General features: G+C 45.0%; 1 protein-coding gene across 1 annotated transcript; it reads right to left on the reverse strand.

Moving 5' to 3' along the window:
- Positions 1–13,572: 13,572 nt before the first annotated feature.
- Positions 13,573–113,882, reverse strand: TP63 (tumor protein p63). The gene is made up of 14 exons (XM_008493322.2): positions 113,735–113,882; positions 95,182–95,310; positions 94,330–94,462; positions 62,008–62,262; positions 33,604–33,790; positions 31,800–31,915; positions 31,383–31,492; positions 30,969–31,105; positions 29,876–29,958; positions 28,854–28,990; positions 17,569–17,726; positions 16,529–16,673; positions 15,580–15,673; positions 13,573–14,374 (listed from the first exon to the last, which is right to left on the reverse strand). The coding sequence occupies exons 1-14, from the start codon at positions 113,794–113,796 to the stop codon at positions 14,078–14,080; spliced, it is 2,043 nt and encodes a 680-aa protein (XP_008491544.1). The 5' UTR covers positions 113,797–113,882; the 3' UTR covers positions 13,573–14,077.
- Positions 113,883–144,179: the final 30,297 nt, after the last annotated feature.

Consider the following 144,179-nt stretch of genomic DNA (forward strand, 5'->3'; position numbering starts at 1 on the left):
CACCAGCTTTGAGGACCCATGGAGACCTAGCAAGAAGTCCTGCAAGTAGCCAGCCTGACTGAAGACCCTCTTCTTATACCACTGCATCCCAGCCTGCAGCTGCATCCCTCTTGTCATCTTGTGATCCTGCTTCTCTGTCTCTGCCCTGGTGATGGACAGTTGGGTGACACCACCGCCATCAGCTGCTGCACGTAAGCTTGGGCAGTCCCTGTGCAAGGGTCTCACCTTGGAGGCAACAGCTGCTGCTTGTTGTTGGCAGCAGAGCCTGGACTGGTTTGTCAGCTTTCCATTACAGCTGCTGGCTGCCTGCAAGCTGCAGTGATTTGACTTGGGGAAAGATGTGAGCAGAGGAAGGAAATGGAGTAGTGCTCATCCCTCCTGGGTGAACCTAGGCAGAGCCAAGTTGCCAAGGCAGCCAAACATCTTCCCATGAAAAGCTGTCATTAAAAAAAAAAAAAAAAAAAAAAAAAAAAAAAAAAAAAAAAAAGAAGGTAAGAAGGTTGTTTCTTCCTGTACACACCCTTGCCCACCTGGGGCAAAAAAGAAAGAACAAAACAGCTGGCTAATAGTGCTGGCAGCAAGATAAAAATGGGCTAGTTCTGCTTTGGGGGAGAACTATATTAAAAAAAGGAAAGAAGCATGCCTGTCTTTTGTTTCTGCAAGAGTTCCTGACCACCGGAAGAGCCACCATTTCCCACAGGAGATGTTGCTGCTTGTCTGTACTGAGGTATGATCCTGCCTGGGTCCCATGTTGTTGTGCTCTTCCCCAGGTGTGGATGGTCACATACATACGTGTGCTTCTCCTCCCACCACCCCATTTTCACAGCAAGCACCCACACTCAGCATAAAATATTGCTTTGCTTCCAGAATCGCACCAGCTTCTTAGAACATTGAGTGCAGCCATGCATGAGGCCAGATCCTGCACCATTTTGAGCTGGTAGAAGCACATGGACAGGTGCAATAGATGCCACTGAGAATGACAGGACTGACGGCCCTACCCCCCCCCCAGTATTTTCCCAGAGCACAGCATAGCATATGGGGGTCTCTTGCCCATCCTCTGAGCACACACTGCACCAGCAAACTGCTGTCTCCCCAGTTCTAGTGGATGCCACAGCCAGCCCAGCATTATATTTATCTTGTTTCAAACACATGACACTGAGTTTGCTTCCTTCTCCTTCAGCGAATCATTGTTATGTAAAAAAAATCATAAATGTCAACATGTCCCAACACCCTGGCCACCATCCTACCCTGCTAAAAATCCAGCAGGCTACAGGAACTTGAGAAAGCAAAAGTGGCAACTCGGAGAGCTGCCTGGCCACCCTCACCTTGATTCTGGGGCAAGGCAGAGAGCTGGTGAGCTGCAGGGAAATGGGGTTCAGCTTTGGTCTGGCTGTGAGGCAGCAGCAGGGGAGTGTGGGTGCAGGCAAGCACTGTGCATGCCCTGGCAGGAGGGGGCAATGCCAGAGCCCCCTGGGCAAACGGAGCTGGGCTGGTGAGTGGACACGCTTGGCAAAGGAGCAAGTCAGCTAATGATCATTTCCAGGGGTGGTTTGCATAAGGAGGATGGCAGTTCCAGTAGGTGTTTCCTGAGGTTGAGTAGGGCAGGGCTAGGGGAATTAATATGAGCTCAGTTTAGCTTCTACTCCTCCTTTATTTGTAATAAATCTAAGAGCAGAGATGATAGTGGCACCATCAGTCTGCTGCCATGATGGGATGAGATGATAAGCAGCTCCAGTGCTGCCTCACATGGGAGCCCAATAGCTCTGATACAGGGTGCGGGGGGGAAACACTGGGAAAAAAACACACCCTTTTTATCACATCTTTTTTGTAATGGCCTCAAGGTAGCTTTGCTCCCAGTTTCAGGGAAACACATTACATTGGACTAGCCCAGCTGCTCCAGCATCCCCATCCTCTCCTTGAGGTGCTTCTGCACCCTGTGCCAGCTGACAGTGCCAGGCTAAAGGCTGAACCCTGCTTTGCCAGTGAGAAATGAGGCCACTGCTTGCCACCAATGTGCTTTGGGCAGCTGCAGTGCAAAATATTAAACCATTGGTTTGACTGCAATGAGGCGGCAGCTGGAAAGAAGTGTGAATATCCTGCACAGCACTTCCCAGCTGCTCAAGGTGCTTGAATTGTACCTTAGCTAAGGTGGAGAAGAAACTCTTATGATCTCCCTCATGGAAAGAAGAATGTGGACCTTCTGGCAAATTTGCAAAGATCTTTGTCATGCCTGTGAAAAGCTTGTTCATGGGAAACCTAGAGTCACCTCTGAGTGTATGTAGCTTTAGGGGGTATGTAGGGGGGGGGGGGGGGCAGGGATGGTAGGCTGGAAAACCACTAAAAAAAAAAAAAAAAAAAGCCATGTTATTTTAAAAGCCTCGTATTATTCACAGTAACTGGACATGCATGAGTCAAGAGTGCCCCTCCAGAGCAGGGGGCCCAGCTGCTGTGGGGCATCCTGGCACCAAGCTTAGCCATGCAGAGCTCCCTGTTGGGCACAGCTAAGGTGTGGTATCTGCTTCACCATGTCACTGGTCACATTGCCCCGTGCCAGGATACCCTCAAAAACCATCTATGGTGATGTCCATTTCTGCTTGAAGTCCCCTAGTGCCCTAGGGGGCAGCTGCTTGGTCCTAGGGGGTCACAGGGGACTGATACCACCACTGCACCAGAAAAAAACAACCCACCAGCACCTTAAAACCAGTTTACTGCCCCCAGGCACCTGGGGGTTGTTTGTTCATCTCCTTTCATTTCGACACCTCATGTGAGATGCTGGGAGCTGGCATCCACCGCTCCCATGGTGCCAGCTCGAGATTGTTTTATTTGATTTGTCGGCCAAATTGGGTGGATGGGTGGAGACTGAATTTTCCCCTTTATTTTTGTTTTCAAAAAACCCTTCTGGCCCTGGGTGAGGCAGAAGGAGCTGAGTAGTTTCACGTCTGTCTTCTCTGTGACAGTTACCTGCCCACAGCCTGGCTCCTCGGAGCACTGCTGCAGTAGGGTACAGGGGGAGAGGCCTGTTGGCCAGATGGGGAAAACCCTCAGACACCTCACAGCATTTTTTTATTTCCTCCCAGCTCTAACACACTGGAAACATCTCTAGGGCAAATCCCTCCTTCCTTGCTCTGCCCAATGGCTCAAAGGAAAATGGTATGGGCATTAAGAGAGGATGGTGCATTCTCCTTGCCAGCGCAAGAGTGACCACCAAAAAACCCTGGCCTCATTGCCTGGCTGCCCAGCTGCAGGGAAGGGGTTTGTCACCAAAGGTACCCAGGGAAAGCCCTGTGCCATTAACCCTCTGAGGCACCTGGAGCAAACACTTCCAGACTAAGTATCCCCACACCAAAACGTGGCCCCAGCAGTGACTCTTATGGATAGGGCAAAGTACATATGGACTATTTCCTGAGCCTGGCTGTGTCCTGTGCATCCCCAAATGACTCACCCAGCCCTGGCAGCACCTCTACAAGTGAAGCAGCCCAGGAGGGTCTTTCCCATCTCACTCATGACTGTGAAGAGAAGGATGTTCACATGCAGTTGCCAAAAGCTTAGCCATCAGCAACTGATGTGCTGTGCTCTCCCACACCCAGCAAACTGCCAGGGCTACCTTGCCAGTCACAAGCCCACAGTACTGCTCCCAGGCTGGCAGATGGCGTTTGCCCATCCCTCTGGAGCTACCTGAGATGCTGCAGGGAAGGTAAATGTACTTTCACCAAACCCAGGGAGTGGAAAAGCCTGGCTGAGGAGCACACACCCTGCGTGTTCAGCCATCACCATGCACATTCCTCCCTGTTTGCTCCAACATCTGCACTGGGAGCTGCTGCACTGACTCTACTCCCTGGCAGTGCCCAGAGAGCAGCCTGACTGTGGGGTCTGCATGGCTGAGAGCTGCCCAACCACCCCTGGGCTGCCGGGGCCAATGGCAGTGGCTGGAGCTGCTTGGATCACTGCTCGGGGTAAATCAGGGTAAACTGGGGTTATTTTGGGAGCATAACCAATCTCCAAGGGTTCCCCTTGAGGTGGAAAATGCTACATCCTTTCTCCCCTTTCAGGCTAGTTACACTGCAACAAAAGGTGAGCTATGCCATACCAGGAACGTTACCAAACCTGCAGGTCCTCCACCCAGAGGGATTAGGTGGGAGCTCAGGATGGCACGGATACAGATGCCGGCTGCTGGGCTTCTGCTCCTCTTGCTCAACCACTGGCGCCACCAGGCAAAGATAACAAACATCTCTCCTCCTCTCATGATGGGCCTAGCAGCAAAAAAAAATTTCCTGGTGAGAAGCTCCTCCTGGGTAGTGCCTGCTTCAGGCTACAAGGAAGAGCCACCCCTCAGCACCTCTTTGCCCTGCATAGGACCAGTACACAGGGGAGACACAAGTGCTGCGCACCCCAGGCTCTGCCTTGGGTTCTCTCCTGTTGCCTTCCAACTGCATCTTCCAGCACATGACTCTTCCTAAAGGATGACATGGCTGCTGCTGATTCCTCTTTTTTTGAGGAAAACCCAAAAGGAGTCTTAGCTTACCCCTCCCTCAGCAGCTCTGCAAGTCACAAGCCACCATGCTGCCAGGCCATGCTAATCTGAAAGCAGCTCTGCTTTGCAGACACTTGGAATGAACAGAGATAAATGTACTGGAGGTATCCTCGTTTCAGGTGGGGACAAGTGCAGAGCGTGAGCTGGGAACAGGCCAGCTCGGGGACCACTACCCAGACATTCTCCCTCCCTGTCATTCCTGGCTACTCAAGTCAGTGTAGCTTTTCTTTCATTTGCAGTAGGGGTGCCCACAACCAGTTAAAGCCACAGGAATGGAAAGAACATCAGGCTTAGGAAATTTGCTTGCATTAGTACAGATGTCCACCTTAGGAACCCTTTTCTGCAGCCTCACAGGGTTTGATTTGGCTGTCTCAACTAGCTGAGAGGCTTTTCAAAGACATTCCAGGTGCCCTGACTTAACCAGACATGCAAAGGTTAGCCAGCATGTTCCTTGGGCCCAGCATCACTTCACTTCAAATGGAGCAGAAGGAAGGCCCTGTTCTGTTCTTCTCAAAGATGTGAGAAAGAGTCAAGTGCTGCAGTTTGGTCCTTCCAGCCAGCCTCTCTGGCTGGACTCCCATGAAACACGACAGTAACTCTGTGTTTCTTTCTAGCCATGGGGGCACCACTACAAAAAACAGAAAAAAAAAATTAAAAATCAAATTTCAGTCATCTCTCTCTGCTCCTGAGAGTCCTCCTAACAGGAGCTGATCACAGCCTGCATGGGATGCAGAGTGCCTTTGCCTCCTCACCTGCCCCTTTCAGCTGGCTTCTGTCATCTCTGGCAGGGCTTTCAATCATATCCTGTTCCTCCACCTACAAGATAAAGCTGAAATCTTGGGACAGCTGCTGCCCATGGCCTGGCAATAAAGTACTTTCCCTAATGGTTACTTGCTAATATTTTACCCTTGGGTGGAATGATAAGGTTCAGGGCCAAGTGGAACACGTTCAGCCACCCCTTCTTTGGGACAAGCTGAGTCACTGCAGTCAGAGTTGTGCAAATCAAGTTTGTGTGTGGTTTTGGTGCATGTGTTTTCACCATGAGATCTTGGCCTTCATTGCACAGCACAATCATGTCCCCTGACACCTCCTAAACACTGGCTTCCTTCTGTTCCTGTCACTAAGCAGCAATAAATGACAAAATATAAACTCTAGCAGAAGTCACTGGTCTTGCTATGTGTAGCACTTAAAAGTGGGAGAAAACTTTCCTATGGAGAGTGGGGTCAGTGTCCTCCAGGTAACAGCCTCAGTGACAGGTAGACACTGCCTTACTCAGGATTTTAGCTATACCAGGGGAGGTTTAGGCTGGATATTAGGAAACATTTTTTTTCACTGAAAAGGTTGTCAAACATTGGAATAGTCTCCTCAGGGCAGTAGTGGAGTCACCTGAAGGTGTTTGAAAGATGTGTGGACCTTGTCCTTAGGGACATGGTTTAGTGGTGAGCTTACAGTACTGGTCAAAGGTTGGACTTGAAGGTCTCTCCCAGCCAAAGACATCCTGTGATTCTGTGACTTTCCAAGGATGGTGTGGGGCTGGGGCTCAGGCTAGAGCCTGAATGCCAGGAGGCAGAGGACCAACTCTCATATGCTGTCACTCAGAGCTGGGTATTTGCTCAGTGTGCAGGGCTCTCCATCAACCTGCAGAAGGCCAAATACGGCCCTGGGAGAAGGGTACTGAACGCTGCTCTGGGGCTGCATCACCTTATAGGCAGCCTAACTTCTGCTGGAGGTGACTAGTTACCTCTTGTTTCTGTGAAAAATATCTCATGTTTACCTTCAGGTTGACAGCTCTCTCCAAGTACAGCATGGGCTGCTTTACTGTATCCTTGGAATAAGAAATCCATGCATTTATCTTGTATTTCGCCATAGCATGTGGAGAATTTGATGCAATTGTGCAGCCACCCACGCCTTGAATTAATCAGAGTTTTTTCAGGCAGCACTGTGCAATATTTTGTTTCCTAACACCCTTGCTATGGACTACTAGGTTCTGTTGTAACATTTCTTACCCGATTCCAGCACTTAGGACTATGCAGCCAAGAAGAAGATGGATCACATGTGTAGAAATCTTCAGCATTGTCTCCAGAGGCGATTTCCAAGGAATCAGAAGCTGAATTAATCATAGGGTCACAGATGGATTCAGGAAAACAAAACAAAACTAAAAAAGAATTAGCCAACAAACAAAAACAACCTGAGGAAAAAAAATAGGAAAAAGTCAGCAGATTCCCAGGGGTGGAAGCTCTGAAAAAATGGAGGAAATCATAGGCTCTCCTAGAAAACTAGGAAATACCTTGCTAGACATCACTGCTTCAGGACAGTGCTGAAAAATCCCTTTGAAGGGAGCGAAGGGGCCACCACAATGTTTGCCCTTTCAGACCTGCTCCTACCCTACTTCATGCCAAAGATGGTGGGGGAAAGGAAAGGGAAGGAAAAGACTGATGGCCAAGTAGCTTAGCTTGGAAATGCTCAGACTGCTGAATAACTGAAAAGAAACACCTGACAAATGCTTGTCCATGTCTGAGAGGTGAGCATTCAGCTCCAAATGAGTGATTTGGGTGCTCTTCTCTCTGGTGTCCCTGAAAGCCAAGGCTGTCTCAGCCAGGAAAGCCAGGCTGGGACCTGAAGGCCAGGGCAGGGGTGAGCAATGTGGGCACCTGAGTGCTGAGCGGAGAGCCTGGGTGGGAAGAACATGTCCCTGGAGCCTGCACAAGTGCTGCCCATGGCCTCCAGCATGGCGTATCCTTACCTGCCAACCAAGGTGGGTGCCATGCTCTCCAGCTTCTCCTTAGGAGCTGCAACCTGTCTCCAGGGCACAACTCTGCACTGTGGTGGGTGCCTGCCCAGTGCTGGGGGCTGTCCTCATGTTTGGCCTTCCCTGGGCCTTCTAGAACCTTATGTGCTCCAAACAAGCTGGGGAGTTTTCACAGCACGCACTAGCGAACCAAACTGGAACCAGCTCATGGCCTCAGAGCCAGCCAACAGCCCGGGGCTGAGCTCCCCTCTCCATGCAGCACCCCACCGAGCCGCACAGGTGCACCTTGGGGTTCCGGCTGCCGCGGGCAGGTTGGTCCTGGCCTGGTGCCGGGATCCCCACCCAGACTGGCTGAGCGGGCTGCTGCGGCGGCGTGGGAGCCCAGAGCCGTCCGCCGGTGCTCCCGCCAGGTGCTGCTGTGGGAGTTCCTGGCTGTGGTGTGTGCTCCCTGCAAAATACCTGGTGGTATTTTCTCAGCTGGAAGAAGAGATGTGTATCACTCTGGCACGGAGGACTTTTGTAGCCAAGGCGTTGTGTGTGAGCATGGAAGGAAGGTGGAGCACCTCACATGTCCTCAGGCAGGGCACGAATGGTGCTGGGAACCCAAGGGTGCTGCTGCACGCTGCCCGTGGCTGTGGGCTGTTGCAGCATTGGGTAACGGGGCACGGATGCTTGCCTCCAACCAGCTGCCCAAGGTGTGAAGGCTCCTGGCTCTGGAGACATCTCTGGGCAGAGGTTCACCAACCGAGGGCACAGCTTCAGGCTTTTTGCACCCTGCCTAGGGTGAGAGCAATCGTCTCTTCTGTTTTGGCGGGTGATGTTTTATGCTCTTCATCTTCTGAATTTCTCCTTTGTGCTGGTGTTGGTGAGCATAGGCACAACACTGGGAATTCACAAGGCGCACAGCAAAGGGCAGGAGAGCAGCAGCTTTCCCAAGAGGCAGCTATGGGAAGAACTTGCTCTGTAACACCAAATAGGTCACTTGATAATTCCATCCATGCAAAATAAACAAACTGCTGCTGCTTATGCAGCTCTTACATGTGGGATGAGAGGGGAAAGGTGTTGAAAAACACAACTTTACAACTCATGGCCACTGTGAGCACGAGCTGTTTGGGGGAGGCAGAGGGACACACACATCCACAGACTCAGCGATTGAGGTTGCACCCACCTGTGCTGGGGAACTCGGGACCACAAGGGCGGCAGGAGGATGGCTGGCACCACGAACCTTCATCTACTCCGGCTCCGCCAGCCCAGCCACAGCCACCTGGAGCTGCAGCAAGTCACTGGCCCCTGTTTCATGCTGCCGGCAGCGGAACAGCCTCCTGTGCTCGGAGCGGGTCCGGGCGCGGTGCGGGTCCCGCTAGAGGGCAGTGGCTCCCCGGTTAGAGCTCTCGCCTCGGCCCGGCCCTGCCCGGCCAGCATCGCCTTTCCCCTCCCTACTTTCATACTTTTTTCGTGGCGGCTAAAACAGGGGGAAAGCACCATCTCTTCTCCAAGTCTGCAGGTTTAGTTTTGTTTCAGCTTTTTCCTTTTCTGCACCAGTCTCTTTGCCACTAGCAGAGCCCTGTAGGCAGTTACCTGCTGCTGGATTGCAGGTGGCTGTGCCATGAGAACGTCCCTCGCTGTGCAACCACAAGCCTTAGAAAGCTGATTGCATGGACAGAGCCATCCTGCTCAACATTAACAAGCTTAGTCTTCCCCTGGCCTTGATGCGGGCAATAATGAGACCACATCTTCCTGGGCATGATTCAGAGTGGGAAACAATATGCTCTGAATGGCTCCCCGGGGACTTTCTTGCCACTGATGATGCAGGGAGCCTCATCTCCTACCTTAGGCAGTTGGGAGAGACAAAGTAAGCATCTCCCTTGGATGCTGTAATGGTTGGTATCAGACCAGCTGCCTGTGAGTAATTCCTGAGCCTGCCAGACAGCACCCACCTCCTGTTGGAGCACGTAGCCTCATCGTCTAGGGAAGTGGCACAGCCAAAGAAGCCACTGGCTGCCACGCCCACTGAACACAAAGGGTACTGCACTGCAACAGCAGTGAGACAATCAACAGAATGGTGCACAGAGATCCTCACCAATCACAAATTTTAACATTATCAGGTTGAAATCCATTTTCCAACGGGCTGGTGTCTGATGTTGCTGTGGGAGCAGAGAGGGGTGTGGCGTGGCTGTGACTGGAGCCACCAAGGCAGAAATAAGATAGACACAAGCTGTGGTTACAATCTTCAGCCACTGGCTTCAAAGCACTGTCCCCAGAGGCAATATGAGAGTGCTTGCTTGTGCACTGAGGCGGCATCCATCCCACCCCAAATCCTGCACCTCATGCCTCCCAACTCCCTCACAGCCTTCTATTTACTCACCAGTGGTCCCAGGCATCTGGCTTGCTTCAGGAAGTCACAGCTGATGAGTCCTAGGAACAGAAGATGGGACACCATACACGTGTTTACAAGGAAATCAAAGTACTTTAACAAAACCAGCTGATCCCCCCCCCTCACCCTGAAAAAACTCAGGCCAGTTTGAGGCAAGGAAGCACACGGCCACACTCACCCAGCAGCAGGGCATGGCTGGGGCCAAGATCAGGAGGGCAAAGCTGTGGCAAAAGACTGTAACAGCTCAGTAAAATTTTGGCTCCTTTATCATAGGGATGCTGGGAGAAAAGCTGCAACCAGTCTTTGACAATGGAGCATAAAGTTTAGCTTTCTTCCAGTTTATTTGAACTTGATAGCCAGTGTATGAAAAATTAAGACTCAAAAATTTCTGTCTCTACCCTTTGCAATATGCTCAGACAATTAACTTCTGTCATGGGTCACAGGGAACCAAAATGTCTCAGGACCCAGGAACCACCAGCTTGAGTCTGGAGTTTCTGCTAAGCCACACAGGACAGGAAGAACATGATGAGCAAGACACTCTTCACAGACTCCACTCGGATGTTTGCCAAGTTTTGTTGTGTCCGGGTAAGTTTCATTCCAGGGGACTGCTAGCTTCAGCACACTTAGAAAAGAGCATAGAAGGGCACGCACGTCTTCAGAGGTCCACCCAAGCTTGCAAAATATAGCTGGAAGCCTGTGATGGATCCCTGCCCTGAAAACTTCATGCCTGCATATGAAGCATCCCAGTATCCAAAGACAAGATTCCAATGGGTACGGGTGGAGGGCAAATGGGAGAATGCCAGCTTGGGATTCCTCAGCACTGAAAGCCTTGCTGTATCCTAAGCAATGCAGAAGTTCCTACTCCAGCAGCAGATCACAGCAGGCAGCAATTTCAACCATCAGCAAACATGTTTCAAGTTGACCTGGTCGATGAAAAATGAAATTTAGTTTACCTGATCCAATTTGCTCATCTAGAGGCAAGGAGTCCATCAGCTGAAACAGCAGGTTCTTGTTGTAGTAGCACTTCTCTATTTTGAAGGCAACATACCACTTTTTAATTCCACATTCAAGCAAACCCTGACTGCCAGAGTGCAACAATGGGACTGATGCCTCTGGACATTGACTTCCAGAGAAAACTGCTTTTCTAATCCTTCAGCAAAAGGGAAAAGGAACAGTGACTAGAATCAAAGAAATCAGGCAGTTCTACCCTACCCTGGTGGTAAAAGTGAAACTAACTCCCAAGGGAAGCTATGGCTTTTTCTTCTTCTGAATTTTTTTTTCTTTCTTTGACTCTCCCTGTTCTCAAGAATCCTCCCTCCACCACAAAAAAACTGTAACAGACAGACACATAGCCCTCACATAGGAATCTCTCATGAAGCTGGCTTGTTAATGTGGAGATCCATGGACTGACTGAAGCCACCAGCTGCTGAAGGCCACTCCATCACTTATAGGGCAGCCACCTCACTGGTTCTGAGCTGCTCTTCTTTCAGATCCTTGGAAGAGGAATTGGCATGCAAAAGAAAAGGCTCACAACACACCCATGTGCCCTGGATGCCCATAGGGATAAGAAACCTGCACAGGAGGGTAAAGATGATGAGAAGCCCCTGCTGCTGAGAGCAGGAAGCAGCAACAAAATTTTCTGCTCATTTCCAAGACGGTACACAGACAAGAAAAGAAGATGCTTGGGAACTGGCATTTTCAATTTGGCTTTTATTTTCATTGACTTCAACAACAAGGTGTACCAAAACACATACAGAACTTGGTGCAGGCAACACTGTCATTGCTACAAGCATTGGCAGATTCTCAGCTCAATTAACCCATCCACTTTGACGTATCAAAACAAAAGACAAAACAAAATAAAAATCAGCTCTACAGGGGAGGGTAAAAGCTACAGCAGTTCAAACTCACTTCCAGTTAACTGATAGGTGGGCTCCATAGTGATATACAGTAGGAAGAACAGTTTCACAGCATATATTTTAATCAATAGTGATTTGTCAGAAAAGCTCCATCTCACTGCTGAGTTGAAAAGTACATACTGAAGCTCTTATACCCAGACTCTGGGCACAGCATTATTACATTAACCTTTATAGTCAGATGCTTCCTAGTTCCTAAAATACCAGTATTTTTGCATCAATATTTGTACAATACTGAAGCAGCTCAGAAGGATTACACAATGGAGATGCAACACCTTGGAGGTGACAAAAGGTACAACCTAATTCAACTCCAGGAATGTGCAAAGTACCTGCACTAACACCTTCCCTGCACTAACACTGCCCCACTGAATTAATTATTGCATCGAGTTAAGAGCAGGATGATGTATCTCCTTTATGGCATATAGGAAAAAAAAGGAAGAAAGAAAGAAAAAAAGACACAGTAATTTTACACACTGAGCATGTTAAATACTTTGAAATCTAGGACGCTGCTCTTTGAAGTGTTACAAAATAAAATGATAAAACAGGCTTTCAGTACCTGCCCCTCCCCTTTTAAGGCAAACACAGGAATCTCTAGTATGCAAAAAATACAAATTAATTTGTCTAGTGTCGAGTCATTTGGTACAAAGTATAGTGTAAGCGTGCTGCATAAAAATAATAATTAAAAAAACAGAAAAATAAACAACTTTTTAATGTGGTTCTGTCAGACCCAGTAGCCCAAGAAGAAATAAAAATTGGCATGTTATGCAGTAGGAAACAAAAATTACACATACAAAAAATATTTATATACACACACTTTACAGGGTAACTATCTTGCATTACTATTTAGAGCTATCCAAAATAGGCTTGCAGAGTTACCAAAAGGCAGTCTTGAATGAGACATAGACCTGGTACAATGGACTGACGGAGGAGGATGCTAAAAATACCAGACTTAAATGAAATAGATGACACACAGCAGGGACCAGAGAATAGCCACTGCATTGAAACAAGATCATTTGGTTGTAGCAAGGTAGGATGACAAGTCATTTAAACTGCTTTTTATCATTCCCCAAACAAGAAGTCAGGCTTACTGTTAAACAGAGCAAGACTACTTAAAAGGGGCTGTGATGGTTTAGGTTCAGTTTAGGTTCATTCTGTATGCATTAGACTCACATTACCTTGACCAATACAAATGAGAAAACACGCACTCTGTTCAGTTACTTGTCCACAGGACCATTGTGGACAATGAAATGCCAGAGGAAATGCCTCGGAGCACAGCTGCTGTAGAACCAAAAAAGCAAAAAAAAAAAAAAAAAAAAAAAAAAACCAGAGAAAAATCAATTTCTCATGTAAACATGACATTTTTAGTAGTAACACTCCTATTATGAGGAACTGGTCCTTGTTTACAAGGCAGCTGGAAATACCTTTTTTTCACTCTCCGCCTAGTCTGCAGCCACCAGCAACAAACCAGCAACAACCCACAACAGGTTCCAGCCTATTACAGGTATATCTAAAGCCAGTTCTACTTTACTTGGCAGGAAACCAATCTAGCATGGTCTACATAAAAGATTGTCTGGGTTTAGGATAGCTGAAGCCCTACAAATCAGTGTGCAGCTCTCACAGCTGGTCCTCCGTTCAACTGGAGGCTAGGCAGGCAAATCCTTATGCTAAACTAACCAGGCTGGGTATGTGGCAAATCCTAATTCTCTAGCCTAAATATCAGTAGTAGTACAGAAGGGCTAAAGGTTGGGTGGGGGACAGGAGTCAAGACTACAGCTGTATTTGCATCTATATCCTGAAACAAGCAAACCAGGGCATGTGGATGAATAGAAATTCAAAACAAGAAGAGACAGCAGGTTTGGTTTTTCCCACAGAAGGCAAGGGAAAAGGAAAAAGTGGGTTGCAGGTGGCCATAAGTGTTGGCCTGCCCAGCAAAGTGCATGTGCTGTCTCCGCTGGAGAATATTACACATGAACAGAGCACTCAGGTCCACAGGATGAGGCTGTTTAAGTGCAACGTTCAGCAGACCGATTCCCATTTATCTTTGGAGCTTTTTGCATTTTGTTTTGGGGTTAGGTACTTTGTATTTTTTATTTTTGGGGGGGTATTTTTTGGCTTTAAAAAAATATGCTTTAAGCCTCCTGCTTTTCAAAGTGGGATCACTGGATGAGAGAGACAAGTTTGCAGGTCAGGACACCCATGAGGTGTACGAGGATTTAAAAGTCAAGAAAAGAAGCCCTCTTCCCAAAGGAAAACACGAAACAAGAACACGCCTTCTCAAGAAGGTCAACGACTTTTAAGGAAACACCACCCGCCTTCCCCCTTTGCTCAGCTCTTCCCCTTGCAGGAGCTGGGGTGGAGGTCACGGTCCAGGAGCATGACCTAGACAGCATCGAGGGCATAATGAGCACGAGTGAGCCCTTCGTCCAGGGGTGCAGTACCAAGCAGAAGGAAGACAAATGAAGCGCCGAGCAGTTTGTGGCTGAGGCGGGATGGAACGGGTTCCACGGAACTCACTCCCCTTCCTCCTTGATGCGTTGCTGTTTGTTGCGCCGGGCATCCATGTCGAAGTTGAAGTCGTTCCACTCATCGCGGGGCGGGAAGGAAATGGTCTGCCGGAGAGTGAAGCGCACGGCATCGATCACTCGCTCCCCCCGGGTCTCGCTGGAGCCCACACTGACTGTAGAGGCGCCGCTGGGGGTGCGCAGGAGGTGGGGAGGGGAGGAGAAGTCATGGAGCTGCCGGTGGTCCAGGATGCCCTTCCAGATGGCATGGCGGAACTGCTCCGGGATTTTGAGGCTCACCAGATCCTGCAAAGCAAAGTAAAGAGGTTAACGGGGCAGAGCCCTGGGCAAGCTGGGCGTCGGGAGTAGAAGCAGCCTCTGGGGCTATTAACCTACAAAGCTGCTAAAATCCAGGTGGCCACAGTGCACTGTAGAAGACAAACCACTCATCCTGAAAGGTGTTGGTTCACTTCTCAACAAGCATTTGGAGCAAGGAGGCAACAAGAACTAGTTACACAAAGTCTGTTTTGAAGAAAAACACTCATTCGTGCACATGATATGTTGAACAAGAGCTAGACAACCTCAGGGAGATCTGCTGGTTGTCTGTGGTGAGGGATGCTGGTTTGTACAAGATCAATGGCTTTGAAAAATTGTATGTTTCTTTCAAAGCCTGAAAAAGGACCTGATCTGCAGAATTTGAAGCTCTGAATCCGACTCCATAGGAACTGCCTTAACCACTCTAACACAAGCATCATTTAAAAACAGACACACAACCTTTGAAAACTTATACTTGGAGGCCCCATCAGCTCTGCTGCAGTACCTGAGTGTAGCATTATCTAAACTCTGGGAAATGTGATAGCAGCTCCTGAAAAAAATTAGCAACCAGCTTTGGTTAATTTGGGTCAGCTTTTCTAATTAGAGTAGCAGCAGAAGGAAGGCAGCCCACGCTCAGAAGCAAAAGCACCACAGCCTTGCAAAGTCTTGGGGCAAAAAAAAATGGGAAAGCCAGCTCAGTGGAGAGCAATGGCACAGGAGAAGAAGCAGCAACCCTGCAGCATAAGCCATGCAAGAGAAAAAGAAAAAAAATCAACAGCTGGGATAGGATGCCAGTGGCAAGGGAAGATGTGTTAAGGCCAGAAAACAGAAGCAGGGAGGGGAAAAATGCAGACCACTTCTGGACAGCATACTTGTCTGCAGGCGAGTGAGGTGTTTCAGAGCAGTGTAAACTGAAACCAAGCCTTGCAGAATTAACAGGCGTGTGGGCTGGGGCCACTTCTGGGGCTAAAATGCACAGTGGTGGGGAGGGGGAGACACTCCTCTGTGCCAGGCATGGCAGTTATATTGCTGGCCCTGATTCCAGCCTCTCTTCACCTCACAGAAAGTCTTCTCTGTGAGAATGGCCTTAAATCAAACTAATCATATAAAATAAAAAATATACTGTCTGGATTTCTGACCTATTCCTATGGCAGGGCCAAGAGTGCAAACAAAGTAAATGGTGAGGAGTTACTTACATCCATGGAGTAATGCTCAATCTGATAGATGGTGGTCAGCCCCTGGGTCGTGAAATAATCCACACAGGATGAGCAGCCCAACCTCGCTAAGAAGCTGCAGAGGAGGAAGGAAGGAAGGAGAGAGAAAAAAGGATCACCCTGGCTGCAACAGCCCAAACCACAGAAAAACCAAACACTCAGCCAACCTGCAGCAACAGGAAACAAAGCTCTCGCCCTTGGCTTGACCTTCTCCAAGATATCCCAGGCCAGCAAATCACATCACTGCCACAAACAAGGGTGTCTGTCAGCTTGGCTTCTAGCAGACAACCCTCACAGAAGCACCTTGCCTTAGTCATTACACGGTGCTACACAGCCTGGATCTTGGGGCACAAAGGCTCCCTGTGGATGCTCCTGCCAGGCTATTTCACCCAGAAGCTAGTTGAGCCCATAAACGCCTGCTGCAGAGATAGAGGGCTTCAGGAAGGCAGTGGGTCTGGGTCTCAGACACATCAAGCACACCAAGTACTTCAAATCAGAACATTCCTCCTTTATAGGCACCATCTTTCAATCTGCTCGACCTCATATACAGCAGAGAGGCTTCTGACCCCAGCCATGGCTTGTTGAGTGGGCAAAGGGGGAGGAAAACAAAATTAAAAAAAAAACCATAACAAAAACAGAAAAAAATGTCTGCAAGACTGCCTGATGCCTGACAGCTCCACCTGTCCAATATGTGCTGCATCCCTCAGCTTTCTTGCAGTCCTAAGGTCCCTGTTTCTCTCCACTGCTCAGAGGTGGGGGTTTGAGGCTTGGTGCCCAGTGGGTGCCAGCCCCAGAATGGCCAAGACCCACTGGGATCCTGTGCTCCAAGAGAACGGGGCAAGGGACCTCACAGGACCCTTCAGGCTCCTGACACAAGGCTTGTACTCCCTGCAGGTGGGAAATGTGTGCCAGGCAGCCTGCTCCCGCTCACCTGACGATGCTGCAGTCTGTGGGGTACGGAGGAGGGGGGGTGCAGTGGGATGTTGAAGGCATGGAGAGGGGAGGAGGCAGCGCCTGCGTGGGGCTGAGGCCATTCATGTCGCCGGTCATGGCCATGTGGGTGCCCATCATGGGAACTGGAGGAGAGAAGAAGGAGGAGCACATGGTTACCCAGGCGTCCCCAGACCCCCACTTTGCCCCAGCATGGCACCAAGGGACAGCTCCTGCAGCCAGAGGAGCCTTAAAGCCCCTGCAAAGCCCCACGTGGAGCAGATGACAGGCAGTTCTTCAGGAGCTCTCTCCCCTCGCCAGAGCAATCGCCGGCAGCACCGTCACTGAGACACCTTCCCTTGCAAACAGGCTGGGCAGAGACCTAAGCAAGCTGGGGGCATCTTGGCTGCCTCTGCTGCAGGAGAGGAGTGGGACAGAGCCAGCAGAGTAACCCAATACAGAAGCCAAACAGCTTTGTGTTTAGAGACACCGATGGGGATCAGCAACAGGTGTGGGCAAGAGCCCAGTGCTTTTGAAATTAAAAACAAAACAACAACCAACAAAATTCAGCCCCTAGAACCATGTCTGTCATCCTGGATTTACAGAGCTGCTGGGCACTCTTCAGCAGCCAGGAAGAAGCAGGCTACAGAGCTGTGATACAAAGACCTTTCCTTTGAAACTAAGAAGTGTCCTAATTGAACCGAGGGGAAGAAGTTTGCCAACATTTGCATCTCCTCTGCTAGGAAAGGAAACAAGTCTTGAAAGACAGATGACAGCACAGCCAGCCGAATCTGCAGCAAGAAGCAGCTCTGTTCAACCCTGTGAGGCTCAGGACAGGATGCTGAAGCTTGGAAAAAGCAGGTGACTTGCCCCCTGGCACAGCAGAGAGAAATAGTTGGCTCTGCATATTCCCAGTCCTGCTACGATGAATGAATTCAGGCCTTCTGGGCTAACGCTAGACACCTGCAGATGCCAAATCTCAACCCTAGATTAGTGGGATGCACAGACAGAGCAGGAGTGGAAGGAGCAAAGGTTTCTTACTGTTGGTTCCCATGCCGTCGGGGATGGTGGTTGGGGTCAGGGCATTGCGCTGCTGGGGGTTAATGAGCTGGCTGACCGAGGGCAGCTTGTTCATGCTGTTCATTTTGCTGAGTGGTGGAGAGTTGGAGCCATAGGATGACTGCGACTGCATGGAGGTCCTGCAAACCAAAGAGGGATTACGACAGGAATCACTGTAGCTGTTTGTTAAGATCACCCCAGCCAAAGGACAATGTTATTTTGTTTATGGCAGTGGTGAGCTACTGCTAGTGAAACCACTGACACCATGGGAGCATGGCAGATACAGATCACTGGAGACAGAGTCAACAGGAAATAAGTAGTTTCCCAGATATTTTTGGCATTTAAAACACAAATGGTGAAATACTGGCAAAGGGAAACTTCACTATTAGTTTAAGTTTCTTATTTAAGGAAAAGTTTCTACATAAGATTTTCAGTTGAAAATAACATACCCAAAGCCAGCAATCAGCTGCCAAAACCTGAAAACAGTATTTTTAAGTTAAGCTTTTCTTGTGGTCAAAAGCTTTTTCACAATATGAACTGAAGAAACTATCCCAAACCACTGCAGCTACCCCTAAAATCTGACTGCAGAAACAATTTTCAGATTGGGTCACACTTATCACCTTGATTTCTCCTAAATTCCTTGTTATCCACATAATCAGGTTATTATCAGTTGTAAATATAACAGCAAGAAGCTTTGCTCAAGACAGACTCCACACACCTTAGGAATCACTACTGTGATGGTCAGAGCTGCCTAGAACACCGACACGCAGCTTTTTCTGGCATTAAGGAGAACCTGGTATCCAAACCCCGCAGACTGCTTACAGAGTATCAGATTCCTGCTACCACTCAACAACACCATTAGCCTCCCTCAAGTCCAGACAGCCCCAAACTCCGTCCAGCACGTCCATGAACCGGGCCAGAGAGCTTGCTGGCAAGCTCCCCCTCCCCAGCCCCAAGGGTCCCAGCTGCAATCCCACGTCGCAAGTGATCTGGAGTGTGAAGCCCCGACTGCTTCTGAGCAGCAGCTCAGTTCCCAGATCAAGTTACGTCTGCGGCATCCCATCTGGAGTGGGGTCTTAGCTGGGATATGCAGAAAATGATCATTAAAGCGGGCCCAAGGGCGCAATTGGCAGAACATTGCCATGCCACAGGAGAGTGGGTATTTCTTCCTCCAACACCAGGGGTGTTTGCAACACTGAGCAGAGGTGCTGGGGAAGCAGTCCTGGTGCCCAAACACAACGTACCCCCCAGCAGAGCAGAGCTCTCCTGCACTGCCACAGCGCCTGGGACTCGTTCAGCCACACCATGGTGACCCCACAGTGAACGCGCAAGGGCACATTCCCATCTTATTTCCCTTTGGGAAACTTGTTTGTCTGGATATAACTGGTTACACCAATTCCTGGGAACTGGCTTTCCTTCTATGCAAAGAGAATAGTTATTACTTCAAATAAGCCAAGTGTAAAGGAAAGAAAAGGCTTATTCCTAGATAATTTATTAAAACCTTCAGCACTCAAGGTCAAGTTTCATACAATTACATTGTCTACAACTTCCTCCACTTTTAAGACTTGCAGTGTTGGGTGGAAAAAACACCTATGCTAACAGGCTGGAGTATCTAAGGCCCTGAAGAAATGTTACCTAATTACACAATTACAGGAGGTACTGAAGGGTGTGAACTGGCCTTTGGCAGTGAAGATGCAGGACAAGATCCAGCAAACTTCATAGACTCAAGGAAGTGGAAAGCACAAGAAGCTTCAAAAATTAATATTAATAATGGCAGCAACTCCCAAGGGGAAGTGAAACTGAAGCCATGAAATTCAGACCCAACTTTTTGGGGAATGATTCAGATCTGAGGTTTCAATTCACCAATTATAAAAGTTGAGGCCAGCCATGAAATTCAAGTCAGGTTGACACCACCCTTAACCTAAGAGGTTTCTGGATTTAGGACCAGAATGAATATTTCTACTTTACAGGTTCAGGGACCTACCTTATCTGAGCTTCAGCTGAAACTAATAAATAACTGAGAAGTCTCTAAGGGCAAAATCTGCATGATATGCAAGTGAGAAGGTCACCATATACACAGTAAAATTTCAAATCAGATCAACAAAGAATTCCCAAAAGGTTTTATTCAGAGAGCTCATGACTAGAAAAAAAATTTTTAAAAGGATGTCTGTTGCTACAAAACAAGATTGTCCAAGGAGGTCAGTAGTGGGCCTAATTTCACCGTTATAAGACTACAAAAAATTCTGAGGACAAAGGAAAAAAAAAAAAAAAAAAAAAAAAAGGAAAAAAAGGCAAGCAAGCAAACACAAGCCAACCTAAAGCATCCTACACTGTAGAAAGCAAATGCATACTTTAACATATAGCTAAAGGACTCCATTCTTACCTCATTCATACTTACAAGAATCAAGATTAAGACAATCAAGGTCAAGTGAGTAATACAGGAAACAAAAGCACTTTCTTCATACCTCTACTTGTTTCAGCTAAACTATTCCATCATGTGAGCAGACATATAAAAGGTCCAGAGAAAGCTATCTAGCCAAAGAAAAGTCCCAAGATAAACCAAGATGCAAAATTTTATTGAAAATTAATGTCACACATCAATATAGCAACAGCCTCAGAAACACAAGAAAATGTTTTTTGGTATTAAACACACAGACTACATAGTGTTTGAGGATTCGTTGAAAATATATTGGTTTTTTCTATTTTTTTTTTTTTAAACAGGTATGATAAGATTGTCATGCACAGTGATTTTCATTAAAATTATACTTGCTATGTCTCAAGACATAAGATTAGAAGTAGGAGCATTAACATTTCTTTGATATCAATGCCAATGAAACGTATTTTAATATCAAGCTATAAGGACTTCAATTAAGAGACTATTATATTTCTTGGAACAGTCTAATAAAAAAGGCACTGAGTCACATTCCGCAACTGATTTTTCTCTCTTCAAGAGGCTATGTAATTATTTAGCCAGTAACATTTGTAGTTATGCAAGCTCATATGAGGGCAATCACCTTTCATGCTTCAAGGCATATACTGAGCATCTCAAGAGGTCAGGAAGGAACTTCCTCCCTCTCCTACATATGAAACACAGTTCAATTCACAGGTTACCTTGTATAATTCTGTGCTTTCCCAGCTCACAACAAATCAGCTTCTCACCAGAGGTAGGAAACTGCTTGGATAGACCAATTGCCTGGTTCAGCAGGCAAGTTCTAGAGTCCTCATTCACATTAGATGAGCACACTGTCATGTAAGCATCCTTAATGCAAATGACATCAAGGGTTTGTTAAGTGCAAGAATAGTTCAAGCTCAAAAAATTTAAGATCTCACCCAAGCCTCTGTGTCTAGTTTGCTGTCCCTGAAGACCTAGAGCCAGTCACAACACAGAGAGACCCAAGTGTAATTGAAGCTGTCCAGTTCTGGCCCTGTCTTTCCTTAAAGTAGCCACAACAAGTGCAAAAAAGGATTACATTCCACGTTCACACATGGTCAGAGTGCCCATTAGCAGTGTTTTTTCAAGTAAGATTGCCTGTTAGACTACATCAGTGACATCCCAGTGTTATGTAGTCCATGGCACACAAGTGACACAGATGACACTCAGTTCCACTCATCCACCTTCTCCACCTGTCCAAGAGATGCTATTCTAAAGCAAGCAATAGCACAACTTTTCAATCATACAGCTGGTCTTTAGGCTTGGTAACTAAATGGAAGCATGGAAAAGAAGAAGCCCTGATGGTGACTAGGCAGACAGCAACTACAGCACAGGGACAAGGGTACAGATAATGACTCCCCTTAGATTCCAGGTATGGGCATTTCCCAAGGCAGGCAGTAAATGCAATCTGCTCTCCAGGGAAGGGGATATACATCACCTAGTTGACACAGACTGATATGACCTGACTGACTGATAAAGCCCAATTATTCCACTTGGTTATTCCTTGAAAGGAAAAAGTTTGCTTTTCTGAGAGATGACAAAGCGTAAGACAGCTGGGAAAAAGTTTTCTTCTTTTATCTGCAGTGGACAGGCTATGAAGCAACTCCAATTGCTTCCAGCTCCAGATTATTTGAAAAAAAAAACAAAACAGAAAAACCCCAACCCACCTTCTAGGATAACCACCTAGTAGCTGGAGAGCAAGTCAAGTCACCATTAACACCAGTTTCATAATCATCACCTTCTCATCGGTAAGAAGGACAAATTGGAAAGCCTTTCCAGAGGACAGAAGGATCCAAATAGTTTACATTCTTGTTTGGTGGAAATCCCAGGTTCTCTATTGCCTGTCATGGTACAAGAAATTTCCTAGAGGTCAAATCAGATTATGAACTGGAGCCCAAGCTGGAACCTCCAGTTGCAGTCTTGGAATCAGAAGTCTGGGTTGGAAGAGACCTTAAATAGCATCTAGATCCACCTTGCCTGCCATTGGCAAGGATAATTTCCACTTTGCCTTTTATCCCTGGTGGGCTGCTTCCTCAAACTTTGTGGTGAACAGGCCCTGGAGGAGAGGTCTACATACAGATTAGTGTGCTCTTGTTGCAGTATTTTGTATTGCCATGCACAGGCAGAGAAGGCCTTTGCTGGAAGGACAGACTGACAGTGCCAAGCATAATCCAGCATCTGGGCTCCATTCGCAGTTCAGATTCCTACCTCTTACGGGAATAGGAATAGTATTGACTGCCTTCTCCCCAGTAAAAAGGCACAGAGCAACTGGTATCTGCTTTGTGATCTCAAAGTACTTCCTGGAGTTCCTGGACAAAGCAAAAAGGCACTTGACTTGGTCAGATTTACACAAGGAGCAATGGTAGAGCTGCAACTGTATGAAACAGTCACTGCTAATGTTTGTTATTATTTCTACTTAATTAAATTTTTGGGACTCTCTTCCATCTGCCCTCCCCCACACAGCTATGGTAAAACAAGTCTTGCTACGACAATGAAGGAGATTTCCAGAGATGGGATATGGCCGTCAGAGGAGATGTTCATACGAGTCATCACCTGCTCAGATCCCAGCTCTGCTGCCTGGAAGCGGATGATGTGATGATCAGAGATAAGAGTCTTCTCCCACTGCATCAGGCTTTTTTCCTTGGTGGGTGGCCAGGAGGCCTGCTCTGCATTTGGGAGGCACCTTCTCTTCAGGCTGTGCCTAACCACAACTGTGTCAGAGTTGGGTATGTATCTGCCTCAAATAAATCCAGCAGGGACTACGCTGCAGGCACACAGGCCCCCATCACTACTGATCCAGTCCCCTGTGTTTCTCAGAGGCTGCTGATCACTGGCACTTACAACCAAGCTCTGTTCCCTAACTGCTGCTGACCTGGGCAGACATCAGCCCACAGGGAGCACCATTCCTGGTGCACCTTATGTAACTTCTTCACATCTCTTATTTCATGCAGCTGTTGACATCCAAGGATTCCTCAGTAGAGATGCCACTGCTTGAGAGTGGGTTGAAGGACACTTCCCTACCAGCACTGGTGGCTGTTCTTCATGTAAGGATGCTTGAGCACCTCTCCACAGCACGTATCATGCCTAGTGCCACTTTCAGCAATGCCAGGTTAATTCCACAGCATGTAACTTGCAACAGGCAAGTTGCTCCTCATTTCTGCTGGTCTGGGCTTGACACTTAGAGATGAAGGGTTCTGAAGGGTTCAAATCAGCTTGTTGAGCCCCATACAAATGGCCTTCAGAGGTAGAGTTTGTTACAAGCAGTGTGAGGATTTACGAGTCCTCGCTAAGAAATGGTCTCCTGCGTAGGAATAGCTACACCAGAAAATGCTTCATGGTCACAATAAGCAAACGCCACTGTTTGCAGGATTAATGGACAAGGTGGGCATGGCCTGAGGCCACTTGGCTGAGTCAGCTGCAATATATGCTGGCACCACTTCCCTTTGATCTCTGAGATTTGCATGGGGTAAAACATAGTAGAGCTGATGAATACTCCAAAGCAACATCTAATAACTGCTGAACATCTGCAAGGAAGGGGCAATCTCTGAGCCCTTTCCACAGGTAGCGCAATGAGCAAATATGGACACTCTGCTCTTTACAGCCTCAGCTGCAAAGGGACAGGGACACGGGACACACATGGAAGTAATTACACAAAGATTCCAACCCTGTGTTCACCTTGTGCAGTTCAGCCCACTGTATTGAGTGTATTGAGTGCCTGTATTGAGTCCAGGGAGTCAGGAGGGACCTTTCTAAGTCCAGTAAAGCTGGATTAATGCCAGCAGTGCTGGGGCAAAATCAAAGTCACCCACTCTTCCCTACAGTTTTGATATATTTTAGATCAGACCCTTTAAGATTAAAGGGAAACAATTCATGATGTCAAATTAATATATATTCCCATATATTAGTGAGAAAAAAGTTAATTTCTTACATTGCCAATTCATATAATTATTACCTCCCTGTGTCCATCAGTACAAATACTGGTACTTGTACCATTACTGCATGACAACCACTATAACAGGTCAAATTGACTATCACAGACTGTTAAAACAGATTCAACCCTCTTCCCCCCCGCCCTCCCCTAGCCCACAAACACATTTTAATTTAAACAAGACAAGAGGCATTTTAAAATTGAGACCTGCTCAGAGAAACCCTGCCTGAGTTTCACAACTACAGAAGTAACAGGAAAGAGTATCAACAGGTTACAAAACCAGGAAAAAAGTTACATCGACATTGTGGTTCCTGACCTCCCAATGCTACAGGCTACAGCTAAGAGGTCTGTACAAGTGTCTGTTGTTTTGAAAAGTTTTGAGTCCCTTCAGGAGATTACTCTCACTATTTATTCTGTTGCTATTAGGCTGTGTGTACGCCCCACTGTTCCTAGTCCCGCCAGCTGGGAAAGTGACCCCACCAGCTGTTTATGGATATACTGATGGGTTTGGGGGGCTGGAATGTTTTAGGATGGCATCGGTCTGTTTGGGAGGGTCTCTCCGTGAGTCCATGAGTTCACTTCTGAAGCAGGCCGAAAGGAGACTGTAGAGAAGGAACCAGAGAAAAGAAAAAGATGAATGTACAGGACCCTTCACCAGCCACCACGAAAGAAACAGTCACTCTCCACCTTCATGATCACAGTATGGGCTTTGAAGGAGGGGAGGAGCAGATGTCTTCACACCTACAGTGAGGGTATGCAACAGGGAGATTTAGAAAGCTGGAAAGCCCCAGGTGCAAGTGTCTGTTTGGGAAGGAAGAGAAAATTACAAGTTGGTAGGGAAGTGTCATTTCTGTGCCCCAGTCTCAGGGGTAGAAATGGTGCTCTGATACTGTTTCCCAGTGGGAGAAGAAAAAAGCACTCAGCCAAAGGGGAAAAGGAGAGAAGCAGCTTCCACTGAGCACACTTTAACCTTCCAATTACTTAAAAAACAGAAGCCAGTGCTAGGGAGAGAGGCTGGTGTCTTACTGTGAAAGGACCATATTGAGTGTATGTCCCAACAAAGCCAGGGGATCCTCTGCATAAAAGCTGAGGAGTCCCTGGGGACACCAGATAATGTGGAAGGCACTGCACTCTCAGAGCCAGCAAACCAATGCAGCAACACCTTCATATACCTAAGCCCTAAGTATGACCTAAGTATACCTAAGTATGAAGAATACTTTCCCCACCAGCTCCCTGCCCATGACAGCAAGTGCCAGGATCCTTGCAGCTCCCATCTCAGCTGGAACACTCCAGGCACTGGATAGCTTGGCTTTGTCATACCTCCCTCTCGTTGGGATAAGCTGTGCTGCTCACTAGATTGGAAGGCAGGCAGTGGGCTGGTATCTGCAGCCTTGCTGATGCAACATGAACATTTGCAGGGATTTAAGAGCCTACTGGGATATAAGAGCACCCTTCTTAGTAACCCCTGGAAGACTTCATGAAATTCCTTCCATCATGCTATGGCCAATTCAAAGAGACTGTTCTTAAAACAGTGCTCAGAGGGGTGAAATCCACTATGGGAGATTTTGTTGAATATGAAAATGTGTTTTCCAGTGAAACCCTTTGAGACTGTGCAGATACTCACTAGGAATTTTGACAGTAAATGTATTTCACAGTAAAGTATTGAAGAAACTTTCCCTCCCCAATAAGGCACAGGACACCTCTGGTATCTCTGTCAGGGAAGATGTTCTGTCAAATCCATGTTTTAAACAATGGTGGCAGACCATGAAAACAAAGTCTTCTAAATAAACGTGTGCTGCTGTTCAAATATGGGCCCTAGGATTTGGCAGTTAAAAAAGAAGAACAAAAACTGCAGCTGAAAATTTTCCCACCTATGATCATGAAGGTATTTGGCATAACAGTAAATATGAGAAAAACATGCACAAAGGAGCAAACAGAGAGAGGAGATGAGACAGAGAAAGATGGCACAATGTGGAGCATTGTAGCATTTTTGGTCATCTTGTGTGACACACAGCTTTCTGATTGTCATCAGTTTTGTCCTGTTTATTTGGGAACAGTAACACAGTTTCAACTCCTGGTCTGCCAAATGCAATGCTGGTCAGTACGTGCACAAGAGCAACTAACATACAGTTATCCAAAACAACAGGTTTAGTTTTTTAAATCTACTTTTCATCACGATCATCTCATCCTTGCTTCTCCTACTCTTAAAAAATTATTCCATTTTGTAGGAATTAAAGAGAAACTTCTTCCCATGCACCTGGACAGCTTTTCTATGTTAATTATTGCTCAGAAAAGTAAACTGAAAAATCAAGCAGTTCCTTCATTAAGTCTTGACTAAGGAGTGAATGTGAATGCAGCTCCATTTTGAGAATAAAGAGCCAAAGGCAAATCACGAACATCCCAGCTCTACAGAGCCCTGCTAGGACCTCCAGCTTCCTATACATCTGAACCCAGCTGCTGCATATACACTTTCATATCTCCCAGTTTTAACATACACTTTCAATTAAAGCAAGAGGAGACACAGTTTTGAGTGTACATCCCTGCTTAAAACATGGAAGACATTTTCTTTTAAAGCCAGGAACAGACCCACAAAACAGTCCCTGTACTGCTGAGTCCAGCCTGGCGAGGAAGCAGTGTCAGAACATCTTCCAGTAGAGTCGTTTGCTGAACTTCCAAACATGCAAGGTTGCTTTTCCTTACTTAAACCAATTCCTATAAAGTGCTTTCTCTCTCCATGTTCACATTGAGACATGAAGATCCTTTATGATTCTTTTTTGGGGTGCAATTGCATCTGAGTCTTCACAGCTTAAATGCCCCATAGTCCTGAACACATTCCTTCAGAAATTAAGTCATACCCTGAATTACTGAGTAAAAAGCACCACAATACAACTGCACCTAACAAGTTATTGCTGGGACACACATTTCAGTAGAGAGGACCCTGCCTGATAGCAAGCTGTCAGCAGAGACAACTGCAGCAGCTCTGGACAAACACTGAAAGTTATTTTTCTCCTCACTCCTGGCATCCTTAAAAGCTCTTAATCTTTCTCTCCAGTATCTGAGCACACTCAGCAGCTGAGAAAAATATATAACTGGAAAAGTGCCAGAAGACATGCAGAAATAAGCTTCATTGAATTAAATGGCTGTACTCATACATGCTGGTCTTAAAGGTAATACAAATACCAACCTCAGTTGCCAGGAACCCATCCTATTGATATAGGAAGAATGAAAACAGTAATTATGGCAAAGCAACTGTCAGCACCAAGTGAAAGCTGTCATCTGCTGCAGTCCACTTCTGCTTACAAAACCATTTCTCAACTGAAGTGGCTGTAGTTCAGGTGCAGCTTTGAAGACAAGCAGCTGAGCGCACCAAGGCCACAATGCCTAGCAGCTAGTAAATACAAGCCATGGTATATATAAACAGTGCAAATGACTGATAAAAAGTCTCATTATTATTAATAAATGCCTCAGAAAAATATTACAGAGCCCTCAGATGCTCCAATCATTTTGATACAAGGCTCTTTTCACACCTCCACAAGACTCCAGCTGACACTAAAAACACACAGGTCGCAATGTGAACATGCGGAGCTCTGGCAGAAAGCCGTGGTATTGCAGGAGTCCCAAGACAAGGCCAAGACACTGAAATAAATCCCTACAGGCTCAAGTGGGACTTATGTGGTGCCTTGGCCTCGTGCTAACCTCTGCAGAGGAATGAGTTATACCCACAGCCTCCTGACGTGTGAGCTTACCAGCAGGAACGCCTGAGATCCTAAGCACTACCGCTGGTCGCTACCTACAGCCTGGGCAGATATTTTCTGCCACCTGATACAGCAGGTGAAGCAATGCCCATGAATGATACCACACTCAGTCTGTCTGGGAAGTCATTCTCTGACCCAGTCTCTGTAACTGCAGAGCTTTGGGAACAGAGGCAAAATGGAAACCAGATACTTATTTGGCCTTTCTATTCCACCTGCCACTTACACTACCCAAAGTAATCTTGGCGCAGCCCTGGCAGCCAAGTTCAGATAGGGACTACATCTGCCCGGGTAGAAGGTTCTCATGAGCAACACGGAGAGTCACTGACAAAGAGCAGATTTTAAAAACCACTTGAAAAGTGCACATGTAAAATCTCTTTGAAGTACCCACTGGTCACAAAGCAACTCCTGCATGTTGTATCCTTGTGCCAAGACTTCCGCCTTCCCTTTTCATAGCTGAGGAACCATTTATACCCACTGAGACACCAGCTCTCCAGCCATACCAGAGGGGTACAGTAGCGGGGTCTGAGCACAGTCCTGGCTCCACATACTCTTGGCAGGATGCTGAGGTGGGCACCCTGGAGAAGGTGTGGAGATGGCTCCACATTCACTGTCGTTCCCATGGAGCAGAACAGAGAGGTACACACTCACCCTGTGCTTCCCAGCTCTGGAATGCACATGCACTGGATTTCTGTCTGGAGGCAATTCCACAGCACTGCCTTGCTATGCCTTGGACAGTAGCTGGAAGTTAAAAGCAAGGCACTGAGCCTGTCCTCCCCCACTCTCCTAAGCCAAAAGTGAATTGTGTGGAAGACTAGAGTGGAACCTTGCAAGAAGGCAGAAAGAAGGACTACTCTGCCCCATTGCAGAGGTCATGAAATCTGAACCTCAAACTCACAATTTCTCATGTTCTAATCCAGAAAGTTAGTTTTGGCTGAACTTCTGGCATCACTTTCTACTGGCTCTGACTAGCGGGTTAACAAGTAGCTCTGCTGTTGTAAAGGATTTTGCTAACAAGTACTCTGTGAATGCTTGGCCCTTAGCTGAGCACCATATCCCTACAAACAATTGTGCAGAAGCCTTCTGTGTCTCTCTCCTCTCTCCCCCTTCACACCATTCTTGCGGCAGAGGTCTCTGCAAGCACACTTATACTCACTGCTTCTGGAGCAAGTGCTGGTGCTGTTGCTGCTGCTGCTGCCGGTAGGTCTCAATCGTGTGCTGGGGAAGGTACTGCATAAGTTCCAGGGATTCTTTGATCTTTAGCAGCATTTCATACGTCTCCCGTCCCCTCACCTGGACCATAGGAGAAGGAAAAGGAAGAAAAGCTTTACAGGACTGCATCTAGAGTGACAACTATCTCAGCAAGTTTTAGATAAAGTCAAATAAATAAGCAGAGCAGGATGCACTGTTCATGCATACACAATAAAACCACTAACAGAAATTGTTGAAGAGCAATAATCTGACACTGCGGGCTAATGAACATCTTGGGTTTGTCTTCTGCCTTGACATAAATGTATGCCAACTAAAAACAATATTCTGATCCAATCTGTCAGACAGAAAACATCTTTACCTGCCCCAGATGATAGCAGATCTGGTGCTGAAGTTTACATGCCTTGAGGAAAAAGAGAACTTGAATCTGGGTGCTGAGTTTGGATCTCCCTGCTTCTCTGAACACACCTTGGTTTGTGATTTATTCAGCTAAAAGTGGCTCCAGGGGAAGGAGCTAAATGGCCACTTTCAGATAGTTCTTGCCCTTTCTGATCCTACATGTAAAGTGTATTTCACTTCTACTGCTTTAGAACGATAGTAATACATATCAAATGCCACAGGAACATCCACCTTCATCAGAAAAACAATATCCATTTTCTCTAGAGAAATGCCCAGAAATGACAGGAGAAAACCCAGACTGGTCTACCAGACAATGCTTCCACCAGGACAGACAGATCCCCTTGGACATTCTTCTATGTCTTGAACAAGAAACTCTCATTCCGAAGCTAATAGAATTTCTTTTATTTTTCTTTTTTGGGGGGATATATATTTAAAATAAGTAGATCTGGGGAATAGAAGAAAAAATATTTTACATCTCATCCTCAGTTCTCTCTGAGGTCTAGGTGAACAGCTAACTTGCCTCAAGTCACCAAGATGCTGAACACAGGTAAATGCAAAGATAGGACTCACAGGCAGGTATAAGAGCTCATCATCTGGAGAACGTCTCTTTTTGATAGATGTCATCTGTATGCCATGAGTTCCTTGTCGAAAAGCTGGAAGAGAAATGCCAAGAGCATCCCATTACAAAAAAGACCAAAAAACCAAACAAAAAAAGGGGAAGAAAAAGAAAAAGGTGGATGAAGTGCATGGCCAGCTCAAATCTGCAGTGCTCTGAAAGGGTCTCTTGCCTGAGCTGCTCCAGAACTGTGCTTGCAGCTCCTGGCTCCATAATACAAATGCTGAGTGGCCATACTACCTGGGGAAGCACAACAGCCAAGGAGCACAGGGTATATGGCAAAACCCCAGCAAGCTGTACCTAGAACACGCACTGACTCTTTTCAGGGAAGATTGCAAGCTTGGTTATTACACTGCTCACAAGCTGTTGGTGGATCAGTGAACCACGAAGGCGAGATGACAGGGAAGGAGCATGCAGAATCCATTTTGGAAACAAAGCTCCCCTCCAACCTGCCTCCTGTTAAAACCTACTGCCTTGCAGTGCTGCCTAGTGCCTTCACTGAATGTATGTGGGAAACCAAAGCAGAGTTTCCACATCTTGCATGTCTGGTGAGTGCACTGCACTCTGGAGCACAGAGAGAGGCCCCTTGCCAGAGCACTTATGATATACAGCAGGGTTTATGTGCAGTCTCAGCCTAGACCCCTGTGGCTGAAAGTCACATGCCACAGCAAGAGATAATGCCTATCAGGAGGAGAGAAGAGCAGCATGGTCCCAAACAAGCCATAAACATTCAAAAAGCCGTTAGAGCCCCAACCACATACCTTGAGGGTGGCAAATAAACATCCTCCTCAAGCCACTGCTGGTGTGGCTAATCTAACACAGGCAGAGCCACAAGGGAGCCCACAAACCCAGACTGTCCAATACTGTTCTGTGAACACCAGCTCATTTTTCAGGCTGATCGAGCCTAGGAGAACTGACATTTAATGCCCTCCTTGCCTGCAAGCTTATGCACAGCACCACTCTGTCTCTGTGGCACAAGCGTGGGGGTAACACCTGCACCCGGTGGCAGCACAATCTGCAATCTGCCCAGCTCTGCCAGCTACTTACGGCGCTTCGTACCATCACCATTCTTTGTGCTGTCAGAGACTTGCTGCTTGCGGATGCTGTCCTCGTCTGCTTTGCGATCTCTGCCTGGGCAAGCGCAAATGCGGGCTTCAAAGCACCGGCGGCCCAAGACTTGCCCACTGGGAAGAGAGAGGAAAGAGGAAACATCAGATGGGGAGCAGGTCAGCAGCATCTCTCCACTTCACACCCGACTATGCACAGACAGACCCAAACCTCCTATTTCTCAGTCAGGAAAACACAGACGTTAGGCAACTTCCAGCAGCAAAGATTAATAAGTATTTTATGTTCCCTTGTATCAAATTGTCCCTGAAGACCTTGCAACACTGCCCTAAAGGGAAGAGCAGCCAGAAAGGCCACCTCACAAGCAAAGCTCTGCACTCGTGATGCATTACTTACTCTCTGGTTTCCAGTGTCACGATGATGAGGATCGGGCGACGGTTCATCCCTCCCACGCAGCTACTATTACACATGAAGTTGTACAAGACAGTCGTGAACTCCGTACCAACCTGGGTAAAACAGAAAGGTTGAGCAGGAGAGATGGCAGGTGGAAAGCTCTGCTTTTTCCAGGCTCTCGTTTTGTACTCCCACAGCTGTGCTACAGTCACACTAGCATAAAATAGGCCCCACCACAAGGCTATCTTAAAAGAAGAATTCCTGTTCTGAAGGGATAAAAAAGGTGTTTAAAAGAGGAAGAAGGGATAGTGATGGGGACAGGAAAAGGACAAGGTTCAGTCTCCTTTGACTAGGGCTACACCCCCCACCCCCCCCTCCTTTGTGTGCTGGGATGCCACCACTCCTGTGCTCACAACATACCTGGGGTGGCTCATAGGGGACCAGCACACTCTGCCTCCCAGTGATGGGGTCTTCTACATACTGGGCATGACTGTTCCCTTCCACTCTGATGAGGTGGCTGGGAGGTGCAATCTGCCCTGCAAGGGCAAAGAGGCAAAAAACAAGAGACACTGTTCAGTCAACCAAGCTCATGCACAGGACATCAAGATATTCTACCACGGGAAACCCCTGACACCTGGCCCCAGAGATCTATCAGAGCACACATGTTACTCCCAGCCCTTAAGGCATCCCTTCTGTCCACTGCTAGACATGAAAGACACTGCAGACTTTTCTCAAGCTCGTGCTGGACACTCGTGAGAGAACCTGAATAGGGACTTCCCAAGATCCCACACTAAGTGAGCCCCAAGACCACCTGAACGGCAGCTCACAGCAACTCTTTGAGCAGATAACTCCATGTGGATTTTCACAGCAGCTGGAAGCCTTTCTCTCCCTCCCTCGATGTGTACACAATGAAATTTCCTTCAAGTCTCAAACCCCACTCTTTTCCCCATCCACTGCTAACCCTCTCATCAGTCTTGATCCTAAGATGTTAAAAAAGATTCAAGGAACAGGAGAAACATTCATTTAAATAATGGTCAGCCTGGAAACTCATGCTTGCTCAGAGCAACAGCAGAAGGGAACATGATCCTCTTTGTTTCTAGTCCGCTTTCCATTAATTTAAAAAAATAGTTTTCTTTTTGCAAATTTTCTTCAGTGTTTCTACAACATACAACTAAATTCTGGAGAGGCCCATTATGTAAAGAATTTGTTTTGTTTTGAACTATTCATTACTTACTTCAATACAGGAAAAAAATAGTTATCTCAGAATAAGAGTTTAGTTTAATAGCTTTTGTTTTTTTTTCCCTTTCTTAAAACTCCATCACTGAACAGGTGTCAAATCTCAAAAATCCAGTTCCATCAAAAAAGCACTCGACTGATTAGACGCTTGCAAGTCCTTGCTTATTTTTGGGCTTGCCTAACTGCACTGTAACCAGCAAAGGGATTCAGGCCCCTGAGACATCCTGCTGACACCAACTGTTTTGGTTGTGGGTTTCTTTTTGTTGGTTTTTTGTTGTTTTTTTTTTTTTACAGTAGGAGATAAATAATGTACAGAGAGCAAAACAGATGCTCAGCTGAACTTATGTGAACTTCAGCAGCCATGGCAGAAGAGAGCCCAGCCCATGAATTTGCAGAAAACCCCAGGACATTTATAAAACAGCTGCAACTTCACTAACATGAGGAGAAGCAAATAGAAGATTAAAACATCAATACTGAACCGATAGCGTTAAATGTACAGGAAGGTTGCCTACAGTTGATGCTGGCACTTGGTGTTATCCTGCTGGAGATAAACAGCCCCTCTGTCTCTGAGGCTGGGATTAAGGACTGGAGATGATATTGCATCCTGTTACTAGATCCCTGACCCAGCAACGTGGAAGCTCATTCCTGAGCACAAGAACAGCTGCTTCTCATCGCAGGAACAACAGCAGAGCAGGGAAAAGCTGCCAGAAGGGCATTGCCCTGCCATGGGGACAGACATCCATCCAACATGGGTAGGCATGAGGTTTATTTCAGTACTTTCTTCCCAAGGACATGCTTGTACAGGGACAGCTAGAGTATAGTATGAAGCTTCCTGCTAAGCAGGGGAAATAAAATTCTGCACAAGACACTGCAGTGAGGTCTGCTTCCAGTGGGTTTGCTGTGAAGCTGCTGCCAAATCCCAGCACTGGCCACTCATCAGCCAAGCAGCTTTGGAGAGGGACTGCCAGCAAAGCCCTACCCTCCTTACCCTCATTGAACTCCCGGCTCAGCTCGTGGTTCGGGCAGCGTTTGACCACTTCGGTGACATGTTCAGCTTTCTTGTAGACTGGCATAGCTCTGATGACAGCTCCCTGAGGTGGTGGGGTCATCACTTTGATCTGGATGGGACATGTCTTGGCAATCTGGCAGTACAGCTTTTTCAGTTCAGTGGAATACTGGATGGGGGAAAAGAGCAAGAGAGAGTCAGGATGTTCAGCTAGAGGTGGGAATGTGCAAGAATGGATGGAGTTTGCACGGATAGCTGAATGCACCAGCTACTTCATCTGCATTGCATTTGTTCACACAACAGCCAGGCTTCCAGAAAAGTAACTAAACCCATCTGTTTTAGAATATCTTTCTGTTTTAGAATATTAGAGTATAGCTCTACATCCTGGCTTTCCCAAAGGCAAAAATCACAGAATAGTGTAAGTTCAGTTATAGTGCACTGCTTTTACAAGAACAAAGTGTCTTTATTTCTCTTGGACACACACGCTGTCTCTTCCAAGGGACACACATTATCCACCTAACAAAATGGACACTATTCTTTTCATGACACCCTGGTAATCCTGGAAAACACACACATAAATGTTTGATCCTGTTTTGTAACAAGCCCTCATACTTTTGCAGAGGGATGAAATAAAAACATGAACCCTGGGACTGAACAATACTTGAAAGCAAATCCCTGACCAATCTGGCAGTTGTACCAAATCTGATATTTCAATCACCTTTTTAAAGCATCTCACATCTCTACTGACCACGTTAGTAGCACTCCCCACACTTCCAAACTCAAGAGTTATGTCCACAAAAGAGATTAAAAAAAAAAGATTTTTTTTCTTTTTTTAAGAAGAACTCAGAAGAGCTGAGCAGCCCAAAGACCAGGTTCATGGTGAGACCTAGAGCACGACCCAGTAGCTGATTCCAAAACAGAGGTTATGAACATTAAATGAATACCTGTAGCAGAGCAAGATGCTCTCATTCACTGTACTAATTTGGAGCATTTTAGATTCCCTCTTTTAAGATGTTCCCCACAAAAGCAGTAACCCTGGTGCAGATTTTTCCTGTCATGTGCTCACAGCTGGAAACCTTTACTCAGCAAAACATCAAGGCATGGGCTGAAATCACTGCTTTTTGTTCAAAAACCCTCACTGAAATCAGAGCACGTGCTTAGCAGGAACTGTTGCACTGAAACTTTTATATGGTTCAGTACAATATAACCTGAACCCATTTTTCTGGCTGTCCCCCATGAAGGAGACTCTGCAGTCTCTTCTGCTGTTCCAGGTTCTTCCAAAATATGGCAGTTTTCCTCAGTACCCTACTCCAGGGGCATTCAGTTTTCTCCTAGCATTCAGCCATTCACGAGTGCAGGGCTCTCCCAGTAACTCTAACCACGTAACCCACAGGAATTGCTGGCATTTCCCCACTTCCATCTCTTTGGTTCTTGCAGAAAAAGAAAAGCGAAAGCCCCAAGGTGGTTGTTTTCTCAAAAAACATCTCCAGCAGCCATGGCCAATACAGCCTCAGCCCCAACTGTTCAAACAGAGCACCAACAGGTTCATACAGGTTGAGAGCACAACTTGGCCATCCACCCTGCCGGGATGGGAAGAGCCAGCACACGCTGGAGTGGGTGGCAGGCGACATGGCAACAGAAGGATTAGCTAGTGATATTCAGGGATTATTTGCATTTCAAAGTGTACACATTACAAACATAGGAAAAAACAAAGTTGGGAGAAAGATACCAAGAAGGAGAGAAGGACTAAAAATAAGCCAAACCAGTCCCTCCCCTCCTCAATCCATGCTACCCTGCTATATGGCAGAGTTGATGCTACGGGAGTTAAAGTAAAAAAAAAATAAAATCTTTAAAATGCAAAGGCCAAATTGTGCAATGCATTTTACGTGCCTGCAGGCTAGAGATTAAACCCACAAAGGATTTACCCTGCCCGCAGAAATGGGAAACATGCCAAACAATTACAAAAAAACGTTGCGAAACAGATCTAGATGGTGATTTATATCGTACATCTTTTTACCTGAAATTCCTTATTGTTTTTTAATTAAAAAGTAATTCCTTACTGAAGGCAAGAGTGAGCTCACTATGTTGTCTTTTCATCGAGAGACGGGAAAAGAATCACTTTTATTTGAAAGTGGAAGAAAATTTAGAAAGCATCGTTTCCTTCAACAGTTCCTTAATAACATTGTGAGGGTTTCAAGGACAGAAAGCCTCAAAAATCTCAAAAAGCCAGCTAATCACCTGGATGCCTTGACATCATTGAAGTGAAAAGAAATTGGGCACCCAAAGGCGATGGGCTGAAATAAAAGCATAAATATGGAAGTGTGATGAGACAGTGAGGGCACAGCACATGCCAGGAGCTGATGTGTCCAGTGTCTGCTGGCATCCGGAGAATTGAACAAATGGAAAGGGATACACACCCCTTGGTCACGGATCAGAAGTGTTGGTGTTGACTGTAATTGTATGTATAATGCCTTCAAAGCCAGAATGCTGAGGTTATAAGATGGGGGGAAGGGGGGAAGGGGGGGGGGGGGAGAGAGTAAAATTACTGCTTTCAGAAGAATGGGAGAGATGCCCAACACCAACATAAATACTGAGGCTCCAGGTCAAATGGTGTAGACCCTCAGCCAATAAAAGGAAGGGATCTGCTCCTCGTCCACCCCCTCAGCACAGCAATTGTCAGATAGAAGGCATCAGACTTGCAGCTTAAATTCACAGAAAGTAGTCAAGGGCTAATGAGTTATGATGAACAAGCCTGTTCAACAAACATACATATATGTCCCCAAAACACCGGGCAGACTCAATAACTCTAAGCTCTGGTCAATATCTTGAACTTGGCATGTCAGAGAGGAAGGCTGACCAGGAGGGTGCCCACCTCTGCTTCACAGCATGGCCTGGGGATGGGGAGGCAAGCAGCAGCAGCACCCAGTAGAGGTGGACGAGATAGGAGGGCTGCCTAGCCTTTTTGTCACCTGTTTGCAAGAGGAGGACAAGCCTCATGGACATTACACAGGGCTCGGGGCCATGGCACAGTGCCATGGTTTCACATCCACCTCAGGCACAGGCACCTGTGAGCATGCAATTGCCAGGTGACCAACCATTTAACACCAGTGTAAATCTGTCCACAGGGTACCTGCTGTCAGACAGTAAGGGGCTTGAGTTTCTCATTCTGCCAACTTTGCTGCAATCACAGATAACCTGACACCCAGACATCTATTGGCATAAATAGATATGAACAACTAGGTCACAGTGACTTCGTACTGGATTGGTGATAATTGCTACATCCATGAAGCAAGACAGGATATTGCATATAGATTTCAAAGCAAATAAGTATCAGAAAAAAAACTTCAGCGCAGGAGATGTCAGGGCATTCAGAGAGTATCTGCAAGCAAGGGTTGTCCCTCTCATCCCCAATCTCACTGAAAGACACAGTCATCCTGCCCACCATTTGGCTACGAGAACTGACAAGACTGTCACTGTAAGAGGGATAAGAACATGAGAACAGTAATTTGCAGAAATCCAGGGCAAAACTATTAATCAACACACTTCCATCACTTGCTAGTGTAGGAATACTAAATTCATTAGGACCAAAAACATAAAAAAGGAGCCTGACCCAATCAACAAAACTGCCCTTTAGTGTAATGACAGTAGTCACGATCTAGCAGCAGGAACAAGAGCTGCACCAACTGCCAGAAGAATGTGAACACACTCCTACCAGACATGTGGACCAGAAAGTTACTCAAAACAAAGAGTGGAGCCTGGTGACTTGCTACCTGTTCAAGAAGGAGAGGAAAGAGCTTTGGCCCAGACTTTTCTTTGGGGTTCAAGTGCTGCAAGTCATGTCCAAGTAAGCATACTTCAAGAGATTGCTAAGAACAACAGTGAATTTAGTTTTTTGCTTAATAATATGTTTTAAAAGGAAAGAAGAAAACATTCCAGTGCCTGCCTGCCTCCCCACCTGCCTGTGCAGACATACTGTATTACCCACTCTTGGCACCATGGCTGGTAATTCAGTATCACAATACACACACGCCAGCTACCATCAGGCAACACCTGTCTGATTTCTCAGCAAGCCCCTTCTCCGGAAGGTGTGTCAACAAAGGCTTTAAAGGAGGAAAAAAGAAAATCACCACTTTTCACCTTTCAAGTGGAGAGTTTTTTGCTAGAGAGGACAGAAGACTCCTGGAAGTAAGTGCTGAGTGCAAAACAAGCTGCAATGACTTTTCATTGAGCATTTAGCTCCCCTGCAAAACTCTGATGCAGTGAAATCCCCCGAGAACTACTTTGGAAATCTACCTCTAACATGAGTCTTACCATCTGATCTAGCCGAGGGATTATGGCCCCTAAGTCTTTAAAAAGAACCAGGTTCAGCCAGCTCTGTGAATGCTGACGGATGTCAACTTGAAGGTGATCCCAGAGGCTGGCTTACAGCATGACAGCTCCCCAAGTCCCTTCTGCTCAGATCAACAAGTCTTTCACATCTTTTGCAAACAGCTTTCAAGAAGCATTGTTTTAGTTCAACTTGCTTAAATACTAGTTTCATTTTTATTTCTTGTTTTCTAAGCTGTCTGTCAGCTTTGCCTTCTCACCTATCTAACTCCGAAAGGGGAAAAAAGAACAGGTTAGAAGAGTGGGAGAGCAACACTTCACTTGCACCAAAGAGTTTGCAGATGAGAACAAGTAGTTGCAAAGAAATAAGAGGGGGAAAAAAAGCCAAACCTGTATAAGGTTTATCCGGTTAGGAAAAAAAAAGGGCAGTGGGAAGAAAGTGGAATTTTGATGAACAGTGATTTAACTTTTCATTCATAAAAACCAGCTAACGGGGCAGCAAACATACGTCAGCATGCGCACACATGCTCCTAGGAACTGACTTGTAACCAGAGGACACACAAGCCCAAGAAGAGCTGTACTGGGGGCACTGTGAACATTGATGAACATTTGGTCTCCTACCAAATGTAACCTTCCCCTAAGCATAACCTTAACCCCAAAACCTTACTAGCTGAATTGTTGCAGTTCCAGTTTGAGGTTATCTGTCTTATGAGGCTTCAGAGAAAATCAAACCACTTGGTCCTAGAAGATGTAATAGACTTTCAAACCACAGGCAAGAGAGATGGGTCCAGCACTCATAAGCCCAAATGTACCTACAGACCCACCACACCTGACAACAACCCTCAGACTTGCTGCCCACCACACCAGTAAGAATCCCCCAATCCCCCACCTGAAGGGGAAAACACCATATGATGGGCAGGGAAGCCAGAGGCCACAAGTGCTGCGCCGACATCTCCCAAACTTCTCAGCCCTGAGGCAAAGGAAAAACCATGTCATCCCCTTGGGGAAGGGAGTGATTCACCCAAGGGCGTCCACCGTGGCAGAGACTTAAATATCATTTTCCCCTCGAGTTCCTCTGCCCTCTCCCCATCCCTGCTGCCATGTGCCCCTCCAGGCACGCACCAAGGGTGCTGACGAGCTATTAAAATCCTTCCTCCGAGCACTTTTCCCGAGGAGCCGCAGCCAAAGGCCGCCTGTTGCCACCTGTCAGTCGCAGGGATTAATTACCTGCGCCGGGCTGGGAGCGGCACATTCCTCCTCTGCCTCACCCTCAGAGATGTTGACATCAGGCAGGTGGGCCCCGCATCCCCCCAGCCAGCAGTGCAGAGGGGACGGTGGAAGGGGGGATGTGACCCACAGGCTTCGTGGGGACAGGCAGTGCCAGCACCGTGAAAACCACAGGAGGAAAAGGGAGAAGTGTGGAGGAGCGTGTCGGGGCAGCTCATGCTGCCCTGGGGCTGGCACTGCTCCCACCACCAGACCAGAGGCCGATGGCAGCTGGTGCTGCACCTTGGATAGCTTTGTGAAAAAAAAAAAAAAAAACAATTAAGAAAAAATATATGTATGTTGACCTGCTTAGGTAAACAGGGAAGGGGAGGGGTGGCAGGGAGGAGAAAGGAGAAACATAGCCTGCGGACAAGGATTTGGCAGGATGGTGCCTGGTGTGACGGATCCCCTCCTTGTGTGCAGCCCCCTTTGCCCTCTCCCCACCGGCTGTGGCCAACCATGGGGCTGGGACATGGGACAGGGACTTGGGACACATGGTGCTGCCCACCAAAGGACTAAAAACAGCCCCTTGCACCTGGCTGAGCTGGTACAGCTCTTGCATTGTGCTGTTGTGCAATGCAAAAGGACAAAAAAGCATGTTTTTTTCCCTGCTGGCAGATGTAGGGCTGCATGCACAACAACCTACTTGCTGTGGAGGAAAGAGTGTGCCTCTGTGTGCCTCCTCCACGTACAAACCCCCATGATTTCCTCTGCACTGCACTCCTGCCCAGTCCCCAAGCATCACTCTGCAAATGTCCATCCCCAGCTGCACATCCCATCACACAGGACAGTGCTGCAGCAGGCAGAGAAGAGTGTGCACAGAGACATGAACACATGATCATTCTGTAGGAGATTCCCTAAAATTCCCCAAAAATTGTGTTTGGGCCATCCACTCAACTCTCATCTTTAGGAAAATGAGATAATTTGTTCATGAGACAATACTTCAGCATCTCACTTGAGGCTCCCCATAGATTTTAATTTAAAATTATCTTGATCAGGATATACTGTATCTGCTTTTGGAATAATCCTATCTAACACTGCTAGCAAAGCCACAATGATAACAGAAGTAACACTGATATTTTCCCATTCTACTTCTACACTGTGAAACAGTTCTAAATTTGAAAACTTCACATTTGAAGGCTTTTACATTTCAATTTCATATCTACAGGCATATTTCCTCAACAAGTGAAGACCACTTGAGGTTTGGCTTGAATACACTTTTTAAAATTAACAATTACCAAAAGAAAAAAAAAAAATGAACTGAAAAGTATCCTGTTCCAGGAGAAAAAAAACCCAAAACAACCCTGATGGAAAACTTCAGAGGCAAGCTGGGAATTATTTTACTCACGCTTTTTGACACAAAGTGACGGCTGTAAAGGAAAGTTTTACTATTTGAGTTTGCTAGTTAAGTTCTCTTTCTTTGGTAATCTACTTTACTTTTTCTTTAAAAACCAAGCCCGTAAGACTCCTGCAGTCCAATGATCTCACCCTGTGAGCCCAACTCACACTCTGCTTGTGTACTGTACCCAGTCTCTCTACTGGCTTCTAAACTGAAATTTTAGCAGTACAAAAGTAAGTATCAGATGCTAACGATGTCTAGTAATTTGCATTTCTATTGGGCTACTTTGCACAGGAAATTTTGCAAGTGACATGATGATACCACACCAGAGTGAATGTGCTGAAAGCCAAAGCTGAGCCAGTGCTGAACAAGACCATGGGGTCATGGTAAGAACCCACTGATGGTGAGAACCCATGTTACAAAATAACATGGGAATTTTCACTGAATGAAGTAGCTTCCACACAGACCATTTATTTTATATTATTACCCCAAATCTGAGGTATGGTCTCAAATAATTTCTTGCAGACTCAGTTTTTTCTCTATTACCATACTAAGAAATATACACCATAGAAAGTCCACTCTCATGCTACCCAAACTCACCTAAAGGCTACAAGGCGTTAAAAATTTGGCAGAATTTTTTTTTGGCAGAATTTTTGCCAAAAATTTGGCAGTGGAGATTACGAAGTTAGGCTGAAACAGTTGAAATTAGCTTGAAAAACCTCTGGTTCAATTACTGAACATTAATTAGTGAGCCAATAAAACTCAACATCAAGATTTTTAATCACTACAGCAAATGCAGAAGAAGCTCCATGAGTAACTTTATCACATTTCTTCCCTCCTTTCACAACTTGTCTCCACTGTCTTCAAAGGCACCAGGCTGTCTCACACACTCCTAGCAAGAGAGGAATCTGCTGCACACAAAATGCTACACAGAAGTTACAAGTATTTGTATCTATGTAAAATACACACACCCACTTGTAAGTAATGCGAGTGTACGGTCCATATGTGACCACGTGTGTTTGCTTATATGAAACCAGGCTGATTATTACAACACCAAGTGTCACACCAGCTAGAAACAGTCACAGTAACCTAACCAAAAGGTCTGACTCAACTTTTATTTTAAAGGAAAACAGAATATTCTTCTAAGACTCCAGAAATCAACTGAAAAGAACATATTCAGGCTCCTGACAAAAAACCCACCCTACCACATACTGCTCCCTGACTCATGTGCTTCAGGTATTGAGCACTAGAACCTCTTCTCCTCATGGACTGCTTTAAGTAAAGCTGAGGTTGGCCATTGCAAACCTTCTCCTATCCTGGCATAGGCTATTAAACCCTCTCACTCACTATCATCTGTCTTAGGTTGAGCCAAAGAGGAAGGCTGCTATTTGCTTCCGATTAGCCTCCCAGATCTCACTTGTTTCAAGTCCACATGTTCCAGCATGCTCCATCCTACCAACCAAACTCCAAAAACTCCAACCAGCGAGAGGAAACACTGTCTGGAGTAATCAGACACCAACTTTCAGTGTACCTCTCAGTCACTTTTGTCCTCTACTGAAAGTCAAAGAGTGATGAACTCACCTGTAAGGAGGGAAGAACCACAGCAGCACACAGAGATTGTCCCTGCTGACTGTTTCTGTGCATGCTCAATTTAAATAAAGCAAACAATAATCCAAAAAAACTAAAGTTTTCCAAAGTAAGTCTGCTCCCACCAAATTCACCCTGGTTTCATCAATACACATCAGCTGTAGGAGGTCAGACAAGCAGATCAAGCCCTGTAGCCCACTACCAAGCAGACATAGGCTTTGGGTCCTCAACAATTTGGGATACAGACACAGGTTCAGACAGCTCCACATCAGCTGGAGATCAAGGGGAGGAAGCAGGGGACAAGGAAATGCCAGACATTAAGACCTAGATCCAAAATGCTTTTTAGTTGCTTCATCTGCAAACAAAAGAATTTTGTGGGTATCTCAGAGGAAAGTAAATGAGTCGTTAGTACAGTATCTGTTACAGCAGAAAGAAGCCAAGTTGGACAAGACGACAACAAACCAAGAACACAATGAAGTTTTTCTGGCAATGTAGCCCTTTCAATCAGCAACATCCTAAGCTTGCAACTTAGCTTGCACAGTCAGACCTGGAGGTATCAAGCACTCTGCCACAGGCTGCACCAGCCATTCAACACTGTGGAAAGCAGGACATTTAGCTAAATAGCAACAGATTTCCACTCAAATTCTGGGTCACATCAAAGGGTTGACCTCCTTGCAAAATGCCACAGGGTCAGTGTTCTGTGAGGGTAAAAGAATGTGTCAGATGTGATCCTATCTTCCTAGCTGGATCAGTGATGGGCACTGAAACTGGTCATCTTTGCATGCTCTCACTCTGATGGGGAGCTACAGGAGAGAAATATCAAGCAAATCAAATCTAAAAGTAGGTTTTACATCTTCTGATCCTTCATATGTAACACCTTTTGCTCAGATATGTTTTATTTCCTGTTCCCTCTGACTTTTTAGAGTTTAGATTCAGAAGAGTCTACTTAAAGGACATATAAGCCCCAGAGAAGTTCACTTAGCTATTAATTGTATTTTCCTTGCTTTCCTAAAGTGATAGTGAAGACACAGTAAGACTTCTATTACCCATTTTAGCTTGTATACAAGGCTATCACAGATCCCTCTTTCAGTACCCCATAATCCACATGGAGGATCAGCTTTCCTACTCATTCCAGATGGTCCAGCAACAAACCTCCTGCCAGTGACTGCAGCACTGACATGAACTGCAGGACATCTCCAGACAGTGCTGTTCAATGCAAACAAGAGATGCTAGATCTATTTCAAAGGGGACAGTTTTCAGCAACATTCATCCAGAGGGAAAGCTGACAGGTCTGGCTGAACACTCCTGCCTACTTAGATGGTGGTACAGACACCTTCACAGTAGCCCTCTTAACTCCTTGATTCATCCAAGTTTCCATCCAAAGACACAGGTCAGACAGAACCAGTGTGAGATATCTGACCACAGACCAGTCAGACTAGAAAACAGGGAAACATCTAAGACCCCCCCCCAGTGAAACATAGGTTTTATTACCTACACTAAAATCCATGACTAAAACACTTTAGATCTTCCCTGAGCAGAGCAAGACACTCTGCCTATATAATAGGCTAAGCACTTTGAGCAGGCTGATGAGTGAGTGGGTGTTTTCTGGGCATGCTTACCTCTATGTCATGCTGTTACCAAGTACAGAACTGCTCCCTCACTGGCCCTCAAGTGGAGAACTGGCAACTGCACCCTATGGAGCAGGGCTGGCAGCTAACCAAGAAATCAAGGGTCTCAGTCATGAAATTGAATGGTCTGATAGAATAAGGAGCCACCAGCCAAGTCAGTCAAGAAGCGTTCTTTTATATTTGCGCTCTCGACAAAGACAAATGGCTCTGACGGAAAAAAGTAAACCCCTTTCTCTCCTATTCAGCTCTCCTCTCTGCCCACCTCTCCCCCTATTATTCCACCTGAGGGATTGTATAGACACCCCTCCACTTTTTTCTTCTAATAAAGTATTAATCACACCTATGAGAGGCGACGGGAGGAAAGACAAAGTATTAAATCTGACAGGCTCTCAGTGCGACAGTGCCAGGGAAATGCATCACTAAGATGAGTAATTTTCCTTTATACTTCATAGACTCCAAATCCCCCCCCCCCCTTCCTTCCCACCTAAGATGTGGGCAGGACCCATCAAGGCAAAGCTTTGGAAGTAAGCAGCAGCGTCCTCAATTTCTACATAAATGCTGCAGGCCAAAGAGCAAAGGCAAGTTCCAACTGAGCCCTTGACAGTAATCAAGCACTGCGGCGCCTCTGGTCTTGTCTTGTGCATACCTTGCAAGTAGCATCATGTCTTCCCGCTGAGATTTCACTGGCATTGCACACAAGCTCCTTGTTCCTTGGCTTCTATCTCAGAAAAAGAAAGTCCTGAACACACATACACACACACACCCCTGCCTTTCTGCTCTAAGGGAGACCATTCCTCTCTAAACCATGACCAGACTGTGGGCAGCTCTTTCAGAACAGATTTACGAATTCGCAAGAAATCTCTTTTGTTCCTGTGCAGAAACGTTAGTGTGAGCCTCTTGCCAAAAGGGCACTGAGTTTTCTCTATTAATGTTCAGGAAACTTTCCTGAGTCAGATCTTATTACATTTGAAACAAAGTGCAGGTACCAGCAAGTCTCTTCCATGATAACAGCCAAGGCCTGTCCCATTTCCTGATCACATTACGCTCAATTTCCAGAATTACATCTATGCAAATATTGTTCTCCTGCTTGCAGAGCATTTCATTGATAATTAAAGTGAAAAGCCAGCAAAGCTTTTCTGGCCAGGACAGACTGGCTGGTGAGAGAGGCAACAAACTAACATGCAGACATGAGCAGGGACACATTTTCTTCCTCTGAAGACCATCTGAAGACCATCTGACAACGTCTCTGTCCTCCTACTAGAAAACAGGGAACCCAAACGGAACCAAACCATTTCTGCAAACACACCTCTGTTTTCTGGATTTACTGACCCAACAAGGCTATAGTCTTATTCTGAGTCACAGAGAAAGAATAAGGATTAGGAAACACAAAAACACCTAACTGAGTAAGTCATAGTTTTACCAAGAACATAAAGATGTAGTAAGTCAGATCTAAGCTAGATCAATAAAGCATGACAGCAGCTCCAGCATACTTAGGTTGAATGGTGACTAAGTCAAACCTTTATGCAGGCCATTAAGCTTTTGAGGATGAACAGTGATAAAGTCAGACAAGAACTCAGCCACTAGATTTGTAAGGTTCTAGGATCTGTATTTTACCCAAATCCTCCTCTCTCCCAGCCCTCTTCTTCCATCCCACTAACTTAGCTAAGTACAGTGCTTGAGTCAACTGATGTGGTTTCTCCTGAGCCTACTTTCAAAGTCAAGACATGATTCAGCAAGGTGTTTAAGCAGATGCCAACCTTTAAGGATGGGAGCAGTCTTGCTGACTCCAACAGAACCCAATAGATTTCACAGGGAATATTCACGTGCTAGAGGTTATGCACTTGCTCAAGTGCCTAACTGAACTAGGACCTTGATTTTCCTATGTCCCGTGGGAAACAGCTTGTCAAGAGCCACGCTGAGGAATGTAGCTGTGCTGCTGCTGCAGCCATCAGGCTGTCCAGACATCCCCAGCTCCAGAATGCAGCACCTCACCTCCAGGCAGCCAGTGAGGTCAATGCTGTGACATCTCTGCTATGAAAAGGAACAAGCCTGTTCCAGAACTATTGGCATATTCCTCCAGGTTTTCTCATGCTCACCAGTAGCCCTGAAGCTACGCAACTGTGGTGACTAAGGGAAGACAGACATTCTGCAGAGAAACACTTAAAAAGGAAGGATGGTTTGCAATGAGTTTAGGAAATGTTAGCAGCAGTCCTTTATACCTCTCGTCTAGAAGTAAAAATCTGCTTTGTCTATCCTATGCCCCCAAGAGAAAATGGAAAAACACACCACAGTTGGCATGCAAGCCAAAGAAAGATGTGCAGTAATATGTCACACAAGAAGTGGAAGGCTTGAACACAGCATAGTCCATACCTGGTTTAGCCAATTCTTGGGTTGCGTTGTAAATTCAGCAAGAATGCCCAAATACATAAAGCTTTCATGCACCTGGATGTACTGTACAGGTCAACCTACAAGCCTGCTAGGCAAATTCATAAGGAATAATTTCCCAAATGCTCCATGACATAGTTACAGTTCTATAACTTATTGGAAGCATATTACAGCAAGTCTCTCAATACCTAGCAATTGATTTCACCTGGTAACTGAAAGGTAATCATGTCATCTGCATGACCTAACTGGAAAAGTAACAGGAATGAATGTGGATTTAGATGCAAATCCACATGACTGTAATCTGAAGATGGCTTTCCAAGAGAAACACAAAACAGCCATCTCCATGCAGACCTTGCTACCTCTGAACCACTCCATTTGCAAACTCCAAGCTTTGAAGACCAAGTCACAGATGCTTTGTGAAAAGATCTATCCCAGTGAAAGCAAGAATGCTTTCCCAAATAAAAAGCTGTCTTTGTTACTGGATAACAATGAGAATAGGTATAGTCCCTTGGGAAACATCATTTTAAAGTCATATTTCCCAACTAACCACACCCAATTAGTAAGTAATGCCATGTTTTTGAGCAATTTTGGAATCTCAACAGATTTTTCACCAGTTTGAATTTCCCGATTTCCTCCATCTTCCCAACAAAAGAGGCCAACAAAAAACTCCTCACAATCTTACATGGGTTGAAGGTAATCAGAGGCAAGAACCCTCCTCCCTAAAAAGAAATAAAACAAAATTAAACAAAACAAGACAAGAGTTACAACATCAGAATTGTTATTGGCTCACACTTGTCTGTGCTCCTGTTTTCCTTACAGCTCATACATGATGCATCAGAGGAAGGCACAAAGCCTCCATGAACAGAACGTGCTGCTGCCCTGCACAATGGTATGCAGAAGAATTCCTACTCTTGCAAGAAAGCAAGCTCTGTCCTCAGATAGCTGGCATGAATCTCACGTGCTTGCAGCATTGCAAATGCTATCATCAGAGTAAGACTTCAAAACAGCTCCTTTGCAGCTCTGAATTTAATACTATCCAAACAAGAACCCGGGGGAAGGGTTGGGACCAACACTGCCAAGTAATTTGCAAGTGTAGCCTGTTGAAGGCAACCACTTTGCAGCAAAGCAAGCTGACTCGGAACCTGCAGAAGCAGATCACTGACAGCTAACCATCCCTTTGGGATTTTATCAGTCACCGCTATGTGAAGGCAGACACCGTTAAACTATCAAGGTAACTCAAAAGACATTCTTGTATCCACAAGCTTCACAACTGGGCAACAGAAAGGAGTCCAAGGGAAACAATATTCAGCTTTCCAGTCGCATAAGTTGCCAGAATGCAAAAAAAAATCCAAGACTACAACACACCCCTAAACAGGATTAGAGATATGACAAAATACACCACAGAGATGCAGCCCCACTACTGTTATGATAGGCAGTGAGATTCACCATCATGTATGGCAGCATCCCAGACTCCACTGCACAAAGCACAGGATGAAAGGAAAGAAGCCCAGTTCTACAAAGCATGGAGGGAACAGATTGAAACAATCCAGAGGGAGACAGTTGGGAAGAAGCAAGCTGATGAGGGAGAACAATCCCTAGCCACCAGCTACCTGACCCTGAAGAACGGCAAAGGATAGAGGCCCAGCTAGACTGTAACTGTTGCCACATATTTCTTATTTAAATGCAATTTGTTTAATCTCAAGTTGGATTCAACCATCAAAGGCTCTCTTCTGTAGCACACTGACAGTTCACACTAAATCTCTGCACCTTTAATCCTTTAATTAGCCAAGAAAAATGCGATCTCAACCCTTCTACCAACCTAAGCTAATTTTCTGCATGGAGCTTCCAACTCCTGTAGGTTACAGGTTTTAGCTTCTCATGTAGCCAAGGGGAAAAAACCAAAACAAACCAACACCCCCATCCCATTCCCACACAGGCTGATGCATGGTTCTCCGTGTCCTGCTTCTCCAGAGCAAGCTCCTAGAAAAGTACTTGGAAAAGCAAGAAGGATCCACTTTCACATCACAGTAGCAGTCTGGGAGGCATCGTTACATTGCACATTTCAGAGAAAGGGTGACCAGAGGTTTCAGTATGTGGTACAGGGGAGACTGGAGGAATCTTGGGACAAGACAGTGTTTGCACTGAGAGGCATAAACTGGATAGAGAAGCCAATGTTTGAGTAAGAGTGTCACCCACACCACGTTGCTTTGGCTACCCTTCTTGATCACTTTGGGATGGCAGATTCAAAGCAAGTAGACAAATCCCCAGACAGCCAAACATTTTGGTAGCTCTCTCCAAAAGAAGACTTCTCCAGAGATGAGCTCTGCTCCTGCTCCAAGAGCTGTCACAGCGACATAGCTCTGAAGGCATAAAAGGAGGAGGACATGAGTCACCAGAACATCAGGACAGAGACCCATTTATGCAACTTGAATTACACATGGAGCTTTTCACACACCCCAGCACAGCAAACTCATGGAAAGACAAGAGGACTGCCCTCTTGCCTGAAGCCCTGGTGAAGGAAGTACAATCTGCAGCTGAAGGCAGCCCTGACTGCCTCTCTAGATCAGGATGTTCCTTGGAGGACAAGGCAAAAGCAACCAGCACATGGCATGCATGAGAAAGGGTTTCAGACACAGCCAGGCCATCTCTGCACAGACCCCAGACTGCTCTGCTGAAGTTGCCAATGTCCCAGAGCTAACAAACCTGACCCATTGCTGCAGCACCACGCAGACACAGCAGTTCTCTTTCTAGGAGCAGCCTGGCAAGCTCGAGCACTGTGGCATGGGGCCTGGGGCTATCCCTGGCATGGGTGTCCACCTGCTGAGCACGGACAAGCTGTAGGAGGCCTTCCTGGTAGCCAGCCAGGGAACACAGGTGAACAACAGCACTAAGAGTCACTTGACAAAGGCATGCAAACACCTGAGGAAGAGCAACCTCACTCTGATGAGCAAATGCACACTGGAAGAGCCCTGTCTACATCAAAAGGCAAAGGGCAGGCATTTCTGCATCCTGTAGTTCCTTAATTCGCTTGTGCGTTGGGGCCTTGAAGAACTTTAGAGCATGACCAGGGCTGCCTTGTTTAAGCAAGCACTTTTATCAATGTCACAGCAGGATTTAGTGCAAGGCAACAGAAAAAAATTAAAACAACAGCAACAAAAAAATGTAGCTAGCTGCTTTCATGTACCGGCAAGATACCACCCAGATGGAATTACAACCCCATCCATGTAGATGCACTCAACAGAGAACTTTGAATGCATGCTCCTTTTCTCTGGTAGAATTTTAGAGGTACTGTGACCACATTCTCAACCTTATTCGGAGTGTATCAGTTCCCCTCAGCAAGGAATCCAGTCCATAAGACAAGGAAAAAGATCTGAGCAACACTTGCTACATACCACTGACAACAGATCCCAGTCACACACAGCCTGCATGTTCAAAATTCACATTCATTGTACGTGCAGAGGGGTGGCTTAAAAAAAAAAAAAAAAAAAAAAAAGAGAACTGCAGAGCTCAGAATGATGATGAAAACAATCAAACCATCAGTATGGTGATACGAGACCCTCAATATGAGAACCTCTATTACCAACCTCAACACTTTAGCTTCTCCCTGAGTCATATAACTGTTCTTTGCTGCCACAGGCCTTGAGAAAGAGGCATTTCAAGTACACAGTTAAAGGCAGGGAAACGAGCTCTCCCAACTGCAGTTGCTAGATGTTCCATCTACAATGTTCAGTTCTTATAGAACAAAGAGGATGACAGTAGCTGGTAGGGAGCACTTGACTAGGAAACTGCATTCGGGTGTCCAGGCAGTCAGCCTGGTAACTGAATCTCTGCACTCTTTGATCAATGTGTTACAGAACATCCTTCCACCGACAGTCCTCAGGGTGGGTACGCAAAGGTAGCAAGCGGTTAACAGATTTGCTCCAGGCCAGAAAGCAAGCTCATTTTGCAGCACTAAATGAGTAGGGCTTTCTTCTATTTTCTTTTAAGGAAAAAAAAATTCTGCAGTGATCTGAAAGCAGCTAATCAAATTATTAAAGTGCTTAAAAGTTTAATGAAGAAATCAAAGCTATTAAGCAAACATTCAGCTTGATGTCTCTTTTCCTTCTTACCCACCCTTCCTCAATGCATTCAAAACCTCTTTTTGCTATGCTACAACATGTTTGAACAGGTACTGAGATACAAACAAGTCTTGGCCCCATCTCATACAGAATGGATTGGTTGCAGATGTTCTCCTGCAAGCTACATCTTGCCTCCTGCAAGAGCATTCATCTCCAAAACACATCATTTCACCTACTTTGCCTGAAGCCAAAACTCAAAGGTTATTTAATTTTTAATTTTTTTTATTTTATTATTAACTCTAACATACCTACAGCTGTGCAAGCAAAACCCCATCTGGTTTTTCAAGGCTCAAAGAGGTAAGTGACTAAGTTTAGATAAATGTAACCAAGTTGGGGCACTCATCTTTCTGTTCACCTCTGCAGCAGCCAACAGTAATATCAGGGATGCAATAAAACAAAAAAACTGCTATATTTCAGAAAAGCCTGACATATTTCACTATCTTCCTAACACAAGTCAGACATGAGCTCATACAGTGGCAGGTGAGTCAGTGACGAGTCAGACAAGAGCTCCTTAATTAAGCTTTAGGGGCAGATGATCCCTCGAAGGTGTAATCATATTGGTATGGCCAGTGGAAAAAAAACGATAATAAAAAAAAGCTGAGCGAACTGTTACACCCTTGCCAAGCCATGCCAGGCAGTCTGAAGACAGCACACTGTATGGAGCTGGAGCTCCTGCATGCTCAGCCCTGCTTCTCCTAGGAGCAAGGGAACTGCTGACTTTCCCAGCCAGCAGGTCATGCTGGGGTCACACTGAAAATGCAGCATGATGCTAGGGGTCCAGGGAAAGGTGCACCCCAAGAGTTTTACTTTCAGTGGCAAATGGGGTGGTTGGCAACAGCTCAGACCTGAATAGGGGACAAGGAAGTGGTTACAGGTTAGTCATTCCCAATTACTAACCAACAGAGTCAGTCTTGGCCACGTGCTTTATCAACCCTTAAAATGCTTCCAAGCCACCTGACTTAAGAGAAAGAGCCCACGAGTCCTGTGTTTAGGAAGCTCCTCTGAAATAAGCTGCAAAACACACATCAGAATATTAGAGTATTGAAAAAAAAAATCCCCATCACACAGATTGCCATCAGCAGGGTGACTAACAACATCAGAGAACTTTTCTACTTGCAACATCAGACATGCAGCATGAAACGGTTTTCTTCCAGCACACGTCCCTGCAAACTCTACCTGGAACCTGGCTTATCCATGGAGCTGCTCTTATCATAGGCCAGAGCCTGTGCCTCAGGGCTGCCTTTGAATGCCACCAGCACCAGAGCAACCTGGGTCTCCCCACTTCTATTGTGTGCAGATCAGTCTGCTGAAAAAGAAACCCAGAAAGACTCCAACTTCCATAGCCCTCTGGAAAAGGCAAAAGAAAACTGGCAAAAATAACTGAACAGTCAGTGCACAGAAGGGATGCTGAATAAAGGTTAAATGTATTAATTCCTTAGAGAAACTGTTGCAAAACAATCACTATGCCGCTTTGTCTAACTTTACAGAACTCATGACGATGATGACCCTTCTGAAGGTTTCCTAGGGACCTCACCACTTCCTTTATGGGTGCCAGTCCTGCAAAAGATTTTAGCAGGATATCTAGAAATGCACAGACTGTCTTCTGTCAAGGTCCCTTTCCTCATACACCTACAAGAACCCACCAAGGATGGGTCAAAAAAAATAATAAGTGACTAAGTATGAGCAATGTTTGCAACAGAAGAGATAGGAGACAAGGAACTCATCGCAAAACCAGCCACCACCTCACTGATTAATGAACAGGTGTCACCCAGCGCTTAGCCACCTGGCAAATATCTCACTGGAAGACTTTTTCTCCCACCCATGGTGATGCTGACACTCAAACACAAAGGGAGCGGGTGTGCTGCCTGCCCTGCGAACACCCTCCAGGCTGGGCACGAAGCCCAGCATCTCCATTTCCACCCCTTCCCCACAGGAACCCCTTCCAGCCCTGTATTTCAAGGAGGGTGTCCCAGAAGCTCTGCGTGCAGGTTTGATAGCAAACCTGGGCTCATTCCACTCCCCCGTTGCAAGGTCAGGAGCAAGTCAGCTCCCAGCCACAGCTCAAGGAGTTGACCTAATAAGCCCCAACACACAGCAGAGTGAGTTTGCAGGGGATCGGCACTGCAGCGAATGTAGCAGTGCTGATGCAGCATTGTGCTCTGGCTACGGAACAGCAAGAGGCTTTCCCTCACCCACAGCCCTCAAACTGCCTCTGAATCAGTAATTTTTCATAGCTGGTGGGCCTGGCACTGGTAAAGCTCAAGATCTCAAGGCAGGGGAAGCAATAATCCAATCACAGGCAGTTTCAAGCTTTAGCCTGGAGATACACTTAGGTTCCTTCAAAAGTTATTTTGTAAAGAGTCTTCAGTGTCCTGTAAATAAATCTAAATAAGAGGCCTGAAAGCTAGGACTAGTGATATGGGGTGCACAGCAAGCAGCAGTCCCCAGCTCTCCCCCAAGGCATTTCACATGGGGTGTATAAGTGCTTTACAATGAGGGATCATGGTGACACAGTCTCAGGTTTGAGGGTGGGTATATGGGGAGGGGAGAAGAGGAAGAACAGAGGCAGAGGGAATGACTTGCACAGCCTTTCCCAGATTACATCTAAATCCCAGTGCAGAAGCAGCTCTGGGGATGGACTCGGAGCCAAATCTGCTGCTGGTCAATGCTGCTCCCTAGCAGGGCATCTCCAGGCCCATCACCCATGGGGGGAAGCCTGGTGCTCCCCAGGGCCACCACAGACAGTAAGGTGAGCCCCGAGCAGCAGCCCCTGCAGGGACACTCCCTTCCCTGCTACTTTCAGGGGAGGGCACTGTCGGGCACCATGACCATCACAAGTAATGGGGAAAACAACAGAGCCAGAAAATTTACACCAAAGTCCTGTCTCATTTGTTCAGGAAAGACAGGCCAGCCTTCAAGTGCTGCTTTCCTATGTTTCCTCTTGTGCATTTTTCAGCTTTCTGTAAAGCTGAATGTAGCTGAATTTCAGCAGCTAACGTGTCAGCAGATCAAAAAGCGCTCCTTTTTTTAGCTCTTAAAACCCCAAACCTCTCATAGAATCCATATGAATAAATGAGGTAGAAATAGCACTCTCTTCCTGTGGCTCCACAGAGTTTAGCTCCAGTGTTATCTTTAACAGCTGGAAATGATAAAGTTTGTATCAATACTCAGGTCTATTTGCAAGAGGATCTAAGCTCTTATTTGGGTAACTATCCTATTGTGTTTACAATAACAAATCTGACACACCTGCACACAGCAAAGCCTCATGAAAAGATTTCCATTGCATAATAAAGTTCATGCTCTTTTTACACTGAAGCCATCACTACTCAGGACATTTTTTTTTTAATTTTTTTTTAAAGCAAAGTAGGACATTTCTTCATAGCATAGGGCCTGCCAAGCACTGGGACCTGAACCCTCAGCACACAGAACACTATCAATTCAACACACAAAATCCTGCTTGCTCCAGCAGTGCCAAACTGCTGCTTGTTCTGCATCAAGTTTTCAGGGAAATAAGACCTTTGACAACAGATATTTCAACAGACTTAAAGAAAGGAATGATCATACCCAAGGGCAGACTTTGTCTGCAAGGTAAGCAGCACCTCTTGCACCAGCCTACCTGAAAACATTGACCCAAAACTAACTTAAACAGTCACACAAGTATATATTTTTTTTAAACAAATTTTTTTTGTGGGGTTGAAACATCTATCGTTGCTCAGCTGATGTAGTTTAAGTTAAACAGCTCAATGGTATGGGGGAAACTGGCAGCTTTTTAGGAAACCCTCCCTGCCCTAGAGCAAGTTGCCTCCCTTCTGGCCCAGCTTGCTGTGACCTCTGGAAAGGTAAAGAGGCAACTTGGCCGATGCCTCGTTTGAGCTCTGCGGGGCTACTTTGCATGCTTAGCACTTGGGAAATCCAGGAGAGCTCAGCAGCTTTCTCAAGACAGCCTCAAGCAGTCCCCATGCTAAACACCACACACACACACACACAAAAAAAAAAAAAAAAAAAAAGGTATTTAAAAAAAAAAAAAAACCCCCCCTGCCCCCCCCCCCCCCCCAAAAAAAAACCAAACACCAAACAACAACAAAAACAACACCAAAATCAACCACTCCAAGAAACTGCTAGTTTGGAAATTTTGACACTTCTAGTGCTTTGGTTTACCTCCTCGAAAATGGCGACTATACTCCTGATTTGCCTACCAAGCAAAGGTGTTTGCTGATTAGGGAAGTAGTGTTTGTGCACTTTGAAGATTTAAAGTACTACATTAATCCTACATGTTGTTCTTAGGAGAAGCCAATTTTTAACTAACAGGAGGGGAAAAAAAAAAAAGTGATTTAAATAGTGACTCTCCCCTACTTCAAGATGTTCACTCATCTCCTAACATCAGCTACTCTTATCTGTAAATGTTTTTTTAACCCTTCCTTCTCATACTTCTCAGAAACCACAAGTCTCATTCAGCTTTTATTAGAAAAATGGCTTCTTTCCAGGCTGTGGCTGTCTCTTGTAAAGTTAATTCCTTTGGTAATACTGCTGGAGGCACATTGGTATGTTTGGTGTGTGTGTATGTACATATATATTTTCCCCCTTTTCACACGGTGTTGTTTTTATATAAGTGTAGTGAAAGATACCTAATCCAGGATTATGATTCTTTTTATTCCTTTCTCATGAAAGTAGGTGGGGCTTTTTTGAGCAAGTTGCATTGATGAAAACTCTGTTTAATTAACACTTTTTCCTCTCCACATACACACAGAAAGATTCTCATTAAGAACCAGAAAAAGTTTCTTGCACTTAATTCTGTTCTTCTGAATTTTTTTTCAAAAGTAACTGAAACCCTAAGAGAAATCATTCTGGAGGAGAAAAAGAACAAAAAACAGCACAATGCCAGTAAAGCTAGAAAGTGCTTGTGCAAAACAGTAGAGGGATCTTCTGCCCCTGTGGAGGACACAACGCCTCATGACTTTCTAGTATATCTGATTCTAACGTCTTAGTGTTCTTCACTTGCAGATCCTGGGAACCTCATAAGGAGCTCCTGTAATACTGGGAGGGAACCAGCCACAAACACAGTGAACCAGGCAGCTAAATTCTAGTTGAAAAACACTCATGCTACATGAAGTGCACTTTCTCCCTGCAGGCTGAGTGTGCTGGGTGCCCCACACTGACTGTGTGTGTGACGTTTGAAGAGCAGAGAATACACCACCGTAAGGCAGGAGACCAAAATTTTGTGTTTCCACAGGGCTGGCAGATACCAACTGGTATAATCAGCAAATTACTTGCCTTCTCATCCTCCCCAGGCATCACTAGCTGTGTGGGGCTCAGGCTGTTCCTTACAGCAGGGCTGGTCATCGTGAAGGGCACTGGTCTCATAGAGACCATGTAGCAAAACTTCTTTCTACAAGGACAGCAGTTCTTACAGGCAGGCTATATTGCCTGGGTGGGATTTCTAAACCAACCAGCGATTCAAAAAGGAAACAAAAAAAACTGGATGACTCACATCACAAGACATTTTCTGGAAACCACTGCAAAAATCTGTATAGCTGCTTGTTAGGAGTAACAGAAGATAACTGCTAATAAAAACAAAATACACATGACAAAGAGACTAGGGAGAAAAAGCACAATCACATTCTAATGGGAACCTGATGCACTTAGATCTCCTTTTACTCAAGCATAAAAACCCAAACAGAAGCCAGCAGGCCCCTCCTGGCTGGTTCTCACAGGTGAACTGGTTCTTCCCAGCTTCACTAGCTTGAAAACACCTCCCTGCCGTGAGAAAGGCACCTCCTTCAAAGACAACAAGCCTGGCTCCTCTCTTTCCAGGTAGATGACCTAGGACAAGCTGCATATGCTTCAACAACCTTAGCATTATGCCTTGGTAACATCACACCAAAGGCAACGCACTTCACAACCTCTTCCAGCAAGAAAGCATAATCACAACCTCTCCATGCACGGAACAATGGTGGCTATCATCACCCACCCTGCCTCCTCTATGCCAAGAGGCAGAGCCCACTGGCAACAGCCTCTTTCAGGCAGACACGGCTGCAGAGAGCTTGAGGAAGCCAATTCTTACCATTTCTCACCCCGAGACAAATGCCCAAATATGGACATGCTCCTGCTCCGCTGAGATCAAGGAAGAGCCAAGCCCTAAGCTCACACCATTGCATCAGCTCTCCCAGCCTCCACTGAGTGCATCTGAAGGCTGCAACCCCATCTCCTCCTCCAATGACTTCTTCCAGATTGTTTCTGTCCCTTTGGATCACAGGCATCATTTTCCTTCCTCGCTCCTGCTGTAACAAGGGGGGCTTATTGCCAGCAAAATTAACTGGCTGGGCTGTGAAAAAAAACAGGAGAGCAGTCAGCAGGTGACCCATTTCAGTGCTTGGCAAAGTCTGCAGAGCCTCTTCACAAATGAGTCTCTCAGCTGCCCCGTGCAGACAGCTAAAGCTTACACCATTGTTGACTAGGAGCCTCTGAGGACAAGGAGAAAAACCTCCCAGCAGCTTTAAAAAATAGTATTAAAAGGTAAAATGGGAAAGCTCCAATTGCACCAAGCAACACACCACCAAAGAACTTTCCACATAAATATGTTGCACAGCCTCACGTGTGTGTTCACTGAGAAAGTCATCTGCCTTTAAAAAAAATCATGGATGATGTAGAGTAATAATCAGCATCTAGGACAATACTGGACATTACCAGTGTTACTGAAACACTGAGCTACTTGAACAGATGATTTAGGAGAACACTGAACACATAATTAGGGACTGTTGAGTCAAGGCAATGTGCACATCTAATTGCCCTCTCGCTGCTTTACTATACTTGTGCACATCTTCCAATTCACTTTATAGAGACTGGGAAAAAAGTTTCCCAATTTTATCAGGTAGTTCAAGACACAGAGTACATTTAAAATAAAACCAGAATGAATCAATCTGACATAAAGAGACTGAGAAAGCTCGGCCAAGGAATCTGTACTCTCAACCATGGAAACCTATTATTGATCATGTGGGCTAATTTAGGTGCATTCCTTCCACCTTCCTTAAAACACAGCTTTCCCAAATACACTAACCCAAGCCAGCACAATCCATTAACTTTCTCTCACACATGCTGCACAGGATGATAGCTTTGCTAGCAAGGAAGTCTGAAATCTGAACATTTTCTTTTAGCTGTAGGTACAACTGAGTTTACAGAAAACAGGAAAACCAGTGGGCCCAACTGGATCACGAACTGCAGCTTTGCAGAGCTCCATGTTTCATAACAAAGTTCTGCAAGGACCAACACAGCTCAGCTCTAGCCTACTGCAGGGCATAAGAATTAAATGCTAAACTCAGCTACTGCCAACATCCGAGTTATGTAAGTCTTGCAGAGCTGGTTGTCTGTCTTCAGCAGAACTGAAAATTTGCAAATTTCAGTTTTCATTTTAAAAACTTAAAGCCATTTTGGTCTCTTTTAGCTTAAACTTCATGATTAAAAAAAAAACAAAATAACCAAGTCTTTGAAAGATTTGGTAGATGTACCCACCCTAAAGGCTCAAAAACCTGGGGGACAGTAAGAACAGCCTGTTTTCTTTAAAAGGAGTCTCATGACTTATAAAGTGGTATCTTGCTTATGGGGATGGGTGGATCTGATTCATTTTTTTGATAGCTCATGTTTGGCAGTAATGTTAACTTCTACTTACCTTGACATACAATTTTAATTTTTACTTTCCTACTGCAATCATGCTCTTCCCCATGTAACAGGTTCTGCTAGTGACAGGTGATTGCCAAATCCTTTTAAGGGGTAAAATCCAGTGCAGTTGTTTATTTATTTATTTGCACTCAAGAGTGGGTGGGGAAGATGGGCACACAACTTACTTCTACAAAGGAAAAAAAACTGAGGTGACATGCTTTTGAAATGCCTTGTTTTCTTCTGCTGAAGAAATGAGAGGAGATACCACATGGCATGGGAATATGGGAGTTCTTGCAAAGGAAACATCCCACAATAAGTGATGCTTGGTTCTGGAGCATGAGCATGGTTCACGAGCACATATGTGAGAAACTTTGTTCAATTCAGACTACTGAGGCTTCTGTTCCTAAACACTTCAGTTCAGTTTCAATTGTTAAAAATTTTCCTTCTGAAAAGACTGATTAACCTGCTTATATTCTTACTTGTGTTCTCAGGTCATTAATTAAAAAAATAATCGAGGATGCTTATAAAGTCCTCTGCAATCCAATCTCAATTTGTCATCATTAATTTAGTTCAACGTTGCATACAAATGAAGAGCTAACCTGATTAGACAGCACGTTTTACTGGAATTCCTACTTAGAGTCATGAAAGACTTCAGAGAGAAAATCTGTAATATTTTCAAAGTGAATTGCTCATACCTACAAAAATCACCCTCTCACCTAGTTCTCACTTGTGTTTCTCTCCGCAGTTTTGGCCAGATTTTTGGGGGTTTTTCCCCCCCTCTTTTTATCACCTTTAATCAAGAGCCCATCAAAAACCTGATCAGATAAGTAATCCAGATGTTACAGTCCTCTCTCACTCAATCTATTCTATACAAAACCTGCTCATTTGGCAAAAGGTGCCCACCGTCCCAGGGCCTGCCCCATAGAAAGACTCTAGGGAACTTCAGGTTCTATGAAAAGTACGATTCTAGGGCTGTTCTCAGAAACATAGCATTTAGGTAAGCCATTAATCTCTCTCCCACCTCCAGCAGTAGTAACCTGAGGATTCTACACATTATTTCAGATTACTTCCTCCAAAACACACAGACTGGGAGTTAAGCATACAAAGCGACAAAGAAATCTGAAGCATCTTCACATGTCTAATCCTTGCATCAAAGCAGCTTTTGCTTTTTAAAGAAATAGTCCAGTCCTTTTACCAAGCCTACAGCCTTCACTCCCATGACCTAATCTGACATGACTCAGCATAGAACAAGCTTGAAGGAGCTCCAGTGAAGCATGCTGTCAGCCTGGACAGCAGATACCCTGCCTGTCACCACTGAGCCTTTGAGCAGGGCAGGTGGGTCAGCCTGGCTTACCCACTCCCAAACAGGAGAAAGTGCAATACAATGGATTTCCTTACTTAATACTGTTGCCCTGGGGAACAGCAAGAGGGGAAGAAAAGAACTAAGAAACAAGGCTTTCAAGTTTTGGACTCTTAATTAGGGTGGGGCCATCTAGTAATTAAACTTTTAATAGGTCACTGCAGTGGAAGAAACTCTTCCAGTTGGGTAAGTTTCTAATCCATCATTAAAAAAAAAAAAAAAAAGATGACAGGCATTAATCAAAGCATATGAAGTCACATGGAGGGGGGATGAGCAGCTCCGAGAACTTGCTCTTGCTGAGAGGATGGGGCAATCGCTCCCTCTTTCATCAACATTTCACGCATGTTTCCACATTTCTCAGGACGGCAGCAGGAGAGGGAGCCTTCCTGTCCTTCCCCACCCACCCCCTCTGATAAAGCTGTTGAATGCATATTACCAACCACTCAAGAGCCCATGTGAACTGAGTTGGTGGATTAATTAGCAGAAGGGCAGAGCTCCGAAGATGGGAAGATGCTCCGCTGGGGAAGGCGTATTGATTGACGGTCCCCAGCCACCACCACAAGACTGTCATCATTCACTGTGAACACAAAGCCCTGCCAGCTCCTGCATGAGCAGCTAGATCTAGGTCACTTGGCTCAGAGTAAGGACATCTGGACCATACTTGCTCCTCCCTGGTCTGAGAGCTGTTTGGGACCCCATTCCTTCAGTAGAGATACATGGATTTATCCCTAGACAAACTGTAACATGGACAGGGAGCACATCTTCATCAGTCCACGTGTGTGGTTCACGTCAGGACAAAAGAAAAGGAAAGGAAGCTAAACATGCCTACCCCCAGGCTGCACACATTTGGTGACTGTCACCAAGAGGTGATTTTACTGACTGTTATAAAGCCAGAATGTCATCTAATCTTTGACTACTACCCAAATCTACATTGAAATACAGCCTCCACTTCTACCCCAGAAAGCCAGTATCACTACAGTGAAACATTTCAGGTGTTCACTTAAAGCTCACAAGTAGCTCACTCATCTTCAGCTCTGCTAGAACAGCCTATTACATAGTTCAAACCTCATTTCAAAAGACCACTTTTTATAGTTGAAAGGACAGCATCAAAAGCTCTAGTTCCCGGCAGCTGTATTAGAGAATTCTTTGTACTATCTGTATCAAAAGAACACCTCTCTTCATATCTCCTTCAAAGGACCCTCTCCAGAGCAGTCAGGAAAAATCCAAGGGCAGCATTTTCTTGTTCTGAGAAATAGAAAGTAGAATTGACCAATGATTTCCTTAACTCAGGGGAAGTGAAAATAAATACTGTGTGTTGTGTAAGGGGGAAACCTGCAGATAGAAACAAGCATGAACTATGGTAGCAGGGCATTGCTCCCAAGGCAGGTAAGGAAAGGGTGGAATTTCAAGCTCACTTAAAAATCCTTCACCCTTTTATGCATAAACAATTGAAAAATTTGGTCTTGAGTAGACCTATCATTTTACAACTGAAATTACATTTCCTGAACAAAGTTATTGTTACCAGTTTTTGACAAATTTTACTGGAAAAGGCTTGTCAAATAAGGATTGATTCCATTGATTTAATAATCTGGAATATTTTTCCACAGGAGTACATAGACTCCTCTGCTTTGCTGGCAGAAGTGGCTGGGAGTTTGTTAGTTGCAATTCCTGCTAGATTGTATTTAAATTTGGATTTAAATAAATTTGGGACTGAAGTAGTTCCTCAGATTAATGAAGAAATAAAACCCACCCCATTTTAATACTCCTAGCTTTTGGTAAAAAAAAATAAAATGCTTTAAAAAACAAAAAGAAAGAAGTCCCTGCTTTCATTCAAGTAGTGTGAGGTGAGGAAAGTGTCTGAAGGACACACATTCAAGTGTCTGAAGGAGAGGAAAGCAAATATTGAATATCTTTAACATCTTTAAGACAGTAACATTCTCTACTGCAAATATCTCTAATATCTCTACTCTAGAGCCCTAAAGCACAACAGGAGGTACAGCTCCAGCTGTGCACTGGGCTACAAAGCTTCTACAGATTCAACAGTCCTCTCAAACTGAAGATCGGAACTTCAAGGTTGAAGCTCCGTACCTTTTTTTCCTTTTTTTTTCTTTTTTTTTTTTTTTTTTTAAATAATAAGGAAGAGTTTATTCTGACCACAAGAGCAGAGAGTTACAAAAAAAACCCCAAAACATAAATAGGCAGACAACCCTAATACTGCAGGGCTGACCTGAGCTGGAAACACTGGAGTTCCCACATCAGCTGCAAAAGGGAAAGGACATGGAGAAAGAGAAAGCCCCGTGCTTTGTGGGCTGGAGCAGGGAGCACCACCTCCATCCTGAGGGCAAGGCCAAACCCATGGATGCTGAAGAAAAGAAAGTGCAGTGCTAAAGCCATGCTCATGTCCATCCCATGTTTTACTCCAGCACACATGTAAGACCCACATGGAGAGCCACTGTTTCATCACATGCAGTCTTTAGACGACGACCTTTTTGCAAGATGTTTTATTCACCTGGGATTTAGTGATATTATTGAGGGTTAAATTCCCACCACACCCTCTCAGAGCAGCCAAGATAAATCTCTCCCTTCTGCGTGACATGTCAAGCACTGAAGAGGACACAGGTCACTCCACTCTTTCACAAGCCTGGATATGCATCATATGAATAATGTCACCACTAGCAACAGGACCAAAGCCAGAAAAGGAGCAAAGCAATGCTGCATCCTTACCGTCCACGTTGCTGACTTCGCTGTGCTGGACTGCTGAAATGATACATCAAAGCTGTGAGGTCCTGGGTAGTCTGTGTTGGAAGGGATGGCTGGAGAGGGCGAGAGGGCATCGAAAGTAGAGCTGGGCTGGGCATAAGGCGAGGGGGCCGTGACGCTGTTCTGCGCGTGCTCCGTGTTGTAGGGGCTGGTGGAGGAGGAACCATTCTGGATCTGCTGGTCCATGCTGTTCAGGAGCCCCAGGTTTGTGTACTGTGGCTAGAGACAAAGAGACACACAGAAATGTTTCAGAAGCACCAAACATGGGTGATACCAAGAGGAGGGAGATTTGCAAAGGATATACCGTGTTCTACATGGGGGCCTGAAGCAGAAACAAGTAAAGCTTCTCACAGCCACACAGTAGAACAACAGCCTCAAAAGGAGATAACAAGGAAAGAAGTAGAACACAGCACGACAGAAGTGGATAAATTCCTAAGCTATATGGAAAAAAAGCAAATAGAAAATTAATTTTCATGCTCTCTTAATAGAGAAATTGGGGGACAAGAGAACATATTGAGCAGGATTTCAGTTTAAACACACGCACAGTGTTTCTTCGCAAAGCCCACAAAAAAATATGAAGGGTTTTGCCACAAAATGCTGCCAATACTAAAAGCCTATGGGTGTTCAAAAAGGCACAAGATAATTTCTGCTGGAGAAAAACCCATCCAATCCATCATAACTGATCTTAAAATTCCATACCACAAACAGCTGTAAGCTGGGAAAGTGTTCTGGGAAGAGAGTTACAAATCTTCTGTTCCTCCAAAGAACCCAGCATTGGCTATAGAGACAGGGAAGCAAGTGAATGATACATGGGGTTCATCCAGGTGTAGTTGATCCCATCCTTCTGCATATCTAAGGGGCAGGTCTGGGATCACCCAGGAACATGCAGCAATACACACACCTGGATCTGCAGTCAGCAGATGACATGAAAGAAGGGACTCAGGCTTTTGCCTGTGTTCAAGGGTCCAGGCACTTAATACTCTTCCATATCCTACATCTTTAATCCCATCCAGAGCCATCAAGCTCAGGTATATCTCTCAGCACTTCAGCCAGTCTGCTCCAGACTTCCCTCTTTCCAACAGCTGCTCCTTTTCCAGACACCTCTTATCAACCAAGCAAAAAAGCCTCAAGTCAGAGCACCAACAGCAAGACCCATAGCAAAAAACTTGCCTGGTGCTGGCCCCTTCCCTATTGAAGCTTCAAGCACATTTTTCTTCCAAGAACCTGAAAAGGAATGGCACAAGCTATCTGCCGAGCTTCCTAGAGACCTTGGACAAGCCAATTAGCTCCCAGTTTCTCCAGTCATTTCAGCCATGGAGGAAAACAGACCAGTCCCTTTGCAAGGATGACGGACCCTCCCTACACCCAAGCACTTGATACTTTCAGCTGTCCTTCTGCAACAGGAGGAGGTAGAGAAATCAGAGCCACGAAATAGAGCTGCTTTTTAGGTTTCATAGAATCATAGAATTGGCTGGGTTGGAAGGGACCTCAGAGATCATCGAGTCCAACCCTTGAACCACTGTTGCAGTTGCTAGACTATGGCACTGAGTGCCACATCCAGTCTCTTTTTAAATATCTCCAGGGACGGAGAATCCACTACTTCCCTGGGCAGCCCATTCCAATGCCTGATCACCCTCTCCGTAAAGAAATTCTTTCTAATATCTAACCTAAACTTCCCCTGGCACAACTTAAGACCATGCCCTCTTGTCTTGTTGAAAGTCGTCTGGGAAAAGAGACCAACGTCCACCTGACTACACCCTCCTTTCAGGTAGTTGTAGAGAGTGATGAGGTCTCCCCTGAGCCGCCCCTTCTTCAGGCTGAACACCCCAGCTCCCTCAGCCTCTCCTCATAGGGTCTGTGTCAAGTCCCTTCACCAGCCTGGTTGCCCTCCTTTGGACCTGCTCCAGGACCTCGATATCCTTCCTAAGTTTCTGTCTCTGTTTCACTGGAAAAGGCTGATATTTTATGCGGCTTTAATTAAAAGTTGAACTTTTGGGCCAGTGAGGTACGTCAGACATTCCAGAGATGATCAGCTTCCTAATACAAGCTGTGGTGGGAAGGAGAAGATCTAGTGGGTAACACAGGGGACTTGATTTTAGGAGCCGTGATGGTCTGCAGAGAGAAGACAGAGACTGCTGGTTCCCTCCCTTGCTCTGCCAGTGACAGACTGTGTCCTTGGGCAAGCCACCTCACCTCCCCCTCCACCCTCAGCCTACTTCAGGCAGCAAGGTCTGCAGGGCAAGGATTGCTCCTTGCTATGTAAAAAGCACTCTGCTTAATGGGCCTCCGTTTTGTCTGAGGCCTTCAGGCAGCAGAGTAATAAAAGCAATTACATATTGAGTCCTAATCCTGGGTGAACCAGTGAGTCTCTGTGTTGCCTGGGGTTAGTCATTTGCCCTCCCTGCCTCAGTTTCCCCATCCAAAACAACGGGCATGCTACAGATACCTTGCCATCTAACCCTTGTTATATGGGCAAACAAGTATCAGCAACTGGACTCCAAGCATGTTAAACAGCTGACACAGGAGAAAGCAATCCAGACTGGTTGTTGTTCTCCAAAAGCAGATTGCAGCTTTGGCAATACCCATGACAGTTATGTCTCATCTCCTGCAGGCTATTCAGCCAAGCAAGACCTATTTAAGGGACGTTTGGTACATGTTTGCCCTTGAGGCTAATTTCTGTATGGAAAGAGCCAGAAATCTGGTGTACTCCACCAGGAACAGTCTTTTTTCCTGCTCAGTAATTCTGTATTTAATCAAAAAACAAACCTCCCTGCCCTCCCACCCCAGAATACGCTAATGTGAGCTGAAGACTTCTCAAAGTGCAGAAATATCACTCAGTTGTTTCATTTCTCATGGAGATTAGCATCAGACACACTCCCTAACCAGAAGAATGATGAAAAGACGGCTGTGATGAAAACAGCCTCCTAAAGCAGCTCAGACATACAGACAGCAAAACAATAGTGTTTCAGCTTTCACTTAAAAACTGTTCCCCCTAATCCCAGGCTATTTAAGATGATGGAGAAAGACGGCCGAACGGGCAGTTGGAGTTAACAAGACAGCACAGTCTGGAAATACTGAAGGTGCTGCCTGGAAGTCAATTAAAAAAAAAAGAAAAGAAAAAAAAAAAAGTGCCCTATTAAAATTTAAGTTATCCCTAAGAGAATCAAAGATCCTTTTCATTCCTTTCAGTCCAGAGACCATCTGGTCTAAATGTTACCAGCGGAGCAGCCATTCTATCACATTTATACACTTGCATGCCACAGCCGAATGCCATGTCCCCATGTGCTCTTTAAATAACTATTAATCTCCTTGCACTTATCCCCGTGCTGACACAAGCAGCTGTTGAACTCCCCTTCTCTCCTCTCCCCCCTCCCCCCCCCCGCAACTCCCACCAGCCTTTCACCTTCCCTGGCCCCTTGTTCCCCTCCCCAGGCAGGTGCTCCATCCCTGGTGACAAAGCCAGCCGGGTCTGCACACAAGAGCGCTGAACCTCCCTGTCTCGCAGCTATGCCCCAAGGCGGGCGGCTTGTTTGCGCTCAAGGGGTCAACATCTGAATTGCTTGCAAGGCTTTTGGAGGAATCAGATAAGGCTTTCAGAGGCACACGCCTTCTGACAACACAACAATTAGAGGGGCAGCAGGCCCGGGGAAGGCACACGCAGGAATTCACCCGCGCAGCAGCTTCAGCAGCAATAAACCCCCTCGGCTTGGGACGCATCTGCAGGGCATCACCCTCCAGGAGGGGTCTGCAGGGTGTGTGTCAGCTCACACACTCAGCCTCACCTCACCTTTTAAGACACGAAACACAACAGAATTTAGTTCAGAAATTAATTCTTGCCAGGTTGGAGGCTCAGAGTTTCACACTTTCGCATGTTTTGTTGAGGGGTTGTTGTAAACAACTGCAGGATCTATTTTGCTGATTCCTGGCAGAAGAAAAATGCTACTTGGTGGAGAGAAATGCATGCGAAGCTGAAAGAACAGATTATCTAATTTTCGGTGCCTTTGTTCTCCATTTGCTCCCTCCATCACGTTTCTGAAACTCTTAACGTTGCTGAGGCTTTAAAAAAAAACCTTCACGCAAGCTTAACTGCAAATAATTAAGAGAACAACAATTAGACCTTGGACCACTTCAGAACACCGTTTCAGTTTCACTTCCTACATCCCATTAGCTTCACTTTCAGATTTTTATGCTAACTCATACTTCTCAATCAGAAAAGTCATGGTTTCACCAGAGAGGCTGATGAATGAAAAACAGACTGAAAATCTAAGAATCCTTTATTCAGGGTTCTGCTCTTGGGAGGATAATTCTCCCTAACAAACTCCTTGGATAAGGTACGGCAGAAAAGCCTCCTGACCCCAGCCGCTCCAGGGCACTTGCCACCAGAGGGCAATGCAAATGCTCCACCAGGCACCACAGAGCTGATAAACCAGGAAAGATTCCTCAACCCAAACTGGAACCTTCTTACCCTCCCCTGCAGCAAGAACCCATACCCAGTTCTTTGGCCACAGCCCACTTTTAATACCACCATGTTAACTGATAAGGTTATGAGACAGATCTGCAAAGTGATCCCCAGTACGAAGGCACAAGGGAAGTAATGCAAATGAAGAAAAGTTCTCAAGGGGACTTCCACACCAAAAATCCCCTAAAATACACAGCTCCAGCTGTTAACTACCCTGAGTTACCAGCCTTTCAGAGAACATTTTGCAACTTTCTCCACATTAGGAAAATAGAGAAAAAGTTGTCATCTTCGGGTGCAGAATGCTTAAATGCCTCCACTCCATCAAAACTCTCCCAGTACCTCCAAAAGAACATCCACATCGTGCACATGTACCAAAGTTTTACTTTTCACTGCTGGATATCTACAGCTCAAGAGCACTGTCCAGCTAGTCACAAAGCTTTTCAAAACACCACCACTGGTGTTTATTCTCCAGAGATATGAGACTATGGAACTAATAAACTACCACGGTTGTTGGCAAGATGATTTTGCAAGGCACTTTGTTAATTGTTCTTTGTCCTTCAGTGCACCACAACTGATGCAGCAGGGCCAGCAGTTGCAGCAGTAGCCGCAAGCAGCTTATGGCAATATTTCAGTGCTAGACCAGGTAAAGAATCAGATTCCTGCAGGAGAACAGCTTTGTCAAGAGAAGTAGGATAAATGTTTTCCTGAGTGCTCAGTGCCTATCCAAATCATTAGACACCTAAAATCTATCGCGAAAGATTTAAATCAACGTAGTTTTTCAAACCTTCCTAGCAAAGGTTTTCAGTAGGTGGAAATAAAGCACTTAAGCTCAACAGAAGTGCTCCTATCATGGTTATTAATCAAGATATTGCTGACTGCAAGACTGCACAGCTTTGCCAGTTTCTCAGAAGGCAGCTGATACAATACCCCATGTAGGCGCACTGCTTGTGCCATTACAAAGGAGCGCCAAGAAATAAAGGGCTCCACCCATGCCCCTCAGGCTAAGATCAGGGCTGAAGCTCGGAGATATCTAACTCACTCATCGCAATGAAAGGTGTGATTTGGTTCACATCTCTAGCCTCTTTTTTTTTTTTTTTTTTTTAATGAGAAAAGAGGCTGAAAACCTTTGTGCGTCAGATTTTCCACTCAGCTTGCGGAAATCTGGACTGCACTTCTTTCAGGAGGAAAAAAGCTCAGTCTGGACATTGCTTTGGTCCTCTCCAAGTCAGGAGGGGAAGAGCTGTACAGTCATTTCAGGTCCCCCAAACAGTCAGTGACCAGTCTTCACAGCCCCTACACTTACTCCCCCTCCATTTCTGAAATGGAAAAAAATCCTGTAGGTCTATTTTGAAGATTTTTTTTTTCCCCAGCACTACTCTGCAGCTAAACACAGCAAAACCTCAGAAGCCCACAGAAAAAATGATAATGTACACCAATGTACTCAATGTGAAGGGCAGGGGAACAAATAACTTTGGCTGAACCAAAGATATCGACAATTACCAGGATTGGTTCCCAGGCACTATAGCTCCTGAGTTCTAATTACCACACCATGATTTTTAGCACTCTGAAAAATCAATTTCATTTCATTAATCCATCTGTTGGGTCATCTTTTTTTCACATCCCTATAACATTACAGGTTCCCAGAATGATGGAGTGCATTGGTCTAGAAGAGGTCCCAGAGTCAGTAACTCCTGTCCTGGTTATTAGGCCTGATGCAGTACAAACATTTCATGTCTCCTCAGCTCAATCCCACCTGGAAGCAGAGAGTAAAAATATTTCTGCATACTGTCTGTGGTATTATTTTAAAAAGGGATGTATTTGAAATCTACAGGGCTATGCAAAAAGCACAAGAGTAATTTTAAGAAACTAAATTCAAGAATAATAAAGAACAAAATATTATACTTCCAAAGTTAGTGAGACTCCTCGGGAGAGGGGGAAAAAAAAGTGAATGTATCTCTATCTCTCCACAGTTGTTCTACACATGTATTTCACGTTAAATAGTAATATAGACCAGTGTTACCTTCCAACACCACTCTAAACACATACATCACAATCTAAAGAAACCTTCATTTCAGCCAGCTGGGAAGAAGGGAAAAAAATAAAAGAGCAAAACCCCCCATCTGCCCTCACAAAACCAAACCAACCAATTCCAGGACTAAGTGACCACTGCAACCATGCCACCATGTTTAAAAAGTTCAGATATATAAGCTTAAAATGTTGCCTGCTCTTCTACTTAACACAGCATCCTACCCCTTCCAGCAATCCCCAATCAGCCCTTTGGCCACAGCCAGTTTTAGATAAAGCTATAAATGCTAAACAGAAGAAAGCAGTGCACATCAGTAATTTGCAGACACACACCAGAATACTCAAAAAGCACTAAGGATTGTATACAGGTGGGAGATGGGAAAAACTGGGTGATTTCCACTGGGACTAGCTATTCCAGTCTCCATGTCACACTACAACCTACACACCTGAGGTTTACACAAGCAGCACAATTTTAAGAGCCATATCCTGTGAAGTTGCAGCCCACGTGTTTCCAATGAGACGTTGTTCTGCTGAACTCAGCACAATTTCTTGTTCAAGTTAAAATCCACTATATGCAGGTAGTTGTAAGGCTTGGAGAATAAGACAAATTAATGAAAAACAAAGTGAGGGCAAGTTTCTGTCCACACATATAGGTTCTGTGCTTTGGAGTCATCTTGTCCCCCCCAGCTGTAATTCTGTAATTGCTTTTCTTTTGAGCTAAACCTTGAGTTTTGCCCCTTGGTTAATTCATTTAACGCAGCAAGAAGTATTTTTCAGCCAGAAGCAGGGTGCCTTTTAAAACAAGCACAGCCCAAAGCAGGAATGCCTGTAATTCCTGACTCCTACCACCAGCCACAGGTTCATGTAAAAAGAGCCTGTGTATAAATCAAGGATTATCAGAATGACAGTGGAGCCCTCTTCACACAAATATCAAATCTGGATATCCTACAGTCTGCAAGTATTTCCAAGTACTCTTAATGCATATAAAAATTATATATCACTGAGTTCCCTAGAGATGTAAATTAAGTTTTTAATGAAAAAAAATAATAATTCTGAAGTGGGCTCTTGAAAAAAAGGTCTCTTTGCATAGAAAACAATTTCTTTAATGAAAGCCTGCATAAAATGGTCTGACTTTCAGAAGAGTATCTAGGTTATGCTTAGTTATTTTGAAAATTCAGACAGTTTAAAACAGGAAAAAGTCCCTCTGCACACAGTCATTTCTTTCCTCTGAGCTTGTGCACAATGCTTCATTTGACATGGAACTGGAAAACATAAACAGAAAGATAGGAGGAAATAAAAAAAAAATTCACACATCTTCTCTATGAGATGCAAGAAGTCCGTGATCTTAAAGTAAATTGATTGATTGATAACCCAAACACTCGGCTTCCTAAAACTAAAACGGAGGCCAAGTGTTTTCTGTGTTCTCTTATTACCATCTGGACAACACAATGTCAACAAAGATCTGAAGAGCCATGAAGTACTGACAATTTGGAAAGGCACCCCCTCACACTCCCAAGAGATGTAAACATAACTGAAGACAAAGACCTACCTCAGGGAAACCAGAAAAATAGTACAAGACTTCAGCAAGGCATTTTTGCCTCATTTCAGTAGCTAAGAACTAACACTGCTCAGCCAAGTGACCAGAACTCTTATTGCCTGAGTTTGTACAGTAATATTGAATAAAAATTATATATATAAAAAAATCCATAAATATAAGAGGAAGCAATTAAAATTCAAAGAGAGAGGTGAGCAGGAAAAGCAGGGATCAGAGAGAAAAGCTTGAGTAGCTGATTAAAGCTGCCTTGTTTCTCAAACTTTGTACTGGACAGTAACCATTGATGGTTATCAACTGATTCAGACACATAGCATTTTATTGTGTTGAGAGGTTAGTATGAGGCTGGACAGGATATCTGTGTGTCATCCACAGTGAAAGGCTGCAGACACTGTGACCGAAGTATGGCCACAGGGCACAAGGACAATGGATAGTCAGGGTCAGAATAGCACCAGGAGTCAGAGTTAGCCCTCAAATTCATCATTCTGCTCAATAAAACCAGAATATGGCAGCTCCAGACACTGAGGTAAAATACTCCAGTTAGGTAGCATTTTCGTTAGAACAAGAAATTTAGATCATCTGCAAGTTAAATAAGTGAAGCACTTAAAACACAAACTCACACCAAAAAATAAAAATGAAAAAAAAAAAAAAAAAAAAAAAAAAAAAAAAAAAAAAAAAAAAAACCCCAGCCACACACATACAACCCCCCCCACACCCACTCTTTGAAGCATGGTGCAACTATGGAATATAAGAATTCATAAGAAGAGTTATAGGAGGGCAAAGGGCAAATTAAAACAAGTTAGAGCAAGCAAAGGGAAAGGATTACACTGCAGCACGAGCACTCTTATAGATTAAAAGGAAGATCTACTGAATCTTCCATCATATTTTGCCATTTCATCTGTCCAAATCAGTGAAGAAAACTCCTGGATGATGTTCTCAAAAGGCCGAGACACCAAAGAGCAGACCCAAGCAGCATTACAAACTGAGAAGCTTTCAAGATCGAGTGGGGAGTCAAGAGGACTGGCTGACAAACTCTGATTATGCCCCAACTGCAGAGAACAAAAGCAGCAGGGCTTTGCCTTCTAACAATTCTTTTTGCATATTAAAGAAGCTCCTGACCTGCATCAAGCTGGTGTTGCGTGTACCCGAGGATCTGTTGGGGTTCAGTACAGCACACACAAAGACCACTCTAACCATCCTCCCTCTGGGGTATACACCAGAAACTCAGCTTCACATCACTGCTGCAACCTGCTGCCAGGAGATAAGCTGAAGTTTTACATGGTGTTTTTCAGTGATGCCAGGCTGGGCACACACCAGACCTAAAAGCTGATCTTTGAGAGAGGGTTAAGGGCACACATGTAGGTTTATATAATCTCAACATGCATGCAAAGGCCCTGCTTCTTCCACAGTGACTACGCTCTATCAAAACCATCAAGAATATCTTCCCCAACCATTTAAATCACATTATCACATATTCTGCACATCTAGGATTTCCACAAGCCTCTCTGGTACAGGCCCTCGAGTGCCTAACAGGACAAGCAAGCCACTTTTCAGCACCTCCTTCTCTGTGCTATACTGTGTTTTAGTGTCTGCTGAAATCAGCATGGTGCCAGAGTCACAGCTCTGGAGAACTACATTTGAGGTACTCAGCTGGACAGACCTTTCACTACCCAAACCAAGAAGTTGATAGACTCATTGTTCAATACAGAATGACTCACATTAACAGACAGAAATGTCTGCTCCAACAAACCTTCCATAATTTTAGTGGCTGCTTCATGTAATAAGCAAGTTAGCTAAGTTAACTGCAAGGAATTTATAGTGACTTGTGATGGCGTGTGATTGCCAAAGCCAAAGAAACAGAGAGGTTGTTCCAGATTTTTTGAGTAATATGCCTACTAATTTCCATCCAATTCCACAATAAGCTCCAACATGACCATTCACAGCTCCTTTCAGACACACAGAACACTGGACTGAAAAAGACTTCTCTCAACATCGTTCTGACAGCATCTTTTTATATTCAAGGAGTAGTTTCCTGTTTACAGATTATTAGATCACACCTAACCAGTGTATGTTCTAGCTTCATTTTTTAAGATCTTCTTGCACACTCATCTGCTGCTGAAAGAGGGCAGAGGGAACTCCACTCATCTATTTAGTTCTAGTCAGTCACCACCAGGGCTCCTGATGGAGCCAGTTCTGATGCTATGGATGGAATATGGGGTAAAATTGCAGCAGCAAGAAATCACAGTAAAGGCTTGCAGAGGTTATTAAGGATTTGACACAAATTTTTTTCACAGCAGTCAGATTTGTATTATTTTCTTTGAGCAACCACACCCCCAAAAAGTATTTTGTGATGCACAAAGATGTCATAACATTACCTTAAGAAGAAAAAAATCCCCCAAAAACCCCAATCAAACCCAAAACCCACAACAAAACTGACAAACAAAAAAATCAAGCAAAATTATTAAATACTTTCAGTTCTTTCCCATGCAGCAAAGAGATCCACTTTCCAACCTGACACTTTTGCTGGCAGCATGTTTAAGTCCTACAGAGCTAGAGGCTGAGAAAGCACATTCACCTATCCCTATGGTTCTGTTCCCTCTGCTCCTCAGGCATCGTGCACCAGCCCTGAGCCTCAGATCTCTGAGGCAACCCGACTGCAGCTCTGCAGCACAGGGATTTCTGCCTCAGCAACATCGCCAAAAAGCCCAGTGCTGCACCTCCTCCCTCTCTCCCTGTTCCCAGAAGGCAGCAAGATTCTTTGTATTTACTTCCTAGATGTGGATTAAAACTGAAAGATTCGTATCTGCTGAGACACAATCCATCCCTTTCATTCCCAGACACTACCCCACCATAAAATATTTCCCCTTCCCTCCCTAAACTGGGCGTTTCCTCCCACTCTTCTTGCCCTTGGTAAAAACATTCATCTTCTTGCCATCTTGAGGAAGTTGGACTCCTCTCAAATTTCACCAGGTCCCCTTGTATACCACTTCCCAAAGGCCTTGAGGGGAAGTTTAATCCGGATCCAAACTCTGGAATCAATCCCAAGAGGCTGCTGGGCTCCAATCAATGCATTAATTTTCAAGCATGCTCAGCCTTGCCACTTGAGTCCACTTCCAAATGGAGCAGCCAACTGAGCACAAGCCTAGAAATAAATCCCACCTCAATCCATCTATTCTAGATACTAAGACACACATCCTAGTTCAAATGTTGCTCCTTTAGTTGTACCATTACAACTTCAGGTGAAATAGCAGTGCCAGGGGATTTGCAGAAACATAAGGTATCATTGAGTGTTGTTCAATTAACTCGGACATAGCACAAATTTAAAAAACAACAAGAATGCACAAAAAAACCCAAAACCAATAAGCAAAAAAAAAAACAAAACAAAAAAACCAAACCAAAAACATCATCAACAGTCATTCGTTATTTTGCTCCTTATAATAGAAGCCTTACAGAAATAAACCCCCCAATCACCTTAAATCTCATCTTGCACTATTTACTCCTTGCACAAGGAAATTGCAAGCAAATAAAATAAACCTGGAAAGTCTCTCATAGGCTCTGCTTTTGAAGAGGTTTAGGACTCTTGCCCAGGAGCCAGTCTGTAAGTAATAGGTTCACCCCTACATTTCCTTGTGCTTCCTTCTCAGTAGCTGTCAGCTAAGTGACAACCTACAAACTGCTTGTCCTGAGCTGTTTAGGCTTTATCCCATGGCTTGGCCCAAGTGGAAAGCAGGTCTCTAATCCCTCTGATAGTTACAGCACCATCTTCCCATCAGAGCTTTGCTGTGCTGGAAGCTCTGTTTGGGAGTCTCAAGACCAGGTGGATTTTGCAGAAATCATCTCATACTCTAAACCAAAATGAAAGAGGAAGTTTTTGAAGAACAGCAAGTTTATTCACTTGGAAAGACCCACCCACATGCCTAAGCATGGCTGAGCTCACGTATCATTCAAGATCATGGCCTCGGTTACTTGTCAAGGGACTGCAAGCCAATCATGGCACCGAGACAATAGACAACGTAGAAAACATGTAAAAGTGAAAAAAAAAAAGTTGAACCTCAGCACCCTGGGAGAGAAATTACTTTCCTCTTATTTCCACTTCATACCAAAAATTACTTGACGCTAATCGGGGCCAAGTGGCACAAACAACGAGCTTGAGCTCACTTCTCTGTTGCAGAAGATGGAGCAGAGTGCTGCTGCTGCTATATGAGCAGCTCTTCTCCTTTCTGATGATTTATGCAACCTCACTTTAAAAGAGTTGCATTCATTTTATTGCCTACTCTGCACATTCTCAAGAGGCGTTGGAGGTAGTGCCAGAAAAATAACAGGGCTTAACAGTGTCTAGTGCAAATCCATCAGTGCAACAGCTCCTTTCTGAAGCGTTTCCAGATTTTTTTTTTTCAGTGGGAACATTTTGTAAATAGAATTTAAAATTTGCCTTGAGCCAGGCAACACCCGCTTTTATTCAGCCCTTCACGATAATGAAATAAGTACTTTCTCCACTACTTACAGCCAACATCTTCCAGAGGAAAGAAAGTGCAAAGCACATGGTTTACACCCTCTCACATCCCACATCCACAGCTTTCCTGCTGCAGATGGCATGTCTTCCTTGTGGAACTAGGGAGGCTTTTGCTTCTTGTAATCAGAGTTGCGACTGGAAGCAACCTCTTCCATTAGGCATAACTTGGCAGACACAATCGAAAATGTCACCACCATGTAAGTGGAAACACAGAGAAGGCAGACCAAGCTTTTTTCTGTTGTTTCTTTATGCTCAGGGACCAGGAGAAAAGAAAAACAATTTCACTTGACTTAAAACCGTTACTTTCTTATTAAAAACAAACAAACAAAAAAAAAAAAACCAGAGTAAAAAGAAAGACAAACAGTTCCTGAGGGAATTAGGCAATAATCTAACTGGGCTTGTCTTGGAAGGAATTAGAGAATTCAGGTGTTGGTGACATTGTGGAAGATTGAAACCATTAGACTGGTAAAAATAACCAGTCAAAGCAGCAGTTATTTTATTGCCCAAGGAGTAATCTTTAGCAGAGAGTATATGGATAATTTCATCCTGTCTCTACTGAGGCAAACTTAGAGCAAACAAAAATCATTCATCAGTAACAACCACCAATTCAAGGTGTAAAACGGCCTCACTGAGCAGCCATAGCAGCTCTTTTCCAGTGATCATCTCATTCTCCAAAATACCTAGTGTTAGTTTCCTGCCAAATGCAGCAAGCTAACAACTTGCCAGCAACCAACTCTGCCTCTACTTTCATATTGTTTGTTAACCCCCGTTTTGAGCACAGAAAATTGTAAAACAGAGGTCCAACTTCCAATCTGTCTGCTGTAACTGTGTTACTGTGCAAACCACAGAAATTGTGTGCTACTGCACAGTAACAAAATTTTACACACAGCCAAACAATCCCGATTTCTGCTGAAGCACTGCACACCACACACTGAGAACTTAACAAACTGTCATCAGGTTTCATTTTTGTCTACTAAAGGAGACATTCATTCATTCTTTCCACCCGCATGCAGGTTACAATTGCTTATTTCTGAGCTACACCCACAGCTTTAGACTGCTGAGGTCCAGGCCCTAAAGCAAAGAGAAGATTTCTCCAGGTAACATCCCCAATTCACAGCTCAACATGGGGGTCAGATATCTCTACTATTAAGGCTGATATCACCAAATTTTTTTGGTACCCTATGACACAATGGAAGACCACCCGTAGCATGATAAGCTTGCAGCAGTAAGTGGCTGGATCATCTGATGCTGGAAACACACTCTGCTCGTGCCTTTCCCTGTGTTTCTCCCCTAGAGTGGTCCTCTTGTTTCAGATGGAATGGAGATGGCAACACACAGCAAGAAGCAGGTCTCAGCTTCCTGCTGTTCATCTCTCTAAACAACTTAAATCTCTTCATTGGCAAACCCAAATGGGGCAATAGTGAGCACTGTCTCTCCAAACAAAAGATATAGGTGTATCTAACCTTCGGGTCTTCTACTTCCCATGAAGCCTTTGCTACTGGGTCTGCAGTCTTAATATCTCTCAGAGGAGACAATACTTGGTGACACAAGGCCTCCACATCCTTGCAGAAGTTTTTTGCAGCCAAAGGATAACAAATATGTCTCACAAACCTGTACAGATATCACATGCCAAAAGCTCCAGTCCCTTAAGTGCCATTATAGCAAAAACGAAGGCTGGATACACAAGATGTGCAGCTGGAATCGCAGCTGGACACTGTCAAGGAACACAACCCCCCAGTGCATCTTGCTCCTAATGAGAATCTGTGCCCAAACATGTAGGGTGTTGATACCATTTCTACAGAGGCCACTGAGAGGCATGGCATTTATATCTGAACCCTGTGCACCTCAGATGTTTTCTCTGAGAGACTGGGAGTTGCTTGCCTGCTCAGAATCAGCAGAACCTCAAGGCATTGTCAGAAATAGGAGGAGGAAGGACCAAGAGAGAGGGTCAGGTTTAGCCAAAACCTTCCTTGAGAAACTCATTACACTTCATATAGCATCTATCCAAGTGCTTTCATCTTGTGGTAGGACAAAATGTGGGGTGCAGAGGGCACTGAACAGCTTCTCCCTGGTACCTCCAGACCGGAGGGAGATGCTGGGCTGCTCACCTGGGCAGTGACAAGGCAGTGTCCCCCAGGGACTGCTTCCTTCATCCTGGCCTTAGTCACGGGTCACGGAGAAGGGGTGGCACAAGGGGAAGAGCCTTTGCCTAATGTAGTCAGTATGACCAGTGCTACATGGCAAAAGCAGCCAAGGAAAGCAGCAGTAGGAGCATGGCATTGTCCTCTTTGGGGGTTCACAGCCAAATCCAGCACAGATAATAAGCCTCAGTCACACTTTTACTGCACACCAATGAAACTGATGCTCAAAACCAAGTTACAGCTCAATTCCCACATTCCTTAACCTCAAACTAATGTTTGCTGAAACAATGTCCCAGGTAGGTGCAAGAAATGTTTCTCACTGAGGTCCTGCTCCCTCAGAACACCCTTCCAGGCCAATCCAGAGACCCAAATGTCTGCTCCTACAAAGGAGCACTCGCATCCAGTGTGCCACAGCTCAAACACATGTATCTGAATTATTACTGAAAGAGCTAAGAGGGAAACCAAAACCAAAAATGCATCTTCTGAAGAGGCTCCCAAATTCTCAAAGAGAGCAAACTGAACACAGCTTTTCCTAATTTCCAGTGTGAAGAAATGCTGACAAAAACACATAAAGCAGAGCATAAAATATAGTATAGAAATTGTTTCCACCCCCTAACCCAAAACTGTGATAAAATCTTAACAGAAAGAGGTTCTTTAATTTGTTTCTCTCCCACAAAGAGCAGGAAGATCTTTGGGAAGGATGAAGGATACCATCAGAAGTCATGGCACATATTTCTTATCAGTGTTTGAACAAGATGTGTTTATTCTTTTGGCAATGCTTTACTTTTGTTTTAGCAAACACTCCAAACTCTACATCACCATCTCAGCCAAACTGCAGAAGAATCTAGAGTCCCCAAAGGGCATTGCTATTGCTCTCATCCTTCCCTCAGACACCCAAGAAATTGGACAAGACTGGAGAAACTTGCAGATACCCTCTTCACACCCAACTTGATGCATGTTCCCCCACAAACATTTATGGACAACACCTAAAATTCCAGATGTAGACATGAGGTAGGAAAACACAATGAGATCCAAAGGGTTCCTCATCATCCCATTATAACCACTCCAATGTCTCTCTTCACATCTCCTACTTATAAACACACAGGAATGGATCTCCAAGGTCATCAAGTCCAGTGCTCTCCCAACAATGAGCTTAATTGTTCTTATAGTCAACCCAGATCAAACGCTGGGTTAGATTAAGCTGGAAAAGTGGTTGGGGCAGGTTCCACCTCCAGCCTTCCAGGGCTGTGATTCACTTCAACACCATTCTCCCCTCTCTCAGCTTTTCTCAACCAGATTTTGCTCATTTGGGAGCAACTTCTCATCTCACTATGGCATGCAGCATTGCACTTGGGGGCACGGGTGCCATAGGGCTATGGGTGATGGTGCCAGTTCTCCACCCTGACCACGCCACCTGCAGTGGGGCTTACACAAGGGCTGGTTCCCAGGCTGCGGAGGGCAGAGCTCAGCACCTTCAGACAGGCAGTGAGCATCCTGGGGCACCTGGGCACAGCACCTCTAGAAATGGGTTTGGGTGGAATGGGACTCCACACTCTCCATGGGAAGCGGGGGAATTTTACTTCCTTTCCCTTATGTCTACTTTTAAATAGTCTATACCAAGGTTTTAATGAGTTGGTAAGGCACTTTCTGCCTAATTCAGAAACAGCTCTAAAATCTGAACTCCAGCAGGCACTGGTTGCTACTGCCATTTCCATAGCAGAAGCCTTCCCCTCTCTCCCCTCCCTTTTTGAAGGAAAACAAGCCAAAGCCCACATCTCATTTTAAGCTTAAGATGGGTGAGGTTCATCAACACCAATGTATTTTAACTGAGCATTAATAAGTTTCCCTCTGTTGAGACCAGTTATTACGAAGTCTGTCCTTTCTCAGAAATAAAGCCAAGTCAATGCTAATGGGATTGGCTTTCCCCAGCATGCAGAGTTTTGCTGGATGAACAAAGTCAGTGCACCTTGTTCAAATTCAAGAAGGGGTGGAAAAAAAGCTTTTTGCACCTGACAGCAACGGTGCAAAGCGGCATTTAAGCAGAGCGAGAACGCTCCTGAGCGCATCGCTTCTGACAGATGAGCCCAGCAAGTCAACCATGGGGACTCCACAGCCCCACCACTGCTATTCAGCGAAAGTTGATCAGATAGCAGCAGACAAATACCGCCAAGCAAACACTCCAAGAAGCACACTCTCCACGTTTAAGAGTTTATAATTAACCTAGGAAAAAAGAGTCACCGATTTGGGTCTTCTGCACGGCGGCAGCAGCCAGGAACCAAGCACACGCTGGGTGTTTGCTCTCCCTGCAGAAGGGGGGACAAGGAAAGCAGGCCGGTTTCAGTTTACCCCTCGCTTTCCCCGAGTTGCAAACCTGCCATCCCAGACATGCAAGCCCCGAGTGCACTTTTAACAGGCTTTTCCACACCAGCTATCACATCTCCTAACTGCGCTCTTGGCCTTGCAATTCCTATTTTGTTTTCTTTTCCAAGTGGCTGAGCTTCTGTCTGCTTCAGGTCTCATACCCCGTGGCCTCCACTTGAAGCATTTTCACTAGGAACACACACACACTCACACACACACACACACACACACACCAAAGAGCTTTTGCTGCTTTGCCATTCTGAGGAGTGTCAACACAGCTGCTGTCTCCATTGGAATGTAAACCAATATTGTCGTTAGATCTCCCTCAACCCCAGGTAACTTCCTCAAAGATATGAACAGCGTGTAGCAATTCTCTTTGCTTCCACCTTGCAAACCATCAGCCCAACTGGTTAAAAACGATTCAACAAGTAAGTAAAAACTGCCAAGTAAAAAAATAAAAAAAATAAATAAATCAAAGCAGCATCTGAAGTTTGCATTCCGTCGTGCCCACACGGTGCAAAGGACTGTAGAAAGCAAAATGCATCCATTGTATGCACATTCATCCTCACATTATAACTTCAAACACCCTATATAAGATACCCTGCCGCTGCTGCAAGTCATGAGGCAAGGTATTAACAGCACTGAGTAAGAGAGTTGTTGGTGTGGACGCTAATGCAACTTTTGCAGCAGAGAACCTTTGTCTGCATATTATTTTACTTTAAGAAGTTAATCTAAGGAGGGGTTTGTAATGTATTTTTTTATTATTTCCTACAGACCACCCACTTTTAGCAATAAGCAGAAATTATGGCAATAAAAGACTGGTAAATGAGTTATAATGCAGTCAACACAGATACTGTTCTGACTGCCACAGCAATCTATGTGCATTGCCAACAGTAGGCAACTGCCTTGCCTTGCTTCGTCAATGACAGAAAATTATGTTTGGCTGATCAAGGTCCCCAAAACAAATTTTATGCCCCAAATGTAAAGTTTCAAAGTTCACTCTCATTCCAGTATCTAGCCCAGCAAACTCCTTGTCCCACTGTAAAGTGCAAAAGTTTCAAAAAACAAAAGCATATTGCACACCTAACTTCGGGAATACAGGGGTGAAAAAACTGCACGCGATCACTAAAAATGAAAATATATTAAAGATATGATAGTTCAAACCTAGAATCCTTACCTCGCTATACTGGGACTGGGCATTGTTTTCCAGGTACAACATGTTAGCAGTCAAATTGATCAATGCTGCTGTTCTTTCTTCTGGCTCCAGGATTTTGACAAATACCTCCCACCCCCTAGAAGACCCTAAAAATATGTGATGCTACTTGGAAGATAACAGGACTTGGAGTGTGCCTCTCTGCATAATTGAAGTTTCCCTTATATACCTAACTATAGGCAAGGAGGAGGAGGTGGGGCTCTCCTGCCTTACCTGTCCAATCTGTCAAAGTGCCACCTGGAGTCCTCCACTCCAATGGAGAGAGGCCTCTCCCAGCTCATTAAGTAGTTAGAATTCCTTATCACCAATCTCTAAAAAAGTGAAGGAAGGGAAGGGGGGAAAACAACCACAGGAAAAAAAAAATAAGAAAGAGAGAGAATAAAGAAAATTATAACTTTCCCCTGTCACCTTTCTACAAGTTTGGGAACTCAAGACAGTCATAGAATTGCTCCAAAGGAGCCACTGCAAGAAACTTTACTTTTTTTGGGACTCCAGAGTTTTCTTCAGGAATAGGCTTTGTTGCTACCAAAGTCGAAAACATTCAGGAATGGATCAAGATACAACACTAAAGACTGGCAGTCCAGTAACAACACCTGAGCTTCTGGCTGCTGCAGCATGCAGGTTTTGGACAAAAAACAAAAACCCCAAAATAAAATAAATAAATTTAAAAACAACCAAAACGCCACCCCCTCCCCCCCCCCCAAAAAAAAAAAAAAAAAATCAACTAAACAGCAAAACTAACGAGCTTTCTGAGAAGCAAGCACAGTTTCATGCACGGTAATCCAGCTACATGCCCTGTCTTCTGTGTGCTTTCATCCATGCTCACCGTCAACAGGTCCTGCGTTTGCAGGACATCACTCCAGCAATTTCCCCCCAGCCCTTCTTTGCAATTGTTTTCTCATTCATGTCACGGTAATAAGCCTTAAAATTGCCTCGCGTTGAAATGGGAAATGTAAAAAAAAACAAATAAGAAAAGCCACTTGCCCACAGGGTCTCATGATTTTGATTTAGATGGAGAAGCTGCTGGGTACTGCACAGTAGAAACCATCTGGACGCTGTGCCCACAGCAAATTAAATACTTTGAAAAGACAGGTAGGAACAGCCACTTCGCCGAGATTTGATCTGCGGGAGAACAGAGCGAGCAGACAGGCAGATCACAGCAGCCCCGCTGTGATTTTACTTCGAAAGAGCAGGAAAAAAACCACAAACCCATCCTGCCCCGCTGTCCCCAGCGGAGATACCCGGAGTGTGCCGGGGGGGGCGAGGTCTGGGCCACCCCCAGGAGCAGAGCTCAGAAGCACCCCAGGGGAGGGGTGCGGGGAGGGGGTGCGGCTGCCAGCGGAATGCATGGCGAGACAAAAGCTGCCTCGTCCCTCTCGTTCCCGAAAAGGGGGGTACGCGCCATCGAGCAAGGGGAAACAAAACACCTTTTCCAAGGGCTGGGGAGGGGGTAAGAGAGGAAACCAAACATCCAGATCAGAGGGCGCCGCCCTGCCCTCCCTGCCTAATGACTGCGCTTCCGACTTTTATGTGCGGATCGGGGCGAAGCAGCCCCGTGCCTCACTGCTGAGCGCCCGCAGGGACACCCAAACCTCTCGCAGCAGGGGGTGAGCGGCCGACCCGCTGGTGCTTTGCCGGGGGAGAGGGGTCCCTGGCAGGGCTGAAACCCCCCTTAGCCCCGACACCTCCCTGCAGCCCCAGGAGCTGCCGCCGCTCCCAGCCATGCCGGCTCCCTCGCCTTTGAGCATCGTTTAACCCCAGCTTCTCTGGGCAGAGGAGGAGGGGTCTCCGGGCTGGCGGTGAGACGGGGGGTAAGCAGCTGAGATGCTCAAGGTGCTCTCCAGGCTGCCCTCTCTCTCTCCACCAGCCACTTCTGGCTCCCCGACAATCTGAGAATTAGAAGACGCTGCGAGCTCGCACCAGCTCCTCTCCAGGTTACAGACGAGCAGCAGTTCACTGAACTACCGTCCATAAAATAAGACAAAACCATCTCCAGACAGGAGCTGACCAAACACAGAGCAGGGGATCACAGTGCTCTCCGCTACCCTGCAAGAACTCCTTGCCAAGGGGAGCGAGGTGGGTGTCTGGCTTAGCTCTAACCCCGGGAGCACAGCTCAGCAGAGGACTACTGGGCACTGGAGGGAAGGCGTGCAGACATTTCCACTGCACCTTCCCAATTCCTCCGCAGTGAGCACGAAGCGGGGAGGTGCTTCCAAGAACGGGCTGCAGGGAGGAGCACTGAGCTCTTCCCAGCCAAGGGAGGGCCCTACCCACCACCAGGAGCAACATCCCCGCTTAGGTTGGGACGACAGGCACCTCCAGCACTCGAAGTCCCATCAGAAGTCTGCTGAATGCAAAGCTGGTTCCTTACATCACTGGAACACCTCAGGAGACCACTGCTGCAGGCCCTTTCCTTCATCTCCACCCTCCCCAGCACCACCTAACACCAGGGGCCACCCCTGGTGCGCTCACCTGATCTCACCCGAGGCAGGTACAAGCCAAAAAGCCATGCAAGCGCTAATCTGGAGATACGGGCAAGGGTTGCAGGGAGCAGCCACAGCACCAAATGGGTTATTTCACAGCAAAGCTTGCATGGAGCTCAGTATCAAGCTCGAAGTTACCCATGAATATTCTGCTAACAGTGTTGAAAAGTTCTGCTGTGCTCAACTCACATTTTGACCCCTGAATACTGTCAAGTTTTTGATACTAGCCCATGAGTTCAAAAGCTACAAAGAGGAACAAAAGAGAAGGAGAAGGTACATACAAAGATCTCCCAAATTCAGCAAGTCATTGCAAAAGCCTCTTTTACCAGCTGTGCTGTGGAACTCCAAAGATCATCCTTTCCAAGTCATTATTGCAGCATTGTTGTGTTTGGTATCTGCTATCTTCTGTCCCACAGGTGGCTGGAGGTGGTTGTGGGTGAAGCAACACCCAGATGCAGTACACAGAGATATATGGAAGTTTATCCAAAGAGATCTGCATGTCAAACATGAGGAGAAGTGTATATAGCATGAATAAACTGACATGTCAGCACAAATCCCTGCCCTCTGTACACACAGCCCCGACCTGGCTCAGTGTGTCAAGGCATTAGTCTGTGTGGTCACCTTGAAGTGGATGCTGGACAAATGACCTTCGGAAATCGCTCATCCAGAAGAGACACAAAGGAGGCCACCACCAACCCAATGAGGGTGTCAGGAGTTGACAGAGCATACACCAGACAGTGTGCTCACCAATACTGCTGCAGCCCAGGTACCAGCATCTCTCTCTTATAACCCAAGGGCTCCAAACTATGTTTCACTGGCTTCAGACCTGAATGTACCACTTCACAAGATGCTTCTGCCTCTCTCACAGGCTGATGTTCTGCCTTGTATGCTCACACAGGCACAAATGGCACAGAGTAAGGGCTTGATCACTCACCCTTCTACCTGGTCATGAGAAAGAAAAGCACCTGGAATCTCATTTGATTCTTTCCTTCTGCAGATACAAAAACTTTACGAACAGCCTAATGGCAGCAAGGCAGCATCTCTTGGTCTATCAGAGGCAAATGCACCTCCCTGAAACAGTGTATTCTTCAGACTCATCCCTCAGCAGTGAGAGCTATCATTGATCAGAGCCTTTTGAACAAATCTCCAAGGGAAAAAAGATCAGTTCTGTTGCAGCTGCAATGTTTCAAAGTCACAGCAAGACAATCTTTGCAGACAGATTCTATCTTATTATACCAACGTTAGCCTACTGAGAAAATGAAAGAGATTAAGGTAGAGACCCTCATTTCACATGGTAAAAAGATTTACTTCATACTGAGGTGAAATGAGCAATGTTTAACTCTTTTCATCTAGTCCAACAAGCTCTCTCCTATCCTGAATAGGAAAAAAAGAAACTAGAAATTAAATTAATTAACCTAAAACATCATGAGTTGTGCGAAGCCTGGAACTTCCAAGGTTTGGATGCTTAATTGGATTGAATTTAAAGAAGAAAAACAGCTGATCCTCAGGTCAGGAAATCTCTTTAAAATAAGTAAGCTATCTCCAATACTTCAGGAAACTAAAAATAAGAACTGTCAGCTAGATTTCAAAGTTTCAGCTACAGCCATTCCAGGTCTGACTCAAAATACTCTAGAGAGCTTCCGGCAACACTTTACAGCTTCTGCTGGTACATTGAAAAACAAAACAACCCGCAAACAAGACACCTAAATTTCAAAAATGAGGCACCAGCCAAGCCAAACTGCTGATTTAGGTTCTTTGAATGCACTTCCCCCTTGCTGATTTAAGGTTGCTCTCAGCCTCTCTTGCTGATACCACATCCAAATTCTTAATAACCCTTCCTGGATGCAAAGTAAGTATGCTAGGTCACAACTAAAAATGTCACTGCCACAACTAAGTGTTAACTGCAGAGTGTGTAAGTTCTTGTCAAAGGAGGCTGAGGACTGTGTGCACCTGCCCATGTGTTAGGCCATTCATTCAGAATTACCTGCAGAATCAAAGAAAAAAAAATCAGCTCAGGTCTTTCCACTCTTACAAAAATAGCATCTGGATCAACCGCGTCACCACAGACTGTGACATTCACTAAGCTCAGAAATGTTTATAAATTAGAACTGAGATAACAGAAGGAGGAGGAGAAAAAAACAGAATGTGGGATTTGGGGTTTTTTTGTTTGTTTGTTACATCTAAATAACTGCTGAATGCTCAAAAAACAAGCACCTGCCAGTTGGCTTTGGGAGTCTTTCCAGTGAAGACTTTGCAGGGACAGATGTGATAGACTGCAATAGCAGGTATCAGGCTAAAGAGCAAAAAGAATATAATTCTAAAAAATGTCACAGTTGCACTCCCCTTTTAAAAATTCATGCAGAGCTGGTCTTGATTGCTCAAGCCACAAAGAAGAGGGGAAAAAGAACCCAGCACATACTGAAATAGGGGCTTTCCCCTTTTAAAAAAATAATAATAAAAATCATCCACAGCAAGATGTAGCAACTTAAAAAAAAAAGATGCTGCTGAAAGGGAGCATCCTGCCTGCCACAGACCTTATGCACATCCCAGGCTGCTCTGGAGCACTGCTTGAGAGATGCAGCCTCCTGCATGCAGGAGAGGCACAGCCAACCCCACCTCTCACAGGGTCAACCAGTTTGCTACACTCACAAGCAAAAATTCAGTGCCCTCCTTTCCTTCCCCACCACTGACCCAGGGATGGGTTCCATGTCCAGAAACTGCCTTTGAAAAGCACTCAAGTGTATGAACTTTCTAGCCAGAACCACACCCTGGCTGCAAGTCCTTAGTGCCAAGGATCAATCCCTTCTTCCAAGGACTTCAAACTGCATCCCTCCCACACCCCCATTTTTAAAGTGCAAAGAGACAAAGTCGCTGGGGGCTGGAGGAAAGCCCATCTCCAGGATCTGACCAGGACACAGGTCCCCCTCTCCACTCCCCAAGGAGTGTGCCATCCCCAAGGCAATCGCCTGTCACAACAGCCCTGCCCTCCGACTCCGACCCCGGGTAAACATCTGCGCACGCTGCTTATTTGAGCTCCTACAGCTTTGTTATCTCCCCCAGAACACCCCTAGGGCTAATTAGAGAGTTAATGGCATCATGTCAGGAGATAAGGCTACACTAGGGGAGCAGAAAGAGGGAAGGTGGAAAGGAGTTGTGAAACAAAACCTGTTCCCTTCACAACTGCGGTGCAATATTGGTTTAGGAAGGGTGCATGCAGCCCCCAGGGACTCTGCCCTCCAGCTGCTGAGCTTCATTTAATAAGAGAGGTTCAGCTCTGCAGCCAGGATGATGCAAGGTCCCCACACCTTCCCTACTGTCTGCAAAACCAAAACCCTTCCAGCCCCACCGAGGGAGGTCATTCCCATCCAAGAAGCAGCAAGGACTCACTTCTTAACACGATGGGGTACAATGCAGGATGGACACTAAGCATATAGATGATTTATTATCAAAAACTGTTGTCTGATTATTCATGGTGCTCCTCTTATGTCATTTTCCCTCTTATTTTATACCCTGTTGACCCTCTTTAAAGATCAGTTGCTTTCACTAAATTAGAGATAAAAGGAAATAATCATCTGGACAGATTTTTTTGCAAGACAGCAAGATCAGCATGCAAAACCACTTGCCAGCAAACACTTGAACACTGATGACTGAAAAAACACAGATCGGCAAACAGTCAAACACTGAGACAACTCGGGGACTTTGGAGGTTCAAGCCATCAGCAGCCCTATTGTCACAGTAATAACGTTCAAACTGCATTTTTGCCTGATGACCACCCTTGGATGCTCAAGACATGATGTTTGCCAACTATCCCCAACCTCCCTCCAACATGTTTGTAAAATACTTTGTCAAAATAAGAGAATATTAAACAATAAAATTCACGAGAAGTGCTCCTGAGCAGCATGAACAGCCCCATCCCTCCAGCTGGAGGTGAGACAGGGGCATGGCACAAACCTGCATCCCAGCTGAGACACAGCACTCCAGCCAGGGAAAGGGAAAAGGAAAAGCAGAAAACAGGGACAGATTAGAGAGTCTTTGTTTTTCATTAGGAGAAACGAGCAGTTGTTGACAGACCAGAGCTGTTCTTGCACAAGTGGCTGAGGGGGAAGTGGTGTTCTTCCCTTATCTTGTATAAACTACAGATTGCTCTCAGGAAAAGCACAACTCTTCACAAACAGTCAGAACTGCTCTTCCCAGCCAGCCTCTGCTATGCTGCCAAATTCCAACCAAGCCCTTGTACAATAATACAATATTTTTTAAAAAAGTTATTGGTTTGCAATGATTTGATAACAATCTCCCAAAACTCTGGTTAAAGCCTGAGCCCTTGCAACCAATAGACATTAATGCTTCTCATGCAAGAGTACTGCTGTTATCATATATTACCCTGGTGTGCTGGGCCACAGACTAGACCTGAGACAGCCAGGGAGTCTGTTTGCTCCTTGTTTCCTATGCAGAAATGCTGAAATTCTCAGTTCTGTCCTATGTCTGCTTTCAATTGCCACAGCCACCACCAGTCTGGTAACAGTCACAAGATGAACAGCCACAAGGTTCAGTTACTTGGCCTATCAGTCAGAAGATTGATCATTTTAGTGTCTAACATTAACCCAGTCTGGACATCACTGTGTTGTTCAATGTATTCACCCATGTCTTGAAAGAGTAAGAAGGTGCTTCGGGGTACCTTTTCCTTGTGTTTAAGCAAGTTGGAAATAAAAATCCATGCTTAAAACTCCTATGATCTTTCATAAATCTCTGCAAATTTGCATGCTGATTAGCAAAGGGATCATTCAGCAGTAAGTACATGAACCCAGACCTCAAACCACTCCTTAACTTATGCTTCACAGAGATTGACTTCATTTTGTGACTGACAATTCATACCTCATTAATTCCAATGCAATCAAATCAGTGACAGTGAGGTAGAAAACATGTAGGGACATTCAAAGGAAAATACTACCTAGTCCAACAGTCTCCTTGTGAAATATTGGAGGAAAAAAATACCAGTTATTAACAGGACTGTGGGCAGGATCTGCAGAACCACAAAGCAACACGTGCAGTTAGACTCCGGGTGCACAAGGCTTTCTTCAAAGCAGGAATCCCAATTAATGCAAGAGAGGTCTTTAAAAACAAAAGCTACACCCCACAGCTCACTGCAGCAGACACTTTGGCCATGTCAGACAAGGAAGGGGAGTGGGACACTCCTAGGCCTGTGTTCCAGGTTTGTCTTAGACTGAAAAGAGCATCTCATGAGCTTGGTAATCCCTCCCAGGCACAGTCAGTGCCACAGTCACACCAGCTGTGAAGTGCTCTCCATCCTCTGTTCCTCCCACCCCACAAAGCAGGGTACAACAAAGCTCAGCAAGGTTTCAATTCAGCTGGAAACAGACAGCTTGAGTCATCACTCTACTCCCAACTAATGAGAGAAGGGCCTCATTGTCCTTCTGCCACCAATTGGGTATAATACGTAAAAATAAATCCAGAGGAATGTGAACTTTGGAGATGGCCACTCCACTTCTGTGATGTTAAAACTGTATTTCATGGCTTGCTAGATGACAGATACCCAAAGGATTTACCACTTACAGGTAAGTGGTAACCCAACCAAACTGTTCCCAACAAATAATATGGGAAGAAAAGAGCATCCTATCACCTAGATAGAAATACACAGTGAAGTTTCCAGCAAGACAGCATGCAACCTTAAACTTGCTCCAGAGGCAAAAGCGCCTGAGGTCTGTTGCTCTAAGATCAAGATCCCTTTTAATTAAGTGTTTGTGCAGACCTTTTAAGGATGTAAGATAAATGCTAACGCGCTATTGCTCCATACTTGGGCAAGGAGCATGTGCAGCATTGTGGAAACCTTTGGAGGTAGGCCTAGCTGCTTGGGGAAGATGTTTTCTGAAGTGACTGCTTCATTTGTTGGGAGGTATTTGCATGTAGACAGATGACAACACTCTACCAACTCAAGTGCTCTAGCCATAAAAGCCAGGGATTTTAAAGCCAACCCTCCAGATGAGCAAGGCCTAAACGAATGTAACACACCTCATCACACATCCAACAGGTTTGTGATTTTTAGCTTAAAATTACTTTATTCTCTCCCAAGATGTAAGTAAAGCACAATACTAAAAGGGCAGAAATATTTAAATGTGCTTCGAAAGTGATCTGTAGCACACCAGAGAGATCGCTCATTGGTTTTCTTCAATATCACTGAAAATTCAGGAAAGTGGCATTAAACACAAACCACTTGAAGAAATGATACTCATCAACTGGCTACAAAACAAAAATGCAGCCAGCCCTGGTCTGCAGCCAGAACTAGGGCATAACAGCACAGGAAAGGGAGCTCATGAAAAATTTAAAGAAACATAAAAATCTCTTCAATGCCTTACTAAAGAAAGAGAAAAGCCTTCAGGCTTTGGCCACATTAAATGCACAAATACATTCTCTGTGTGCATCCTTTATCTGAAAGGACTGACCATTCTGGGATTTGGATCTGCAGTCTTAAATGCTATCATTTGGAGGAACCTACACTGCAGAGATTAAACATTCAGTAGGATTAGAAAAGCGAGCACAAATGAGCTTTTGAGTTCAGCTGCAAACAAGAGAGGTGCTGGAGGGTAACTTCCAACAGAAAAATGCATTTGCTCATTATGGAAATGTCTTTGCATAATCTCAACTTTCTTTCCACAGCTATGGAATGAACAAATACCCACAAAGAAGAAACACTTGGCAAGACTCAAACTCTCTCAAGCACAAACCAGACAGGAATAAAAGCTTTGATCACATCTCTGTGCTGTACAAAGTCCTTCCTTCCTTTCTATGGTCAATTTGGGAATATTGAGCTATGGAAACAGACAGCCACACAACCCACTTTGCTGCATCTACTCATCAAATCAGTATTATCCTACAGGTGCAAAACCATTTCCCAGCAAAATACAGGGCTGCAGCACCTGCCAGGGCCCTGGGAAGCACACACCACATTAGTCAGCCCCTGCACACCAACACTCCTCCTGCACCCCTGCATGCCATGCCAGCTCCCTGCTCTGCTGTCAGTATGCAACGATGTTCTCCCTGTCCCACAGTCCCATCACCAGCTTTCATCTGCTTCCTCAGCCATTACCGTGCAGCAAGTGGAACTTTCTTCTCCTGATCCAGCACAAAATTTAAGCAAGCAATTAAATTCAACAGAGATCAGAGCCTGCACTTTAATATTACAGCATTGGCTAGGATACAACATATGTCCTTCTGGACAGTGGGTTGGATTAGGTTTTCTTTTGTTTGCTTTGTTTTTTTATTTTTTGGTTTGTCCAGCATATTCTGGCACACCTGATCCTGACCACAATCCACAGCCTGAACAGGTGATGGGCTCCTGGACACAGAGGAATCCAATGCACAGCCACCAAATATGAATTATTAAACTGATTTACATAGCACTAAGGCTAGGAGGATGCAGAAGAGATTTACCTGGTCACCTTGGTGCTGGGTAACTCTGTGGGGGCCTCAGCCCACTCCTCTCCAGCCCACCAGTCTGTGGCATGGAAAGGTACTCTGTGCAAGGTATGCAGACCACATTTAGTCTCTCCCTACAGCCCAGTTTTTCCTCCTCCCCATATTTTCTCCACCTCTGTGTACCAAGGAAAATAAAAAGTCACAGAGCTGAAGCTCTTGCTTTTAGAACTATGAAACAGATTGCATCTACAGAATTTCTGCAGCCAGCACACTTGGGACACCCACAGCCCATAATGCTGAGGACCCAAATCCAAAAGGACCTAGCTTTGAATGAAGCACCCACACCACCATCCCTGGGGCAGAAACCCACCCCACAGGCAGCTCAGCAGTGCCTAACCAAGCCACACACAGCAAAGCCCTAGGATGATTTGCAGAAGGTAGACAAATAAAAATAATAAATAAATAAGAGGCAAGGAATTCTCTTTTCCTTTTGTGAGGAGGCACGGATCCAGGTTAAGAAAACTCAGACCACGGCGACTGTCTGGGGAAAGGCATTCCAGTGAACTGGTTAGGCAAGAGGCTGCGGGAAGACGGCTCAGCTCGCTCAGGGGCATGAAAGGAAGGTATGTACAGGGGGAGGGGGACAAGCTGCTCCATCACTCCAGACAGCATGCCTGCTCCCACCAGCAAGGACCCCAGAGCCCTGGACATGCTGCTGGGATGGTGGCAGGAGACATCCAGACTCTGCAAATCCTTCAAGTAACACTTTTATCACCATGTTGTCCTGAAGTCCTTAGCCTGAAACAGCTTTGTTTGGGTCCAGACTGGCATCTTGTAGCATCCGTGAGCAGTTTAAAGGACTTCTGAGGGATGGTGAAGGACAGCACTCTTCCACCTGGTACAGCTGACAGGATGCTGCGAGGCCTCCGGTGCAGCAAAGGGGTTATTGCACCATCACATGCTTGTTCCTAGAGAGAGGTCTCCAGACCCCTCCTACCCAAAGCATTTAATCAGTCAGAAAAAAAATATTCATACACCACCTCGTTTCTAATACTGCAGGATACAGCCTCTAAGACCTGCTTTCCTCTTGAACATAACGAGCTGAGAACCACGTCACCACAGACCCCAAGGTTGTTGGCTACATCCTTGATCAGGGAAGAGGCTGAGGACCCTCTTCTTTGGTGAAGCCTAATAAATGGCAGGTGGTCCACAAGGACAGACACTCACCTTCCTGGCCATCTGCAGCTCCTTCCACCACCACGGCCATGACACTAAAGGTTCTCTGCACCCACAGGGACCACCAGTCCCTTACTCTGGCTTTTCAAAAAGGAAGGTCCCTGCTGGGATTTTCCAGCTTGTCTGTGGTTAATGCTATGGGAGAGGAAGGGGCACAACAGCAGCCTGAGATGGGTGACACAGGACATTGTGAAAGAGCTGGTCACAAGGCACACAGCAGGGGATGACCACTGACTGATGTTAAACCAGACCCCCCAAACCCTCGTCCTGTCCCCTCCAGCTCTTTTCATCCTAAAGTAGTGCTGATCACCAGTTTCTCCTGCCCCTTTCTTATATGGGAAACAGGCTGAAAATTTCATCTTTAAAAACAGGAATTGAGAACTGCAAGGTCTTGGCTTAGCAACAGACAGCACTGTAAACTCAGATGTGAGCGATTTCTTTGTTACCAAACCTTCTTCTGCAGCTCTCTCACCAGACAGCTGGATTTTCAAGGCAATGAGAACAACTGATGGATGTTCATCGGGCAGGATTCATGCTCATTTTCCAGCCCTACTGGTGGGACAGTTTCTTCAGGCACTGCTCTAACAGGTAGCTCCTTCCACACTGCATTGTGAACAAACTATTGTACTCCCCCCCCCCCCCAAAAAAAAAGTCAAATAGTAAATAAATAAATAAATAACATCACAGCTCTCACGAATACAACTCTTGGGATCAAGGATCTTTATGGCAGAAAAGTGAAACTTTCAGCCTTAAATTGCAAGAAGCTGTAGAGCTTATTTTAAAGGTTGATTAGGATTATCTTAAAGTACACGAAAGGACAATTGCTTTAAAAAAAACAGTATTAATTGCTTCACGCCTACTGAAATCTCACATGGTGGTACATTTTGGAGAAAAGCTGGCCTTGCTCTTAAGACAATTCTAATAACCATAGAAAAAGCACTCTGCCTTGATCTCACTGTTTATCTCTCAGGGCCCCTCTGTTTCTGCTGCATTCCTTTGTGTTTATCTGCCCTCTTCAACTCCTGGCTGCAATCAGCTGCGCAGCACCTCTGTGTCTAGAAGTGACAGGGCTGAGGTTACAGAAGAGACAGGTGCAAGGGGAGCTCTTGCCCTGCAGCTATCCAAAGGGAAAGAGAAGCTGGAGGGGAAGAGGGTTGTAAGGTATTTCAGATTAAAGCCGACAAACAGCAAACACCTTGCCCCAGGCTACACATTCCCTGCCAGCACAAGCTGCAGCGCCTGCGGGCCCCAGAAACTGCAAAGCAAACAGGGACTTCTCAGCACGGGGGAGTTGTCACCTGTCAGGGATGTCTGCAAATTTATAGGGAGGTGGCGGTGGTGGTAAGGGGAGTAAAAAGAGCTTTCCTCCTTTTAAAAGACGGGCTGTTTGCACAGGTTTGCGATGCATATTTTGCTTTGTAAAGGCTTTTGTGCAGCACTCAACTGAGCAAAGGTGCTGTCTTCCACTGCAGACAAACTGGAACTTTTATAATGTACATACATTAATGGCCTCTGAGCCACTGCCATACAGTAAGGGTGAGGACGCAATGGAATTTCCCCGCTCCCTCTTCACCTCCTCCTATCTGTGAAAAACACTTCTTCAGGAAATCACCATGCAGTGCAGCCTCTTCAGAAATGCCTCCTGCAAGGCTGGGATCAAGCCATCAAAAGCAAGAATTAACGGCCTGCCCTCCTCTCCTAGCCCCCAGTGCTCACTTCAGCAGTGCTCAGAGAGGACAGGGAGAAGGGATTTTCCGCTGATGTTTCACTGCATCACCTATGGGACAGGGAGACTGATCAAAGGCCCCAGGTGAGCCTGTCAGCTAGCACAGTGCTCTGCAGACAGACCAGAGGACCTGGAGATGGGGAGGCTTTCTTGACACTCAATGCACCAAGTGTGGGTTTGGGTGTGGAGGGAGAAAAGCTTCTGCTGATGACCGTAAAAAAAAAAACAACAAACCACAACAACCTCCAGTTGCTTAAAGAGGACACAGTTAGTTTAAAAAAGACTATTATCACCTATTTTGAAAAGTAGGAGCCCCTCCAAACATGGAGAATTTTCTGGAGTATCTATTGAAGAGAGAGCATTTTACTTGTGCTGTGTTGGAAAAGCTGAGATACAGCCTTCCCGATTCAGATGCTGATGGAAGGCTCACACAACTACCCCCCCACACCCAACTGAAAGCAGAATCAAAAGATAAGCAGACATGACATCAGCCACCTCTCCTTGTGCACTTGGAGTAGCTACACCACAGTAGCTGAGCACATACCCAACCTCAGAGTGGCCTTTTCACCCCTTTCAATCTTGCAAGGGAAGAGGAAAGCACTGTAGCTTCCCCAGCTGTGAGACCAGTGAGGCAGGAACAGGTCAAACATTCTGGCACCATGAACTGTTATCTGCATGGCCTGGGTGCTCTTTCCTTGCAGATGTGGTCCTCCAGGTGACAAACACTGCCAGGATGCAGACCACCAACACACCATGCATTAAGCACATCAAAAATGGCAGCTGATTAGCCAGGGAACTGACTGACTGCTTCTCAAGGTGGAAACATGGGGAAGATGATGATTTACAGATATCAACAGAAATTGAAGCCCACACCTGAGTTTTTAACCCAAATGATACAAACTCCAGGAAAAACAATCAGGAAATGAACAGCTTGAAATCCTGAAATATCTCCTGCTCCATCCTGCAAGAATAGCACCTGGCTTCTTCACCAAAGCTACTGCTAAGAGTGAGCTGGTCAGTTTGTGCCAAAGAGAATGAACCAGCAGCCACCAGTACCATCTCTCCATTCCAATCTCAAGCCACACTGCTCCTGCAAAAAGCCCTCATCTGTCCCCAAAGGTTAGGGATGTTCTTCTCACTACTCACCCACATTGGGTCATTCAGCTCTGTATCCTGCACCCGAACACAGTCCATGCTGATCTCTATTTTGTTTGTAGAGCCATTTTCAGATGGGCCATCGATGAAGTTGAGATCGATTGGCTGAACAGAGCATATCGGCCTGAAAAGAACAAAGTAATACAGTTAAAATTGGCCAAATTCTGTTTTACTCCTCACCCCCCACACGACTTAGGCATGACCTTGAACCAGTCTCAGGACAAATCAAGTAATTAATGATGAACAACTACCTCATCACCCACTAAACTACACTAACAGCGCCCCTGCACAGGACAAGGCCCAGAGCCACACTGACCGAAAAATAGGAGGTAAGAGCACAGAAGTTAAACCATAAAGACAGAACTCATGAAGGATTTATAGCATAAGTGTCTCAGCATCAGTCATGGGAACAAAATCAGTTTTATTTCTTTCAACAGCCCTGGCAGAATGAACACTGCACCATCTACAGCTCCTCTCCCTCCCTGGCATCTGCAAAGAAGGAAAACACACAGTCTGGACAAAGTAATGACCCCATTTCCATAAAGAAAAGTGGCAGCCATCCACCTCAAGTGACCGTGCTAGAAAGGAGTCAGCTTAGCAACCAGAAGCCCTGTATACAGTCAGTGTCACTGGTCATCTATGCATCTGTTCCCCATAGCCTGGATGAAGAACCTCCTGAGAGCTCAAGAGCTGCCAGTCATCAAAGACTCATACCCACATCTTCTATTCAACAGCTACAAAAGACTCCAAAACTCCAAACATGAGTTCCCTGAGTAATCTGATTACAGAGGGATCCTGTCCCAAAACACCTTCTTCCACAGGTTTCAAGCAAGGTCTACTTACTGTTCCAGGAAGTCCCATATATGCTGGAGCATCTCTGGGCTGAGGAAGTCCCTGGGCTGTGAGCTCTGGGACATGGCCGATCGGTAGTAACTCTCCTTCCAGGAGAAGTGGCTCGGAGTTTCTACAAACCTTAAAAAACAAAAGCAAAAAAAAAAAAAAAAAAATAAAAGCAAAAAAAAAAAAAAAAAAAAAAAAAAAAGAAAACACACAGACAGAAAGATATGTTGAATACATAAGTCCATCTTGATCAAAACCCATAAATAGAAGCTGTTGCATGAAAAAGGAGACACACTGAATGCCTGGAACATTCACAGCTGTACAATACACATTCCACACTGCTGCAGATGCTGTATTTAGACAGGAGAGAATTTGACCATCCTTCCCGATATCCCAATAAGTTATATACCCCTCAGAGTTCACGGGGATGCTGTGTCATAAGAATCCCAGAGGAAAAAAAAACTAAGCCCTTCCATTTTAACCTCAAATAATCAACTTTCCATACAGAGCAGGTAGTCTGTGCAGCAGGTAGAGCACCTAAGAGGTGTGTGCTTCCACTCTCTAGCTGGTTGTCTCTCTAGATGGAATGCTCAAAATTAAGGTGACTTCTACAACCAGCCACTGAATCTGTGGTATTGGGCTAAAATAAGTTTCTTTTTTTCCTCAAAAAAACTGAAGAGTAATTAAAAGATATCTTATTTTACTCAATTTTCTATGGAAATAATTTCCATCACATCACATTATATCCTCTTGCCTTCTCACCTCAAGTAATTTCTGAGCCTGACCATCAGATCTGCTAATTACCTTGGCCATTTTTATCCCCTTAAGCTCCCACAAGCCTCACAGAAATAGGTGGGCCCAAGAGGAGCAGTGACGAAGCTGGAGCACTCATGCCTTCCACAGCTGCACATTCTCATCCCACTGGCCAATTTCTAAATTCAAACGCAGCAGCCTTTATGCCCTCGTCATACTCAGTGGCTGCAGGGGTGGAAGGGGAGTGGGAAGAATTTCTCAAGTATATTTGCAGTTGACAGAAACTCTTGGTTTAACTTAAACAGAGTAGGAAGCAGGTGAACACCTTTCCTGCTACAAGGATATGGGTATCCTGCAAAATGTTCACATAAGAGAGCAGTTTCTGCACAACGCAAGTGAATGACCGTGCTCCCTGCCAGGGGATGGCTGTGGCAAGAGCCAAGGCTATGCTAGGATTCAAAAAAAGAATTAGAGATTTGGTTTGACACATTTTGGTGCTGTTCAACACAATGGTCTATAAACAAGTTGTATGGAAGACTATAATTTATTAAGATGCCAAAATTAAGAGTATTTCAGAGGGAGGATCACACTACAGTTGTTATTTTCCTCATCTTTTTCCTCAAGCACTTATTTCTGGTTGCTGCCAGAGGGAAATCTATCCCTCTTTACTGAATTTTTATGAACTCTTATGTTTTGAGGATGACTCTGGTCTGCAAAAAGCAGGGGTTTCCTCACCTCTGCTGCTCACAGAACTGTATGCTTTTTGAAAAGAGCAGACAGTTTTCCTTAGTTAACAAGTATCAAAGCAGTTTCAGCCCCCAGAGCCATATCAGACCATGTTTTAAAATAGTTGAAAGCATCACTTCCGTTGCTCATCCCATTTGTGATTAACAAAAAACCCTCCATATTCCTTTAAAAGTTCATTAATAGCCAGAAACAAAAACGAAATTCAAAAGTGTCATGGCTAATAGCTACATGAGAATAAGTAATCACAAATCCTCTGAGAACAGCAGTTACCCCACGAAGTATCAGACACTACTCCTTTCAAGATTTCAGTTTCGCAAGGCACTTTCAAGAGTGTCTCTAAAAGAGGCATTATCAAACTTTACCTTATGGACAAAAAGACGTCTTTCCCTACAACAATCAGAGGAACTTTCCTGGCTAAAGGAAGCTTCACAAAAGCAAAAAACTCCTCCAACACCCAGCTGCAACACCTTTACTACCCATACAGCTCTGTTTTCAAAGGAAGGTGCAGTATTTGGTGGCCAACCTTGGCAAGGTACCCCTGAGAATCCTGCAGCATTACAGAGGTAGTGAGCAATGCTCTTACTCAGTTTGGTGTCCCCTGCTCTCAGGTGGGAAAGGAGCTGTCAAGCCACACCAAAAAAAAAAACTTCAGCACAAAGCTGCATGCAAGCTAAACTGTCTTCTACTCTGTGATCCTAATGAAATATAAATCTAGTGCCATTTTCCTTAAGAAACAGCCCTCAACACAGAGATGCTTCTGTCTACTAAACATCATACTTAAGTGCCAAAATTTGCTCTTCCACAAGAAAATAACAGCTAAAGCCTCAGCAAGACCTATGCGTGAATTTCACTGCCCTAGTTAATTGTCTTTTCCCACATTAGCAAATGCTCTAGGTTCAGTAAAATAATTACAGAGTCCCTAAAGTTAATCATAACTGGGATGGAGTTTGCATTGTTCACACTGCTCCTACCAGATCCCCCTTTAAAAAAAAAAAAACACCACAACACACATTTAAAAAACATCCTTTACCCACAACCACTCATCCCAAAGTACATAGTAGGAGATAACACTACCAAACACAGCCTGCTATACCAAACCATTGACTGAGAAAGCATGGTAGTAACTTCTGTTTAGCTTGCCCTCTGACCTTAGTCTACAAGGTATATGCTCAATTCCCTGCATTAGCTGCTGAAGAAGCTGGCAGGCAGCTTGCCTCAAACACCAGGGAGCACTAAATGCACCAAGGCGGAAACTGAGGGATTTATAACCCCCATCAAACTGCAAGCTGAACAGGACACTACACCCACAAGCCCCCTCCTTTAAAAACCACCAGGAGACAATTAATTCACAGAACTACCCAGTTAAATTCCAAGAAGCAGCACCTCACCAAGAGCAGAGGATTCCCAGGCACAGTACTAAGACACTGCTCCTGCACCACTGAATCCCAGGACAGGTTTCAGCCAGCAAGGCAGCCCCACGGAGATATAACTCAGCTCCACCTTATTTATTTTGCTCTAACAAGGGCAGCCCAGACCCCAGGTGAAAGCACTTTCCAGATTAACTCTGTGGGCTGAATCCTGTCTGGTGCAGGTCCTGCTGCCCCCAGCCATTGCCCCAGGAGTAGAGCTGCATCCCAGAGGGGTGAGTTTGCCACCAGGGTCTGTCCAACAAAACACCTGGGCCCACACAGCACCCGAATTTCATTCACACAGAAGGCTGGGAATGTTAAACAGTACCCAAAACCACCCAAACCCCACCGCCACCAAAAAATGTCAAACCCCCTCCCCCCCAAAACAACAAACCCCCCCAACCTCTGCCAGGCACAGCATTTGCCTTTCCCAAGCCTCCTCCCACCCGCACTGCTGCTGCCTTCCTCTGGGGCCCTACACACGGTGGAAGCAAAGCCCCGACTGCCTGGCCCAGCAGGACATGAAGGAGATAGACCAGAGGAAAAAAACACCACCTCCCTCTGAGCACGTGCTTTCCACTCTTCGCCACATTTTCCCCTTCCTAACCTTCACATGAGAGTCGTTAAAGAAAAGCAACAAACCAAAAACACCAAACCCAAACCACTTTCCAAGCTAGAAAAAAAAAAAAAAAAAGACAAAAATATTAAACTCAACTATTGCAACACAGCCATACTTCTCAGCCCTCGAAAAAAAATTAAAATAAAAAAAAAAAAATCTACTTTTCACTGCCAGCAACCTCTCTGAGGTTGCACGAAGTCTGACTTACTGCTGGGGAGGAGCAGGAGCTGCTGAGGACACCGGGGCTTGAGCTTGGAATGGAGCATGCACAGCCCCTCCTTTGGGCCTTTCACCTTAAAGGCAAATACCACCTCCTCGCACTGATAGAGGGTGACACCTCATGCAGGGTGTAGCTCAAGCACCTCTGTGATGGTGGTACGAGCCTGGCAACCTCCTTCCAAAATTCAGACTCTCACCAGCAAGCAATAAGATGGTTTTCTTTGGTTTTTCATCCTAAATAAGATTGGAGCTTCAATACTCTGAGCTGCCCCTGGGTTAAGTGTCAAGTTTAGGGAGACCAGAAATGAATAAGGTATCTCAGTGAAACTTACATGTTGGGTTTCAAGAGATACAAGCACCTCCAGTTTAGGTTCCTTTGGAAGCTGGACCTCCGGGGAGGTTGGTGTGTCTCCCATATGGTATGCAAGCTCTCAGAAACTGTCAATGTGATTTACAGATGCCAAACTGTGTGGTTTGACAATGGTATAAACCCACAGCAGAGCAATCTTTCACAGTAGGGATGAACTAAATGAATTGGAGCTTTTTTCCTGGTTGTTGACAAAGTTGGAGGATGTTGCTTTCTGCTTCTTCTCACCAGAAGTCAGTCAATGGTGTACAGTTTTCTATCACTGGGTCTGTAGTCCATGGACAAGCAGAAAGGGACAAAGAAATAATTCTTTGTTTTGACAGCTACAGATTTTACTGGTTTTCCATAAGATGTATTCATCTACAGGGCCTACTAGCAGAGTAGTACTTGGGAAATGCTACGGCAAAGAGAACATCTACTCTTATAAAGGAAGCACTTCCACATTATTCAGATTATTCCAAATAATTATTAATAATGTCTAAATAATGATATCTAATATGGCTCATTTTATTCATAGCTCTCAAAGTGCTCTACAAAGGAAGACAGTGTAATTACTCCCATTTTACCTGTGGGAAAATTGAGGCATCAGGAGGTCATGGGGTTACTCATCATTACTCAGCAAGACAGTTGCACAGTCAGAAATACATCCTTGGTCACCTGAGTCCCAGTCTGCAGCTGCTCAAAAAGAAGCTAGTGATTTTGAGTGTCTAGATAGAGAAATTCTAAAAGGCATTAATTTCTTCAGGTAGAGTACACACTGCACTTCCTAGAGCAAGAAACCCCAAAACTTCATTAATCTTCAGGCACCAAAATACTGATAGCCAGGAATGAAAATAAAAGGCTTCAGAAATGCTGCGTGAAGCCAAACTCAAGAGTTCTGAGTGGAAGTAAAATTCAAACTCAGATGCTCAGACTGAAAACTAATCTTTCTTCCTGGATGCTTACAGCAGGTAACCACTTAATGCCCCTAAATTAACGTATTAACTAATATATTACGTTAAAGAATAATATATTACCCCTCAACCATCATGGGGAGTGGAGTGGGCCTGATAGAAAAGTAAGTCACAATGCAGAGAAGTCAGCAGCCTCAGCTCCATCAATCCTCATCTATGCACTGGTCCCTGCCTTGTCCTGTTGCACCTTGAAGTGCACCAAAAGCCACGGTACGGAAATGGTGAAAAGTTCATAAGCATTACTCCTATTTGACTGAATCTTGGTCTTAGTTATATTTTTAGTTCTTGAGAGGGATGGGGGCTCCATTTCAGACTGCACCGTTAAAACTCAAGGAATTTGGCAGCCCTCGTCCTGCTGGAATTCCCCCACTCTGCATTTTAGCACTGTCGTGATTTGTAGACATGGCTGCCTAAAGAAGCTCACAGCTGTGCAAGAGGAGAAGGAAGCAGGGTCTGGCAGCACGGGACAAGCGTGGCCCTGGCAGGCAGCAGCAGCTGGAATTCCCCAAAGCATGGAGCACAGTTGTACCCTGGCCACATCAGCCACCTTCTGCCTGCAAAGCACAACCTGGAAGCACCCTTTAGACACCTTTAGTAACCAAAAATGTTCATTTACATAAACTAGGAGGGTGGGGGTAAAATGAGAGCCCATGGGTATACAAGCAGGCTCTAATTTCTCTCTATGAGGAGACTGCTGTTGAATTTTAGGGAACTCTTCCATTGTTTACTTCACCAACAAACAGCCCCTCTTCCCAGCATGAGCTACACTGTATTTTGTGTTTTCCCATGTCTTGCTCTGCTTCATGCCATATTTCAAGGTCTTGGCTCACAACAGCTCAAGAGAGACTGACCCCTTCCCTGGCAGAGAGAGGTCCTGCTGAACTGCAATCAAATGCTGAACTGCATTTATTGTCAGCAAAAAGCATTTGCAGCTGAGCTTTCAGATTTAACTTTTTAAAATCTAGAATTCTCAATATCTTTAAATCCTTCTGATATTTTCCTATGTATTTTCCTATAAAATACCTCCAGAAGAAGAGTGATGAACACATGAGTTTGGAAGGGTGAATGTAAGGAACACAACAACACGTTATTTTTTTTAAATAGAATGTAACTTTCACCAGTGGTTCAACTGTCCATTATTTCTTCCCAGATCCTGCGTTGTTCAGAGGTTTCTCAGATCTGATCAGCAATCTCACAAAAAAAAAACAAACTGTAGACAATATTATGGGTTATGGGGAGCGGGTGGTTGAGAGAAAAGCATTCCAGTGGCACAGAAATGTGCACTAGAAAACAAAAGAGGATATCTGCCTGAAGGGTGAACCCTGACCTCAGAAGCAGCTACGAACCAAGAACACACGGGTAACACAAGAAGGAACCAGGAGTGACAGTGGTGCAGGTCTCCTTGACACTGCCAGTGTCTTACAGCATCCATTGAGAACAGCCTAAAGGAGGACTATGAGCTTCTTCTTGTTCCCTTGGCAAATATTTGTGTTGTGCACACCCTGTTTCATTTGAGAGCTGGATGATAGTTAGAGGAATTACAACAATCCTGTCTCAGAGGAATGCTTATTACATGGTTTATAAAAACTTTGTATTCTGCTAGAGTCTACTGTAACAGTGCATCCTGACCCCCTTTGATTTAAATTTCTCTTTTGGAACTGTTTGTGTGTGAGCAGAATGGAAAAGGGTAGGAAAGGATGGTTCAGCTTTCTGGTTGCACTTGAGCCTTCAGCGTATGGTCAAGACTGACCTATATCAAACAAAGTGAAACTGGCTGCACAGAATAATCCTCTTAATTCACTATGCTGAAAAACACAAGGGGGATTTTTTTCCCTTCATCATCTTCTTTCAGTTAGATTCATCTTGAGTAAGACTGTACCCACAGCAGATGCAACATTTGCAGCTTTGTGGTGGCCCCTCAAAACACGTTACATCACCACAGCCCTGAGACCCATGCCAGTGCCCTGCTGAGCCCTGGCAGCAGAGCTCCTTTGAGAGAAGAAAGACCCCTCTACATTCCCAGTGCTACCATGCCAAGGAAGTCCCAGCTTGGGCACTGCATGGCCCATTCCCTGAAAACCACTAGGAATGGCTTCTGGAAGCAGAATGAGCTCAGGTAATACTATCAGCAACTCCTGCAGCTCAGGAGCTTGGGAACCCACCACATCTCCTACCTACACTTCATCACATCTGATCTCTACATTTGATCATTATCAGACTCAACAATAGTGACCACTTCTACATAAGAGAGGCATTTCTTTGTCCTCAGGGTTTCAGGCATCTAGTAGCTCCACCAGCACTAGAGACAATAACCCCTAGTTGTTGGAACAAGGTCACTAATTTTTTTCCTCCAAGGATTCCTTCAGCATCTTGTAACCTTCCCCAGACCTCTCTTATCTCCCACCCAACCTTGGACACCCTCTTCTCCACCCTCCCCTTTTCACCCATCCTTGGAAACTACCTCCTCACCCAACTATGGACATCCCCTCCCCTTCTGCTCAGCTCTGACACCCACTCCCTTTCTCAGCAGGGGCCAAGGTGACAGCACTGTCACAGCAATTCCTCCACCTGCCCACCACAATTGGTGCTTTTAATAGTCTGGAGACAGAGTGTTTGTAACCTCCAGAAAACCATTCAGGAGCCTGAGCAACCTTTGTTGGGAAGCCCAGAGTCTGAGGTCAAGCCTGGTGCTCAGGACACCCAGCTTAACCCCTGGCCCATGGGGATTTGTCCAACTTCGCCCTTGGATTCCAGAGGTATAGCAGTGCCACTAACTTTGTAAAACCTGCAGGCTGTTGATCATCAGTGCTTCTCCAGGGAAACATAGTTCTGAGACCTGCTAAATATAAATAATAAAAGAAAACTTAAATCTCCATCCATTAAAAAAAAAAAAGAAAAAAAGAAGCATTGAACCCACAAACAATTAAACTGCGGTTGCAATTGTTTTCTTTGTAACTCACTCTTCCAGTCAAACTCTTTCCCAAACCTATTTGCAGCGATGGTTCAAAGCAGTGCCCATCTGCAAAGAGAGGAGTCAGAGCTGCCAGGCAGAGGCAGTAAGTGCCTCTTACAGCAGTAAGTGAGAAAGTCTCAACAGAAACATGAGTGGAAAATCCAGGCCCAACCCTCCAAACTCTGAAGAATTTTTGAGCCAAGTCCAAAAAAAAGTATTGTAAGATAAACTTTACAGACAAACTGTTGAAAAGACAAAACATTTTCAAGTCCATTTGAAAAAAAAAACCAACACCTTGGTTCTAACTCATGGATGATATTTGCTCTGGTTTAGATACCCAGCTGAGAACATGCATTTGTGCCACCCTCTCAAAGTTTACACAAGAGTTTTTGCAGCCAGCCAGCCCATCCTGACTGCTTTACAGGAGGACAAATGGTCAGTGCTGCCTCTACCCTTGCTGCCACATTCCAACCTCATGCCCCCCAGCTGCAGTTACAATTAAAAATAATGGAGACCATGTTGTATGCATCCAAGGAGACTGCCTAACCCAAAATCATCCCATCACCCACTCATTCACCATCAGTAGTGGCTTGCAGCAGATGCCTGGAGGCACATCCACAAGCTGATAACGAAGGAAGCTCTGAGATCTGTGCCACTGCATTCTGCTGCACAGTATGGGGAGATTCCTCATCTTTTCTGGAGGAGGGGGAGAAAGGCAGGTGTTAAATGCCCAAAGCAGCCTAAAACAGCTAATCACATCCTTTCAAATTATCTAGAATTCATCAAGAAATATTTCAAGTAAGAAACAGCCCCAGAAATGAAAGAGGTGAGGTAATTTTCCAGAGATGAATGTCATGACTAAATGCAGCTATTAAAGGCCTTCATCACTACTGTTCTGTAATTAATGTAGGTATATAATAGGGAAAACTGAAAAGTTCTGACAATGCAATGCCCAGAAATCAAGTTCTTTGTGAATCAAATTCCCCCCTTTTAAGCTTTGCTCATCAGTATTTTTCCTGTGAGCACAGCATTTACCCAATAACAATATGGACTGCAGTTCACTGCTGACCATTTTTTTACAAGGAGCTTGCTTTCAGTGTTTCCCACAGAAAATGGGGCTCTTTTAACTAGCGTCTGCTGAAGTTTTGCAGTATTGAGTGCAACCAGCATCTCTCAAGTTTCACTAGTCTACCTTCACCACACCAATACAGACCACAACACAAAATGAGAAATGACTTTATTACAAATGGTAAAATAATTCAGCAAGCACATCAGAGCTTCAGAAAGGCAGCTGGGGTGTCAGGAACTGGCTCTCATTCGATGCTGTTCTGAAAGAGTCCAGAGGAAAAAAAGGAAAAAAAAACCCCAAACCCAACAGAAAAGTTCCACTTGGAGCCAGGGCAGAGAAGCAAGGAAAGACTCTGCTACATCCACCCCACAGGCCTGGCTCAGGTTCAGGGCTTGGTTTGTGTATTATCCCTTATCTACATGCAAGCCTGATCTCTGGGCTGTCTGAAGAGCAAATGACTGCAGAACTGTTGAGCCCAACCTCTTGATTTATGTAGTGTGGACAAGCTAGGCATGGTCCAGGGTGAGCTTCCTACAGTCCAGGCCATCACCAGATGTCCTGAGCTCCTCTTCCTGTATGCCATCAGAGCGAGTGCCAGCCACAGGCAGCACATCCCCCATCAAACCTGAGAGAAGCCCCCAGATCAAGGGATCACCACAGGCACAGCTGGTCCCCCAAACCAGAGACACATGCTGTGCTGGGTAGCTGCCAGGGAGACCTCCAAGTTCCTGACCGACTCGCTTGTTAGCACAGTAAAAATGAGATGGTGGGGTGCGAGCAGCAGCTTTTACAGTCTAGGAAGCAAAGTCAGAGCAGTATTTTTCCCAAGGAGTTAATTGAGTTAAACCAGAAAAAAAAAACACCCAACACATTGGTTTGTACCACTTTTAAAAGACACAGTTGGAATGCGACATCTCATATGCAATGCTCATGCCTGCAGAGATGAAACTGGGCTCAGTGCTTCCCCCAGAGAGTATAGGGATGAACCATCATCTGAGAAACTCACACTGCTGATTTATGTGCTGCAGACTATGGCATATAGGTAGCACCCAGCTGAAATGGACAGTAGGATATTTCAAGTTCAGTATTCTTTTTTTTCTGGCAGATACACATAGAAATTTAGTGTATGGGAACCAGTGGAGTGACTCTGCTGTTTGCTATGGTGCATTTACACAAGGGCCTTCCAAGCAGCTCCTCAGAAGCTGTGAACACTGGTACAGCACAGAATGCTCCTCACCATGGGATGTGTGTGCCTTGTTCAGCCTGCTGCTTCAAGGCTTAGTGGAAAAAGAGGACATTTTTGCAGCCCAAAGCAAGACATTGACCCACATCACTAGCAGCAGCATTAGTGGCACACAGTGCCCAGGACACAGAGCACAGAGTTTCTTTTAAACTTGCTGAGATTTGAACCTTTTTGATGTGTGATTATAAGAGGTGGCTGGGAGAAGCTGGTCAGGGGACATCCCACACAGGTCTTAACATGGCCCCCACCAAGAGGGAGCAAACCAACAGAAATCTTGCAGCCCATGCTGATTTTCAGCCCTGGGATACTATGTATGGCAGGGCATTTAGTCATATAAATATAGTCAGAGAGGAGAGGGACAGCTTCCCTGGACAGAGAATATGAAATACGTGATTCTTTTTTAGGACAGGAAGGCTGCAGACTGTCTACTGCAAAGGACTTGTGACATTTTGAGTTGAGCCAGGTAAGACTCTTGGCTCCCTAAGGCACCTGCTCTTACAAAAGTTGCTTCACAGTCTTCACAAATTCTTTTCTTTATGAACTGATCTTACAGTCTCTCTCTCAAACTCTCTCTTGAAAGTTGATCTTTACAAAAATTTATATAAAAAAATAAATCATCACAATATACAGAAAGTCCCCAAAACTTTAGAAGTAAACAGCAACATCCTGTGTTTCAGTAAATAATTAAAATGCAAAACAGAACCACCAGCAGAACAGATGTTATGTGCAGATTCTTGTAATATGAATTTGGTTGCAGCTCTCTTGTTACCCCCACAGCCAGGCTGCAAAAGCTGATGGTAAAAAAGACCTTCCAATTTCCTACCCCACCAATACTTTTATGGGAAACTGAAGCCTCCTGCCAAATACCATGCTGGCTGCATTTTTCAGCATATAAAAACTGTGACAATCCGGCTATTCCTAAGCCCAAGGGCAGAGAATCCTTCTCTTAAAACTAAGAGCACTTGCAAAAACCTTTCTCTGTGTCACAAAATAGCTGCAAGACAGGGCAGACGAAGGACAAAGAATTAAGAGCAGATTATAGTCTTAGAAGCCAGGAACAAGCAACCTGTTTATCAGAACCACTGCTGGTGTGTGAGGGAACGCTACCTGGGGTGCTCACAAGATCTTCACTTCTGCAACTGTGCCTGGTGCTAAGAAATTACAGGGTTAGGTCCCTGTAATTTTATCACTGCAGTGCCACACCTAGTGTGATTTATGATTTTTGCTTGTGATTATCTTAAAGCAGTAGCTCCTGGAGTGCTATGAATAAATCAGTGTCTCCTGTTCCGTCAAAAATAGGAATGAACTTTCCAGCCTGTATATTTTAAGAGTAAAATTCACAAAAGCCAAACTAGGAAGATAGAGTACAGGAATTTGGTTGTTTAACCTTAAGATTTTGAATCCTATAATATTTGACCACCTAACGCTCATGTAAACTCTCAGAGCCAGCTGGACTACTACTTCACAGCTGCCACAGCCACCTCAAAGACCTCACTTGTAGCCAGCACAGCAATCTTATCATTACAGCCCACCAGTCCTGGCTCCTGCTTTTGAGTTTAGAGACAGACACTGCTGGGAGTACTCTTGCAGCTTGCAGCACCAGCTCACCAACACACTGCAAGATTCTTTCCTTGCATTATTTCAGCATGCACTGACTTAGATGCACATCAGCATTACTAAACTGGACATACAGTGAACCTCTCAGAGCAAGGTTTTGCATGCAGGCTCCTTTTTATGGTGCCAAGAGCCTTTTGAACCCCTGATCAGTTACTGCAGGGTTTCCCCCTTCTCACTCTTGGATGTGGCTGTTATCTTTATGTCTCTATGTACTAAGCAAATTCCCCTTGCTTATGTGCATCACTATTTATCACATCAGGTCACCTGTGGCATTTGAACTCCTAATTGGAGATGACTCAGCAGCAAAATCCTGTGGGGAGATTATCTGTTACACAGCAGTAAGTTATTACAGTCACCAAAAACTCCCAAGTAAGCCCTAGGAACAGATACAGATATGTTAATGAAAATAGATGGGATATTACCTAACTATTATCAGCAGACTTCATCAAGAAGACCCCAGAAATCTAATATAACATAACATAACATTTGCTTTCTGATTTTTCTCAGTTTTGAACATGGGCTACAAAATCTTAAAAAAGAAATGAGAATTTATATGCCAGTGTAACCATCGGCTCCCACCAGGATGCCCATGTTCCCATGAAGGGTTGCACATCAGTGCAAAATTAGCTGAGAGCCAGACACCAAATTAAAAGCCAAGTTTCCTTCATTTCCTCCTCCTTCAAGACCTTCCTTCCTCCCTTCAATGTCTTGTGACACCTATGGACTTTTTTTAATAAGGGTTCTATACTCCTTTGGCCACTTGTTGGATGTCAGGGGATTTTATTTTTCTGAGCCTTTCTGCTCTGTATCAGGCCAGAAATCCTCTTGTGTGTTGAGGAGAGCCACTGCAAGTTAGCTTGCAGCAGAAGGTGCCACACAGATCGGCAGGGGATTCTAGCTTATTACATGCACCATGAACACCCTAAACATCTCTAAGCAGATGACCTGTTGAGAACTTGCTTCTTTAATTTTTTCAGTATTTTTGGATGTTGAACAAGATCCTACAAATCAGGTATTCTTTCCTCACAATAAAAAGACCACATGAAAGTCTTCACATACTCTCTTTGCAGTCCTCTGAGATCTGGGAAAAGACAGAAAACAGACAATTTGGTTCCAATTCAATCCTTTAAGTAGCACTAAAAGGACCTCCAAGCAGACAATGTTTCTGTCATAAACTTTTGAGTGCCCTGTACTTTTTGTAAGAGGAAAAGAGAAAAGTGCCGTATTTAGCAACGATTGTGAAGTGGTTGTGACATCTTCAGCACAACAGCTCTCTGACATGGAGAGAAGAGGTCCAGGACTGGACAAAACAGAGGAGGGCAGTGGGGACTGGCAGACTGCAGGGCCTCTGCCAGGAAGAACGAACTGAAGAGGGTTTAACTCTTGAGCAGTGTTTTTGCAAGGATCATATCTTCCGATCCATCTTCTGATGAGACTGCAGTACAAGAGCAGGAGAGCAACTAAAGAACAGACTTCAAAGACGAGATAAATACCCTCCTCACCAGCAGCATCGTACACCCTCAGCGAGGTTCTGTGTGGAGTGGTGGCACCTGAGAGGTCCCACACTGGCAGCGTGTGGTCCATGTAGAGGAGGTCTACAAAGCCCTCCCACCCACAAGGCCATCCAACCATAGGTTTATCTCAGCACACTGCATACTGTCCCTTTGCACATGTCTGGCTCCAGCTAGAGAGCCTCCCCCATAGGATTTCTACCAAGGGGGACAGCATAGCTATGAAGGTGACCACCACCTCACTACAGAGCTCACCAAGGCAAATTAAAAAAAAACAACAAACACCACCTCCCCTGCTCCCCTCCACCTTTCATTCCTGCACGGACCCAGTTCTGTTCCTCCAGAAGTAACTGGTTGCTCTGAGCACACCACAAGCTACTCAGAACAATTTCTAACTCCTCTGAGTCTTTGGAAAGTACCTGCTGTATCACCGGCTGTTTCTGTAAATAGCTCTATACCAAGTCATGTGGCTTTCCTTACTTGGCTTCAGGTTTCTCTGCCAACATGGCAAATTTGGGCTCCCATCTCAAAGGTGAAGGCAGCTGAGATTTGTGCACCCTGTCATAGCAGGTGTTCACTTATTCTTTGGCAAATCATTGTATGAAGAAAGAAAAAAAGCATACGGTTGTCCAAATGCAAGGGTTCTGCAGAGCCTACACATGGTATGAAACACTCCTGCAGAACTTTACCATACAACAGCTTAAGCAAATCTCTGCCAAAGTGTCACCCAGCTAATACCCAAGTGAAAGAAAAGTTGCTTACGCCAGCATTGCTTCACAGCCATGAAGGGGCACAGCTTGAGAGGGATATATTGCTCAACTGTGCCCCCTCCCATGCCAAAGGGAGGAAACCTGCTGCTTCATAACTGCCTGTTAGCAATGATGAGCACTGGGTACCAAGAGTTTTTTAACCTTTGTGCTGCATCGCAAGCATCACCATTGGCAAGACTCCAATCTGATAACTGCAGTCCATTTACCAGCCCTATTTGATAGGTGTGGGAACTAATAAAGAAAGGTGAAGTGACACGTGCAATACTCCCCGTGAAGGATCTCTCCGAACCCAGGAGCTCTGGCTGGCTGGAACTAGACCCTGCTCACCAAAATCCATGCAGATATAGCACCCAATACATGCTGCTGCTGTGGCCCATGCCCTCTCAACCCTCCCTTCCATGCCCCAAATAATTTCTGATGGTTTCCCTTGTCTTCTACAAATAGATTTTTTTCCCTACATACCTGGTTAGGGGTTTTTTTGTTTGATGATTTTTTTGGCAACCTCCTTAAAACCCAGGACTGTGTGTGAGAAACCAGGTTTCCAGCAGGGATGCTGCAGAGACCAGAGGATTTCAGAGCTGTTTCTTAGGCCTCTGTTATTAGTGAGATTTGGGAGGCTGGGCCATACCACATTGTGCTGAGAACACAAAGCCAGAAATGAAAGAGGAAAGAGCAGCTTGTTTGAAAGGCCTTTCATTTAAAAGGGAGGAGTGAGTTACAGCAAACACCTTCAATACATCAGCAATGCAAAATCCTGAGGCCACCAATTAGCCCAGACACAGGGAGAAGGATGAGCAGAGCAAGGCAGGACCATGGTCTGATGCACCAGCAGGTGCATTCCCAACAGCCCAAAAAGAAGAAAGCTCCTAGGTAAAACAGAGCCTAATGACCATTATTTCCAAGAAAACAAGTAACTTATCTGTTAACATCACTCCCGACCAGGCATTAGCTGAAAAAAGGGTGCCTTTAGAGAGACTAATTACATGGCTCTCAACAGCTGGACTTTGATCATAATTACAGTGCCTTCTTCATCTTATGTTAGTGGCTTTCAACTGTGGTTAGGTGGGCACTTCTTGGAAAGTAGAAATCCTGCCTGTTTCAGATGGTTCATTTTATGACTCAGAGCTACCCTGGGTCTTCTAGAGCTCCCAAAGTACCATTCAAACAAGTAATTCATGGGGGTCATTGACTTGTCCCTTCAACACAGTTGCTTCTGTCCCTACAGTAGCATCTTCCCAGGCCCAGGAGCCAGAGAACTGATCCTGCTTTATTACTAATTTCAAGCATTTAATTCAAATCCCTTTGTAAGGGAAACAGAAGCAGAAAAACAGTGAGGTTTTTGTTCAACTCTGCTATTGTTGATTTTTAGCATCTCTTCATCCTTTCTGTTTAGAAGGCAGCTGAGCCCACTCAGTATATACTTTTCTAATCTCACTTCACACATTCACATGCTACTTACATCCCTCACTTCTGCACAGGGATGTATGTCCCTGTCAGTGCCTGGTGCCCCTCTCTCAGCTGGGCTGCAGCTCCAACACTGAACTCCAGTGACCACAGCAACAGGTGGGGCTTGCAGAGGAGAAGGAAGGAGGTGACTGTCCTGTGTCCCAGCTGAGTTATCTGTACTTGTGCATAATGCAGGGAGTGCTTTTGTTTCAATGCCTGCATTTACAAATAAGTAGCTTAAATGAGAGATCTAGGCTGTTGAGACAGTGTCTGGAGTAGCCTGAACAATAACACACAGCACTGGCAACTATTTTTTTTCTCATCTGTGGCACTGAATTAATGAGTTGTTTGGATATGCCACAGCAGCAACACATAGTTTCCCTGCTATGAGATGACAGGCAGTAAGTATACATGCATTATAATAGCACATTAGTTAGGGCTCTTCAGTACTATCTGTGTTCACCACTTGACAGAGGAAATGTTTTAGCTGGCTCCCACGCTGTCTGCCTGCTGGACACCCCCAAAGTGAAGAGATTAATAGATGAAGCAATGGCAAAAGGTAAATCTAAGATGCTAATCTTAGAGCTAACTGGGATTTATAACTGCTTCCCCCTCCACAGTGATCTACAGGGAAATCTTTACAACCCTCCCACCCATTTTAACAGGATTTCACTACTGCTGTTTTGCCAGCATGCCTCAGCTCAATGTTATCAGTTTGCTGTTCAGATTACTAGCTGTAATTTTAAAGTTGCAAAGAAGCAGACTGGTATTAACTAAATAAAGCATTTTGAGCACATCAAAGCAAGAGTGTCTCAAACTGTGTAAAAGAAATGCAATTATGAAACTGTGTAATTTTGTTAAATCAGCCAGACAAATGTCACCTAGTACATCATGAAAGATCCAATGGAGCTTAAAGCTGAAGACCATCTCTATCTGGCAGAGCACAGCAACTAATAACGGGGCAAGTGCCACTCTCAGCTCATGTAAACAGACATGCCTAACAGCTGAGACGTGTTATTCCTCTCAGCTACTTCTTGATCAGGTTTTATGACTGAGGGGTGTCACAAACTTTAGCTGTCCCAAGCTGTCCTGAGGCTTCCCACACCACAATAATCACTTAAAAAAATCATGACACTGATAAAGGTGTGAGGTGAGGAGCATCATTTCCAGTGCCAGGGCTGACTTGCCAGAAGATGCAAATTTGAAGTGGAGAAAGGCCTATTTAAGAAGTTGTAGAGAAGACAGCCAAGGGAAGTTTTTTTTTTCTTCATTTCCAGCTCCAGCTGGGTTGTTTTGTTTTTTTTTTGCCTGAGCCACAGTGCCAATTGTATGAACCTGTTTTTTGACATAGGATGGGATGTTCACAGGGGCTGGAAAGCTGCCCCAGAGCTCAGGTACACTTCCAGGTGCATCTTTACATTTTCTAAATATTTTTCTTATGTTTTATATTTTCTGTTTAGTAATATTTTCCTGGCTGAGGCTTCCAGCTCTTGGAAGTTCTTTGTCCACTAAAGCTCCCACGACTACCAGCCTGAATCCACCTTTCCAGATGGGCACTGCTCTCATTTTGCTCTTCTCAGTGAGACAGCAGAACCCAGCGGTGTCAGTGGTGCTGGGTGGGTCTGGGGGGATCAGAGGGTGGCCAGCTCCTCAGCTCATGTTGTGGAAGGTCTCGCCAGGGAAACCAATACCCCCGGCTTCGTTCCACATTCCTCTGCCACAGCAGCGCGGCCAAGGACCGAGCGCTATTTCCCAGCTCCCCTCCTCTCCTTCCCCTCCGCTGGCCCCAAACGTGGCCCCTCCTCGCTGCCAGGTCTCCAACCCTCGTCCCCAGGACCTTCACAAAGCACTGGCACCAAGCAGCCAGCAGATTCAGGGGAGATAGCCCCCTCCCATAAACATGGCAACAAATTATGGTAGTGGGGAAAAAACAACAAGGAGAGATCTCAAAGCTGCCTGTAGTGCTGTGGGCTGGGTGATGGTCAGCAAACAGCCATGCACCACAAGCAGCCTTCCCCAGCACCCTGCAGAGGGTGCAGAGTTAATAGTTAACCCTTCTGGGGATCAATCGCTTTGGTGAGAGACCAGCCAGGACTTTTTCAAAACACTGACAGAAACGAGCCTTAAAGTAGCTCAACAAGTGACTGTGCTTAGAGGAGTTCACCTCTCCAAACTTTATGACTGGAAAAATACCATGTACATGTCATTTACATGCTTAAATATAGTATCTTCTATTGGGAGAAACAAACAAACTGACAATGTGATACTGTGATACCTCTTGCTGACACTCTCTTATCTGATGGAAAGTTAGAAAACTCAGCATAACAACAAAGCTAAAATAAGACTGTCAGTCTCTGATGCTGGCTGTTAAATAGAATAAAAAAAATATTCTTGGAAAAGCACTCTTTCTTAGAAGGAAGTTTATTTTCTCTCTGGATCTTTTAAATTATTTATTTGTCCTTTAAATTCTAAAATCTTAATAGTTAAGCTCATATTCTTTTCGGGAGCTTTTTCATTTAAAGGAGCAAATAAACACACTATAGAAAGCCAAAGCACTTCCCACACTACCCAAAGCAGAGTAACCTTCTGCTCCAAAACACAGGGAAAAGATACTATCAGTTTTCATGTTATTTGTCATATTTTGTTTTTCTCCAGTGCCAAAGAGGAAAAGGGAGATATCTTAAACGGATGCCTATAATTAAACAGTAACCTGTTAGGAAGCCAAAAATAATAATAAGCTTCACTGAGCATGAAGAGAGCGGCACATTTTTTCCGCGTGCAGCCCAGCTGCCACCGGACGATAGCAGGAAAGTTAACAATTACACATGACACTCAGATCAAACCTGCGATAGCAGAGACTTGCGTCACGCTCAGACTCACCGCTGGATGCAGGGATCGGGGTAGTACTGCAAGGTGGTGAAAGGTGCTGCTTCAAAATTCATCTCCTTCGAGCCCCTCTATGGGTACAAACCAAAGCAAAATAAATAAATATATATTAGCCAGCCTGCTAACAGCAATAAGGTCAAGTGGTACATGAGGTACAACTTTAGAGATTTATTTTACACTTGTGAATGGGTGGGATCTCCCAGGGACTTGGCCAATGGGATTCATCAAGTGACCTGAGCATCACCACCAGTCCCTCCTCGCCAGCTGGGCATCTTTTACATGGATATTTTCCCCTCCTCTCGACATCCTTAATAAACTTTGGTGTACGTCGACCACACTTGTTGTTTGGAGCTCATCTGGGGCATCTCTGAACTTCTGATCTCGCCCGTCATTGGTTGCCTTCCAGCCTGACTTCACAGTTTAATTTTGGCAGCTCTTGCGATTTTGCACACTGCTGTGGCCACTGGTCATCTTCCTCTCCAGATGGTTGGAGTTTCCTCTGCTGGGTGCGTTGCCCTTGCCAAATTCTGTTGTACTTTAAAAGCTTTCCCTGTCAACCCTGTAGCTAATACCTGTGTAAAGCTGCCCAGGGAAATTTTCAGTCTCTCTCACATCACAGTTCAAGCAATCTGTTGTGGTCACAGTTTCAAAAGCTGAATGACAAAACATGGGGAAATTCCTCTATTAAAATTAACTCAACTTTTGTTCATCTGCTTCCCCTTCCTGCCTTCTCTCCCCAAGAAAATTATCAGACATAATTATTAATGTTTCCATCTGTATCTTTTGACCTTTTTTCAAAAAGAATCAAGATGATAAAGTCATCTTTCATTGTTTTAGTGTTCCTTAAATAATGCATATGTTTTTCACATGAAAACCAACAATAGTTTCAAATATCTTGAGGAGAAAAGTAAGAAAAAAAGAAAACAGGAATCATATTTTTCAAGCCACTAAAACCTAAAGAAACAAGAATAAAGTCCACCAAAACACTACCAAACATGAAAAACACATTTGATTTTCCTAAAGGAAAATAAAAGCCAGGAAGGAACTTCATTTCCCCCCCTCTCAATTTGTTGTTTGTGTTTTTTGTTTGCTTGCTTTTTTAAATTTGTTGTTGGGTTGGTTTTTGTTTTGTTTTGTTTTATTCACACATAAAATAATTCAGGAAAGCAACCTGGTTTGTTCCCCTGTTTTTCCTCCTTCATGGCTCATCCAAATAGTACAGGCTGTAAACCTATCCTGGTTCTGTGGTTTTGGAGAATGAATGAAATATGAATCAGGAGCTAAATTAAAATGGATTCCAGCAGGAAAAAAATAGCGTCCGTGTATCTGTGCACCAGTGAGATTGCATCTTCAAGTAGATGTATACATTTGTGCATAGGGAGAGGGGAAGGGGCTGCCCTTTAGGTCACCTACAGTGAATCCTTTGTGCTGATGTCAGCGCAAATACCAACTTCCCAAACAGAAGCCAGGAGCCCTTCAGACAGCAGCAATTGCCTCTTTATTTTCCCTCTCTGTGTTTTCCTTGTAGGAAATTTTGGTTTGAAGAATGTCATGTGGAAACATTTTCATTGCTGCCTGTGCCAGGGGAGCTATTTCAGACTTGACATTCTCCACCCACACTCATCCTGATAGTTCCTAACATCTGTGAATTGTGACTCCTGCAGGCTCACAGGGCTGATCCCTGGCCAAGTCCAAGAAGCTTTCGTTATGATGAGTGGCATTTGCCAACTAAGAGAGGATGGAAATGAAGAATGTATAGTATTAATAATTACTGAAGTTAAGACCCCCTTTGCTGCTGGACACTGCTTCCCCTGCCTGGCCTGTGGAGGAGCAGTAATATGAAATGACTTCCTCCTCTTATGCTGAGTCCCGGAGTAAACACCAAACATCACAGCCTGCATCAGTGAGGAAGAGAAGTGGAAATGTACAAACCAGGCTCTGCTGGGGAGGGAAGAGGGGATATCACACCAGGGCTTATGTGTACATGATGCAGCCCATGGCTTCTGCTGAGGTCAGGCTGTACTTAGCCTTGAGTGGCCACCTCTCCTGAGGGAGCAAATACCTCCAGGGAGTGGAAGAGGAGGGCCAGGGCGAACCTGTGATCCACACTGATAGCCTGGATCTGATCTAGGCTTTCAATATCCAGACTTAACTAAGGACACATGGCAGGCAAGTCTTCTTCCTGAACAATCTATTTGAGCAAGAGATTGAGATCATGCTCTCACACTCCAGTCAGCATCTGTGGGTATGAGTACAGACAACCAGCCTGGCTGGGGAGGTGCACACAGGCACCAGGCTGGGCTGTGTGTACTCTGCTGAGACCTCCTCTGCTTGCTTCTAGGGACAAACCAGAAGCTCACCGTGTTTCTTCTACAATGCCTGTGGTGGGACAAGCTGTTACCTGTGCAGGACTGGCTTTTCCCAAGAGTGGGCATGAGTTTGTCTTTCCTGCTAGATTCAGTTTAAAAGGCATAAACCTCATGCAAAAGAAATGCTGTGTGAAAACGGCTGTTCTCATGAAATCCTCTGCTACTTACTTCTCCAAGGGAGCTGGAGTAGAGTCTTTCCCAGCATGGCCTGAGTGCCAGGGACAACACATCAGGAGTGGGGCAAGGCCAGACAATTCCCACTGGGAGACTCAGAGCCGCTCTTCTGGTTTTGGCCAGTCTCCTTACTTGGCACATGTCCAGATAAGGCTGTGTGGCCAGATCACACACCCCAAGGGCTTTGTGAAGTGCAACAGGCAGCTCCTGGAATTGATGCTGCAGGGCTGCCTCTTGCCCCCAAGGAAGAGTCTGACCCCCGGTTTAGCACTACCTTAACTCTGCACAGCCGAGTACCCCTTGGTACCTCAGACACATTAAGTACAAATCTGCTACAGCCCAAATTACTGAGCCTGTGATTCCTGCTTTTAGTGATGAATGTGTCTAGCAGCACCACAGTCAAGAAGAGGCAGTTAGTCTCCAGCTTGCAATTCACACCAAAAGAATAACTTCTCCTGAAAAGCCATAATTAATTAAAAAAGAAGCACCACATAATTGTAATGAGTAGTAGTAGCTTGGAGGAGGCTCTCTTCTCACTCACAAGACATTGATGGGAGTATGTGTCTAGCAAGGATATTTCCATAAAAACTTCAAAAGGGTCCATCAGCTGCCCAAGGTCCTTACCAGCCTGCATGCCTGGGGCTGGGCAAATGCAAATGGCTCGGCTCATTTTGGAAGTGCACACAGCACCTGGATGCTTTTCCCAGAGAGCTGGACATTTTCAACTGCACACAGAGATCTGAATGTGTCTTGGAGGGTTCAGAAGGTCCATCCTTTCCTTTTTCATGCAGCTCCACAAATGGAACCATGGAAACCCACTGGTGACAGCACACAAAACACACCTGCAAACACCAGCAAGTTTCCTGATTTCTCTCCCCAGACCACAGCTTCCTTCCTCCCCTCTGCTCAGAGCCAACATCTAGCTGTGGGTTGATTCACCATGAATTTTGGTGGAGATACCTACCATTGCAGTCAGACTGCCTCAAACTCCTCTCAGCTGCAAGGCTCTCCTCCGCATAGCGCAGTCTGCAGTGGAAACACAAGCCACAGGGTGTGTGTGCCAGTACCCCATGCATAGCTGGGAGGTTCTCAAAGCTCAGTGGTATTTGGCCAGCCCCATTTTCACTGCCTTAAAAGAAAATCTACTGGGAGATAGAGCCCAAGACACTCAAGAGCTGAAGATTTCAGAGGGGCTACATGAGGACTGGCAAACTTCATCACAGCTGCCTGGGGGGACAGGCAAGGGGAACTTCTCACAGGAGCAGACCTCAAAGGTAGCCAGCTTGAAAGGAAAAGGGGCTTGTAATATCATCAGTGTTCACTATCCTTCCTAGAAAGTTTCCCTGCTGGTAGGGAGTGATGCTAATATAAGGGCAGGAGGCACGTGCCCTGCAGAAGCAGGGGGGAAGCTGGAGTGTCAGGGATCTGTCTGGCCAGTGGATTTACAGCCCAGCCTCCAGCACTTGCCACCAGCAGGCAGCACGGGGATATGTGGAGAAGCATTTGTGTAGGTGGGCAAGAATGCAGGCATTGCTCCACCACTGCTGCTTCCACGTCTGGGAGAGAAAAACAGCCAGAGAAACAGCTGTGGGCTACTCTCCCATTACCCCTCTGTATGCCCTTCCCATGGTTTTAAGCTATCACTGAAACAACCATGGGATTATATTTTAGCAAACATTTATATCCTCAGGAGGAGGCTACTGAGGATTTATAATGGTCCCTCCATCACCACCACCCAGACTCAGATCCTGGATGCCTGTGTGCTAGCCCTAGTCCTCAAAGAGAATTTCCGGATATCTCTGTGGCTCCAGTTCTGATCTATGGGTCTGAGGATCTCTGATCAGCTTGTAGCTACGGAAGACAGGGAAAGGGAGATGCCAACTTTGCTCCAAGCCACCTTTGCAACTGCTGGCTTCAGGATTTACCTGGAATCAGCCCCACCCTTTACAGCAGGGGGTGAAACATTTCATGTGCAGCTTGGGGTTTCTAGGGGAGTGGTTGTGGTCGTTTTGGGGTTTGTTTTTTTTTAGGTTTGTGATTTTTTTGTGTTTTTTGGGTTTTTACATTAAAATTAATTTCTTTTAAGAGAAAGAAGGCTGTGGGATATTTGGGGATTTTTGATGAAGTCAAAGAGAAGGAAAGAATTTCCTCCCACTAGCAATAAAATGTCTTCAGCTTGTCTGTCCAGGGAAACAGAAATAGACAATGTCAGTGTCCCTTTTTGAACACACTTTCCAATTTCAACTAAATATTACACATGGCTAAAGGTCTCAAAGCTATTTAAATTGTAGGAGTTTCATGAACAGAAGCAAGCAGGGGAAAGAAGACTTTTCAGCAACCCCAGTGAAGGAAAAGAGGCACCAGGAGTATGACCATCACAGACCTTGGAGTGCAAATTCTGCAGTGGTAGGAAGTGAGCTTCCAGAACAATTCACATACTGCCTCCAGCCAACAGGCATCTCTGATTCCACTGCTCCAGACATGGAATATTTCTGGCTTTGGAGTTTATACAAGGCCTTACACCCTCAACCCCTCATACTGAGAGACAAGGGACAGAAAGAATAGCAAACTTAAATTAATAAATAAAAATCCGTTCTACACACATTTCCCCCATTAACCCAGCACCTTTTGTCCCTAGTATAAACATAAACCAGTAAAAAACACAAACCAGTAAAAAAGGGTACTCAAGCTCCAGTCCCTCCATGCTGGCAATGCTCTACATGGGGAGCCTGGAGCTGCTGGCGGGGACACGAGGGGTCAGTGAGCCCAGGCAGTTGCTCCAGGACACCTCTGTGTGGATGCAGCTGCAATGTCTGAGGTTCAGGAGACACTTGGGCAAGTCTGGGCCCAGGACAACTTATTAAGTGAGCAGTCCAGCACAGCCCTGGACACATCCAGCTGACAAAGGTGTCTTAAGGTACCATCCCCTACATCCTTCTCTTCCAACTATATTAGAACATAACTGTGCTAACAACCATGAAATTTTAAACACACCAGCTTCAAGCTGCTGTCTGCATGTGATACCACCCACCTGAAGCTCTGCACTATCTTTATGTTGGCCATCAACTGTTAGTTACTTAGAGCTAGAATGAAACAAAGGAGGTGGCACTGTTCCAATTCTGCTCAACAGGGCAATGAGAACTGTCAGAGCTGCCTGGCTGCCTTTGGTGTCCTCTGTCTCATACGTAGTGTTGGAGCATCATCCACTCACAGTAATGTGCAGAAGAGGAACCAGGTCAGAGACCAACACCCCAGACTGGAATTTTGCTCCATCTCCCTGGTACAGCACAGAAAATTAAACCCCAAGTGAAGAAAGTAAGACACAGAGAGCAGTGACTACAGTGATACACCAGGAACAAGGCCCATGGGAGTCTCCCCTCCCACAGTTCCAAGACACAGCCTGCCTTGTCCCCAAGAGCTGGCAGGACACCATGCAACTCCCACGGGAAACTCCTGCTACCCAAGGCAGGGAGGGAGAGACAGACCTGCCGGGCAGAGGGAATTTCCCTCCCTGACGTCAGTGCAGCTGTGCCATCATCTCCGGGCGTTCCTGAGACACAGCGGGGCCATGGCTGGGGATAAAGCTGGGCTGGAGATCGGAGCGCCTTGGGACAGGTGGCAACACCCTGCCATGGGGTCTGGGTTGCATATCAAAAGGGTGGCAGGAGCTGTGTAGGTGGAAGGCTTGGCCTCCCTGTACAGCTGCCATGTGAGGTGTCTGGAATTCCAGTGAGAATCGTGCCACAAATACACACGATGTCATCACACCCTGCGGGGTCAAACCCAGGTTGGGGACAGAAACCCTGTGACAGCATCCTTATTGTCCCCGCTCTGCTGTGCTGTAGGGTGGGAGGCAGAGGAGGTCAGGACCAGGTTCTCCCTGCAGCTTCCCTTTAGTTTTCTAGCACATAGCCTCACTCCAGACCCATCCCAGAGTTTCATCATGCTTTGCTCCCATCCCCCAGGCTTTCACATCAGAAGCCACAGAGGTTGGTGCACAGGCACCAAAAATATCTGATTCTGAAATGCTGGTTTCAGCCAGCACTAAACCAGAAGCAAATGAAAGAGGTTTGCTCTATTCAAAGCAAAGTAAAAGCTCTAGGTAGGTTGACTGTATGGAGAGATTCACTCAGAGAAAAAGTCACTTGCAAGGATGTCCACCATGATGGAGGAAACAGAAGTGCAGTAGATTGCATATTGCTACATCACTCATCTTTCACTCCAGCTTCTCCTTGTTACTGGTACCATTCTGCACTGTTTCCCATCTTTTGGATACCCCACACAAGCAGAAGCTTCGCTGTCCTTCTGGCAGCTCCAGAAAATAAACATTCCATGCAAAAGCATCGGTCTCAGAAGAATTTTTCATTTTCAAACAGGATACACCAAAAAGTCACTGTTTGACTGGCAGGGCTCTAGTTCCCAGCGTTAAGGTTATGTCTCTCTTGCAATCCAAAGTGCAAGCACAGCTCCTGCAGGCATACCCAAACTAATGGGATTAAAGCCAGTTCAAGAACCAGTAGCAATTAAAAGAAAAATCCCTGAAGCATTAACCACTAGCGATGGAAGCCTTGGTTGCAAACCTGCACATCCTCTGCTGAAGCCTGCACTTCCACACCTCCCCAGCCAGCAGTACCCAGCTCACCCAGATTACTATTACCCTGGGTGTGTTCACACAGGTAATAATTGCCCTGCTGACTATTGCAGAGATACAGCCTGAGAACATCTACATTTAGGGGCACGAGGGTTCTTTTCCAGGCTTACAGCTTGAAAAACAGCAAGGACAGGACATGCTCAGCTCTGCCTGTCAGTTCATCCTCCTCAGGATGGAGCATTAAATCCATTTAATCAGTGACAGTAAAGTATGTGGGCATAAATTAAGGGTTTGGTGCCACTTAAATAACATGTGAAAGTTAATAAAACTGTTTTTCCCCTCTTAGAGCAAAGCTGAAGAGCCAGTGTTTCATGTCTTTATGGAGCAGATAATGACATAAGGAGAGTCTCTAGCATTACCCCCATCCTTGCACTTTGATGTTAATAGCACATGTATGCATCCTTGAAAAGCAACAAAACCTCATACACGGTACGATCAAACTTTGCACCTCACTTTTTCCAAAGTGAAACAATTCCTGTTGCCAGCACGTCACACATCGCACCCTGCGCATTGCAGGCAGAAGATCAGCTCTGTCCCAAGCTCTCAACTTTGCTTCCAGCTCTCCAGACCGAGGTCATTTCCCTGTCACCACCAGACGGCAGAAGCCACCATTGCTCCTCACTGGGAAGCCACCTGCCAGCAGCAACACCACCTAAGCGAGAGGTACCCAACACAGAGGCCACCTTGCATTTGCTAGCAACCCAGTCCCTTCTTCTGGGGGGATCAAACTTCCCCTGGCAGCAGTGGTGCCGCACACGGTGGGCAGGAGGCTGACAACCAGCACTTCATTTCCACGGATCAACCTCTCAGTTCCCTCACCGCCTAACTCGTCTGGAGGCAGCGCGCATCTGCCGCCGGGATGAGTGAGTTACTGCGAGTGCGCGTAACAGTGCCATCTGGTGATGCCTGCCACGGGCTCATGGGCCACCCAAACCTCCCAGTACCCGTGTGACCAGCTCCGAGGTGGTCAGTGGACACCTCTCTGCAAAGCATTGCTGCTGCTGTCACCTCATGGGCTGGCAGATCACTTAACCTGGGAACAGTCCTGGAAGCGTAAGTTTTAATGAAGAGGAGCTTCCCTTTCCCCATACTAACACCATCCTTCAAAAGGCTGAGTGAGCCAAATCCACCTTTCACTGTGTCTCTGCAGTCCCCTGACTTTCCATATCCTTTTCCAGGGGCTGTCCAGATTCACTTTGAGACCATGGCCTCTGTGGGTGTGAAAGCAGAAGTCAGCTCTCTTTTGTACTAACCCTGGAGAACAAGAGTGTTTTAGCCCTTAGGTCCATATGGAGACTAACACAAAGTTGGGAAGCATTCCTTTTAAAAAAAGTTTTTTTAGGGTTGTTTTTTAGTTTTTTTTTTTAGTTTGGTTTTTTTTAGGTTTTTGTTTGTTTGTTTGTTGTTTTTTACATTCTTTAAGTCACCCTTCTTATGGGTTAGGCTCCAAAGCATCGAACAAGTTGCTCAAACAGCATCAGTTCAGAAACCTTAAAGCTGACTGGCTCCTGCTCAAGGATTCCCAGGCAGCATCCACAGCCTGCGTTAACCACGCCAAAAGTAGCAGCTTTTGCAAGTCCCATGTAGCCCACCTGCCATACATGCAGCTCCTGAACTCAGATCTGCTGCACCTTAAGACAACACCAGTGAAAGGGACAACCCAAATGCATGGAATACTGTAACATGTTGGCCACTGAGCAGTTAAGGGCTGCCTGCATCCCAATAATCCACAACAAACATCACATAATTGGTGTTCCCCTCACACTCATGACCACCAAAGTCCTCCTGGAACAGGTCCTGGAATAGCAGAAGTGTCCCAAACCTGATCTTAGCTTTGTGTCACTTAACACAGCTCTTTCCAGACTGCTGGAAGGAGGGGGCATCTCTCAAATCTCTCAGGCTACTGTAGTCCTGAAAAGGGCATTGCTGATCTACTAATGGGTATCTCCGCATCCCAAGTAGCTACAGGTGACTATTTTCAGTAAGTCACCTCAGAAAATGGGGAAGGTATTTTTCTCTTGGGCCTTCTCAGTCTCCTGAAATGGTCCAGAACTGAACTTTTTCTCCCTGTAGGACAGCTGATACCTCATCCCTTTTGGCAGGTTGTATTACAGATCTCCCTCTGTGCTAAATAAGAGTAGAAAATAATAAGCCAATTCATAAAACCCTCTTCTACATTCTGCAAAGCTCACAGCAACACCTCTCCATGTTTCTTTGCCTGATGATATCTCTTAACCCTGTCTCTTGTCTCCCAAAAATTGAGGAGCTTATTCAATTGCTTCCAGTTCTCATGTCATGAGGTCTCTAACGATCCATAGTTGAAAGTAGCATTAAAGATGGATTGGGTATTACTGACAACACCATTTAAATCAGCTTTATAAATGTGTTCCTGTCTAAAAGCATCTAATTAATGCCTTTTTCCAAATACTTTATCCTAAAGCATTAGCAATCAGTTACTAGGCAGACAGGCTTTAAGAAAGTCTCTTCTAAAACAGATTGCAACATGCAGATTCTGTGTTGTTAAAACAATTCACATGCCTTTTTCACACATGATTTCAAGTTATTAAGGTAAGCAAGACCACACAATATAGATTAATACGTAGCAATCAAAAATTTCCACACAATCCTTTAATATAGAACTATGTCCCTATATAATAAGTGATGCAACAGACTTTCCCTGAAATTCCTGCAATTGAAACTTAAGCCCAGCAAAGAAAGAATTAGAATACTTGGTTGCCAGTGAATCACTGGCTGCATTGGGTTATTTTACTGTGCATTAGACTTTAATTATAACTAAGCCCTAACCATCTGTTCTACTCCCTAATTATAGATGCAACAAATATTTCACAATTCCAACCATTAAAGAGATCTGAGAGCTCAGTCTATGGTGTGCGGGGTTGGCTCCATCAGGGGCCCTTGCACTCTTGTTAAAAGTTGTGAGAAAGAGGAAAGAATAAACATGAGGACTGCTGTTGTTATTGATCCCAGGAGGACTTTGCTACATCAGCTTTCACACATCTTGGATGGACTGCAAACTTCCCTCTAATGGAGTGCAGAGGGCCACACAAGCACTACCTGCTGCTGGCCTCTAACCCAGATGTTGATGGTACCGTAAGAGCTTGAGAGAGGGATGAGCAATTCAGATCACCTGCGAAAAATCTCATAACCTGAAGCATCAGCCGTTGCAGGATTTGGCAAGGACTCCAGCAGATGAACTCTGGGGTTTTTTCCTATGGAGGTTACAGGTGCTTCCACCCCTATCTCTCCCTCTGGCTCCTCTGGCTGTGGTTGTCATCACACCCATCAGGATGAGTCCCTGTGAGCGCTTCATCTGTGTCACACTTCATGGACCAGTGTCTCTTCAACACAAAGATGGGACTGACTTTAGACATCATATTGTGAACAGCAGCACCTGAAGACAAAGGCTCCATCCTGACTTCATGCCTGTTATTGCCAGGGCAACAATCATCTCAGCAGGATGGCCAGGCAGAGAGAAGGGTTGGATGCAGGTCAGCACCATGTAGCACAGCTTGCATAGCACAAGCACTGTCACCAACTCCCCCTGCAGAGCCAGGCCTGGCTGCCCTTGCCCATAGGTTGGCAGATAGCCCAGGAGGAGAACCTTGCTGTAGACCCTGGATCCCCTCAATCACCTTCCCAACAGCTCTGCTCACTGGAGTAAGACACAGCTACAGCTGCCCCACTGTGCCACCACCTCCTTCCTCCACAGCCCACAGCACTGCCCAGACCAGAGCTTCAGGCACACTTATAGCTATAGGGTGTCTTTGGTCCTACACAAACCACCTGGACAACTGCCCAGTATTTTGTAATTACACATGCCACCACTAACCTAGGCAATCCCTTGACCAATAATAAAAAGTCAGATGTCCAGTGAGCTCCAGAGTGATTATTCATCACAAAAAGTTTTTGTTTCACTGTGGCTCTGTGCAACTGCATTTGTACCCAGATGAAGAAGAAAAGGCACCTCCTTTCCAGGTACATGCCATGGGCTACTCTTTGTTTGTGTGCCTGGGGAGAACATGAAGAAAGTGTGCAGAAGAAAAAAACATTAAATTCACAGCACTGAAGTTTAAATGCTAATATTTGTTAACATACCAGGAAAAATAGAGCTTTGTAGATAAAAGAGAAAGCTAAGAAAGGATAAAGTAATGCAGGAAGAGCATAGTGTTTTCATAGGGAGGTTTCACATATTTAAAATTATTTTATCTTCTGCATCCATAGTAAGTTTTCAGATGTAACCCAGTGGTTTCTCCAATCATGTGTGGTGCATTTAAGACCCTCTTTACATTTCAGTCCATTTAGGTTTATTCCCAGACCTTCACTCTGAATGTAATGATAAAATTAATTAAAAGGAAAAAAAATTAAAAAAACAACCAACACTTTTCAGCTGTGCTTTGACAAAGACCCCAAACCACTGTGTTTCTTGTGGTTTTCTTCCAAAATCATTACAACAGGGTTGAGTGGAATCACGAGGCAGGCTTGCTGAGTGGTTTGGTTCTGAGATTATATAAGAGTCCAGAGTCAAAGTATTCATCTCTGGCATCAGGGCAGTGTTTCTGTGGGTACTCATAACCATGTGCTTGTATGTCCTAGCCTCTGGGTGGTTATATATCACACAAGGAGACACCGTGCTTGGAATGAAGTGGCTCTCCATGGTTCTCTTGATCTTAGTCTCAAAGCTAAAGCCAGAAGGTCCTGCTCTGTTATTCTAGTTCAACTTTAACTCTTAAGGAAAGCAACAGCCGAATTGTATCAGTTGCTTCCATCTCAAGGAAGCAGCAGACCAGAGGCTAGTCCTAAAGCTTTCCAGAGCCATATATGGAGTTCCCTCTGCTCTGGCAAGACAGTTATCTCTGAAAAATTGCTGGAAACTAGTGACTTCCCTTTCTGCCACAAATACCTCTTTGATGTTGCATTCAGTAAGCATCTGAGAAGTGACCAGAGCCAGCTCCCACAATGGCTGCCCATTGATGAGTGCAGCCTGATGTTCAAAACCACAACAGAAGCAGAGGTTTAAATGTCACAAAAAGACAGAATCCACATCTGGTCTTAAACTCTGTCCTTATTCAAGCCACAACAGAATGCTCACTGTCTTAAGTAAGGTTTTTGCCACCGGGATATTATTTTTAGTTTAATTATCAGGCTACTGCTACATCTTTCCCCTTTTGGTACTTTCCCACTTTTCATGCCCTGGGGAGTACTGAGCAAGCAAGCAGCCTGGAGAACAGGTATGCAGAAATCCCTCTTAGCACAGGACTCAGCATGGTTAACAACTTTCCCTGGGCTAAGAGGCTCACACAGATACTGTGAGCAAACGCCTATGAGGAAGCCAGACTGGGGGATCTGCTTAAAGAGATTTAAATAGTACACTGTGGTATTTTTCAAGAGACAAGTTAAAAGGTAAGCAGCCTCTTCATTTAAATGACTCCCCCTGCTTACATGAAAAGTAGCAGGTTTTTATCTTCTTTCCTCACCAATTATCAGGTTTATTCAATATTTATCCCAATTCTGATCTCTCTTTTTGCCACCCAGAACCAGCCAGATCAATACTGTAAGTGCAAAAAAGGAGGAAAGCAGCACAGTGAGAGACTGCAGTGCAAATGGGAGCTGCTTGCTTTGAGGCAGCACCTCAGCTGTCAGTTTTTACTCACAGATGCAGCACAAATTCTGAATCAAAAGTCAGGATTTTCCCCACCCACCACTCTATATTCACTGAACATCGCCAAGCAATAAATTCAACATGTTGTGCTGGGAGATTAAGTTATGCTCCCTGCATGGCAAGGACAGCTGCACTGCACTCAGGATAGACTAACAATGTACATCTTTATTGATCTTGGCTGATCTCAACACTGCTGACCTCAAGATGTGTGATGCTAGATGAAGATGAAGATTAATGGTGAGGAATCTGGATGGGATCATCAGCTACAGGTTTCTGTAGACACATTTGGCATGTCTGTGGGATAAGCATGTTGAGTTGCTCTGCCCTTCTCTCCTGGGCAGACATAGTGAGCTCTGCCCTAACCAGATAACATTCAGCTCAGGACCAAAAGCTGTGCAGTTACTTGAGCTTGGCTGAAAGCCCAGGCCAATATACTCAACACCAACACAGCCACAAAGCTGAGACCAGTGCTGGCTTCTGTCCAGGCCAGACATGAAGGGGCTTACATCTGTCTACAAACCTGCATTGCCATCCTCTCCATCCAGTAAGGTCTGATCTTGCAAGGCTCTGTGCTCGTGGCGGGTGTGCCTCATCCCTTGTGATCACTCATCATCATCTCAGGTCAGACCATCCGCAAAATGTAGGAGAACCTCACATTCCACAGTGACCTCAAACTGTGCAAACCAGGTTGTGGAAGGCATTCAGCAGATTCAGGCTGTTCTTAAATGATGCAGCTGACCTCAAGCAAGTGGATTTGCAGGTGACTGGAGAGTAAAACACAAGTCATCCTGCCTGCAGGGGCAGAAAGCATCACAAATATGCAAGTTACAGTCACTTTATGGAAAAAGAAAGGGAGGAATATGTGGAGACCTGCTTTGAGATGAGTAACTGGATAAAGTCATCTGCCCTAGCCATGGTGCACCTGCTCTCAGGTTCTCTTGCTCCAGCCCTCAGCACCCTCACCTCGCTTTGCCTTCTGCCACATCAAGGTGAGCATGAAACACCTCTCCATGCCTGAGGCAGGTCAAGAATTCCCAGCAGTGCAGAAGCATGAGTAGGGAAAGGGGCAGAGCTGAGACAGGGAGCCAGGAAGGGTAAGAGAAAGGGCAGCCCTGTGGCTGCTCCTTTGGTGCCACATGGGAAGGATCAAAGGGAGCAACTACCCCTTTCTGAAAACATCCCCTGCCCAGCAGGAGCCATATGACCCAAGGTTTTCCCCCAGCAGGCAAACAACTGCTGCAGCCACCAGCATGGTTTACCAGGGCCCCAGTCACAATGAAATGGAGAAAAAATTCTTGCCAGAACTGCCTTGCCATTTTGGCAGCCAGCTAACATAGGCAACTGCCTGTGGTTAGAGAGAGCCCTAGAGGGAAGAACCTCATTAGGAGTTTCAGAAGAAACTCAGAGAGGGTTGGATCATCTGAAAGGCATAGAAGGAGATGCGTAAGAGTAGGAAAAAAAAAAGAATGACTGTCAGGGAATAGAAAAACAATCCTGAAGCAATGAAAGATAGAAAGGCATTATTATAGCAGAGGTTGCATCCTGCACAGACAGACCTCAGCGGAGAGGACAGACTGGAGTCCCAGAGTTAAGGCTGCAGAAACTCTTTAAAGAGTTGTTTCAGCACAAGTCTCCTCCAAAGCTAAATATGTGGACATAGAAAGTGGGACTGGCAGAAACTACATTCTCTGACAGTGCATTCCCTGTTTATATAACAGAACCAAAATTTGCACCATTCTGTAATAGCCATCTGAAAGAGTTTTTTGCTGTCATCTCAGAAAGACATTGGAATGCAAGAATGGCTCTCTAAAGATAGGGAGGGAAGGGGAAAAAAGGTAAAAAAAGTCAACCTACTGAGGTGGCAGGGAGGCATCCTGACAGGGACACACTTATCATTGTTCTGGGTTCTTCTTTTGGATTAATGGGTCAAGTAAGGGAGAACAAGTGCTCTTGTAGAAGTTCTAGTTCATAAGCTATATCAGTGACTTAAAACTGGTTATACATCATGATCTTGTATCAACCCATGACTTTCAGATTTCAACAGCCTTCACCCCAGAAAGCACATGGATGAAAAGCCTTGTAAATGTTACAGACTCATACCCATACATCCACACAATGTACACAAGTGTGCAGTGAGGGAGCAAAGAGAACCCATAAAATATGCAAAGCAAATCAGGTCCTGAGAAAAATCAGGGAGAAAGTTCTTCTCAGCTCTGTGCCAACTCACATTCTGGGAACCATGAAGCTCTTTGTATTGAACTTTGCAAATGAAAAAGATTCATCAAGAATAACCTAAGAAATGCAGGGATCAAACACCAAGTTTGCTTTCTAATGGAAATTATCTTCTAGATATTGAACATTGTGGGTTAAATGGTGGTGCCAATGAGGAATCACAGAGTGAGTCACACAAGACTACTCCACAGACATCAAAACTCAAAATATTAATCCATTGCTTGCAAATTAACATCATGTCAATAATGAGATGCTGACTTGTGTTTGCAAACGTTGGAGCCCTGAGGCTTTTATGGGAGTGAGGAACAGCCAAGGTATTGTGAATCTGTGCAGTGCAATAGTGCACACAGGGTCACTAGAAACACAATAAAAATAAAATCTCCTCCTGCCAGAAACAGGCAGCTAAACATTGTGGTGATACCATACCACCCTAGCAGAATAAAGTGAGGATAAGCCACTGAAAACTCACTTGTCTACACTGGAAAACTAATGGAGCTGGTACTGTGAAATGATGTAACCTACCCCTGAAGTGGCTCCCACTCAGACACTCTTGTTCCTGAGAAGAGGTAGCTTTAGCTCAGAGCAGTTCAAAGCCAACTCATCATTGCTGGGCAGAACATCTTCTGTTCTGTTACCTCATCACAGAACAATTCTGGTCTGGTCAACATCCTCTGGTAGACAAAGCCCTGGTACTTGGATAAATTCTGCTGTGCTTAAGCAAGATAATTATACCCAACATCATTAGCAACAAAACAATTAATTTCTAATTCCAAAGTGCTTATACAAGTAAGATGGAGATAAGAAAGAGAACAAACTCTTTGCAAAGGCAGCAGAGCACAGGGTGTCTGCATACGTCTCACTTAATTACCTATTCAAAAGGAATAAAGCATCTTTCATACTGTGACTCCAAAATTAATTAGTCTCAGTTCTCATTAAATAATGATCCAGTTGAGCTCTAAATTAGGCTGCCTTTGACAATCTGCTGCATTCTAGCTATTGAAGTTAATTAGCTCCTTTTCCCTGCATCTCTCCCAGGCAACAGCAGAGGAAGGGATGCTGGCAGTCTCCTGCAGCCCCAGCCTGGCCACCAAGCATGGAGCATGACCAGTATGCCCACAGGCTCTGGGAGCAACCAGCATGCAGGAAACCTCCTGGTGTTCAGGTCTTCTGTTGCAAGAACTAATGCCTCTGGGAGAGCCAAATTCTCAGCAGCAAGATTACATGCATTAGCCATTACATTTCAGCATGATCTGGTTTTTGTCTCTACTGTTCAGCCCCAGGTGTTCCACATACCCCTGCAAACTCCCATTCTGTGCCTGCCAAGGAGACTTAGCTTGGCTCAGCAACATTTCTATTCAGTCCAATTTGAAACATCAAATGAGCACATTACCCAGCTCCTGGGAACATTTGCACCTTTATTTCTCCAAGATAGTGACTGTGTCCCAACCAATGTCCTTCTTCATTCAGTAAATGCCTGCTCTACAAGCAATGAAAATGGACCTCCTGTCATCCTATCACTCATTCCTTTGGCAAGTACTGCAGCTCCAATCCCTACCAAACCTCTGTGTTCAAATCTGTGGAAACTTGTAGTGCTCCAACAAGTTAAAATAACCCTGGAGCTCTCTGCAATCCGAGAGCTCCCAAAGTACCCCCACATTAAGGAGATTATATAAAAATGTGAAATGCTCAAGTCACTTGAAATTGCCATGTGATCAGCAGAGAGTAAAGGAACATTACTGGACTGCTTTGAATGGTTCTGTAAAGCCTTGTAGCTTTGGATTCATGCAGCACTAGAAGATGTACATACCCCCTTAAGAGTTATCAGACAGAGATGGAAAGGGGCAAAGTATAACTGTAGTAGGGAGAGAGTTGCAGGCTCAGGTAATGTCCGCTTTCCAACCACATTCAGATGCTGCAGTCCTTCTTGAGATGCTTTGAGTGAATATAAAACATTCTGTGTAAAATGTATGTGGTGGTGCTAGTTAGAAATGTCAGAACAGGAGAGAAAATGTCAGTCACCAAAGAGAGACAGACATGCAAGAACTGAGCCAGGTTCTTAAGCACAAGTGAAAAGTGTTTTTACTTGCATCCCCACAGCACATGTACAGAAACCTCCCATGAGCTGTTACGGTGTTTGTATTCAGGGTCTGGGTCATGGCAACACTGGCTGAAGGCTGTGTTCTTATCTCTCATTAAAAGTTTCAGTAGAAGGTGGTACTGTCTTTGCAAGAAAGCTTTTAAGACAACTTCGATAACATGCTTTTCCTTCTCTCCCTCCACAACATCCATTCTCTCCTTGCTTTTGAAACTGGCCAGTTCCCACCACTGCTGACAAATACTCAGAAAATTACTCAATTCCTACAATTTTTTTGCTGCCTGGTGGCCAGGCAGATAGAAACTCCTTTGAAAGGAAGGCTGCAAAAAGTGGTCCAGCTCTTCCCACACTTGAGAGAATCTTAATGAGAATATTTATAAAACTCTGATGTAGAAGTCTGAGAATGGGGAAGACTATTTTACTAAGCAGTAGGGAAACCTTTTGTCCATCAGGGAATCTCTCTACTGTGGATTTATAATACTTACTATTGTATTGCAGCCTTGATATAATGCAGTAGGGGAAAGAAAGTTCTGTTGAAACAAACAAACAAAAAAGAAATTCAACACCAAACTCTGCATTAACCACTCAACAAAGCCCTAGGAAACCAGACTTCAGTTTGCCAGTCACATAACCCTGTTGTTAAAATTGAAAAAATTTCATGATCTGTCCCATCAGAAAAAGAAGCTTGGGAACACACATTTTAAAAGCTTTTCTTTCCCACTTGCATTACAGGGAAATGGTGCTGCAGAAGGCAGCACCTCTGAGCTCATAACCCAAAGCCCTTGCTGCAAAGAAAGAGCTCTCTTGGTGGCATGCAAAACAGATGTGAATATTTAAGGAAAGCCCTGCGAAACCCAAGTGACACAAGGTGTTTGAGCTGCTCTGTAGCTCTGATAGCAACCATTTCTGCATTGCTGCAATGAACCTACCTACCAGGTAGATTTATTGGAAGTACATATCTTTTGGAAGAACACACATCTGAATAGGAGCTGAACACTGTGCTCCAGGGAATAACCACAAAGATGTACCCCAGGGACACCCACCTTGTTACTGAAAAAAGTACTCAGTGGGCTGTGGGATTAGTTGCTTCAGAGATAGAAAGTTGGATGAGCTACAGTTTGGGTGTGTTATTTTGGATGCCAAGTGTCCTTTTAAGTTAGTATCATGTCTTAGTGTTGCATTAAGGGAAGAGGCAGCAGGGGAAAAAGGAGACTGAATTCTCCAGCTGAAGTAGAAATACAGCTCCTCAAGCTGCAAATTGAAGGTGTGCAGCAGAAATCTCAGATTTAGAGTAGATTGAGAGGAGCACTGATTTACATTGAAGGCTCCTATTTGAGTGGGGTGGGGCATGCACACTGGGCTTCTGTCTTAACTCATGGGTCAGACAAAGCCACGTTGCCAAGTAAACCAGCACACAGCAGAAGCCTTTTCCCCTACAAGCAATTCTTAGATCCAAAGCCATTTGAAGCCAGCAAAAGAGTAACCCATAGCTCACATTTATGCAGTGATGACAAGTTGCAAGAGAAGGATTTCACTTCTTACATTGTACATGAGAGGATTTCAAGGGCTTTTGACTTCATCTCATCAAAAGACATTTTTGACACAACACTCAAAGACTTTGTGCAAAATCAAGATAGTTTCTTTGCCAAATTTTCTCTTGGGTAAACTATTGCTCCTCACGTGCCAAGCTGAGTAAAAAGAAAGAGTAACAAGTTTTAACATTTTTCTCTGCTATTAGTCACAGAGGAGAGTTAAACCGCCAAGGCTTAAATTTTCCACAAAAAGTCAGTCTAATTAAAATGAAAAAAATGTATTGGAAATTTTACCAGGGTGAAAAGTTGGTGCCAGAAAACTTGGACAGAAGACAGAAAATCCAAGACAATTTGAGCCAAATCAGGGTCCTCTCATCTCCTAGAGTAAGTTCTGTCTCCAAGATTGAGATGTGGATTTTACAGAAGTTCAGTCAGAGCTGCAGGCTTTACTGAGTTCCCACACAGTAGAAACAAAAGCCAGAATCCCTCATTTTGCTTGAGAACATTTCTCCAAGGCAGTGCCTCACCCAGTTCTTAACAGGAAGCTTTCCATTAACAATAAGAGAAGGATGACAAATAAATGCTTAAACACTCTACAAACCCATTCACTTCTAATTGTTTTATGATATACCCCATACTAGTCACACAAGCATTTCAGGGAATTCATATTCTATATGTTCAAAATGAGCCAAAACAGTTCTGTGATGTATCTTGTCCCTGCACTGTAGTGCTGCACAAACTTATCTGCAGATAATCTTGAGGTGATGCTCTGGCCAGCAATTACAACCAGAATATACAGACACTGTGAAAACTGGAGAACAGGTCTGCATCCTATTGCCCCTCTGTTTTTACATAGCTCATGTCAGGTATTGTTAGAAAATGTGGGAGGGGGAAGTAATCAGTCTTCTGTTCTGTAGAGATGAATGCAAAGTCACATCTGCTATGCCGTGACTAGCCCTCAAGATCAACCCTACTCTGAGGAGCTTGTAGGAATTTCCCACTGACCACCTGTTCTTGGAACTGCATGGGGAAATCCCACACGCTCTGGGATGAAGGGAGTTCAGTTAAAAACAGCCCTTAACAATTACAGCTGCAGGTTATTTTTAATTGAATTCAGATGATGAATGTGAAATAGATGATTTCAAGTCAGATAAGCAGGCAGATTCTTACTCCTGTCAAGAAGGTGCAGAGCACACACACTCCCCAGCCAGTCTAGAGAGGAACTTTTTAATCACTGAAAGAGAAATTGTGGTTCAAAAATAGCAAGATTTACTGAAGAAATACTACCTAAAATTGTCCTTGGGTGAGTCAGCAGGAGGTTCTGGTTCTTGTCTCTCAGACTTACAGAGCCCCCAGAAGCTTCACCCTCCAAGGACTGACTGCAGAGTTGGTGCTCAGTTTTTCTTCTCCATCAACGCTGTGACTGTCCTCAGCTCTGCAGAAGGGAAAGCGGGGGGTGCTTTTACACTTACTGGGCTGCAGCCTAGAGCTGGCCACAAACACCTCACATAACCTCAGAGGCATTGCTGAAATTGTCTGGGCAACAGCTTCCCCACTAGAAAAACAAGGGCAAGATTTCCTTTTTCCTACTCTTTGTCTTGTCCATCTAGATGGTGAATTCTTTTACACACAAAAGCTTCTACGAGAAAACAAGGCAGATGGAGTTTTTGGTAACCCGTGGGTACCAGTAACTAAACTATTGCTTTGGTCCTGAAGTACTGCCAGCTGCTTTTCTGTTATCCCTGCACATTCTGATGGGCAATTGGATGCTGAAACAGAAGCTTTGTACACAAAGTGAATACCCGTCAGCATTGATAGAGAATAAGAATGGGTTTGGTAAGTTTGGGGTATTTCCCAGGGAAGCTGAAAAAAAACCACATTTGTTAAACTAGGGACACTGTGTGTTAGGCTGAATCCAACAGAGCAATGTGGACATGTGCACAAACTACAGAAATGGTTATCTCCCCACACATCATCTTTTATTTAGATTCTGAGCTCATTTATCATAGAACTGTAAAAAAGACAAAGTCTTTTCTAGGCTATTGTTAGATGGATATACAAGCAAATTCACTCCAGTAGAACTTGATCAATGCTTGTTTTGAAAGTAACAAAAAGAGCACACATGCAGCTCCTCCCTTTCCCTCAACACCAGATCTTTGTGAGACATTATTTCCATTAGAAAAAATGAACTGTAAATGCATGTGCAAAAGAAGGGGATGAGCAGAGCTGGAAAAAAATGCTGCCTAAAAGCACACAGAGTATTTCACAAGATAATTGCAAAATAGAAAGTAGAACAGAGCCAGATAAACACAGGCAGCCCATGATACATTCTCATGACCATCTCCAGAGTATTTCAAGGCAAAAAGATACAGAAAAGATAGATTTCTACTGAGCGATTTCCTGGTATCTCAAAGATGACTAAAAATAAAAATTAGAGTAGAAGCTCTACTGAGCAGGTACAGGTCTTGCACAAGCTGTGCACATTGGGACAATTCTTGTATGCTTGGAGCAAGGCATAGCTCAGCACAAAATAGAACCAGCCCATTTCTTAAATGCACTGCACAGCTGCCACATGGCAAGGAAAAAACCTCAGTTATGACTCAGGTGGGATTTGGGCTGGCAAACCCTCTGCTTGGAAGGTTTCACAAACCTTCCCTACAGCCTGCCCTACCATTCTCTCTGTGAAGAGAGATACAAGTTAGCTGGGTTTTATAAAACCATTTTAAGAGGAAAGGAAATCCAGCAGTCATCTGTCACAATTTCAATGCAAAGCAAATTTCAGAAAGCCACCATCCAAAGAACCAGAGGAGGAGAAATCCTGAAACAGTGCATCCCATTGAAAATCCTCCCCCAGCCCAGCCTATCTGTTGGGCAGCTGAACATCCTGCCCAAAGGGAGCATCACTGCTCCACCCTGGTTTAGCCCTTGCCTCCAAGCAGCTGAGCACTGTTGGCTTCCAGGCCCCTTTCAGAAGAAGCATTCACTGCACTCCTACCTGAAGCGTAGGCTGATTTGTTAACTAGCACTTGAAATTAGTAATCCTCAGTTGAGTCAACAGTTAGGCAATTGCTTATATCGCCTTACAAGGAAAAAAATATTGACACTCTTATACTGTCAACAGATATAGAAGTAGGCAAATATAGACAGAGATAGAGTACCCAGATAACCGGCCAACCTCTGCCAATTGCAAGCAAAAATATAAACAGAAGGCTTTCTTCTCTATGAAGATTTGCAACAGGGCAGCAGCTACATGAGGAGCCCTGGAAGCATCTTTTGAGCTTATTTTAAGGCCAGAAGAGCATTATTTTGCCAGCCCAAGGATTATTCTGCTCAGAAGAGCTGCTGATGTTATGGTCTTGAGCAACTGGAAAGAAGCGCCTCCAGCCCCTTTGGCAGAGGCAGTGGTAGTTTACAGGTTCAGCTAGTTGCCAAGATAACCCAGTAGAATTGGAGCAGTCTGGATTTTGAGCCATTTAAATCCAAATCCCTATTTTTATATAAAAAAAATCTTAATGTTGTCCTGCTCATTGTGACTTAATGATAAAATGGACACAGGTATCCTCAGTCTAGAGCCCACCCCAGGTTTCATGGATGTGAAACATAACCCTCCTTTTTATCACTCACCATTTTCACCCAAGGGAAAAAAAGCATCAGAAGATGCTGCACTAGCAAATGCCTCAGGTTGTCCTGTATGACGCTTCTTCTCTAGTCTGTTCCTTCTCTTCATTGCTCTGCCTCCTATAGCTCTTCCTTCCACATACTTTCTGGAAGCCCTCCTTCATCTGCTTCTCCAGAGGATCCTTTTCTTGACCATAGCTTGTTATCACCAGGGTTATCCTATGCTCCCCATACCACACAACTCAGGAGGGTCTGATGCTTTACCAAGTTACTCCTGTGGAAGTTCCAAGAGCAGCTGGGACAAAGGCTGAGTGAGAAGCTGGTAACCCTTTCAGCACCAAGGTATGGCTAATAAAACTGAAAATGGTAGAGCACCTTAGTCAAATAAAGACATGTTCTTTACAGAGGTAGAGTTGCTAAGATTGCCTTAAGGGCAAAAAGAAACCCTCCACCTCTACACAGTCCCTTGCTCTATTTTTTTGGTGAGTCAACTCAGAAGAAGACTATTCAATCCCTCTGCTCATAAAAGCCACACAGACTCTCCAGCAATGACAAGCAGCTGCTCAGGCTAACCACGTGCATCCCCACACCCCCTGATTTCTAACACATGCTTGGCAAGCCAAGGGGACACACTAGTGTGTGGTCCTGTGGGGAGCAAATCTCTAGTGGAGACCTAAAGCCCACACCAGCCTGGGATTATCACACATGGAGTAAATGATGGCAGATGTTCAAATAATTAACCCAAGAGAGAGCAGAGGTGCTGGCAAGAGAGATTTTAAGATACCAGCCATAGTTTTCACAGTGTCTATGAAAGTTCAGCTCTGAGGACAGGCATGTTCCAGGTTTAGGTTTGTGAGGAGGAAGGAGACTTAAGGAAGACACAGTGAAATGGGCAAAGGTTCAGTCTGAGCTGCATTTCTTCTACCTAAACCAGTTTACCCAACCCTGGAGATGCTACTCAAGATACTGGCTTTGCTGAGGTTCCCACCTGACATCTTTCAAGGAGGGCAGAAGGGCTTAAAGAACTCTAGCTCCACCTTGGCTTATAAACCTGCCAAACATGTTTCTTGGCAAGGAGCACAGTCATTTCCCCACAGGCATGGTGGTTTTGCTTTGTCTTTTACCAAGTTCTAGCCCTGTGGTGCTAGCAGTTGTCACTGAGAGACAATCCCAAACCAAGAAAGCAAAGCAGAAAAAAGGTAAGTAAATAAAAAACAACAAAAATGATAAGACCACAACTCTAAACAAAAGGACATGTTGTTGAGTAGACAAAAGGCAAGATTGATGAAAAAAATGACTCACTTATTTTTAAAAGTTTTTTTGCTTGTTCCAAAGTCAAAACAAATGGTGGAATAAGTCATTTCCATTGTGTTCAGCTGCTCTCTGTGGTTTTTACCAGTAGCCACAATTGTCTGTGTTGACTTAAGTATTATTTATAAGGTACAAGGAATGAGTTGTGGAAAAACCAACCAAGGATTCAAAAAACTGCAAGAAAGAGCTTGGAAGTTTCCTGCTCTTTACTGTGCTTGACACTCACCACAGCAGCCTCTTTCAGTCTCCTTTCCTTTTCTGCCCTTGATAAAAGAGTTTTGTCATTTCTCCCTCTTCTGTATTAAGGGCTGAGAATATCTCTGCAGGAATACATCCAACACCAGCAGTGACAACAAAAAGGAAAATGCTGGTTCCTCATTTGAGAAAACATTGGAAATGAAAGAGGAAAGATGATTAAATTATTCCCTAGGAGGAAACCTACCACTGGGCAGGCTGCAATGAGACTGTCATTCCCCCAGAACACACCAAGCAGCAGTGCAACAGATGCAGAGCTGCCCAGGCAGGCTCTACACATGGCATCCTTGGCTTGCCAGGATCGATGAGGGCAGTACAGATACTTCTGTGCTAATGGCACACAGAGCAGCTTGGGTCTGGAAATGACCTGCCCACATTTCCAGGCACATGGTCACTTTGTTTCTAGAGAGCAGGAATATGCTGAAATGGCACTTTTCTATCCTGCGCTTACTTACTGGCTCATATGTCCGACAGACAGATCCCCATTTTATGTTTTCCCATGGCAAACACACTTTGTTCCTCCCATGAAAAATACACCTGGGTCCCCATCTGCTCTTTCTTTTGCCTCTCTTCAATCAAATGTAATTTGAACTGAAATTTCTAGGCAAACCATAATTTTCATTCTAAAGCAACTTTCAAGAACTGCTTCAGAATACTTAGTACCTGCACATACAGAAAACTGTTTCATGTCCATCAAATATATTACAGAAGTTCTATTCAATATTTCCAGACCAATGTACTGTGTTTGGTTGCAAAAAACCCTCTCATTATTCTCTGAATATCTTGATAATATTTCCCCAGCTTATGATGAATGGAAACATATTTTAGAGTTTCCCAAGGGACGGTTCTGATCTGTTAACCACCTGGATATGACAGCTGCATATTGAGGCCTTAACTACTTACTGTGAAAGGGGACACCTTTGTTAAAAGGTGCTTCTTTTTAAAAATAGCATCAAGGCAATTCGGGATGAGAACTGAGGAATACAGTCAATGCCCTATATAAACAAATGCTCTGAACCTGACCATCAAGGTTTGTAGAGTTTGTAGGAACCTTTCTGAGTTTTGAGCAGCACAAGATGCCCCAGCTGCCTCCCTTGACTCACCTCCTAACACAACACTTTTAGTCTCAAATCAGGGCAGAAGTCAAATACAGGCAGCATGATTCATGTGCCTCTCACTTCAATCCACCCTTGTCTTGGAAAATGAATTGTCATTTGCTTTGAACACATATTTCTTTCAAGTTAATTTTTATAGGAATTGTAACCTGCTCACTGTGTTGTTTTGGCATAAATTGTTGTGTTCCTGTGATCTCACTGCAGAAAGCAGGAGGGTGGTGACAAGAAGAGCTTTCCTGCACCAGGGCCACATGGTCCTTGTGCATCCAGCTCACTTAGGTTTGATTTGTACACCCCACAGCAACTCTACTGGCACACAAGCAGGATTGGAATAGACCCCAAACTGTGGCAAGCTTTTGATGTATGCAGTATGTCTGCTGTAGAAAGGTTGACTCTGGAGCTTTTATGTGAAGGCTAAAGGCATTGCAACCTTGAATAGCCTTAGAGTGATCCTTACCCTGTGTAAGAACTGTAGCTAATCTCATCTATTGTCAATTAAAACAAGTAAGATAAGAAAGAGGCCCAGCTCCCAAGCTGGAGAAATCTGGAGTAATTAGGCACAGCAACTTCATTTTCTTTGCAACTTGCTGTATCCATAATGATCCTCTTCTAAGTTGCCTCGGTAAGACTTTTCCAAGCCCAATTTTAATTACCTCCTTCACTAGTCTCCTCCTAAAGCAAGATATCCTGCCCCAGGCTACCAGCCTCTTTGATTTGCACTGGTCCCTCATCAGAACCAGTGTACTGTCATCAAACTACCCAGCTCCCTCAAACCAGGTCTTGGAACTCATACATCTTGGACTTTTTTGAAATTGCATATGAAATCTTCATTGGCTCAGCCATTCTTAAGCCATGATTAATAATCAAAATAATACAATGTAAAAAGAAAAGTTAATTACACCCATGCTGGTAACTAAAGTGAGTAGATCTCTTGCACACAAAACAAATCCCTGTACATTGACTTCCTCTGAGTCACGCCCCAGTACACCCACGCCTCGCCTCACTCAGGTATTTCTCATGTCATCGTAGCCTAAAGCAAACACCTACACTCTCTCTGCAGAAGAGAGAACCCAACCTTGCAGCACTAGGATCAAAGGTGCAAACGCCACCATCTTCCCCAGGATGTCCTGCAATTAGCAGACGATAACATGGAGATGGTAGCTTGGCCTGAGGTAATTTTTCTCAGGGGAGAGGGTGTGTGATGGTTTCTGATGTAGCAATAAGCTCAAGACATTGGACCGGGAGGATCCAGCTCCTCTGGCTTCATTCAATGTGGCTGCTCCAAAGACCATAGTTTGGATGGAGTGAAATGAGGCTCTTGCACAATGTGCCTAATTTCAGACTGGGGATTGTAAGGGTTCTTGGACAAATGTGCAGGTCTCCGTGTTTAAAAAGAGATAAAAGAGAGAGAGAGATTGAGAAATGGAAGATATGACAGACTCAGTGATAAGAGAGTAACAAGGGAAAAGAAAAAAAGGAACAAAAGAAGATGAAGACTGAAATATTAGAAACCCTTTCAAGAAAATGTGGTCTTTTACTCCTCTTTGGCCTGACTGGTTGGACTTGCAAGTGTGGGCACATCTTTATTTGATAGCTCCAGTTTAGTGCTATAAAACAATCCATGCCTAACAGTTTTACAGGGACCCACTGCATGGGTAGGGTGTTATACAGATGAGTGCTCTTTGTACAGACCTTCCACCAAGCATCTCCGCATCAGCTTTAGGTCTTGAAGAGTGGTGTTTCTCACTACTATAGAAAATTTAATATGCATTTGTGCTCTTGGCTTAAGAAGGTCATGTTACGGTCATGCAGTGCCCTTAGCTTGCTGTGAACCAGCCTAGTTTGAAAACCTCAGTGAATTTCAGCTGCTGCAGAATGACCTCAGATGCCTCTGGGCTGCAGCTGGTTCTCCTCACCACTGTGTAACACTGCTTCAGCTCCCCAGTCAGCCTATCTGCTGTGATTCTCCTGCCAAAGCTGCAACCTGGCTGGACATCACTTCCCAAAACTGATAGCAGAAGCTGTGGGCAGGTCTGACACCATTACACTGTTATCACACAACACACCTTCACCAGGAAGGTCTTTACACCCCTGTAGCAAGTCACCACACTGGTCATATCTTCCAAATACCTGCTAAAGACTGAGCAGAGGACACCACGATTGTTCTTTATCCCTGGGGCCACCATGATTGTTGAGGAGGGCTTTACTGAGTCAAGTGCCCATCACCACTTCATAGCGGTGGGTTGCAAACCCCTTGTCCAGCACTGGGACTGAATGCCAGTTCTAACATATCATACATATGCTGTGGGTTGGATGGAGCTTGTCCTAGGCAATTTTGGACAGCTCAGTCATAATTTATTCAAGATATAACCTTCTAATATCAAAGCCTGAAGCAAAACCTTTCATGGCAACAGGGTCAACAGTATAACCAACTCCAAAATCACAGGCATAAGATATAGAAAGGACACTGAGCAATCTATCCTTCTGGCCAATGTATTATCTGAGAAGCTTGCCAGCCTTAGAAATGAGAAACTGACGTTAAAACTGAAATCAACAGAGTGAATGAAGCAGCATTTTCTTGCCAGTCTCTGCCTTCTACAGCTGTGACCATTCATACAAAGGTTGAGGTCACTGAACTGGATTTTCAGCAACTGTGCCGTTGAGACAAGTGAGGAGTTGGGAGGACCCTCACCTCTTTCCCAGATCATGTCAACATCTACTGCATCCCTAATTTACAATGGCTAAGAATCCCAGGAGACTGGGAGTGGTGATGTGCAGAGCAATAGCACCTATGTCAGTAACTGTGGGCTGAGGTGCCTTTGTACCTGTCCATGCCCTACCTTTCCTAATGATACAGAAAAGGAACATAATCAGCAGCATGCAGCATGCTGATGTGTTTAAAAATCTTTGCTGGAATACCAACACCCAGCCAAGCAAACAGAGCAGAGCATGCTGCAACAAATATCTGCCCCATCTACAAATACCAGCTCTCCTGATTGCAGTATTAGTAACCTGCAGTGAAGAATTCAGCCTTTGAAGCTGCCAGGTCTGTGCCAGGCAGACACATCAGGGCTTCTCTGCAGGAACCAAACAGACAGAGATCCATGAAAAGGTGATAGTGATGGCACAGTTGGATAGTCCCGAAATACCAGTTTCCCCATAAATACGCAAATCAATTAAAGGTTACGAAATGCAGTAATTTTCTGTGGGTGTAGCTACGTGCTTCTGAATTTAATGAGCAAGTAAATGAAGTTAGGAGCAAGAAAGTAAAAACACACTTTGGACTTCTACTGTTTTGTTCCTCAAAACCTACAAAACTCCACAAGCCTTAGATCATACCTGGTGACCCTTACAGGACCTTCCCATTTGTGTCATCCTGCAAACAGTCATCCCCTTGGGCCTGATGACTCTTGGGATGAGAGAGAAGTAGAACTGCCTGTCAGGCATAGAAAGGCAGGCACTTAGATGGGTTATAGTCCAACCATTTTCACAGATGATATGGGGAAAAGAAAATGTTGATTAAAAATGTCAATAAAGCAAAGACCTGCAGAGGGTATTAGGACTGGAAGTGGAATAAATCAAGTATTTCTCCACTTTTTGTTCTTAAAAACAAAACAAAACCAACCCCCCACAACTTTTAGTTAGCATCTTTCCTTTTCCAAAGTCAAATAAAGAACACTAAGCATCTCTATCAGCTTCTGTGTATGCTCCTCTGTCTCAAAGAATAGAACAATTTCCCATATGAACTTCAGAGATGAACTCTTCCCAACACCCCAGTTTTACCTCCTAGTTTAGGGGCAAGTGTTCTCACAAGCTGATGAGGCTTTTGGCTAGTTTGCCTTGCTTACTTTACACTGGGAAAAATTCTGCTAATTCAGAGCTGTGACTGAGAAATTTGCCTTCATTTCATCCTCTGCTATACTTTTTTTGGGCGGTCATCCTTTGCAGCAGTCCATTTTTTATGAAGAGGTGATATAGTGAGTCATTCCACTGGCTTCCCAAGGCCCGGGGAACAATGAGGACCAGCCCATGCACAGGCAGTAACAGACTTTCTGAATCATACTGCAACAATTATTTGACATTGCACTTAGGAGATGAGATACACCTCCAGATTTCTCCACTCCTCAAAATAGAAGATACTGCCACTAGAGCACATTTAGTGGTAGAACAGATAGGAAGATATCAGCCATGTCATTAGAGATGGTCATAGAATTTCCTTATCTTAACTTTTGGCTCACAGTCCCATATTTATCTAATTCCAATTTGCTGCTTGCAAACCCACTGAGGAGCCATATTTGTCACGCCATGTCCCTTAGTCCTAAATGTTCCAGCCAAGGTTGGAGGGCTTGGTCCTTTTGGGTGTGACAAGAGATTGGGCATTCCTTCCAGGAGAGGGCAGCAGCACTTTCTCAACCCAAGGCCTAGAACTGCTAAAACCCCTGCCTTCCAGCCACCAGTAATTTTGTCAGTCAAAAGAAGCGATTTTGGCTGTGCTGGGATGCAGACAGAAGCCTGCTGCTTTCATTGAACAGCAGGTATGGAAAGCAAAACTTGCTTCTAACCAAAAGTTTCGGTTAACAAGCAAGAGATTGCTTAAAAGAATACAAAAAATCAGATGAAAATTTCTTTTAGCCAACCACTAAACGTTAATGCTTATATTTAGAACTATTCTAATTAATTTTACTGAACTAAAATTAAGCAAATGAAAGAATTCAGTAGAACTGAATATCAGAAATCAAAGAACCTAAATTTTTTTCCTTTAAAAAACAGAAACAAACATTTCCAGCACTACTGTATCTGAAGAGGTTGTTTAGCTAACAGATGCATTAATAGGATCAACATGACAGTATTCATGTCCTGGAATAATTTCTATCTCACTTCAATTACAGAAGGAAGATCATGAGTGTAATGGTTAACACGCCACTCATTAGCTTGGTGCTCTCCCAAACTAGAATTTGGCTTTGTACACTGGACTCCTCCTGAGGTCAGTTTACTGATGCACAGCCATCCCATTCTCCATGTCACGTGGCAAGGGGAATTCATTTTACATCTAATAAAAAGCACCACTCCACAACCCTTATTTTAAATTTGCATTACATAGAAACCTTTAAAAAGAAGGTGTCGTTAGTCCAGAGGAGCTGGCTCTGCAGCATGCTTCTTAAGTAATAATATCTTTTACATTCTGTAACTTCTGAAATATAGGTATGACATAAACCCTACGGAGGCTCGTATCACCAAGATACTGCTAACTGAAGCCCTGCAGCCCATCTCATTGGGTGCTGAGGGAAAACACTGCAGCCAATCAACCTCCCATAGTAAACAAAGATGCTTGGATACTGCACTCAGGACTCACGTCCTGCCTCCAGCAGTAACACTAGAAAGACTGTCTTCTCAGTTTGGTCATTAG

This window comes from Calypte anna, chromosome 9, assembly GCF_003957555.1.
Source record: "Calypte anna isolate BGI_N300 chromosome 9, bCalAnn1_v1.p, whole genome shotgun sequence".
In the NCBI taxonomy this organism is placed as follows: Eukaryota; Metazoa; Chordata; class Aves; order Apodiformes; family Trochilidae; genus Calypte; species Calypte anna.

What these genes read in the sequence shown, in the direction of transcription:
- TP63 (XM_008493322.2), bottom strand. Translation starts at nt 113,796, where the DNA reads ATGAATTTTGAAGCAGCACCTTTCACCACCTTGCAGTACTACCCCGAT. An exon ending in AGCTGAATGACCCAATGTGG is followed by an intron (nt 62,263 to 94,329) that starts GTGAGTAGTGAG and finishes CTTTGTCTCTAG; the next exon opens with CCACAGTACACAAACCTGGG. An exon ending in TTGAGCATTACTCCATGGAT is followed by an intron (nt 14,375 to 15,579) that starts GTAAGTAACTCC and finishes TTTGCTTTGCAG; the next exon opens with GATCTGGTGAGCCTCAAAAT.